Source organism: Heterocephalus glaber, unplaced genomic scaffold (assembly GCF_053883595.1).
Source record: "Heterocephalus glaber isolate CG9 unplaced genomic scaffold, H.glaber_assembly_v1.0 deba00001744, whole genome shotgun sequence".
Lineage (NCBI taxonomy): Eukaryota > Metazoa > Chordata > Mammalia > Rodentia > Bathyergidae > Heterocephalus > Heterocephalus glaber.
The window spans coordinates 6,183,053-6,297,295 of NW_028258450.1; the positions used below are offsets into that span (position 1 = coordinate 6,183,053).

Here is a 114,243-nt window from a genome sequence, read left to right on the forward strand (position 1 = left end):
GGAGAGAATCTTAGACCAGCGGACTGATCAGATTTAACAACTGGATTTGAAGGGCAAAGAGCAGAGGATGTAGTGGGGGGTAAGAAGGACATGGACATGATCAAAATACACACACTGAAACCCAGGAATGGACGCTGTTAATGAAAGGGGGGCGCGCCTGACAGTGTGGCCCAACCGCAGGGCCCCTCCTCTGCCGCGACCCCAGGGCTCTGCGCGGAACCCCCAGGGCTCAGGATGCCCAGGCCGCTGCAAGGGGCAGGCGAGGAAAAGTCGGGATTGAACCCCCGCTGCTGCGCCAGGGCCGCCGTCCCTGAAGAGATGAGTGGTGGCTTGGCTCCAAGTATGAGCACAGTGTATGCGTCCAACTTGCCCTCCTCCCTGACAAACACGACTTATACCCGATATTTTCCAAGTATGGCAAAGTTGTAAAGGTTACTAGAGTGAAAGACAAAGATACGAGGAAGAGTAAAGCGGTTGTGTTTATATTATTTTTGGGTAAACACTCTGCACAAAATTGCACCAGAGCCATAAACAACAAAAGCTGTTTGGTAGAGTGATAAAGGCAAGCGTTGCTACTGACAATGCGAGAGCAGCTGAATTCATCCGAAGGCGAAACTACTTTGATAAATCGAAGTGTTATGAATGTGGGGAAAGTGTCCACCTAAATTATGCCTGTCCGAAAAACATGCTCGGAGAACATGAGCCTCCAAAGAAGAAAGAAAAAAGGAAGAAAAAGAAAATTGTCGAACCGGAAGAAATTGAGGACGTAGCAGAAAGTGAAGACCCCGTTCTCGAGAGTCTCAGCCAAGCCATCGCCTCCCTGCAAGCCAAGACTGAAGAACGGAACCAATGGAAGCCAGTGCAGGGGCCTCAACGTCAGGGGATTCACGGCGCCCGAGGATAAAGAGGAACACATACTTCAGTGAGGAGGAAGAATTCAGCGATTGGAGTTGTATAATGTAGATGTCAGGAAAATAAAAACCATCTGCAGTACAAATTATTTGCCTTTAGGAACATTTATATTCAAATATTTTTACCATAAAATAGTGCATAGAAAATAAAAAATAACTTTTGAAAGTATCATGTTTTGAGCTGGGTTTGGTGACACACTTTCATAATCCCAGTGTTCTGGGAGGTTGAGGCACGAGGACTGCAAGTTGAAGTCCAGCCTGGGGAATTTAGCAGTTTAGCCAGACCCTGTCTCAAAATAAAAATTAAAAAGTTACACCAAGAATGTAGCTCAGAGTGAAGGCCCTGGATTCAATTCCCAGTACACACACACAAAAAAATCCTGTTTCTACCTTGCCTTGGAATAGTACAGACTTAATGTCTCTAATTTTTTTTTTTCTTTTTTTTAAGACAGGGTCTCGCATTGTAGGCTGGCCTTGAACTTGCACTGTGTAGCTATGTGGCTCGGTGTGTAGCTCAGGCTGGCCTCAAACTTGCAGAAATCCTCCTACCTCAGCCTCCCGAGTGCTGGGACCAGGCATAACATGTCTAATTCAAAAACCTAAAATTCTCTAAAATCCAAAACTTTGAGCACCAATATGATTACTCAAGTGGAAAATTGTACACCATGCAACTATAATTCATGCACAACATCATGAAAAATACTATATTTTTTGCCTTCGGGTTATGTACATAAGGTACTTATGAAACATAAATTAATTTCATGCTTAGACTGAGGTTCCATCCAAAAAATAACACATTCTGCATATGTACATATTCCAAAATACCTCTGGTCCCAATTTTTCATTGTTTGGTTTGGTTTTTTGAGACAAGGTCTTGTTGTGTAGTTCAGAATGGCCTTGAACTTACTCCATAGTAGATCAGGCTGGCTTCAATCTAGCAGCAATTCTCCTGCCTCAGCCTGCCAAGTACTGGGATTAGGTGAGCACCACCAAGTACTTTGGATAAAGGATACTCTACTTGTACCAAAACTCATTATTTGTTAGTAATAATCAATCTTGAAAATAACTAATTTTAATAAAAACAAAACAAATACTACCATAGTAATGCTATTGTTGTCCTATAAAGAGGTAGGTATTAAAATGATTTATTTGAAAAATTCACTGTAAATGCTTTAGTCATGTCTCATTCTTTTATAAGTACTTTTGAAATAAATTTAATCTTTAAAACACACAAAAAAATAAAAGGGAGGAGAAAAGAAGGAAAAGAGACTCCACTGCGAATGTCCCGAGGGTGGCTTTGATGTCCTCACTATTTTGTCCATCCCGGTACCCTTAGTAGCCAGCACAGAGCTTAGCCCAAATATGAGATGACTAAGTGAATTATTAAATGAGGCAGGAGTGATTAGTCATGAAAACAGGATGCAGGTAAAGCAACATCCCCAAGATCACATATACTCTGCTGGCTGTTGGCATTTAATGACTAAGTTGTTTGCAAATTTGGCTATTGTAAATGATTGCATGATATACATCTTTGTGTGCATGTTTTTGTCCACCTGATTATTTCCTTAATATGCTCCTGTGAGTCAAATCAGTGGATCACCAGCCAAACTTCTGCACAAAAGCTAAAGAGATCTTCACATTAACTTGTTTTACTAAGTTCCTGTTGATAAAGCCCAAACTACTCAGTGATTCTTTTCTCTGCCCATTCAACCAGCCACAAAAGTTTCAAGGGTCTACTGAATGCCACTAGTAAGAGTGTAGTAAGTCAGGCATTGATGCTGATACATTGTTGCCAGAACTGAACTGAAATTGCTATACCTTTTTAGAAAGCCATTCAGATAGTCACTACCGGAAAAATATTCATGACTTTAAATGCATCAGATTCTCATCCCTGGAATCCACCTGAAAGTCAAGCCTTATATACAAAGAGGTCTATCATGATGTCATTTAGAATAGTTTCGTAAAAATGAAATCACCCAACTAGAAGGGAATGGTTAAATTAACTCTGCTACATCTCTTCTATAGGATGCTATGTGGCCATTTAAAATGACATTTTAGGGGCCAGGGATTTAGCTCAGTGGTTTGGCTACCTGCTGTGCAAGCGCAAGGACCCGAGTTCAATCCCCGGTACCAAAAATAAATAAATAAAGTGACATTTTGAAGAATATATATTAGCATGGGAATGTTGGTGAGGTAATGCTCAGTGCCAAAGGCGAATGCAAACTGCACATGAAGTATGGGCTAGCCACGCTTTTGAGAACTAAGTAGAAACGCACCAAAATGTTTAGGAATGATGACTTTGGGAAGGTGAGAGAACAGACTTTGTTTTCTATTTTTCTCTTTTCCACTTGTTCTTTCATGATGACTATGGCAGACAGAATAAAGATGTGGGTGTCCTAGTCCCCAGGGCCTGTAACTATGTGACCCTGCCTGCCATTGGGACTTTGCGGATGTGACTAAGGCTACGGAGATGGGAGGCTCTCCTGGATTGTTCGATGGGGTGAATGTCATCACGAGGGTCCTAAGAAAAGAGGGGAACAAGAAGGTCAGACTCAGGGATTATAAATGTCAGCCGGGTGTGGTGGCACACGCCTGTGATCCCAGCACTCGGGAGGCTGAGGCAGGAGGATCGCTGTGAGTTCGGGGCCAGCCTAGGCTACCTAGTGAGTTCCGGGCCAGCCTGAACTACAAAGGGAGACTCTGCCTCAAAAAAAAAAAAAAACCCAAATAAATAAATAAATGTGAGCCACCATGCCTGAGAGACATGTCCTCCCCCTTTTGTTTGTTTTGAGACAGGGTCTCTCCATGTATGAACTCTGTGAGTTCAGGCTGGCCTTGAACTCACTCTGTAGTCCAGGCTGGCCTCAAAGTCACAGCAATCCTCCTGCCTCAGGCTCGGAAGTGCTGGCATTACAGGCGTGTGCCACTGCACCCACTGACAGACTACTTGAGAATGACACTTGAATGCTTAAACCAGCCAGCCTGGTTCTCAGTTATGCGAGCCAAGAAATGTGCATCTCCCGCCTCCAGTTTAAGCCAGGGTGCACTGGGGCTCGGCTCTGCCAGGCAGCTGAAGTGACTGAGCCCGTTAGGCATCACTAGCCGACCCTTCTGTTCTCTCACGCTGCCCCGCACGGCGTCAGTCTGGACTCGAAGAAGGGTCTATCAGTGGCGTTTCCCGTCTCCCATTTCCACGTTGACTGTACACCCAGTTTCAGCTCCATGGAATAGGGAAGGCGGAATTTATTTATCTTGTTCTGTAATTTAAAGAATGGCTGTTGGGACAGAAGAAGTGATTTGTCCACGGTGCATAAAATAAGCACTATGCTGTTAGGACAGAACACTGGACTATACAGCTCGGAGACCTGCACTCTGTGTCTAGAGAGGGAAGCTGAGGCTGGGCATAGGGGCGGATACCTGTCATCACAGCACTCAGGAGGCTGAGGCAGGAGGATCCCAGCCTGAGTTATATAGTAAGTTCAAAGCCAGCCTGGACTACATAGTGGGACCCTCTCTCAAAAAACCGAATCCAAGCAAAACACAGAAAGGGGGAAGCTGAGACCCATTCAGAGGAAGCAACTTTCTAAATCACAGGGAGGCCCAGGGTTACTGTCAGCAGCAGGCTCTGTGACCCCCTTTGGGTGTCCTCCTCCTTTGCTGCCTTTTGACTGACAGTAAGCAGAGGGCGTTGGGGCTGCTAATCCATTCCCCCAGAGGACTGGCAGAAACTAAGCGGATGGGCATGGTGTCCACAAGACACGGGCACGCGCAAACAGTCCCCGGTCTTGCTGGAGGCAGAGGTGAGCAGTGGGAGGCCTACCACTGCCTCCACACCTCACGGGCCCTTGTCACATGCAGGGACTTCCTGCCCCTAGTGCTACACAGGGCCACGTGACTCAAAAGGTGCCGGCGCACAGTAGGAACAACAGGGTGTCAATTCAGAGTCCAGGCCTCAGGGGGCTTGGCCTGTTGTCTTTAATCCTCTTGTGTCCCCGCTATTACCCCATGCAGCTCTCCCAGGGCTGTCACCGTCCCTCAGCCTGGGCTGTGAACCAGAAGCACAGAGCAGGCCGAGCCCGCCAGGCCAGCAGTCTCAGCTGAGCCACCCTAGGTGGATGGGCCAGGCTGGGACAACAGTGCACAGTGATTGTTCAGTGTTGCCAGGGTGCTGCTTATTTGTTATATAGCAAGAGGTGACAGTGCGGGAGTGATTATTAAAATTAAAGTGAATATATTGGGCCGGGGATTTAGCTCAGTGGTTCTGGGGCCTGCCTCACAAGCGCAAGGTCCTGAGTTTGATCCCCGGTACCAAATAAATAAATAAATAAATACAGTGAATATACTCAGGCCAGGCATGGTGGTGCACCCCTGTGATCCCAGCTCTTGGGAGGCAGATGCAAGAGGATCGCTGGAAGTTCATGGCCAGCCTGTGCTACATAGTGAGCTAGAGGCCAGCCTGAACCCCATAGTGAGACTCTGTCTCAACAAAAAGTCATCTGGCCTGACCGTCCAGCTTCTCCTTATTGACCTTACGGAAACATGCATGACCCCAGATATACACAGCACCATGGTTGGTAAGAGCAAAGAAGCTAACAATAACCCAAATATCCAGCAATACAAGAATGGAAAAGAAGCTGAGCTTTTCTAGAAAACCACTGCAACTCTTAGAAGACATGGGATAGAGCTCTTTAAATAAATCTGGATGGATTTCCAAGACATACTGTGGAATTAAAAAAGCAAGCTGCAGAACAATATTACAGTAGGATCCCATTTATGTTCAAACACACTCATAGCCTTGCTCAAAACAAAACTACTCATTTACTCTACGGTACTATGCATACACTGTATATATAAGTACTATGCATTACACACACGCACACGCACGCACGCACACCTTTAGACAAAGATCTGGAAAGATCCACCACAGACTAGTGACGGAGTTTATTTCCAGGAAAGAGATCAAAATTGGCGAGAGGTGAACTTTAGCTTTAAATGTAACAATTTATTTATTTATTTGGTCTTGGGCCTTGAACCCAGGGCTTTTGAACTGAGCTATATTCCCAGTCCTTTATTCTTTTATATTTTGAGAAGTAGATAAATCACTAAGTGGCCCAGGCTGGGCTTCAACCTGTGATCCTTCAACTCAACCTCCCCAGCGTGCTGGGGTCACAGGCACGGGTCACCAAGCCCATTCATTCTCTGTCACACATCTTTTTTTTTTTTTTTCTGTCACACATCTTTAAGATGGACAATATTTCCATACATCACTTGTACGACTGAAAAACAATTTTCTGAAAGGAAGTATATATGAATATATAGACACACACACCACAAATATAAACACGAGGCTCTACTTTCAATGCATTTTCAGAGCCAGACAGGCCTGAATGCAAATCCCGCCTCTGCCACAGACAAATCACCTAACTGTGTCGCTAGACAAATCACCCTGTCACTCTAACCCTGTTTTCTCAAGTGTAAAATGGGGTGCTCATTTGTATTTATTAGGGTTGTCATAAGAGGTAAATTATAATGCATGTCAAGTTTCAAGCACAGCAGCTGACACCTACCATGTATTCAACTCCACATGAATTCTCCTCCCTTCCATTTCCAGCCCCTGTTACCCCAACCCCCCCTGGAAGCCAGGAGTCCGCGTGGGAACTGTCGTGTGGGCATCCCTCAGTCCGGCCCCGTGACAGCAGTCAGAGCCGCCTGGACGCCCCTGTGGACCTGTCTGGGAAGACGGTGGGGGCCCCAGGCTGCCTGCGGAACTGCGGTTTCCAGTCTGCTCGGCTGAACGCAGGGAGGTTCAGGAGGTTCAGTCGCCGGGGCCTCGGAGGCAGCTGTGTGATAGCAGCAGAGAGGCCGCGATGCTGTACCGCTGGCTCTGAAAATGGACCAACGGGCCGTTAACCAAGGAGCCCAGGCGGCTTCTGGGAGCTGCAGAGAAAAATGAAACAACTTGCAGAGAGGAATGCACTGCTGCCAACTCCTTGAAGGTAGCCCAGGGGAGCCATGTCGGCCTCCTGAGCCACGAAACCGTAAGATGATAGCTTCATGTTGTTGAAGGTCATTAAGTCTGTGGTAATTTTTTATGACAGCAACATAAATATTCCCACAAAGGGAATTCTTTTTTTTTTTTTTTTTTTTGTGGTGATATTGGGGATGGAACCCGGGGCCTTCGCACTGAACTGCATTCCCAGCCTTTTATTTTTTATTTTGAGACAGCGTCTTGTTAAATCACTAAGTTGCCCAGGCTGGGCTCAAACTTGTGACCCTCCTGCCTCAGCCTCCCAGAGTGCTGGGATCATAGGCCTGAACCATGGTGTCCAGTTCCATTTTCCTTCGCAGAGCCATCAGCCCTCCACAGAGCCCATGGTACTTGGATGGGCTGATCCTCTCCCCCGAGCACCAGGCACACAACCCGGGCTCAGTCAGTCACAGAACTTCCATCTCCAGCCTCGATGGCTGGTACAGGAACAGGTGTGTGATCAACACCAGGCCAACATGCAGCTGACCCTGGAGGCCAGTCCAGCAGTGCTCATGGTCTCCTGCTTCTTTCTTGAAATTCAATAATTTTTAAAACTCCCTTTCCAATGTACTAGTTTGTTGTTTTGGTTTTTTTTTCATTTGTTTTTTTTTTGACACAGGATCTCGCTATATGGCCCAGGCTGGCCTCGAACTCGCAGCAATCCTCCCGCCTCAGCCTCCCAAGTGCTGGGATTGAAGGCATGCACCACCACACCCGACTAATGTATTCGTTTTTAAATAATAAATTTCTTTTAGTGATTATCCTGGAAAGTAAAAGTGGCAAATTAACTTAACAAAGCCTATACCTTGGCCCACACCTGTTCTCACCTTAGATAATGGAAGGGCTTTAGGGGACACTGGCTCCGTGGAACCATCCTGGATGTTCTGATTTTGTTTTGTTTTTTGGTACCGGAGATCGAACTCGGGTCCTTGCGCTCACGCAGCAGGCGGCGAAACCACTGAGCTAAATCCCCGGCCCCATCCTGGATGTTCTATACTGAGTGCTGACATTCGATCTATACCGCAAGATGTCATCACTACTGTTCTTGTTCAATCCAGAAAAGATTTGGTCAGATTCATTCAGATATTTATCACTTCCTTTGCTTTTGGTTCATCTTGCATCTCTGATATTCCACATAGGATCACTTTTTCCCCTTATATCCTTCAGAATATTTTTTTTACTAAGATCAAATCTCATTTTTCTTACTAACAGTGTACATTGACCTTATTATTGAGATATTCTCCACTGAGTCTAAAACTGGCAGTTATTTCCTATGAGCCTGTGGATCTTATTCTGCCTTCTCTTACTGTTCAGAAGTCATCTGTGGCTGGGCGTGGTGGTACACACCTGTACTTTCAGCAGTTGGGAGGCTGCGGCAGGAGAATCAACATGACTTCAAAGCCAGCATGGGCCACATAGCGAGACACCCCCCCCTTTTAAAGACAGGGTCTCAATATATAGCTCAGGCTGGCCTCAAACTCACAGCGATTCTCCTGCCTCAGCCTCCAGATGGCTGGGATCACAGGTGTGTACCACCACGCCCAGCCAAACTGTTGATCTTTTGAAGAACATCTGTCCCTCTTCTCTAACCCTTGATGTTCTGTAAACTTGTGATGACATAAGTGTGGATTTCTTTACCTTGTGATTCACTGGGCTTCTTGAATCTTCGCATTTGTTAACAATTTGGAAAATCTGAAAAAGCCACCATTTTTCTTTAAATATTCCTTTTGGCACATTTTTACTCTCTCTTTTTGGGGGGACTCAGAAAAACATACAGGTAGATAAGACCCTCTCTTTCGATTCTTATGATCCACATCCCTTAACTTCTTATTTTTTTCTCCCTTGGTGCTGGGCAGTGAACTCAGGACCTTGCGCTTGCCGGGCAGACACGGAGCTACTGATCTAAATCTCTGGTCCCCTTACCGCCTTTTCCATGTTCTCTGCTTTGTCTCTTCATGGTCAGTTATGATGTCTTTTCCCTTCCCTTCCCTCTGTTCCCCTCCTCTCCCTTTCCCATCTCTCCTCCTCCTCTCTCTCCCTCTCTCTCTCTCTTTCTAATTGAGACAGGGAATTGCTATGTTGCCCGGATGGCCTTGAACTTCACATCTCCCTGTCTTAGCCTCCTGGGTAGCTGGGATCCAAGGTAGCTTTGTAGCCCAGGGTGGCCTCGAACTTACAATCCTCCTGGCTCACTCTTTCAAGGGCTGGGATCACAGGTGTGTGCACCACCCACGGCTCACCAAGCAACTCTTTTGACCTATGCTCCAATTCACTATTTCACTACTCAGCTGTTATTTTTACTTTTAACCTTATTCATGGTTTGTTTTTTGTTGTTTTTTGTTATTGTTGTTGTTTTTGGTACTGGGGATCGAACTCGGGACCTGGCACTTGCAGGGCAGGGGTGATCATGAAGTTTTTAATTTCTAGAAGTCTTGTCATTTTCAAAGCATCTAGGTACTTTTTCAGAGTTTCTTAGTCCCTGCAAAAAAATGGCCATCTTACGTTTCATATAAACAAAGCATACTGCTTTACGTTTGCTAATTCAATGCCACAAATATCAGGGGTCTGTTTCCTGGGTGTCTTAGTTCTGCTATTCTTGATCCTGGTACTTTGTACCCTGACTTTGTGTATTTGTGTGTTTACTCATTGTGTTCACAAGAAATGTGTTTGCAGGAATAATTTGAGGGCTTTAACCAAGGTTCCTTTAACCAGGGAGAATGTTGTGTGTGTGTGTAACTTAGAAACACTTTTTTTTTTTTTGGTACCAGGGATCGAACTTGGGACCTTGCACTTGACCTTGCACTTACGAGGCAGGCAGTGGAGCCACTGAGCTAAATCCCCGGCCCTAGAACAGTTTAAATCCTTAACACGAGGTCTTCTGGACCCCCGAGTACCAGGCTGCAAATTGGCAAACGGGCCAATTTAGTCATGGTCCTATACCTTGAGGCCCAGCCCTGGCTTTCCCAGTTTAATGTGAACTCCTCACCTCGGAAGGGCCCTGAGCTCTTATTTTTATTCCCATCATCTAAGAAGCCATCAAAATTAAAGTTCAAGTGGGCCGGGGATTTAGCTCAGTGGTTCTGCTGCCCGCCTCGAAAGCTCAAGGTCCAGAGTTTGATCCCTGGCAAAAAAAAAAACAATAAATAGATAAATATTTAAAAATTTACAATAGTTGTACACACTTCTTTGCACTATGGTGACGGGGGTCTCAGAAACATGATCACAGCTCCAGAACCTGGGCACTTTTCAAACCACAATCTCAAGTTAAGGTCCCAACTCACCAAAGTGGCCTACCAAAGAATCGCAGCCAAGCTGTCCTGGTTTTCAGTGAGCTATCGGGCTGAGGGGTGCGCCTTGGTTGGGGTCCACTTCTCACTCTCTCTGCATCTCTGTCCATGTCCCCACCTGTATCTGTCATCCTGGCCTCTCATTTCCTCTCCGTGTTGTCTCCAGTCACCTCTGTGCCCTGGTCCCCCTGTGCCCTTCCCCTAGGGGCCTTGGTCAAGCTCTCCCTGCATCTCCCCTCCTCTGTGAGAGAGGACCCCATGTTTCTGACTCAGACCTTCTTTCTGGCTTTCAGGCCCCCACATGTGGCACGCCTACCTTAAGCTCCTCACCTGCCAGCTGGATGACTTGGTGTTTTTTGCAGGGGTACCAGGGATCAAATTCGGGACCTTGTGCTTTTGAGGCAGGTGGCAGAACCACCGAGCTGAATTCCCGTCACATGTTGCAGTGCCTTTTGCTTCTGTCTCCAGCACCTTCGTCACAGAGCCCTCCGTTGCCCTCCGCTCTGCCTCTGCTTCATCTCTGTCATCGAATGCTCTGTACTGACGCTGGGACTCGGACCCAGCCACTGTGGCCCTCTACTGTGGATCTCTGCATTCTCCTGCTGTCCCCTCGGAACCTGTCCGTCTGACTCCTCCGTCTCTTTCTGTCTGAATCCACTCTCTCTGCTCCTCTGCTTCTGTCTCCTCTGTGGCACAGACCCCTTGTGCTCTGCCTTTGATCTTTCCATCTCTGTCTCCGTGCTCTTCACTTGTGTCGCCCCATCTCTCCTCCTGCCACATCCCATCGTGTCCCTGTCCCCTCTGTGTACCAGCCCACTCCTTCTCTATTATCCTCTCCTGTGTCTCCAACATGGGTCCCTTCATCCCTGCCCGCTGTGTCTGAATGCATTCTCTTTGCCATGGTCTCTGCTGTCTCCAGCTTGGTCTCTGGCACCTTCTCTATTTTTGTCGCTCTTTGCCTCATCGTTGTATTACTTGGTTTTTTGTTATCTCTGTCTCCTCTCACTGACCTCTGCCTTGTTATCACCTCTGAGTCCGTCTTCCCTGTCTCTCCACTGCCACCTTCTTCTCCATGTCTGTCACTGGTGCCCTTAGCTCGCTCCTCTCTAGTGCGTTCTCCTTGGTTTTTGTCCATGTCCCTGTCCTCTATAGCTCTCCTGACACTTTTCTCTCTGTACCACTGTCCTCGTAATCTTTCTACCAGTATTCTTAGACGGCCTGATCTCTGTCCCTAGCTTTGTCTTGCTCCTCTCTATCTCTCTGTCTCTGTCTCTGTCTCGGCGTTCACTTCTATCTGATCCCCTGTCTTCTATCTGTTATCTTCTCCTTTGCCTCTGACTTTATCCTTTTCCTCCTTGTCGGTTCCCCTTCTGACAATGACCTGTTGTCCCAACTCTGCTTGTCACCATGCCCAAACCCCTTCCCTGGTGCCCTCCAATCCTCCAACTGTGGCTGTGGGCTCCATTCCTGTCCGCTCCATCTCTGTAACTCCATCACAGCCTCTCTTCGCCTCTGAGCCCTTGGTCTCATCATTGTCTTCCTGTCACTTCCTGGTTCTTCTTGGCTTCCTGTCGCTTCCGGTCTCTTCTTCCCCGTGGCTTTGCTTGTCTCTGAATTGTGCTCTGCTCCTGTGAGATCTGTGTGGAGGTGTCTGCTCCTTTGGAACTGTTTTCTCAGTCTGTCTCTCTATATCTATCTTTTGGGGGTTCTGTTCCCCCAAGATGTGTAAGGGGCCACAGTCTCTCCAAGCCTTTTCTAGGACAGAAGGGTCCACCTCGAGGCCTATCAGTCAATCATTCAGTCTGGCTGTCCTCACCTCGCCTCTCGCCTCACACTCCTCGAGTGCTTTCCCGCCCTTTCTGCCTCAAACGCAAATAAATATAGAAAGACGCCAGGGCGCATGCGCACCAAGCGCCACTCCAGCAAAGAAACAGCGGCCTCCGGGGAGATCACGAGAACTCACGCGCGAATTCACACTCTCAGCAGACCGGCTTGGCAACTAGTGATGTCACGAAGGTTTGGCCTCGCTTTATTGGTTGCTTTCAACCGGCATGCTCTTGCGGGAGTAGGTGGCCAAGCGTTGCCAAGCGCCAGGAGGCGCTAGGTAGAAGAGCTCCTGGACTCTGAAAACCCTATAGAAACTCATGTCGTCATGGCAACTCTGCCCTATCTAGTTGGATACCTGGGCTCTTTCTGCCGCTCTGATTGGACAGCTGTCGTGTTAATGCCTGTATCTGATTGGATGCCAAGGAATTTGAATCTTCCCTGCCTCTTAGCTTTTTTTCCTCTCCTAGCCGAGTTTGTTCCACAAGCACTTGCAACCTGGAGATGGAAAGTGACTTGAGTCGCCAGAAGGCGTGAGGGGTGTTAGACATAGAACCGGAACTTGGCTGGAGTCAGCGGAATAGATTGGCTCTCATACACAAGCTCCTTTTCCTCCGCCAGAGGGCGCCACAGAGCGGCAGGCCATTGGGAGCCCCGGAGACAGGTGACGCCGGCAGCGATCCGCTCCTGATTGGACTCCTCTTCCCCTGCAATAACAGTCATAAAGGAGCCTTGAAATTTATGTGTGCAGGAATTATGACTGTGTCCTCAAACCCTTAAATACGCCAAAGGCATTTGTCATTATTATCTTTCTCGACTCTGTAATCATGCCCAAATGTGCAAGCTATTATTAGAGTGGATGCCTAGTGCAGCTCGGACTTGTGCACTGAACACCTGTTGTTCTGCCTGACATCTGTTACCGCTGACTTTCTTTCTCATTAATTGACTTTTTTCAAAAGCAATTTTAGGTTCACAGAAAAAATTGAGTGAAAGGTACAGAGAGTTCCATATACTTCCTCGCGACTCCCTCCCCTGTTTCACCCATTATTAACATCTTGCATTAATGGGGTACATTTGTTCCAACTAATAAGCCAAGATTGCTACATTGTCATTAGCTAAAGTTTACATTAGGGTTCACTTTTCTTATCTTATATTCTACGATGTACATGCGTTTTCAAGCTGTTAAAACTAAGACTTTTTTTAAAAACTAAGACTATTTTTAAGATAAGTTTTAGGTTCACAGCAAAACTGAGAGGAAGGTGCAGATTTTCTATACCTTTGCTGCTCCCCTCAACACGCAGCCTCCCCTAAGTTCGAGGACAAGTATAAGGACAGGTGTCCACCACTGCAGCATTACACGAAAGAGTTTCACTGTCCTAAAAATACCCCAGACAGCACCAATTCGTCTTTCCCTCCTCTCATGCCCTGCCGACCACTGCTGTTCTTCATTGTCTCCATAGTTTTGCCTTACCCAGAATGTCATATAGCTGGCATTATACCTTCTTCAGATTGGCTTCTTTCCCTCAGCATTCGCATTCAAGTCCCTCCCAGTCTTTTCCCCGCAGGACCGCTCATTTCTCCTTATCACTCATTCTATCCACGTACTGCAGTTTCTTCACCCACTGAAGGACGTCTTGCTTGCTTCCAAGTTTGCCAATTATGACTGGAGTGGCTATGAATATTCGTATTCAGGTTTTTGCGTGGACATAAGTTTTCAACTCATTTGGGTAAATACCAGGGAGCACAATTACTGCGCCATATGGTAAGGGTGTGTTTAGTTTTGTGAGAAACTGCCAAGCTGTCTTCCCAAGTGGCTGTGTGATTCCTTGGTCCCACCGGCAGGGAGAAGAGTTCCCAGGGCTCCATGTCCTCACCAGCATTCAGTATTGTCAGTGTTTTGGATTTTGCCCATTGTGTATGCCTATAGTCCCAGCATTCTGGGAGGCTGAGGCAGGAGGATCACAAGTTTGAGTTCCATCTGGGCAAATTAGGGAAACCCTGTCTCAAAATTAGAAAATAAGTGGGCCAGGGATTTAGCTCAGTGGCACTGTGCCTGCCTTCCAAGTGCAAGGTCCTGAGTTCGATCCCCCATACCACAAAAGAAAATAAATAAATAAGGCTGGGGATGTAGCTCAGTAGCAGAGCACTGTTGTTTTCAATACCCAGTGCTGCCAAAAAACCACTAATAATAATAGTAATAATGCACCAATTTAAGCGTACCACTCAATGTATTTTGATGCCATGTACAGTGGTGGGCACAATCAAGACAGGGGTCAGTACCATCATCTCAGAGAGTTCCCTGGTGCTGCTCCTGCTCAGCTCCCATTACCACTCTGCTACCGCCCCAGGCAACCTCCCATCCTTCTACTCCTTTAGACCAACACTTCCATCTTCAGACGACTGGCGTTCTGCCCCATGGTTTAGCCTCAGTTCTCCAGATGAGGTGGTTAGGGATACTGGTATGCACACCTCTGTGCTCCGGTGGGTGAGTCCTCAGGAGTTTGGTTTGCTGGTCGCTGTTTCTCCAGGTGGCGGTGGTGTGATGTCACCTCCCACCCAACACCCAGCCACACCCTAACCCTCAGATCCTGTGAGACCTTTAGGAAGGAGGGTCTGGCAGGTGCAATTGAGTTAAGGATCAAGAAACATGGTCACCCTGGAGTGAGACAGTGCCCAAACCCAAAGACAGCTGACCTCGTGAGTTGAAGGCAGAGGGGGACTGGAGACACACACAGGAGGCAGTGGGGAGAAGGCCAGCAGCCAGACAAGATGGAAGGATTCTCCCTCCCAACATTGGCCACGCCATGGCTTCAAACTTCCGCTTTCAAGCTGAGACAGAATGAATTTCTCTTCTTCTGAGCCAGCCAGTGTGCGGTCATTTTTCGGGGCAGTCCAAACACACACAGTGGCCATACCACCTCCCCTGGAAGGAGGTTTTATGGAAATGCTGCATGAGAATGGAGGTATGAAAAGGCCAAGTAGCCGAGGGCATGCTGTCCTGGGCGTGTGTCTGAGGGACAGTCCCCTGCCCGCTGCCGTGTAGTTCCGCCGGGATTGTTAGTGCAGGCTTGCCTGCCCGTGTTCCTGACTACAGACGTCCTGCCTTCGAGGAGATGTTACAGGGCTGATTGAGGAGTGGTTTCAGTTTTTTTTTAATGGAGCAGTAAAAGACATATTGCTATAATTTCTCTCAAAAATCCTCCCCCTCAGTTTGAACATTCATCCTACCGTTCTGGCGACGTTCTGAGGCAGCTCTGGAAGTCCTCCTTCCTGAGTATCTCTACACGCTGCAATAAAAAAACCAGTGAATGCTGCTGCTGAGCACCACCCAGCGGAAAGGCAGGCTTGTGAAAACATGACAACGCTGTGTCTGCATCCACCTGGTCCACCAGATCTGGCATCGTGGAATGGCTGGCTCTTCCCTCACATCAAAGTGACGGGGAAGGGAAACATTTTGAATCCATTCAGGCAGCCAGGTCAGAGCAACTAAAGACACTCAGGACAAAACACTTTCAGAACTGCCTCAGAAAGCGGCAAGAATGATGAGATCAATGTGTTCAAAGTGAGGGGGAGGATGTTAAGGGGGGATAATGGAGATGTGTCTTTTACTGTAATACATTTTTAAAAATTTAAACACCATATTGTAAAAATTACAACTTCATATTCACCTTACCAGCACAAGGGATGAGATCCTGAAGGCATCTGAGCCAATCACAAGCCAGATGGGGAGGGGAGGAGCCAGGGATGGCAGGGGCGGGCCAAGAGCATGCTTGCCAAAGGGACACAATGATTGGCCTCCAGGAGGCCAACCAAGGCAGGAGCAGGACCAATCAGAATCCTTCTCCTGAAAGACAGGGAGGAGCATCATTTTGTTTCCCTGGAAATTCTCTGCTGAGCGGGCAGGCACCACAGGTCCCATTCATCTGCAATAGCGCAGGCCCTGTCCATGTCCCACCCAGAGCCACCCACTCCAAGTGCTTCCTGGCTGTCAAGGCTGCTCCGCACGATGGGGACCGGAAATGACAGATATGACAGGTGCCCGTTTTCCCAGACGGCTCTGCAGCTCAGGGTCTCCGCAGAGCCTGTTCTGGCAGGAAGAGAAACGAGAACTCTCATGGGGGAGAAAAGATGAACACACACACGGGGAGGCCCTGTCCGGCTGTCTGCTTTAACGCCGCCGTGAGAGACAGGGCACAGTCTGTCCTCCGGAGCCAACTTGACAGCCCGTGCTGTCAAGCTCAGCATCTCCCCTGGCCCCACAAGAGCCCATCATTTAAGCTCTTCTAACTGGAATTCCAATATTTGGATTTTTAAAAATTTTTTTGCTTTGCTTTTTCAGCAGAAGCCCACAGCACCAGGCAGCCATTTAATTGCCTTGCAGTTCCTACCAGAGAGGGAAGGCAGGAAAGAGGAAAGCAGAAGGCAGTGGCCACAGCAGCAGGGCTGAGCCACGCCCGAAGCCCCCCATACCATCCCACTCTCCATATATCGGGGTCTCTCAATTCTATCTGTGGCTCTGTGCTGTATTTTGTGTCTTACAATCAACAATGGTCCTGGCAAATATAATTTTTAAAAACCAAGGCCCAGAGGGATGGATTGAGTTGACCAACCACGGAACAAGGCCCACATCTGTCTGATGCAGATCTGCCAGCTCTAACACATGGTCCCTGCCCCAGAGAGGACAGGAGTCCGGGGTGGTGAGACCCACGGAGTGTTTATTCTGGCGTTGTTAGCAGCAGCGGGGTGGGGGTAGGGGGTCGGCCAGACTCGGGGGCTGGTGAACACAGTAGGGGACACAGGTGTGTGTGTCTGGGGACACAGGGCTGGTCTGGTGACATTCACGGTGAGAACAAGAACTGGGAGACCAGGCTTTGGACAACAGTGAAGAGACAGAGACGGAGGGGAGGGGAAGGAGTCTCCCAGACATGCACGGTCCCTTGCCCCAAGGGGGAGCCCCAGGGAAGACAAGACAGACAGTGGAGGCTAAATGCCCCCCACCCTGAACCACGGCGCTGGGCTGCCCACTGCCCACCCACACGAGTCCAGGAAGGAGAGGCGGGCCCAGGGCAGCCCTGCACCAGCAGCTCGGACGCTATGGCTTCGAGGAGATGAGTTCTCGGTCCGGGCAGGAAAGGATGGGGTCCGGTCCTGAGGGGGCCTGGTCAGACCTCCGGCCCAGGCCAGACCTGCAAAGGAGCCAGAGGGGAGAGGCCAGTGACAGTGGAGAATGGGTCAGGATGCCCTGTCACTCCAGCAGCATCAAGGACAGACAGGAAATCCTGGGCCGGTGCCCCTCCTCCCTCAGACCCAGGGGTCCAGGCCTGGCCTCCTCCCTCTGGGCTTCTCACCCTCACTCTGAGTTCTCCTTCTCTGATAGTCCTTTGCCGCCTTTTGTGAAGCTGGTCAGAGTCTTCTCCTGAATGGGGAGATCCAGAAGGATCAGGAATGGCAGAGACAAAGCATCCACTTATAATCAACAGGAAAGGGCATCCATCCTGTTTCATTAGTTACAGTATTTTTTCACTCAGCTTTGAGAGGATGAGGCCAACTACATTTGAATCCCATTTTACACATGTGGAAACCAAGGCACAAAAAACAAGTCCTTGGAAATCATGAGGCCACTCACTACTGGGGTCGGGGAGCAGGTCCTCCCTGATGTGGAGGAGCTGAGAGTCTGCCCTGGGGGCTGGGCGGGGACAGAGAGCCAGGGGGAGGGAGCATTGGGTGGAGGCAGACCTCCAGAGCAGTAGGGAGCACCATGGGCTAAGCAGAAGCTTCCGGGAAGCTTCTGGAATGAATGAGTAAATCAGGACAAGAGTGAACAGCCAGGGGAGGGAGGGAGGAGAACTGGACTTTTCCCATCTCAAATCTGGGCTCTGTGGCTCTCTGTCCTGTCCCCATCAGCCCTGGGAAAGAGCTGGGTGGAACCATGTGAAGGGGAGAGGAACTCACCCCAGCGTCAGGTCTGAGGGGGGCACAAACTCAGCCATCAAGACCAAGAACATCTTTTTTTGTTTGTTTTGTAACCAGGGATCGAACTTGGGACCTCGTGCTTCGAGGCAGGTGGTGGAACCACTGAGATAAATCCCCAGTCCAAGACAAAGAATATTTTAAGGTGATATTTTAAGAAGCCAAAATTAATGCAAAAAAAAAAAAAAATCCATGATGAATAAAATTCTCCAACTTATTTTTGTGGTACTAGAGATTAAAACCCAGGGCCTTTACAATGAACTATACCCTTATTATACCCTTATCTCTTCTTATTTTTAATTTTGAGACAGGGTCTCACTAAGTTGCCCAGGCTGGGCTTGAACTTGTGAGCCTCCTGTCTCAGCCTCCCAGAGTGCTGGGATCACAGGCCTGTGCCACCACACCTGGCTCAAAATACCCAGTTTTCAATAAAGTCCCACACCATGTCAGATGGACTGACAAAGACTGCGGTCCTCAATAGCATGTTTTGATGTATCTTTAAATGATTAATTTCCCCTGAGAATGCCAAAATATAAAAAATAGTGGAAAATGGAGAGCAAGAGTATTAAAACTAACATTACTTTATGCTTAAATTTATATATATAAATATACATAGGGCCTGGCATTTAGCTCAATGGTTCCAGTGCCTGGCTTGCAAGTGCAAGGTCCTGAGTTTGATCTCTGGTATAAAATAGATATATATTTACAAAAAGAATTTACTATACTTTTATTTCCTTTAATTGAAGCAAATTCATTAATATTTTCAAAAATGCATTTCTTTGCTTTTCTTGTTTCCCATTGACAAAATGGTCACGGTATACAAAGTAATCATCTTAAATGGCTTTAAAGTGGTCGTGACCCCAGGACCCAGGAGGCCTCTTGCTACCACACACTCCTGCTTCAGCCTCCCTGACCTCCAGGCCTCACCCTTGATACAGCACCCCCCCCCGCCCACTTCTTTCCCCTCCCCCTCCCCTCTCCCCCTCAGAGAGGCCCTCCGGAGTCCCGGGTGTACAGGGCAGCTCCAGGCCTAGGCCCTGGACCCCTCAAACCTGGGGGTGGGGTGTGACCACGTGATCTTTACACTAGGTCCTGCACCACGACATTCTCTGCTCTATTTTATCCTTCTCTTATTTACTGAAACTGTATGGTTGGTCCCCATCCACTACAAGCCAATCCACTCATTTCCAGGGCTCAGTTCTGTCTGCCCCTTTATTTTTATTTATTTAGGGTGCCGGGGATCAAACTCGAGCCTGGACCTTGCACTTGCGAGGCAGGCCCAGAAACCACTGCGCCAACTCCCCCGCCCCCGCCCCTTCACTTTGACTTTAGCACCGAGCTGCCCGCCTCCGCCTCGCATCCCCCAGAGGGAGGCTCACCTCCACCAGCTGGTGCCAGTGCTCCACAGGCTTGCGCGGGTTGGCCAGCATCTCGGCCCAGTGCTCGCGGCCGTGGGGGTCGGCGGCCTCGGGGCCCACGCGGCACACGCCGATCACCTCATTGTGCCCGATGCTGGGGGGTGGGGCGGTGAGAACCGGCGAGAGGGGCTGCCCCCCCCCCGCCCGCCCGCCCGCCCGCCCCCCTCGGCTGCGCCCTCACCAATCGTAGTCCACCACAGCGATGCTGAGCCCCACGTTTTCCACGCTCTCGGGGGCCACGTCGAACACCAGCGCCTCGTTGTACGTGGGGTTCAGCGTGTTCTTCTTGATGGAGGTTTTGCGCTTCTTCAGACGCCGCCCCTCGCTGATCAGAGAGGCCTTTACGTAGGGGTCTGGGGCGGAATGAGGGGGACTGAAGGAGGCCTCCTCCCTCAGACCCGGGGTGCAGGCCCGGCCTCCCCCCTCAGACCCGGGGGTCCGGGCCGGCCTCCTCCTCTGCCTGTCCTCTCTGCGACTCACCTGAGAAGCCCGTGAGGTCCATCGCTTTGAGGTTAGAGGCTTTAATGATGGTCACGGTGAGGCGCCCGGCCGTGGGGAGGTAGCAGAGTGAAAAGTTGAGCTCCCCAAGATCTGCCTTTTCCTGCAGTGGGGAGGGCACTCAGAGACTCGGCCCGGCTGCTGTTCTCCCCCTGACCTAGGGCCCGTTCTATTCCCATCCACTTAACGGTCTTGAGTCTGGGCCAAGGTTCTGTAGCTCCTCAGCCACAGCTGCCGAGACCGTCAAAGCCTACTTGTTCTGCAGGAAGACGTTAAGAGGGGAGAGGGGGGTGGGGAGAGAGAGAGAGAGCCAGGAGAAACAGGCGGAGAGGCCAGGACACTGAGAGATCCCATTGGAAAGGCAGATTCAGGATGGAGTTCTACACTGAGAGGGCAGTGACCCAGAGAGGGGACAGAGACAGAGGGGGACAGAGACCCCAGGCAAATGGGCCTCGGCTGGGGAAGGAATATGAAGACTCGGAGAGAGAGTGAGGCACCGGCGAGGCTTAGATCGGACCCCACACACTGTGAGTTGGAAAAACCGACAGGGACAGTGTGGGACAAGGAGCAAGCAGAAGAGAAGTGAGTCCAGGGAGCGGGGATCCACTCAGACCACGTGTGGCTCTGTGGAGTCAGCCACTTCCTCATGTCCCATAACCAGAGCCCTGCCACCAGCCTTGGGGCCTAGACCTGCAGCTCCTGAGGCCCTGCCAGCTGGAGGTCTGAGTGAGTGAATGAGTGAATGGGGTGATGAGAGGAGAAAATGAGAAGGCCCAGGCACAGGGGGACCAGCTGGACACAGAGAGGGCAAATGGGAAACTGAGGCTGGAGCAAGTCCCCTCCTGACATGCGGACCTGTCCCACGGCCTCCCAGCCCAGAATGCTGGGTAATCCCTGGGGCAAGATTGGGGGTAAGGAATTGGGGGTCTGGGGCTTGGGGCCCCCAGCAAGGAAGGCTGAGGAGGGGCTGGGGCAGGCATGGACAAGCAGGAGAGTGACCTGCCAGAAGGGGATTTATGACAAATGGGGACAAGGCCGCTGGGGAGCTGGAGCCGAAAGCCCTACCATCTGGCCACTCAAGGAATTGGGGGGAAGCCTGGGCACCCAAGCTTACAGGATTCGAGGCGAGGGGACCGTGGAGAACAGAAGGAAGAAGAGGAAAACGTCTCAAGGTCATAGGTTTGAAAAAATAGAAAGTTCAGAGGTCAGAGAGGGCTAGGGTTCAGGAAGACTAGAAATTGGGGCCAGGAGGTTGGAAAGTAGAGGAAAAAGGGAAAGCAAAGTGGTCAGAAATCCAAGGTCAGAGGCAACGCCACAAGGTCATCAGATGTCACTGCGTCAGATGGGGCTGAGCTGAGAGGCCGAGGGGTGACTAGGCTGGGCAGGGCAGGGCAGGGGTCCATCGCGGCTTGGCCGCTTGCAGTATAATCCGGGGGCCGGCCGGGAGGAGTTAGGGTCCCAGGGTGCAAACCTGGGCCCTGGGGGAGGGCAAGCAGAGGGGTCGAGGGAATGCAGGGCACTGACCGAGCCACCCTCCATGATGTCCCTCCAGAGCGGGCGGTCGGGGGGCTGCTCAGCCAGCTCCAGGAGGTTGTCTAGCACCACCTGGCCGATGAGGTCATGCCGCGAGAAGCGGTCAAAGTCATAGACGCTGAAGTGCAGCTTGCGCTGGGCCAGCTCAGCCAGGGGCACCGAGAACTGGAACGTCTCATTGAAGATGGGGTTCAGGGTCTTCCTGTGCACCTGTGGGGGTTCATGAAAGGAAGATAGACACGAGGCCCTTCCTGGCCCCTCCCAATCCCCAGAGCCTGGCTCCCAGCCCCTCCGCCCTCAGCCCCAGGAGTCTGGCCCTGGGTCCCCTGATATCCAGCCACTGGCGCCCCAGACCTTAGTCTGAAATTTCTTCTTGCGGTCGGGTAGCAGGTAGATCTTCACGTAGGGGTCTGAGAAGCCATTGGAGTCCTTGGCCGGGAGGTCCAAGGCCTGCAGGATCCGCACCACCAGCTGGTCGGAGCCGTACAGATACCTCAGGGCAAAGCTGATGCGGCCGCAGGGGGTCCCCGCCTCGCCTGAGCCTCCGCCGCCCCTCCGGCCACCTGGCCCAGTCCCCTGGTACAGCTCCGGCTTGATCTGGCCGATGAGTTTGGCCTTCTCCTCACCGCCGGGCAGAGGCAGGGGGAGGGCGGGTGGCCGCTCCTCACTGCTGGGGTCTGACTGTGTAGTCAGGGTCTGCTGCGTGAGGGGCCGAGGCAGGGCTGGGTACCTGGGTGCAGAGGGGAGACCCAGCCGGGGTCGGCGGCTCTGATCTCTGTCAGGCCGGGGGGCCGCTCATCCCCTCCTTGCTTCAGTGCACCTGGAACAGGCCACTTGTGCACTTTGAGCCTCAGTTTCCCCTCTGGCATCTGGAGAGGGGAGTTAGCCCCCTTTGTAAGATCCCTCCAGCCCAGACACATGGGGCTCCAGCTCCCAGGAGCCTCTGGATCTAGGACAACATAGCTCAGCCCCGTGCCCTCTTCAGCTCCCCACCCTCTCCCTGGCCTCTCCACCACCACCGCCCTGGTCCCAGCTGAGGCCATCCTTTCCTGTCCTGGCCTCTTGGCCTCTGGTCTCTCCTCCTGTCATGGCCACAGAGGGTCTTGCTATGCCAGAGTGGACCCTGCTTAAAGCCCCCTGTGCTCTGCCGTCCACCCTGGCTGGGCTGAGGTCTGCAGCCACATCTCCCCAGTTTGCTTTGTGAAGCTTATTCTCCTGCCCCAGTGCCAGCTGTTCCTGGGAGGCCCTGCACCCTCCCCTCCAGCCTTTACTGGGCTGGTTCCTCGATCCCCACCTCCTGCCTGGCTGATTGTGGGTTTCAGCGGAGCCCCTTCACCTCCAGCCTCCAGGGTTGCAGGGGCCCTCCTGGGGACCCCCTGTAGTTCCCTGAGCTGCTTTTCTGCCTCCCTGCAACCCCCCGAGATGATGAGAGCCATGTGGGTGGAGTCTAGGGTCTTCCCAGCACCCTGGTACTAGGTGCTCAGGCTACAAGGTAGAAAGAGGGACGAGGAGGAGCAGGTCCCACTGCTGACCCTGGCTCAGACTGACGGGGATGCAGCTGTCCACGCGCTCGCCTCCCCCCACCTCCGTCTTCTCAGATCTGGAAGTCTGGGGCTCAGCCCGCCCGTGCTCCAGGATCCAGGCACCGATGCTCCCATCTCCTTCCCGCACAGAACTCAGAAGAGCCGCAGATGGGCAGAGATACAGGTGATGAGCACAAGTGCAGAGTGGAGCCCCAGCCCGTCGCCTCTCTCACCTGGTGCTGGGTGCGAGGCTTGTGACCTGGTGATGCGACTGGGCGCTGGGCAAGCCACCACCGCTGGGCGGCAGCAGCAGCAGCCCCGAGCCCGCCCCGGCCTCGGAGGGCAGCTCAGGCGACGTCTGGCTCGGTTTGACCCCGGCAGCCACCACAGCGGCGGCTGCAGCCTCGGGATAGGAGTCCATGTCCAAGTAGGAGGGCTCGGGGGGGTCGGAGCCCCCCAGGCCGCCCGGCTCCAGCAGCTCGGCGAAGGGTGGGTGCTGGGCGGCGTGGGCGTGGGCGTGGTGGCCGCCCAGCAGAGGGTGCCCGCCCAGGCCGGTGCCCAGGTGTCCGCCGCCCACCAGCCCTGCCAGCCCCACACCAGGGCCCAGGTCTTTGCGCAGGGGGCCGCCGCCCACCGCAGAGCCGCCCTTGTCCCTCCAGGGCACCCAGCACAACTTCCAGGACACGAAGAGGGAGACGCCGAGAAGGACAATGCCACAGAAGGTCACGATGACCGACAGCAGACTCACAGAAATGTCTGGAAAGAGTGAGGTCAGAGGTCAGGGGTCAGGGTGACTCTGGTGTCCCCGGAGGGCCAATCCCAGTCACTGGCATGGGTCCTTCTGGGCACTTTGCCTACAGGACCTGAACTCCACAGGCCCCTGGGGAGGCCTTTCCTATCACTGCTTTAAAGAGATTGTGAGGTGTGTCGGGTCCTACTCACGATAAACGACAGAGCTGATACTAAATCCAGCAGTCTGCTCCAGATTTTACTTTTTTAAATTTTTCTTTCAGTACCTGGGATTGAACCCAGGGCCTTCACACTGAGCCACACCCCTAGCCTTCTCTATTTTTTTATTTCAAGACAAGATCTCATGAAGTGACCAAATTGTCCAGGCTGGGCTGGAACTTATCCTGCCTCAGCCTCCCAGAGAGTTGGGATTACAGGCATGCACCACTGCACCCAGATTTTACTCCTAATCATTAGCCCACCGGACCTGTGTAAGAGGACACAGCATCCGAGGTAGACCAAAGCCCCCAGCATCATGCCCAGCAATATCGAAGGAAGTGTGGACACTGTTGAATGGGTCAGAACTCAAATCGAAGCTTGCTGCATGGTCTCCGGAACCCACCTTAACCACTCTGAGCCTCACAGTCTCTATTTTCCAAATGGGAACAAACAGTCCTTTCCTTAGGTTTAGTGGACCACAGAAGGCACATGGCGTGAAGGAGATAAAACAAGACACCTGACGACGTCTCAGTGACATAATCATTCCCATTTTCCATGGAAGAACACTAAGGTCAACAGATGCCACATCATCTGCCCAGGGTCCCACAGCTGGGGGTGACAGGCCTGACCTTCCTCATGGGGCTAATATAATGCCTCAGTCCTTCCCAATGAGGGGCAGTTCAAATGTGACTTGAGATTAGAATAATCAGCCTCACTGTGCTATCCTCACAACCAATGGCCCCCAAATGCCTGTGACATGTGGCTTGGCCTTGCAGTGAACCTCAAATGGCCCCCTTACTGCGGCCCAAGGCTGGGGCTCAGGCAGTGATTGGTACCAGGAGTGGGCTCCCAGAATGGTGTGCAAGGATGTACACATTTGTTTGGGACTTGGCTCTTGGTCCCAGGAAGGGAGAAGAGGGGGTGGCACAGGTGACCTAAGCCCTTTCCTCAGGTCAGGTCAGGCAGGATGCTGTGTTCAGAGACGTGCAGAGGAGGGGTGCCCCTGGGGCTGTATTGCTCGGTGGATGAGTTCAAGCTTCAGGACACTGTAACCTAGGGAGGATTTGTCCCATCTGATGAGAAAGCTGGGACTCTGAGATGAAGGAAGTGACCCAGCAGGGCTACTCGCCAGGCCCTGACTGAGGGACCCCGAGTCTCCTGCTGTCCCCTCTCTCCGGCTGCTCTTTCTATGCCTGCTGTGGGTTCCGGGCACCATGAGAACCAGAGCCAAGGGCTTCGCCAGCCTCCTGGACATGGGCAGCATTGAGGCGAGGGCTCACTGTGGGGGAAATAGACCAGACATTTGCCAGCTGGACCAGACCTGCTCAATGCACAGTGGGCCCTCTCTGCCCTGGCAAGGCCCCTGTTCCTGTCTGCACAGCCTGGTGCTGCTGGGGCCTGGAGAGATGGCGTGGTTGCCTGAGGAGGAGCCTGGCCCTCAGCCAGCACTTGGGAGGAGACCTGTCAGGACAGACAGACAGACAAGGGCTCAGGCCATGTGGCTTTCTGTCTGGTAAGGTTGCCTTGGTCACCTGGACTTCGGGCCATGCTGGGGAGTCCCTAGCAACACTTCGACTTAAGTCGGGGGCCACAGGCACACAGGAGGTCAGCCATGTCCACATGACTAGCCTCCAGACAGACCCTGGGCACGAAGACTTGGGTGGGCTTCTCTGGTTGGTGACATTCTGTATGTCTTGTCACATGTCATTGGTGGGAGAATTAAACATGTCACGTGACAGCGTGGACTCTCCTGCCCTCAGCCCCCTGTGCCTCTCTCCTTGTAGAGCTGTGCTGGGGGCTTCTGCAGTGATCAGTGGTAACTACAGCTGTGATGGCTTTTGGAGCTGAGTCCTTTCAGCAAAACATGGGACCAGGACCCCCACACTTCTGACCTAGGCTAGCCAGGCTCAAACTCTGGCTCCACTGCCTCCCTGAGGCTCTGAGTGAGCAATGGCCACCCCTGGCCTCCTTCCTCAGCATGGTCACCTGGCCAGTGCTCAGCCAGTGGCTGTAGCAAGGCCCTTCCAGCAACTGCTTCCTCCCCTCACAGTAGCACTCGTGACCGTTCCCAGTCTCAGCCCTTTCCTGGCTCTGTGACCTAGAGCAAGTCACTGCACACTTCTGAGCCTCCGTTTCCTCAGTAGAAAATAGGGATTATGTGTACCCCCCAGGGTTACTGCGAGTAGTCAGTGAAACATGCCCAGGGGCCTCGCCTGCTCCCGGGACTACAGTGCCTCAGTCCTGATGGCAGCTCAGCGGCCGTCATGTGTCCCACACTGTTGTAAGGGCTCTACTGGAGCTGTCTCTTTTGGATGCTGGGACTACAGGCACGCACTACTCCACTGAGGGGTTAGTCATTTTTATTACCCCTGTTTTCCAGTTGAGGAAACTGAAGTGGGCAAGAAGAGCCGCTAACCTAAAGCCTTCCAGGTGGTAGCAGGGGAGCTGGGACAGGGACCCAAAGTCTGACCCCAGAGCCTGAGCTTTGAATCACTGTGAAAGACACACGACATGCGGAGGAGACACTGGGTGGCCATCTCAGGGGGTGGCCCACAGGGCAAAACACAGAAGGCCAGGGGCTGAGTGGACAGACCGCAGCTCCTTCTCCCCGATCAGAGCTTTGGGGGACAGGGTAGCAGCAGGCAGGGTGGGGGCAAGACTCTAACTGGGATTGGCCCAAAGGGAAGGGAAAGCTGAACCGGCCTGGGGTTGGCTGACCTGCGTCGGGGCCCCGGGGGTAGCCGGGGATCCGGCTGTTGAACTCCTGGCATCTGTCTCTGGTGTCAGTGTCTCGGAACCTCGCACAGAGCTCTGAGACCAGGATGAGCGCTCGCCGGCAGAGGTCTTCCTCGTAGTCTCCAGACATGGTGGCCGCCTGGTCCTGTACTTGGGAGGCGCGGGGCGAGGTGCAGAAGGGAAGGGAATGGAGCAGGAGGGGAGCAGGGGTGTGGAGAGTGGGCAGAGGGAGGGAGAGAGAGAGAGAGAGAGAGAGAGAGAGAGAGATGGGCGAGGGAACAGAGGAGGGATGGACAGATCAGGGGCCGAAAGTAGAGCAAGAGGGACGAGGGACGAGGGGACAGATATTGGGGGGAGGGAAGGCAAGGAGCAAATCAGGAGCCGAGAGACACAAGGGCCAAGAGTGTGGGTGGGCAAGAAAAGAAGAACAGGGTTGGACACACCAACGGGGCAGAGATGGGCATGAGTGGACAGGGGGACAGAGAACGGGGACGCTGGGGAAGGCAGCAGAGGGACAGGCAGGAGGCACAGATAAAGGGACAGGCAGATAAGGAGTCAAAGGTTAGGGGCACACAGGGGAAGGGACAGACTTAGGGGAAGACACACCTGGTGATGCCACACATCATTCACTCGTTCATTCAACAAACATCCACCGAGTGTCAGCTAGGCACCAGGCACTGTGTGGGCTGTGGCAGATACAGCAGGAAAGAAAGGACCAGGGTGCCCTGACTTCCTGGGGCCCCAATCAGAGCAGCAGGGACCAAGAGCAAACCAGAAAGCCAACACACACCAACAAACGAGATGCTGGAAGGCCAGGAGAAGTAGCTTAAAAGAAACACAGCTGGAGGATGTGTCCCCAAGGACCGGGGACAGACGATCAGCATGGGCTCCCTGGGATGCAGGGGACGAGACAGAGCCCACCTTGAGCAGTGGGCAGTGGGGCTGAGCCAGGAAAAACATTCAGGCAGCAGGAACGGTATGCGGAGGGGCTTGGGTGGGAAAGTACACGAAGGCGCCAGACTGGGACGGACAGGGAGCTGGCGAAGCGGGGCACAGAAGAGGGGCAGGTGTGGTGGTGGCTGGGGAGAGTGGAGCAAAGTTGAGGGAGGGAGAGAGGCGAGGAGCAGAGCCTAAGGGAATGGGGAGGGCGAATTGGGGCTGGGAGAGCAGAGGGATGAAGAGAGAGGGAAGTCAAAGATTCAGACTTGGGGTGAGAGCGGCCAGAAAGATTGAGCCAGCGTGTGATTCATGGGGACAGAGAGACGGGTGGATGGAGGGCCAGGCGGGAGTGTGTGGCAGAAATGTCTTCCAGAGAGAAACAGTGGCACCAGAGCGAGGGGCGATGGAGAGAGAGGATGGACAGACCGACAGTGGCTGGAGATCACAGGCGCGGAGTGGAGAGAGCTGGCGAGGACCGGGGATCCAGGAGAGGGCCGTGTGGGGTAGGAGGATGGGTGACCCACGGCTGGGAGCCAGGCCTCAGACAGTTGGAGAGGGCATGAGGAGCAGAAGTAGGGAGGGACAGACAGGGCTCACAGACGGCCAGGTGTTGCGGGGGTGCGGCACAGGGCCAGGACCATGGCCAGGCTCACCTGCGCTTATCCCTGCCTGGTCCTGGGTCGCACCCGAGGCGGCGGCGGGCGGCAGCCCATGGGGGCTGCAGGGCGGATCAGGGGCTGCGGACCGGTCCCCACGCGCGCCGGGCGGTGGTGAGAAGGGGTGTCAGATCTGGGAGGAGGGGGCAAGCCGGGAAAAAAGCTCACCTCAAACCACACATCTTGCCCTAGACCCGAACCAGCAGCCAGACTCCAGGCGACCTCGGGGGTCCAGCCGTCCCCCTCCCAGCTAGCGCTGTGCTTTGGAACTACAACTCCCGGCAGGCCTCGCGCTCCCGCGGCTACGGCTTACCCGGCCTGGTGCTGCGAAGGCTACTGGGAGTTGAAGTCTTTAATACCTCTCCCGGCCGCAGAGAGGGTGTTTTTTTTTTGTTTTTTTTTTTTTGTGGAGGTTTTGAGGGGGGTGGTTTAAGATGCCAGGGTCCCAAGACTCTGCAAGGGAGGGCAATGCTACCCAGGACCTCGAAAGGCTGCGCAGTCCTAAGACCTTAGGGGCCACGGCATGAGTTAAAAGGTCCCCACGCCGTAGGGATCGGTGGGAGCGGAGTAGGGTACACCCAGGTGTTTCGGGGACCCCGTTCCCGAGGCCACGTGCCCCTCCCCCGGAGTGCCCGGCCAGCACTGCAGACTCCCCCTGCACTGCCTGAGATCGACGCGCTGCACCCGACCCCCGCTCCCAGGCTTCGGGGCCACCCCGGCCCCCCGGGATGGGGGGGGCTGGAGGGGGGAGGAGCAGACTCACCCTAGCCGCCGCCGCCGCAGCCCCGCGCGCCCGCCGCGGTGCCCGCTCGCTCCGCCCCGTCCCTGTCGCAGGTCCGCAGCTCCGCCCCTGCACCCCCTCCCTCCCCTGCGAACCCGCAGCTCAAAAGCCAAAATCGCGAGGCTGCAGCGAGCGTGGAGCGAGGCTTCCCGGGACCCAGTGCGCGTCCACCTGGCGATGCAGCGACCTTGGCCGCGAGATCCAGGGCACCGTGCCCTGCTCCCTGGTCTCTGACCCAGAAGTCCGGGATCCCGGACTTCCCTAGGCCGGGACTTGGAGCGCCCCCACCTGCGCAGCTCAGAGCGCTGGTGGTGAAGGAGGCCTGGGTAGGAGGAGGCCGAGGGAACCCGGGCTCCGTCCTCCTGGGCCTGCTCCTTGCCGGGAGCCGGCTTCTCATCAGCAAAATAGAGGCAGTAAACTGATTTCCTAGGGGATGCAGCGTCGGAAGAAACCGGCAGTGTAGATTCAGCATTAGCACCAAGTAGGTGCTTAATGAATACTTTTTAAAGTAGCAAGTAAGAGTTTCGAGTATATTAATAGCAGTTAATGATAATTGTCACTTAAGATAAGTAGCAGCGTGCTAAGTGTTTTGAAAGCGTTTTCTCATTTCATCTTCACTTGGGCCCGGTACAGTTATGTTATTCCCATTTCACAGAGGAAATAATTGAGGCCCGTGGAGGTTAAATCCCTGGGGAAGCCCAGAGAGGCGGCCTGTAGGCCCCTCAGTCTCCCTGGGTGCTTCCTGCAGGCGGTAACACTCAAATAAATCTGATCTCAGTGAGAGATTGGTTAGTTCTTCAGCAAACAGGCTCAAGAGGAGTCTCCTGGGGCCTTGCTCTAACTGGATTATCTTCCCTCACTGCGGCCTCTGTAGACTCTCCCCACGCCACCCCCCAAACCAGGGATTTGAATCCAGGGCCTCCCCACTTTGCCACATCCCCAGCCCTTTTTAATTTTTTATCTTGGGACAAGGGCTTGGTCAATTGCCCAGACTGGGCACAGATTTGCAGTCCTCCTGCCTCAGCCTCCTGGAGTGCTGGGGTTACAGCTGTGCGTCTCTGCCCATGGCTGCCTCTGTGCACAGTTTGAGTCTGAGGCTGCCCAGGGCCCTGGAGGAACCACAACACCCAGGCTGAGTGACTTTGGGCATAGAGCAGCAAGGTTCAAGTCCTGGCTCTGCTGTCCCCTGTGCCACAGGGGGAGGATCACTTCTGCTCTCTGGGCCTGTTTCCCTCTCTGCAAATGAGGAGAATGATTTAAAAAGCAGGTTCTACCTCACTGAGTTATTTTGAGGACTGAATTAAATTCCTGGGAAGCACTTAGAGCACTGGCCAATGCTGAGTGCTGTAATCATTAGTAATTAACATGCATTTGCTCACTTAACCTCCAATTACGTTTGACAAGTGAAGAAATTGAGGCTCAGAGAGGGCAGCTGGCCTGCCCAAGATCACACAGCCAGAAGGGTCAAGAGTTGAGTGTGAGGGTGTCCATCTGAATCCAGAGCCCTCGCTGCTTTAGCCACTACTTTGTATGCTGGCAGCTGTGGCCTTGAACGTCACCACCACTGGACTGTAGAACTGTGGAGAGAGAGAGAGAGAGACCAGCATGTGAATTCCAACCAATCCACTAATCCATCTGGTAGATACTTTCTGAGCACTTACTGTGTGCCAGATGCTTTTTTAGGTGCCAGGGATTCAGCTGGGAACAAACAGGCAAAACTCTAGCCTTCAGGAGCTCCTGGTCTATCGGAGGAGACATAATAACCAAAGAAAGACTTACCCTGGGACCCTCACACTAGGATCCATTCCAGGAAGGCAAGTGCAGGTGTATTTGAGAAGGAATCCTGGACGGCATCTTCCTTGACGTCAGGGCTGAGTGAGCGGGAATGGGCCAGGGGGAGATGGGAGTGAGGCGAGCAGTGCTCGGAGAATGAGCAGCCCGTGAGGCCCGGGCCAGGAGGGGCTTGGCACATGACTACCTGGTGTGCAGTGTCACGAGGGTGACCTTTGGCTTGGTCATTGCTGTGTCCTTACTGCCCAACCCAGTGGTGGCACATGGTAGGTGCCACTGGGTACCGGCTGTCTGAACAAATGAATGACTGCATGAACAAGGGGTGGATACATGGAGAAATGTTCGGGCATACAAATGTATTCATGGGTGAATGGAGGGATGCTGGAGGCATGAGGGAGAGATGGGTGGATGGGTGGATGGGTGTTGGAGGGATGGGTGAAGGGATGGATGGATGGATGCTGGATGGAGAATGTGTGGATGTGTGGATGAGTGAATTGCTGGGGATGGGTGGATGGATGGGTGTTGGAGGGATGGATGTACAAATAAGTGGGTGGGTGGATGGTGGATGGATGATTATATGGACAGACAGATGTTGGAAGAATAAATGAAGGGATGGATGGATGTGTGTTCACAGATCCTACTGACTCACACTCACATGCCTGGAGGTAAATGGAGATAAATGGTGCAAATACACCTTCGTCTCTCCTGGTGATCCCCACAGAGAGCCAGGCACTGAGAAAAGAGGTCGGCCATGCTGGGCGGGGCCTGTGCCCTGGCAAGTGGGAAGGCAGAGCCCCCAACCAGGGCCACCACGGAACGGTACCAGTGCTACCACCACTGCAGTGCTGGCATCACTTCTGGGATGAGAGGAAGATGCTGATTCAGGGATGTGTGTCCCAGGCTGGGCACCAGGCCAGCGAGTGGAACAGGGAAGGCCCAGGAAGGATGGGGTGGGTGGCAGAGGGAAGCATGAGGGGCCGGGCAGCAGAGAGACAGGCAGAGAGAGACAGGCAGAGAGAAACAGATGCAGAGAGATGGAGAGGGGAAAACAGTGGTGGAGACAGAGGGAGCGAGGGAGGGGAGGGGAGGGGCAGGGAGAGAAGCGCTCAGTTATTCATTCAACTCGAAGGTCCGAAGGTCTTGTACTTCCGGGAGGCTGGGAAGGTGTTACCAGAGGCCAGAGGTGAGGGGGACAAGGTCCTGAGCAAGACCAGTGGGGAGGAGGTAGCATTCTGAGGTCTGGGAAAGGAGCAGAAACACACAGGCAGGGGAAGGAATAGAAACACTGCCGACGGGAGGGGTCAGAGAAGGCTTCCGGGAGGAGGTGACCTGGAGCTCCTTATTAACTGGGGCATTTATTAGAAGAGGCAGCTCATGCTGGGATCCCCTCACTGGGAGGCTGAGGCAGGACAGTTGCAAGTTTGAGCCCAGCCTGAGCAACTTAGTGACTTATCGAAATAGTGTCACAAAAATAGATAGATAAGGGTGGGGGATTTAGCTCAGTGGTTCCGCCGCCTGCTTTGTAAGCGCAAGGACCGGAGTTCGATCCCTGGTACCCCCCCCAAAAAACCAAACTAGACAGATGGATGGCTAGATAGATTGATGGATAGAGGCAGGCCTTTGAAATGGGGAAAGGGAGGCTGGGGAAGGTGTAGCAGAGGCAGAGGACGGGATGGGCTGAGGGACCAGTTAAAGAAAAAGCTTCCTAAAGGGGGGCCGCAGAATGAGGGGAGAGGTGAACTGGATTGGGGCCAGGGGCCCGGGGAGCGAGAAGATCTGTCTGCAGCTCTGCCAGCCCCCAGGGGAAGGGGCTGGGACCAAGCTGGGGGGGGCGGCAGGAGGGCAGAGCTGGGGGCTGAGGGATGTGATGGCGCGTGTGCCTGTGGCCATATCCCCTGTCCTACACACGGGATGGGATGGGCGGCCAGAAACGGAGGAGGGCAGCTGAACGGGAGAGAAAGAGGCCTTAACAGGCAGGAAGCGAGCGCCAGCCTCCTCTCTGACTGGCCCAGCGCCTTCCCCTTGATTGCCTCAATGTCTTGCGCAGGGCTGGATTTAGGAGTGAATCTGGGCCACCTGCCTGGAAAGCGCAAGGACCAGAGTTCAATCCCCAGTAGCGAAAAACAGAAACAAACCCAGAATGGATCTGGGCTTCAGATGCCAGTCACTGTGGCACTCAGCTGCGATCCACCCCACCTACTCTGGAGGCAGAGGCAGGAGAAGTGCAAGGCCAGCTTGGGCAACTTAAAGAAAGATCCTGTCTCACAATTTATTCATTATTTTTTTTGTACCAGGGATTGAACCTTGTGCTTGCGAGGCAGGCACCAGAACCACTGAGCAACACCCCCAGCCCTTGTCTCACAATTTAAAAAATAAAAAGAGCTGGGGATGTTGCTCGGTGTGAAGGCCCTGGGTTCGATCCCCAGGACTGGGGGGAAAAAAAAAATCTCTTAATTTCGTTAGGTGCAAGTAGAGTGACAGGACCGAGGGAGAGCTAGGGTCTATTCCAGCCTCCTCGCTGGGCAGCTACTCGCACCCCCTCCCCCTCCGCTCGAGCCCTGGCCCAGGCCCCCAGTTCCCCACTCCCTCAGCGACAGCCCCTCCCCCAGGCACCTTGGCAACCTGCCCCGCCCACCTTTCCCTCGCGCGCGGAGAACCCCGTTCCGATTGAGAATCCCCCTGCCTGCCACTTCTGGCTGACCCAGGGCTGAGGAGGGCAAGTGGGCAGAGCGGGGTGTAGGCAGGGGAGAAGACAGATGGAGGCAGGAGCCTAGAAAGACGGGGCAGAGAGGCACGGAGACCTAGAGAGGGCGCGAGGGTTTGAGAGAGGCAGAGGCGGCGGAGTATGAAGGGAGGGAGGCTGGGGAAACTGAGGCAGGGCTAGGAAGATGGAGAGAGGAAGGAGAGAAGCGAGGGAGAAGAGGGCCTAGAAGTCAAGGGAAAGAGAGGAGGAGAGCTAGCCAGAGAGGGCGGGTGGGCGGGAGGCCGAAAGTGGGAGAGAGACGAGAGACGGGGGAGAGGGGCGGAGAGAGAGGGGTGGGGAAGCGGCCTGGGGGAGACCTGGGGAGATGCAGAAAGAAGCAGGGACGTGAGACAGAAGGGACTAGGGCGCCCAGGAAGCCCTCAAGGTTAGGGGCACCCTGTCTCCACAGGCTCCCTGCCTTCCCTTTCCGTATTTCCTCCCTGGGGCATCAAAAAGGAGGAGAGAGAGGACCTGGGAGGAGAAGCTGGGGTGCGCGGCCCAGCCAGAGGCCTCCTTCCCTCCCCGCCAGACATCCCTCGCCTGCCTTCCCAGGATGCAGCCTGAGGTGGAGCCCCTGGGCTGCCCCAGCCTGGGCAACCCCAGCATGCACAGGGAGCCAGGTACTGAGGGGGGCAGATTCCCTTCACCCCTGCACTGAGTGGGAGCCTGGGCCCTCAGGGTGGCCTGGTGGGTCCCTGGTATTCCATAGGGAGACCCTTCCCTCACCCCCATATTCACCAGGTTGCTGGACAATGGCCCCTTGCACCTCAAACTACATTTCCCATGAGCCTCTGGAGTTCCCTGGCCAATACGCTGGGCCCAGAACTACATTTCCTGTGAGCCTCTGGGCCCTTAGCAAACGTGAGGCCATTTTCCTTCTAGACACCCTGCCTGTCTTTGTCTTCCAATTTGAGCTCAGCGTCCTCCCTTCCTTTCCTCTCTGGTTTTCAATTTTCAGATGCTCCCACCACCCTCCCAATCCCTGAGCTGGGCCCACCCTTCCACCCACAGCCACCTCCCCACTTCGTGGCCTCTGACTCCCTGTGCCTGGCCCTCCCTCTCTGTGCCCACAGCCCTGGCTTGGCTGTTCTCTCCTCACCTTTTCCCTGGTCTTCAGCACTGACCCCAGCTGGCCCTGCTCAGACTTCCTGGCTTCCCCTTATACCCAGGGCAGTGTCCCAGCCCTTCAGCCTGGCTTCGAGACACAGTTTTGTCTGGGCCTGGGCCACAGTGCCCTGTTTGTGCTCTGTGGTTTAGCATAGCCCACTCAGGCACTCAGCATTCTCAGCGGGGATACAAGTGACTGTAGGTAGTAGACAGCTGGACTTGGGGTTAAAGAGTAGAAATGTCATTACCTCATCCAAAAAGAAGCTCAGAAGTGTGTAAGTATAGGGTGTAGGGGTTGGGTTTGGTTGAATCAGTAGCTCAGGGATGCCATTAGGATTCATTTTCTTTCCATCTCCTGGCTTTTTGGCTTGGGGTTTGTCATCTTTGCATACTTCAGCTTGCTTACCTCATGATCACAATATGGCTGCCACAACCCCATATTGTTAGAGCCCCCAAGTGGTGTCTCCTCACATGTAATTGGTCAGCACTTACCCACCCACCTTTACCTGGCAAGATGAATGGGATTATAATTATTTTGATCAGGGGTCCTCAAGTTTGACTGTTCTTAAAAACATTAACAAACCAACCCATATCTAACTTCAGCTCAGAACCACTGAACAAGAATCTCTGGGATCAGGACCCAAGCATCTGCATTTGTTTAATGTTTTCCTGGTGATTTTGTTGCAGGAAGAGTTGGGAAGTAGCTGAGCATAGTGGTGCACACCTGTAACCCTACACCCTGGGAGGCTGAGGCAGGAGGATTGCATGTTCAAACCCAGCCTAGGCAACTCAAGAGAGAGACCCTGTCTCAAAATAGAAAATAAAAGGGGTTGGGGGTGTAGCTCAGTGCAAAGGCCCTGGGCTCAATTTCTCGAGTAGACTAACCTAACAAAGGCACCACACGTTAAGCATAATATACGTACACTCCAGAAACGTGGCTGTTTGTTCATTTCAGGTTTGCTGTTTTCTTTCTTTCTTTTTTTTTTGGGGGGGGGTGTACCGGGGATAGAACTCAGATCCTTGCGCTTGGGAGGCAGGCAGCAGAACCACTGAGCTAAATCCCCGGCCCTTAGGTTTGCTGTTTTCTTTGTGGCATTTGGGAACCCATCACATTTTTAGTTTATCAGGTTGGAAGCTCAGGCGGAGGCCCTGAGAAGGCCCGTGAGCTGCTAATGGACAAGGAGGGAGCCTGTTCTCAGGCAGGGAGGGGACCTGAAGCCATCTCACAAATAATTCATACTCCGTGTCAGTAAGTGCTCTGCTGTTTGGGGTTGAAGAGAATTCTCGAGGTTCCTGCCAGTGACCTGTCGTGATGACCTGTCATCTTGGCCTTGGCTCAGGCGGGTTCACCTCTGCGCAAGAAGCCCTTCCACCTGCCCTCCCTCCTTCTGGCCAACACCTCCTTTCCACGCGGGCCTCACTGTGGACAGCACCGCCAGTCCCCTCCTCGGCTGCTGGGAGTTCTCAGAGGGGAGGCCGGGGAGCACAGCATCCTCCCAGGTCACACAGGCGGCCTCAGAGATGCGTCAAAGGTGGACATGGTTGCATTTTCTTAATTACTCAGCCAGCATCGATTTTGAAAGCAATACTTTTATTAATTCAGTTACACATAGACCTTTAAATGAATGTGTTAGAATCGCTATTGTAATTTAGAGACATTTTTTATTCCTTATTTATTTCTTAGTCCTGGGGATTGAACTCAGGGCCTTTGCACTGAGCTACATCCCCAGCCCTTTTCTATTTTTCATTTTGAGACAGGGTCTAGTTAAGTTGCGAGCTTCCTGCCTCTGCCTCCCGCGGTGCTGGGCTGACAGGCATGCACCACTGTGCCCAGCAGTCATTCACAGTTTTCCTGTCCCAATGCCTAGCTTCAATAACTAGCAATATTTTACTCTGATTTCACCTAGACACCCCCCCCCCCACCAGCACACACACTTTTGGGGGACATTCTTGAGGACAAATTTGTTTTAAAGAAAACTGCCAATGTGATTTCCTATTACCCACAAACATCAGCACGAGCCTCAATTACTAAGGATTAAGAAAATACATACCCCTGCGCCAGAATTATACCGAACAAAAAGGAAAATTATTCTTTTTTTTCCCTTCTTCCAGTTCTGGGTATTGAATCCAGGGCCTTCAGACTAAGCTACAACCCCAGCCCTCTTGTATTTTTCATTTTGGGACAGGGTCTTGCTAAGCTGCTATGTTGCTTGGGCGGGGCTCCAACTTGTGACCCTCCTGCCTCAGCCTCCCAGAGTGCTGAGATTCCTACAAGTGTGTGCCACCAGGCTCAGCAACAGTTATTCTTGAATATCATCCGATACCTACTCCATATGTAAATTCTCTGCTGAAGTCCAAAATTTGTTGTTTACAATTTGTTTGAAATGAGGCCCAAACCAAGGCCCACACATTGCATTTAATTATGCCTGTTCAGGTTTTATTCAAGAAATACTTACTACTGACCAACTAGTACCCAGCACCTGCTAGGTTAATGGATCATACAAAGAAGGTAGAATTGCCCATGTGCTGTGATCCACGAGAAACTCACCGATAGACACTCAGGGAAAATTGATTTGCTGAATGAGGGAGAAGAGAGTCCCTCGTGGAGGCACAGCATGTGCCAAGGCCCTGTGGCAGGAGGGACAGAGAGTTCAGGTCATAGGAAAGCAGTGAGGAGAATGATAGTGCCTGGTCAGGCTTAAGACATCAGCAGGTCTTGTGGGCCACAGGGAGGACCCTGGGTCTTCTGTATCCAACAATGAGGAGTCTTTGGAGGACTCTCAGGAGGGGTAGGTGGGTAGGAGCAGACCTACATTTCAAAGTAGAACCCCAATGGGGTGACTGGGCAAGTAGAGGAGTCAGATGGCTGTTGTCTAGCAAGGGTAGAGTGGGAGGAAGAAGCCTGGGGAGACTGAATAGGCACTCTGGATCCGGATGCTTTCATTCTCATCCTGATTGTATCATTTGGGGCTGTGTGATGTCAGGCAAGTCACTTAACCTCTCTGTGCTTCCATTTTATCATTTGCCAAGTGACACTGGAATGGAAATGGAAAGAAAGTGCTTTTAAAAGTCCTTGACACATGGAAGAGCCCCAGAAGCACATAGTGGTTACTATCATTAAGTGGACAGATATGAGAAGGTGGCCGGTCTGTCTGAGGGGGGGGGGGACAGTGTAGCTGGAACACCCAGCACCTGGGATGGCGGCTGGAGGAGGGAGGGTAGGGGCAGGGAGGGGACCCGGTGATGCCACAGGGTGAGCTGTGTTGACACCCTGGAGCCATGGGCCACTCAAAGCTCATAGGACCTGAGTGCTGGTTTTCATGAACTGGCTGTTAGAACTGTTGGAAGCCAGACAGTGGCCATTGTGAGGCCAGCCAGTGCTCTGTACGTATGTCAAATATCATCTCAGTAAGGGATGTTAGCAAGGACATGTCACAGGAGTTGGGCTGGGTTGTTGTTCCCAGGCTTGGGCTCTGGGAAGCGGGGCTTTGTTCTGACGCTGGCCAAAGACTAGGACTGAGGGGGGCAGCAAAGGCAGCCTGTGCTGTGGTTGGTTAAAGCAGCTCTGGGCAAGGTGGGGCTCTCTCTGAGCCAGGCACACGGAAGTTCTCCACACTAATTGGGGTGTTTGATCATCTTTGTAGTTTGGGTGTTTTGTGTTTCTGTCTGTGCTGAGATGTGATGTGGGAGTAGTCTTCTCTTGGTGCATTGTAGTCACAGTGGGCTTCCCTGGTGGTGGTGGTGTATGATACTGTTTGTGCCCCACAGGAGAGAGAGCATTGGGGCCTGGCTGTCAAAGGCTGCTTTTCTCTCATCCTCTGTAATAAAAAGACCCACAAACATGAGCATGAAGAAGATAGAAGCATATTTGTCTCACGTAATGGGAGGTAGGTGGTTGGGTTCTGGACACCTCAATTACATGAGAGGATTCAGGGCCCCAGGTCCTCCCCTATTGTTGCTCAATGTACCCAAACATGGTGGGTTACTACTGCATACATGCTTCAGCCCAAGGGAAGGGGCAAAACCCCCCAAGACAAGGAATTTTCTTTTAAGCATATGATCCCAAAGTTGCATCCCACACTCACTCTGCTAATACTCCATTGGTGAGCGTGTGTGGTCATGCAGTCATACCTAGCTGCAAGGGAGTCAGAGCAGCTGTGTGAGCTACAAGGGAGGCCAGGCAGCTGTGGGCTGGATACAATACTAGGACTAAAGGGGAAGGAGAAATGGGTCAATGGGACTACTGCAGTGGGCCCTATGGGACAGACCAATTAGCCAAGAAGGGGCCACATTTGAACTATCATCAATCAAGTTCCAGTGAAGAGAGTCCATAAAAAACTGCCAATTGGGCCCAAATACTGTTCCTAGAGGCAGGAGATACTGCTGTTGTGCAGGATCCAGGGAGAGTGACTGGAGGAGGAAACAGAAAAGAGCAAATCCCTAGCTTCCCCCTGGTTCATAGCCTCCCTCTGGTCCCTTTTTCAGACAGAGCCTGACAAGAACCCAACTGTCCAAGCAGATATGTGGTCATTAGAGTCTTGGCTTCAGCATCTCAGAGTGAAGAAGGGTGAGATCCAACAGCTGGCTTGTGAGCTACTCTAGGGTGGCATGGATGACAGGTGATGCTCATTCAAGCAGAAGCATACTGAGGAATGATAGTGGGTTCTCTGTCCTCAGCTGCCCTCCTGGTGGACATGGAGGCCCCAGAAGAGATGCCACCTCGAAGCCTGGGGAGGCCTGTCAAATCCTCGTGAGTGGCCCTTGGTTCTATGACTTCTGACCTCCACTGCTCCTCTAGATGTGACAGCAGGGACTTCTGACCTTGGAGGACCCTGCCTGTCACTCTCTCTCTCAGGAAGCAGTGCCTACAGCAGGTCGTTGCAGAATATGAGGCTCTGGACCGAGAGCTGCCATGCATACGGAAGTTCTCCACACCACCTGCCTCCCAGCCTCTCCGCCTTTGCATGGAGACCTTGGTGAGGTCTCCTCCTTGTGGCTCCTTGGTTTCCGCAGTTTGAGGGCTGGGAATAGAAAGGGTGCGGGTTTGGGATTGAGGTGGGCAGGGTTTAGACCCAGGCTGTGTGGTTTACGGGCTGTGGGCTTGGCACTGGGGCAGTACACTGAAAATTGATTGTGGATTTGTCAAAGGATCGGTCTTCCAATTTATCACTGTTCATCCCAGGAGAAACTGAGGGCCAGAGAGAGGGAGACTAAGGACGAAGGGCTTCTGCTAATCTATCTGCTAAGAAATTCCGTAGTTTCAGATGTAACAAAACCTCCCAAAGTTTTGTTGTTTTGAACCCAGGGGTGCTCTGCCACTGAGCTACATCTTTAGCCCTTTTTATTAGAGACAGGGTCTCACTAAGCTTCTCAGGTGGGACTCCAACTTGAGATCCTCCTACCTCAGCCTCCCAGAGCCCTGGGATTACAGCTGGGGTCTAAGGCGGTGTCTTCTGACCCAGGGGATCAAGGGCTGAGGGCCTCTCTTCTATCCCCCCAGGAGGATTTTACCCACGTGGAGGTGCTGGAGGCGCTGGAGGCCAAGTTACCTGGGGCCATGGAAAGCGGGCGCGTGAATAGCATACGCTTTGAGAACATGAACGTAATCTGTGGGACCGCGGCCGCAGAGACCGGTGAGCCAGCGCGGAGGGCGGAGCCGAGAGGACGGGGGGGGGGGGGGGGGCGTGGAGCTGGAAGCAGTGAGGGGTCGTGGCCTAGGGCCCCTGAAGATCAAGATTGGTGTCTAAGCGCTGGGGGCGGGGCCAAGCGAACGGGGCGTAGGGTGAGCGGCCTGGGGGCGGGGGCGGGGTGAGGGGGCGGGGCCGAGACCGGCTAGTAAGGGCAAGGTGGGAGTCCCGGCATTGGAGGGCGGGGCTGGACTGGGTCGGAACCCGAATTTGGGCCAAGAAATGGGCTTGGCGCCAGGAAAGGCAGCTATGAGGAGCAGTGGGCCGAGCACCTAGTAGGGCCAGGGCAGGATGTGATAAGGAGGGAGTGACCTGGAGAGATCTGGATCACGGGGCAGAAGCAGGCTGAGCGCGAGACCAGAGCTGGAAAGACAGGGGTCCGGGCACGTGTTGACCTCCGCGAGAGGGCAGGGCTGTTAGGGACAGAGCGGCCAGAGTAGGTAACCGGGAGGAGGCTTTGCCAATCCAAGGCGGGGCTGAGGCCACCAGCAAGTTGCCCCTCGCAGGTGGCTCATCACCGTCGCTGACATTCAGACGCGCTCGCGCCTACTGCGCTCTGGGCTCAGCCCCCGCGGGCTGGAGCACCAGCTCGTGCTCCACGACGACCTACAGTAGGGCGACTACCGCTTGCACTTGCGCCGCTCGCTGGTCCGACGGCGCATGCTCGAGGCCCTGGGGTCGGAGCCAACCCAGGAAGACTGACGCAAGAGAGAGGGTGGGCCCCGGCTGCGCTTGCGCACTACGCCCCTGAAGGGGGGGGCCGACTTCGCCGGGAGGGGGCGTCGCCTCCCAGGAAGGAGGCGGGGCCGGCTCGAGGGGGTGGATACTGTGAGTTTAATTATAAAGAAAGACTTGGTACAAAAGCCATTTCTGTCTGCAAAACCTTGGTGGGGAGTCCAAGGAAGGGAGGGGGTGGGGGTAGGCACTCACCCCCTTCTTATAATCCCGCCTCCCTAAACCTACTCCAGTCCCTGCAAATGGTCGCCGGGGTCCTGATCCCTTGAGGGAGGAACTGAGGCCATCAGAAGAGAAGACCTGGGCGCCGGACTTTGGACGCGTGCAGATTCCAGCCGGTCTCAGCGAGAACCAGACGTCCTCATCCGCCCCCTCCTCGTCCCCTTCCCACCCCCCTTGGAAGACAATTCTCAGGCTTTTATTTCAGGTCTTTTCTGGACTTGTGTATGTGTGTGTGTTCTAGGGTTTTTCTTTTTTTGTCGTTTTGCTTTGTATTTTGTTTCTTTTTGCTTAGTCTCTCCTCTCCACCCCGTGCCTCCCCCCTCCAGCCCCACCCCCCTGCTCCTCCCCCTCCCCACCCCCAACACCCTCCCCAACCCCGCGGCACCCATCCAGAATGAACAAGCCCTTGATAGACAGGCGCCGCGCAGGCCCCCTGCGGACTGGGGGCATCCGACCAGGGGGAGGGGGAGGGGGCGGGTAGGGGCCCAGCGCACGACCTCTGCTTCTGTCCTGCCACCCCTCCCCCCTCCCGCGACCCTCCCACAAGGTTCCCCGCAGATCCCTGACATGGTGAGGGGAGGGCTGCCCCTCCCCTCGTGGACGGAGCGCCTCCCCCCACCGTGGGGGTAGGGGCAGCAGAGGGGGATGGGCGTGGGGAAGGAGGGGGAGCGCCCTTCTTTGGCAGCTGAACATGGGGGGAACCTGAGGGCAGTGCCCTCCCCCCTTTACCCGCAGCAGGGGAAGGGGCTTCCAAGGGGGAGAGGTGGCTTTAAAATTCCCAAGCCCCAGGAATAAGGGGTAGGGGCAGCGTGCGGGACGGAGCGGCCATGCTGGAGGGAGGGGGGTCTGGGAGGGGAGGAAAGGCCAGAAGGGGCTCCTCGTGCAAAATGGGTGGGAAGATGGCCCGGGGAGGACGTGGCAGGTGAGCGGAGGAGAGAAGAAGCCTGGTGAGCTGGGAGCTAGGTGGGAAGAGGCGGGCATCGGGGCAGACGGCAGCGCAGCCCCAGTGCACGTGGGAAGGGCGAGCGTGCCCAGGAGGGGTGGGGCCTCGGGGCAGGTGGGGAAGTCGCCGAGGAGTTAGCAGAAAGCGGGGAGTGTGCAGCAATGTCTGGGTGCGTTACAAAAGGAAAGAGGGCCCCGGGGATCCGTCAGGGAGCGCGCTGGGGAAGGTGCGTGTGGGAGAGGGTGGAGATGGGCCGTGCGGCTGTGAGCAGCAGTTCCGCAGGGGCGAGTGGCCAAAGTGACAGTGCAAGAGGGCAGGGGTCACTGTGAGCAGAGCGAGAATGTGGGGTTCATGATCAGAGGGGAAAGCACCTCCGTGTAGGAGGATGGAGGTGCGCGTATCTCGGGGGAGCAGACGACAGCGAGCGCACGAGAGCTGAGCAAAGACAGGGTCCCTGGGGAGGGAATGCGCAGGTCCAGGCCGCGGCGGGGGGCTGGGGGGCCCCGCAAGCTGGGTCCCGCGTGTGTCTGCATCACGGGACCGGCGTGAGCGGAGGGCGGTCTGGAGACTGCATGAGGGGGCCCCAGGAGAAGGGGTGTGCCGGAGGAGTGGAGGCATGAGGAAAGAAACATGTGCAAGGAAAGCCGAGCTGGGCGGGCGGGAAGGCGGAGTGTGCGGAGACAGTGAGGGCAGATTTGTGCAAAGCTGCAGCTGAGGGGAGGAGAGGGCGAGCAGGCGTGCAACGGAGCCGAGCGAGCAGAGGCGGGGGAGGGCAGCTGTGTGCTGGGGAGCGGGCGGGCAAAGGGGCGGAGGGGCCTGGGGAGGCGGGAAGGCTGCTAGAGGGGCGCAGGTGGTGGAATGTGAGGGCACCCCTCCCCTGCGGCCTGGGGTCGCCCCCATCCGGTCAGGCTCAGGGCTGGCCCTCTATGGCTCTGTCTGTCCCCTCCCCCAGGATCGACCCTTCCTCCTCCTCAGTCCCGGCGATTCCTCCGTCCCCTCCCGCCGCTCCCCACACGTCACTCGAAGTCCTGTGTCAGCCGCCCCCTCCTGTGAGGTGCAAGTGTCCGGCCCGGATGGGGCCACCTGGTGACCTCAGGCCTCGGGAGACAGGGCAGGGCGCAGTTCCGGCAGAGTCCCTGCCCGGCGAGAACGGGAGGTGAGAGGCGCTGGCGGCAGGGTTCTGTGGACGGCCGGTCCGTCCAGGCCAGCCATCACCTCTCCAGGAAAAACTTGAGAGCCCGGTCGATGTTCATGCGGTGGCCCACCCTGGTGACCCCCAGGTCCACATAGTCCTCCTTGGTCAAGGCGGGCAGGTGGGAGCCGTCGATCTCGTGGTCCAGGAAGCGGGCCCGGTGCTCGGCCAGGCCCAGCCACTCTAGCCAGTCGGCCACATCGAACTTGGTCCAGAAGCCCAGAGGTTTGGCGCCAAACGGTTTGTCCGGGGGCAGCGACAGCAGGCGGGTGGGCGACAGGGAGCGAGAGGCCCCCGACAAGGCTCCTCCCAGGCCCCCGGACATCCCCGCGTGCGGCGGCACGAAGACAGGGGCGAAGGGGTCCGCGGAGCCCCCCGCCCCACCGGTGGGGGAGCCGCGGATGTCGAAGAGGCCCGGGTAGAGAGGGCCTGAAGGCAGGATGGGCAGGGACGAGGGCCTGGGTGCTGGGCTGACCTTGTGCTCCGAGGCGGGCAGCAGCGAGGGGCTGGGGGCCCGGCGGAGCAGGGGGGGCCGCATCTCGAACTCTACGCCCTGGAGGTGGCGGGAGGAGGTGGAGGAGGAGGAAGCAGAAGGTGAGATGGCCCCCGGGGGTGCAGTGGCTGAAGGCGACACCCCGGATCCAGTGGGGAGTGGCGGCAGAGGTGGCTTGGGCCAGTTCTGAAACAGGCTGCCCACGGGCTTGGGGAGGAGCGAGGACTGGGAGTCGTCGGAGAGCCTGCGAGGGGGCAGGAGACGGGCGGGGGGGATGAGGGGGAGAGGCGAGGGGGGAGGGGGAGAGACCGAGGTCAAGATACAGGGAGAGACGCGAGCGTGGAGGAGATGGACGGAGGAAGGAGTCGAGGCGGATGTCAGGACAGAGAATGAGCCATCGGGAAAGGGTGAGTCGAGAAAGATGAAAGAAAAAGAGACATTAAGCGATAATAATCATTGCCACCACTTACTGCTGCTCATGTGTGCCAGGCATTGTTCTAAGTGCTTTACATCTCCATCTCAATTTAATCCCCACAATAGCCCTGATGCAGGTTACTATGACCATCATTTTTATCAGCACAGAGAGGTTTAGTAACTCGCCTAAGGACACACAGCCAGGAAGTGGCAGAGCCCGGTTATATGGCACCAAACTCTGAGCTCTTAACCACTACTCTATACTGCCTTTGGGATTATGGCCAGTTATAGCAGAGTGGAAGACAGGAACAGTGAGAGGAACAAAAAAGAGGATGAGCATTTTGGGGAGAGAGATGGAGGGGGACAGGGGACAGAGAGAGAGAGAGATGAAGAGAGGGAGATGAAAGAGAGAAGAAACAAGGGGAGAAAAAGGTTCCCCTCATCCCTTTGGCTGCCCTAGCATAGGCTCACGCTTCTGGTCGCAGGCTGCCAGCTCCTGCCTCCTGGGCTCTGCTGTCTCCCTGCTACTCAGCAGCCCACTAGGGTGAGGTATGAAGGTGACTGCAGCTTCTCTGCTCACTGTCGGGCCAACCCCTGCCTCAGCGGGCTCTGAGCTGTGTCTGTCTTGTGCACTGTGGGGTTGCCACCCCCTAGAAGGGCACCCGGCACATGGCAGGCGGTCGTCCGTCTGTAACCAGGCTCTGGGTGATTACACCAGGCATCCTCTCCTTCCAGTGCTGAGTGAAGTGCCCAGAGACCTTGAAGGCCTAACAAGCCCACGTCTCCCAGCCCTGGGCCAGGACTAGTGAGCCCTTTGGAGGGGTGAGATTTAAAACTCCCCCTCCTACCACATTCCCGAAGACTGGAGGGTCTTGGGCGGGCTTGGACTTTGGGGTGATCTCCGCTCACTAGCCGCTTTGGGGGACTTTGCATGACCCCATATTTCCCCATCTCTGTGATGCTGGGGTCTTCAAGAGGCCCTGTCCTCCTCCACCGGGGGTGTGACAATGGCACACCTCAGATCTGCGCCAATGCCCTTTTAGGGGGGGTACTGTGCTGTCCCCATCCTGCAGAGGGGTTGGTTCTTTACCTAAGATCACCCAGCCAGAAAGTGCTGAGCCAGGCTGGGCCTGAGCCCCAAGAAGCTGGGCCCTGTCTGGCACCACCCTGGGTACAAGGGACTCGGACATCTCCTGTGTTCTTCCTGGGCTGTGAAGTAGGTGGGGACCCCAGGAGGGCACTTCCTCCTGGAAGTCTGAGCTTCTTCCGGGGCAAAGCCCTGCAAGCCAGCCTGCTTTGTGTCTTTGTCATCCCGGGACCGTCTAGGGACACAGCTATGGGAGGGCGGACTCTGGTGCCCACCACATCAGCCCTAAGGCCTCCACTGCCAGCCGCTGGTCCTGCTCACCTCTGCCGCTGCAGGGAGGAGGTCCTCTCGGGGACGTAGCCGGCTCCACCGTGGTGGCTGTCCCCAGTGCCCCCGCTGCCTCCCCGGGCCCAAGGCAGAGCCCCTCCAGCTGCTGAGGAGCCCCCGAACTGCTGGAGCTTGGAGCTGAGTTCGCTGATGATGCTGGCTTTGACGGTGGCCAAGGCGGAGGCCTGAGGCTGGGACAGGGGCCCAGACAGGGGTGGTGGTGGCGGGCCCGGGCCCTCCTCCCAGGGCAGTAGCTTCCGAGGCAGGGAGGCGGCGGCAGGCAAGGGCACCGGGGGGACTTCCGGCTCCACCGATACCGGGCCCCCGGCCACGCCTGCCGAAGAGGGCCCCGAACAGGCGCTCAGGGCCAGCAGCCCGTCGTTTCCGGCCCCAGTCACAGAGACCGTGGGGCTGGTGGGGGTGACAGGGTCTCGGAGCCCGCCACTGGGGCCGGGTCGAAGGCCTCCGGCTGCCCCCAGCGCCCGGCCTCGGAGCTTCGAGGGAGTCGTGAGCTGCGGGGGATACGGCGGCCCGCTGCCCCCGAAGGCCTGGCCGTCCAAGTAGGCCACGTAGGTGTCCAGCAGCTCAGGCCCGCTGGCCACCCCGCCCCCGCCCTCGGCAGACAGGCTGCTCAGCGTGGACGCGCTGCTGATGGTCTCCAAGGGGTGGTCACTGCTGCTGCGACTGTCCACCTCCTCGATCCCGGAGTCCGTGCCCGGTGGCGGATCTGGGCCCGGCTGCGGGGCGGGGGGCGCTGGGGCCGCTGGGGCCGGCGGGCCTGGGGTGGGGTGGTCCCCGGGAGCCGCGGGGGGCCCCTGAGTGAGCGTGGCCACCTCGCTGTCATAGGACGTCAGGCTGGATGCAGTGGAGTCCAGGGCGGGCGGGCCAGGGGCGGCTGCCGCCGGGGGGGGCACGGGGGGCAGGGGGGTGACTGGAGCAGGGGGGTCCGGGAGCGGCTGGGGGGGGCCCGGCGTGAGGGGCGACTCCGGCTTCTCGAAGCTGTTGGAAAACTCGAGGGGTGGGGGAAGCGGCTCCGCAAAGAGGAAGTCACCGTCGTCCGCGTCCACCGACGGGGCCGGCGGCGGCAGCACGAGCAGAGGGAGCCCATTCTCCTCGCCGCCCCGCGGGGACGTGGGACAGGCGGGCACGGAGCGGCGCGGGCTGAGCGGCGGGACCCCGGGCCCATCCTCCGCCGAGGGCCCCCTGGAGACCGCCGCCGGCCTGGCGCGCGGCTGACAGTTCTCGAGGAAGCGCACGTGGAGGGGTAGCCGCTCAGGCTCCTCCGCGCCTCCAGACCTCCAGGCCTTGCTGACCCCGGGGTGTGGGGCGGGAGGCTCGGGCCCCAGCTGCAGCAGCAGGGGCCCCACGCCGGGCGCCGTGGGCGGCAGGCGGTGCAGCAGCGAGCGCCGCGCGGCGGGTGGGCTGGCGGGGAGCGGCTTCTCTGGCCCGCCCAGCCCCGCTCGGTAGCCCAGCTCCCGGCGCGGGGGGTCGGGCGGCGGCGCCCCCCAGAGGCGCAGCACGGGCTCGTGGTGCGCGTGGGGCGAGTGGTGATGCGGGGTGGGCGGCGGCGCGTCGTAGCGGGGCGAGGGGGGGCGGGGCGGGGGCTGGGGGGCGCCGCCGCCCTCTGAGGACTCCTTCAGCGCGCGCTCACGGGCGGCCAGCGCCAGCCCGAGCGGGGAGGCCGGGTCCAGGGCCTTGCCGGTGAGCGGGTGCAGCAGGGGCCGCGGGGGCAGGAAGCTGGAGAAGGCGCTGCTGGCCCCGCTGCCCGCGTAGGCGCGTGCGCCCGCCGAGTAGCCCGCGTAGCCGGAGCTCCCCGAGCCGCCCGCAGACTCCAGGCGGAGGTAGGGCTCGGCGGAGAACATGCCCTCGTCGATGGACTTGGAGTGGCGCAGCCGCGGGCCCGGGGTGGCCCCGGCGCCCAGCCCGCCTTCGCCGCCTTCCTCGTCTCCCGCGTCCGTGGAAAGGAAGAGCGTGGAGCGCCGGCGGGCCTCGTTCTGCCAGCCGCCATCCCTGCGCGCCGCGCCCACCAGCGCCGCCCCGAACTGGCTGGTGAAGTCCAGGGTGGCCGGGCCGCTGGGCGACGCGGGCGTGGGCACGGGCGACGGCGAGGGCGGCACGGGCGACAGGGGCGGCGCTGGGCTGGATGACGAGCCCCCGCCGCCTGCGGGGGTCTCGGGCTGGGTGGGCGGCTCGGCCTCGGTGCTGCTGCCCTGGCTGCTGCGGCCGCTGCTGCTGGTGGACGGAGCCTTGATGATGATGGTGGGGATGGGGATGGAGTTCTTCTCGGCCGGCGCGGGCGCGGGGGGCAGCGGCTGCGGCGACGCGGGGGACCCGGGCGCGGCGGGAGGCAGGGCGCCCTTGTGCGGCTCGCCCTCCACCTTGGTCTGCTTGACCAGCGGCCCCTTGCGGCCGCGGCCGGAGCGCGCGGGCACGTACATGGCGGCGCTAGCGGCGCGCGGCGGCAGCTGGAAGTAGCGCAGGGCCGGGGCTTGCGGGGCGCCCCCGGCGCCAGCCCCCGCGTGGTGCGACGGTGAGGGCGCCCCCGGGCTCGGGCTGGGCCCGCCGCCCCTCCAGCCCCGCAGGCTGGGCTGGGGCCCCAGAGCCAGGCGTGGCGGGGCGTCGTCGGGGGCGCCCGTCTCCATCTCGGGCGGGTGCGGCGGGTGCGCGTGGTGGTGGTGGTGGTGGTGGTGGTGGTGGTGCGCAGGGGGCAAGGGGCCACCGTGGTACAGGCTCTTGTCCCGGCCCCCCACGCGCGTGTCGGGAGGGGAGGGGCCGTCAAAGGACGCTGGGGAGGAGGCGGGGAGGGGTCCCCCGGAGCCGGGGTTGAAGGGGCCTCCCCGCGGGGACGGGGTGAGGCGGCCCGAGGAGGAGGGGGCCGGGGGTGTGCTGTACGGGGGCTCTGGTGGGGACGTGGTGGGCGGCGGGGGGATGTCCTCCGAGCCCGGCACAGACAGGCTGCGGCTGAACTTCATGGCTGGGGGTGCTAGGTACGGTCTGTCATCCTCTGCAGCCCCTGGGGAGAAACGGAGGACGCACGGCGTGTGGCACACGGCGGGGCGCTCCCGCTGTCCTGCATTGGGCGTAAGCTGCTAAACAGGACGAGCCAGGCGCTTCGGGATTTGCACTGCTCAACAGCAAACACCAGGGGGAGCAGGCGGGAGGGCGGCGAAATTCAGCTGAATTTCCACCTCCAAACACGAGAGGGCGCCTCTTTCTAATTCGCACAAAGGCAAACGGATACTACGGTGCCTTGGGGTGAGCTGAAGTAGTTTGCGCTAGGTAGGGATCGCCCTGATTTCACAGCTACAACCACTCAAGACGTAGCTGATGGCAGACAAGCTCTTCTGGCTTGGGGACTGAACCCACGGCCTCAGGCTTGCTAGACAAGCTCCCTGCCACTGGGCTGCATCCCCAGCCTGAGATGTGGCTGTTTATAGAGGTAGCCAACACATGGAAAAAGTCCTCGGCCCATGGCGAGACACAGATGAGCTCATGGATGCTACACCCCTTTGGTGATGGCGGACGCTGGAGTCGGGGCGGGGGCTGGGGGGGAGCAATGGGCAAAGGCATGGGCAACACCGCCCCGGGCGGCTGAAAGGAGCTAAGCCTGCCTATTTCTCAGGGTCAGGCCTTGACCAGAGTATCTGGCTGCTCCTCCCGTGGGGCATATGGCTTCAGTCACTGGCTGTCATCAACTCCCGCATTTACGTCCGGACCCCCACCCCCACGTCTGATCTCGGGGCTTGTCCCCATTTTCAAGATGCCGAGCCGCTGCTCCACGGCTGGGAAGGAGGGGAGCCGGGACGCCCAGCTCCAGGCCCTGAGCTCTGCCCAGTCACAGGCCTGAGCAGAAGTCATCTCCTTCCCCACCGGCCCAGCCCTGGAGCGAGAACTCACCGATAGATTTTTGTCGGAGCATGAGCCCAGGTCCAGGAGGCAGGAAGGAAGGGCGCTCGTAACTTGGCTGGGAGCGGTGATGGGGATCGAAGCTTGACTGTGGGCCAGCAGCCAGTCGGGGAGAGAAAAGACAGCAGAGAAAGTTGGGTGGGTTTGGGGTCGGGGTCTCGGCACGTGGCCACCCCTTCCTTCGAGCCTTGGAGCGGAGGGCAGCGTGGAGGAGCAGGCTGCAGGGAGGGGAGGCTCAAGTCTGGACAGCAGGCAGCAAAGTGGGGAGAAGAGCAGATCCACAGCCGGCCCTGTGGCTCCCCACACTGACCACACAGGGCACTGCCTTCCTGCAGTCACTGCCCCGACAATTGTAGGAGCTTCTGCACTTCCTGCTGTGACCCGGTCCCACAGCCCTGTGTGCCTATTGTCCACCCAAGTCAGAGGAATCCTCCAAAAAGAAACTTAAGGCATGCTGTTTCTCTGCTTGAAATCGTAGGGTAACATCTGACACCAGTGAGAAGTGGATTCGAATTCCCAACTCCAGTCTACAAGGGAATCTGGGGGAGACACTGCTGATGCCCATCCTTGGGTTCAGATCCCCTCAGACGGGTGCTGTGCCTGCCCCCTGCTGCTGAGAGCAGCTCCTGCTGGTGCTTCTGGATAATCACCGGCCTCCAGAGCAAGTGTAATCCCAGCACTGGGGAGGCTGAGGCAGGAGGATCACCAAGAATTCAAGGCCAGCCTGGGCTACATAGCAAGACCCTGTTTCAAAAACCAAATAACTCACCAAAAACCAAACAAACAAACAAGCAAATAACTCAAAAGAGCAGAGCAGCCCACAGGCCTTGCAGGACTAATACACACAGGGAGAGCCAGGCAGGGCTGTGATGTGAACTCGGGGCTCCCTGGGTCCCCGCAGGTCCCCTGAGCTTGTGGCCCTCAGTCCTGTCCTGGCTCCAGCCCTCGGCCCAACCTCCCTCTTCCTGTGCCGCCGCTGCAGCCCTGGTCTAACGGCAGGTCCCGCCTGCCTTCTCACTGGCAGGCACTGCTTTCACCTCTACCTTCTCCACTCAGATGTCCCTGCCCACCTGGTCTCCGCGGCCCGCGTTTCCTTATCACACCACACGTCTCTGTCAGAAGCCATCCTGTGGGCCAGGGATTTAGCTCAGTGGTTCGAGCACCTGCCTTGCAAGCGCAAGGTCCCGAGTTCAATCCCCAGTACCAAAAAAAAGAAAAGATTCCAGAAGCCATCCTGTCACTAGCTGTGGCCTGGACCTCTGCCAGCTCACAACTCCTGAAGGCAGGACAGACTCCTCCCACACAGGGCCAAGGGGTGGACCCCACAGACTTTTAGGGGGACGTGTTTCAACTTCTTTTAGAAATGGGAAAAAATGAACGTCAGTCCACCTGGATAAGACATCAGCCCTCGGTCTCCTGGGCAATCAGTTCCAGGCCCAAAGGCCGCGCATGCTCAGTCCCCTGCACACACTGGTGCAGTGTCTGTATCCAACCACACGTCCCCCGCACGCTTCGCCACCTCAGGTCCCGCACAATGCAAACTCTGTGTCAGTAGCTGCTTTACTACACTGTATGATTGGGGTAATGACAAAAACCCAGGTGTGGTGATGCACACCTGGAACCGCAGGCTTCGGAAGGCTGAGGCAGGAGGACCGCAAGCTCAAACCCAACTTGGGCAACTTAGTGAGATCCTGCCCCAAAATGGAAAGTAAAGGGGGTTGGGAATGTAGCTCAAAAACTGCAGCGCGGGAATTCACGACGTCCCCCAGCACTTTTGGGCTGCAGTTGGTTGAGTGGCTGCGTTTGGAAGCTGCAGCTCTGAGGGTAAGCGGAGGGTCCAGCTCTCCGGACACCCAGACAGCCTGCCCGGGGGGTAGTGACTCTGTCTTGTCCCCTGCCAAGTGCCCCATGTCCAGACGGGGCTCCTGTCCTCCCTACAACACGAGTCAGAAGCCAGATGAGGACCCTGCTGTGCCCTGGCGATCACGGGTGCCTCTTCCCCATCCTTGGGAGCAGACTGGGAAACCCGCTCTGGGGTGAAGTGGGACTCCACATCCGGTCCCTGCCAAGGGTCCTCAGTCCTCAGCAGTCCTGGCCGCTTCTCACCCCTGACAGCCTTTCCTCATGCTCTGAAACTTGGCACCCTGGCCTGGCCACCCCCTTCCTCCAGGCCTGTGCTGTCCCACACAGGGCCACTGGCCATTCGGATGGACATTGCAGTTAATTAACAGGAAAAAAAATCCATCATGCCTTTCAGCACTTTCTAGTTCCTACTACCTGGAGTGCTGGTGCAACCACTAGAGCTTCAGCAGCCATCGTGGACTCTGAGGTCACATTATAGTTGGTAGAACATCTAGGGTAGTGGAGCAGAAAGTGACCATGTAGATGGCCACTCCTGCCTTGGGCTCCCTGCCCTTGAATTCTTTAACATGAAAGTGATCAGTATTTATCTTGTGCAAGACCCTTTTTGGGAAGTTTCTCTCACATAAGGCAGGATCCAACTCTGCTTTATTCCACTCTCCCAGTGTAAATTCTCTAAAGGAAGTGACCTTGCTTGTCCTGTTCACTCCTCTACCTGCAGGACTCAGCAGCAGGGCCAACACAGAGTAGGTGCTCAATAAAAATGCTTGCAGAATGAAAAGTTCCTGGGAGGTGAAACAAGACACCACAAAGTGGGCTAAGAAGCCTGAAGGAAGTCCCTTCCCATTGGGGCCAGGACTGACTGGCCTCATTCTGATGGTCATGAAAGAGGCTGTGAATCAGACGGAGGAACCATGTAACTATCTGGGAGGCTCCAGACTGAGTTCCAGCTGATCTTCATGCATAAACCCAGAGCGCCTGCTCCCGAGCAGAGGGGCAGCCAATCAGGGTGTGCCTTTTGCGTGATGTCACCGGCTGCTGGGCAAGATCCTCCTCAAAGAATCAGCCTGGGGGTCCCTTCTCTCCCATGGCCCCAGGGGCAAAGGGCTGGGATGTTCAAGGCCCTGAGGAGGATAATGAGGAGAATAGAAGTTGGGGGATAGATACAAATGGGAGATACACAGAGACAAAGAAAGGAAGCCTAGCATGGTGGCACAAGCCCGAAGTCCCAGCACTCTGCGGGGCTGAGGCAGGAAGTTCTCAAGCCAGAGGCCACCCTGTGCAGCCTGGTGAGACCTGGTCTCAAAGGAAAAAAGGGGGTGCTGAGGATGTGGCTCAGCGGGAAGGAGGTGGGTCGGGGAGGCAGCCAAAGAAGAAAAAGAGAAGAGAGCTAGATGGGGAAACACGGATAGTTGCAGAGAAAGACAGGGAGACAGAGATGGGAGTTAGAAAAGGGAGAGACAAAGACTGGAGGACAGGAAGAGAGGGAAAGGCATTCTTGGGAGTTGGGAGGCCCCAAGATGGAGAGGGCCAGAGCAGCCTAGGAAGGAGAGAAGAGTGATTGAAAACAAGTAGGAGAAACTGAGTCAGAGAAAGGCTGAACCCCGCACCTGTACAGAGCTGGAGGACAGACAGCCCCCTGGTGTGCGTGACCAGGCGACAGGCAGTAGCTGGAAGCCAGGGCCACAGGGGGGCAGATGGACAGCAGAGCCTTGGGGGCAGAACCCGAGGGAGATGGCAGCTTGAGGCAAGACCAGATTCTTAGGAGGCCACCGAGATGTGGCAACCTCACATGGGGGTGGGAAAGATCAGGATGGGGGACAGAGCCCCCCACATGAGAGGGGGCTTTGGGGACACCCTGGGACAGACCCAGGAAGTGCAAAGGAGAGGGAGGCTCTAGGGGGTAGATGGCTGCGGCCCCCTGGACAGGGAGGCACGAGAGGCCACAAGGCTTTTCTAGGGGTGGGGTTCAGATGGTCCCTTCCAAGAGGTGGGCTCTGGGCAGCCCCCCACCCTGCCTGGGAGCTCCACAAATTTGCTGAAGGAAACAGGATCTGTTTGCTTTCCATGTGATGGGCCCTTGAGCATTCTCTGTACGCAGAGATTTCTGGGGAACATGCAGACTCGCAGTGGGGTCTCCAGTTTGCTATTTTCTATCCCATTGAGAGCTGCCATGCTGGAGTTCACCTTGAAAATCCCCAGCAGACCTTGGCAAGGTCGGCTTTGGCCCCATCTTACAGGAGAAGAAACAGATTCAGAGAGCCGAAGTAGCAGGGTCCAAAGTGGCACACAGCGTTGGGAGAAGCCAGCCTCTGAATCCGTGTTTGTTACTCCAGAGTTTCTGGGGACTGGGAGCAAAGGAAGGCACCTGGGGGAGGTCCGCAGGCCGAAGCTGGGAAGAGGAGAGGCTGACATGCAGATGAGAGGGGCCTGGAGACATGGACTGACAGGAGTACATTCCAGCCCTCTGCTATTATTAGTTTTGAAACAGGGTCCCACTGAGTTGGTAAGTTGACCAGGCTGGGGTCAAATTTGTGATCCTCCTGCCTCAGCCTCCCAGCATATCCAGAAGTGATGGATGGATGGATGTGGTGGTCTTTTGGATCCTTGTAAGCCCACTTGGGTAAACACAGAGCCGTTAACTTTGGAATGAGGGGCAGGGCTTCTCAACTGGAAGTCATACGGCCTGCCAGGGGACACTGGGCAATGTCGGGGACGATCTGGGGCTGGGAAGGGGGAAGAGGTTGGGGCGCCACTGAATATCCTACAGCACTGCACGGCGAGGTCATTTGAAACAATGCAAACACCAAAAAGACCCAAACACCACAGCGCTGAATTGATCACGCACAGGGTGCTGGTTTGCAGTACAGCATGGAGCAGGGAAGCGGGGCTCACCTGGTCCCTGGTGTCTCCAACACGCATGTCTGGTCACAAGACATTCCCAGCACCCTGCCCACATCTGTGAAAAATCACAGGACCCCCCCAAATGCTGATTGGGGGGTCCACATAAACCAAAGTGAGTAGGCAAACGTGCAGGTTCAGAATCCTCCGTTACTGAGGATCCCCGTGGCAATGATAAAAGGGGTGAACTCTCTCCTGCCTCCCCTCCTTCCCTGGGAAGTTCACTGAGGAACGGTGGGGTGGGGCTGCAGGGTGAAAAAGAAAACAGTGACAAAAGCCCAGAGGACGTAGATCGGGGCTGCACGTAAGGAAGAACTTCCAAGAAGTCTGTCCACATATAGAATAGCTGCAACGGGAGGTGGTGAGCTCCCTGTCTTGAGAGGCATTCAAACACAGGCTTGAAGAGGATTGAACAGAGAGACAGTAGAGAGGCATCAAAATTAACAGGTGACACCGGTCATGCCAGCACTTTGGAAGCTGAGGCAGGAGGACTGGGAGTTTGAGACCAACCCTGTCTCAAAAAACAAAAAAGAAATTTAAAGTGGGTGGGCTGCTTTTCAGCTCATGTTCCCCAATGAGAGCCTGGGAGCCGGTGGCCCTCAGAACTGGACGTGACATTTCAGAAGCTGCAGGGTGAGTGCTGAACCGGGGGCGACTCACCCCAGATCAGGGGGTAAGGGAAACGAATCCCAGGGCAAAGCCGGGAAAGGGGCCTGCGTGCTGGGAGCTGGCCTCACCAGGTCCTCCTGAGCAACAGCAAGGTCAGCTTCCACCCCGTCCTGCGGAGCAGGACACCGAGACCCCCAGAAACTAGGTGGCGTGGTCCAGAGCGACACCGCGAGTCAGAGGAAGCCAGGGTCTGAAGCCCGGTCTGATGCCTGTGCACTTTGATCCTCACACTGAAGGGGGACAGGCACAGGAGAGTAGCCTGAATCTGCAAGGGTTTCACAGAACGCACACAGGCGAGCCACTCACACAAAGCGTCCTGCAGGCCCAAGAAGAGCAAGGAGCCTCTGCCTCTACACTGGAGAGAAATTCCTCAGTCCTGTGCAAAACCTCGCCTGCTCTGGATTCGCTTCCTTTCCTCTTCCCTGTCCTTCCCGTCCTTTCTTTCTGTACTAGACTGAGCCAGGAATTTTACACTGAGCTTTATCCCTGGAGCCTTTTTTAAGGTTTATTTTGAGACAGTCTCTATGAATTGCCCAGGCTGGGCTGCAACTTGTGATCCTCCTGCCTCAGCTTCCCAGAGTACTGGGATTACAGGCTTGCACCGCCAGGCCCGGCTCACTGGCTCTTGTAAAGTATGAGACCCTCTAGAGCCAGTGGTCCAGCCCTTGGTGAGGCTGTGGGTAGATTCCACTCCAGGGATGGGGGCCTGTGTACTCTGAGAGGACTAAAACCATGCCTTTATTTCCACATCCTCCAACAAAACCTCAAGTCTTCCTCAATTAAGAACACAGACAACACACTCTGCCAGTCTCAGCAAGCCCGGTGTCTGCTTCCTCCACAGAAATCACAGATATTTCCATATCTCATTGCAGTGCTGCAGATTTCTCGAAATAATGTTTATGCGCCTCATGATTTTGAAATTAGAGTAGTTAAGATCCACCGTCAGATCGCGCTGTGTAATGTGTTGATGAAAAGGCACCGATATGACGATATCACAAATTTGGCTTTTTAAAAATATTTTGATAACGCTATTTTGGTGTAACTGGCTTCTTTTGTTATCTTGCATATCACATTCTATGCATTTATAAGTATTATTCTGAGAGAGATGATACCAGTCTACCAAAGGGGTCTGTGGCCCCCTAAAAGCCCATGAAGCCAGCCTTAGAGTAAAGTAAATGGCTCGGGCAGGGCAGGGAGAGGCAACACCAGGGGGCACAGGCAGGCCTGGGGGTGCACTGAGGTCAAGGGGCACAGCCAGGGACAGGCCAGCAGGGGACCCCAAAACAGCTGGGGCTGAGGCTGGACCAAGGGTTTAGGGCCTGACAGCCTAGGGTGAAGCCGTGGCCCCTTCTCCGAGTCTTAGTCTCCCCCTGTGCCAGTGGGCTTACGACCGTGCGTGCCCCAGGGGGTGACTATAAGAAACTGATGAGAGGGCCGGGGATTTAGCTCAGTGGTTCTGCCGCCTGCCTAGAAAGCACAAGGTCCCGAGTTTGATCCCCGGTACCAAAAAAAAAAAAAGAAAGAAAGAAAAGAAACCAATGAGCTAATCCATTCAGCATCCACTTCAGTTGTACCTCTTCTCCAGGGAGAAGACCAGCAGAGGCAGAACAGAGAGACCGAGAGGTTTGCCTATGTTGCCCAGGCTGTCCTCAAACTCCTGGGCTTGGGCGATCCTCCCACCTCAACCTCTCAAGTAGCTGAGAGTACAGGCCTGTGCCACGGTGCCTGGCTTAATAATTAATGTTTTAATGACTACCGCTTGCTGAGCTCCTATCATTACGCTGGGGAATCTTCATCTATGACATGGCTTTGGCTGGCCTGAAAGCCCTGGGGTGGAACAGAAAGAGGTGGGGCAAAGAACCAAGGCAAGGAAAGGAGAGGTGGGGGTGGAATCAGAGGAGGAGGGGGAGGGAGACCAGATAAGGAGGCTCGGGAAGCCTGGTACACCCAACAGGGACAGGGACTCAGGCCCTTCCCCTCGCAGCCGCCTACCTCGGTGGCGAAAAAGCCTTTGGGCCGGTGCTTGCCCAGGGACGCCAGGCCTCCCGGCGCAGGGCTCTCGCTCGCGCTGATAGTCTGCTGGGCTGCAGCCAGTATCTCGTCCAGTTTGTCTGAGAGAGGCGCACACAGTGGGAGACAATGGAGTCTGACGCAGGGACAGAGCCGCACACAGGGGCAGGTGACAGCAAGGGAGGCCAGGGGGTGAGGGACCCGGCTGGGACATCTTACTGAGAGCCATCTGATACACTGTCCGCTTTTTCTCCATGCTGGGCACCGGCGTAGGAGGTTGCTCATACTCTGTGGGCAAAGGATACGGATGTAGCGCAAGAGCGCCCCCGCGAGGCGGGGCGGACCGGGCTGGCCAGTGGGCGTGGCCAATAGGTGCAGCCAGTGGGCGTGGCCAGCGAGCGCGAGTGGGGCCGTGAGGGTCCAGGGTCGGGGAGGGGCGAGTCCGCCGGCAGGGTCGGGACGCGGGGGCCCTCCCGCCAGTCCTGTGCCCACTCACCGCTCTTCTTCCTCCAGGGGGAGACTAGCCCGGGGGAGAGGCAGTAGAGGAGCCAAGAGTTAGGACGTCAGGGGGAGGGGAGGGGTCCCCTCTCTGGAACGCCCGCCTCCCTCGGGTCCTGGGGGAGTCAGGGGAAACTGGGACCCCCCAGGTCTCCTCGGCCCTGCCTAGGGGGAGGGGGTTGCCTTCCAGTGTTATTGGGGAGCTACTGGAAGGAGAGAGAGAGAGAGAGAGAGAGGGAGGGAGGGAGGGAGGGAGGGAGGGAGAGAGAGAGTCGGGGAGGAAGTCGGATGGATGGAGAGGGACCAGAAGGAAGGACAGAGTGACCCGCAGAGAGGGACACATAGAGACCCCTGAAGAGAGCTCAACAGAGAAACAAACGGAGAACGGACGAGTCATCCTTCAGACACCCCTTCCCAGTGACACACAGGCAGGCCAGAGTCCTGCCCACGGACAGGGGACAGGAAGAGGACAGGACCCCTGGTCACTAACAACACTAACGAACTCAAGGGACAATCAAGCCCCGCCCCCCGCCCCGGCCCTCTCCCCGGCAGCCCCGCAGGCTCACCCATTTCCTCCAGCTCGGAGGTCATTGACTTGGAGCGCAGGGAGATCGCTGGGGGCGGGAGCCGCTTCGCCTGCTGGGGTGCTGGAAAGCGGTGGAGGGGGTGGGAGGCCTCAGTAGTGCAGGGAGAGGCCTGGGACCCTCTGCCCCACAGGGCTCTGAGCCCTCGGAGGACAGCTCCGCAGCCTGCGGAGCCCTCCCTGCCTCGGTTTAAGCAGCCTTGGGCGGTGGGGCCTCCTGAGGGCCTGAGGCTGGGGGCAGTGGGGCTGGGGAGCACCTTTCTTGTGGACGGCCTCGTCCATGTCCGGGTGCCTGGTGACCATCACCACCTTCACCATGAGCGTGTTGCCCCCTTGGCGGATCATGTTCACCACCTGGCGGTGGCCGACCTTCACCACATTCTGCCCGTTCACCTGCGGCACGAGGCGGAGCGGGGGGCTGTGGGATTTGGAGTCCCCAGCCAAGTGGCCTCCGCCTCGCCCCATCAGTCACCCTCTCCGCTGCTGTACCCCAGGGCGCGTTGGGGGACAGCTCTGTGCCACCCTCGGGACCCCTCAGAAGAGCCTCTGGGTGGAATGGAGGAAGGAGGGAGAGGCTGGCTGGGGGCGCGCCGATGCCAAAGGAGAATGGGAGCTGGAGGGCTGCCGGTCCCGGCCGGCCGGGGCGTGAGGGGCCGGGGGCCTGTCCTCGGGTCGCTGGGAGGAGGTGCTGGCCGGACTCACCTCGATGAGGAAGTCTCCCATTCGCAGTCCAGCCCGCCATGCCACGCCCCCCTCGTCCACGGACTCGAGGTACTGCAGCGCCGGGAAGGCCGGGGTAGGGGTGAACTCCTCGATGGGGGTCTGCGCTGCAGACAGGGAGGAGCCGGCGGGGTCGGAGGGGAGGGGGTGGGGAGGCCGAGCAGGGGATGGGGCTCAGACCCAAGTCACAGAGGCCTCACCTAGCCGAGGGACCAGCACCGCGGGGTGGGGTGGTGGGCGGGGTGGGGTCCCTGCCTCTGCCAGGTCCCCCAGCCCTGCTTTCTGGGTCCGAGAGCCCCCTCCCGCCCCTCGCCGGCCGGCACTCACCCTTGGCCCCCCGGAGCACGAACCCAAACCCCTCGCTGTCCCTCTTCTGCAGCAAGACTGTTTTCTCCTTAATGATGTAATCGCTGGCAGGAAGGCAGGAGGGAAGGGGCGAGAAGGCATCATGAGGCCCAGCACAGCACCCCAGCCCCGGCCCGGACTTTTCCCGGGACGTCCCTTCTCCACGCGGTGGCTGCACTGTGCTCCAGAGGCCCTGCCCGGCCTCCCCTCAGAGCCCGGAGCGCTCTCTCCCACTCACTGCTTCTTCAGTCAGCCAACCAGCATTCAGCAAGGCGTCACTGTCCCCGAGCCACTGCACCCAGGGCCCCAGAGGGCAGAGAGAGGCCCCCACATTACCACACAGCCAGGCCTGTGTCCCTGACAGCCACTTCCGGTCTGTGACCTTGAGCCCACACATCCACCTTTTGTGCCTCTGTTTCCCGAATAGGTTACACACCCTGCCCGACGGGGCTGTGGGGGAGCTCAGAAGGGGAAACGCGTGTAGTGTTTCACACAGAGCTCAGTAGGGCCTGCTCACTATCCTTAGATCAAGGTATTAAGTCAAGAGGACATGCGTGCTCAGGCAGGGTGCCCCACGTCTGTAGTCCCAGCACTCTGGGAGGCTGAGACAGGAGGATGGCAAGTTTGAGCCCAATCTGGACAACTTAGTGACTGAACAAGACCTTCTCTCAAGATAAAAATAAAAAAAGGGCTGGAGATAGGTAACTGAGTGCAAAGACCCTGTGTTCAAGAAACAAAATAAGGGCCGGGGATTTAGCTCAGTGGTTTCGACGTCTGCTGCACAAGGGCAAGGACCCGAGTTCGATCCCCGGTACCAAAAAAAAAAAAAAAGTTAAAAAACAAAATAAAACAAAAATAAAAGACAAATAACTTTTAATGACCTCCCTCTAAACCCCTACCATGTATACTGTATATAACACCCCCTGAGGTCCCAAGCCTATTGGAACACTGCTTATTTTGCACTATCCAATACAGTAGCCACTTAACTGCACATGACTCTTTTTAATTTAATTTAATTTTATTTTACTTTATTTTTTGGAGACAGGGTCTCTGTGTAGCCCAGGCTGGCCTCCAACTCATGGGCATCCTCCTGCCTCAGCCTCCCGAGTGCTGAGATTACAGGTGTGTGTCACCACTCTCAGCTTATATGTGGCTATTTTGATGGAAGTTAATCAATCAAAATCAAACATTCACATTCAATCAAACAATCAGTCACAGAGGCCGCTTTTCAAAGTGCCCAGTAGCTCCACATGGCTGGTGGCTTCTATGCAGGACAGTGCTGACCTAGAATGCTTCCACTGCCACAGGAAGTTCCAGGGGCCTTGAGATGCTAAATCACAGCTGTATCTCCTGCACACCATGGGAACTGGTGCTGTTGGTCCCATGAAAGCCACAAAGGCCCACCCACACATGTGGGTAGTGCTCACATGCCCGGTGAAGGTCAGAGACTGAAATCATCACCTCATCTTCACGCCTGCTCCAGCCTGCTCCCACAGCAGTCCCCCAAGCCTTGGGCCCACCACTGTATGCCCCAGAAGGCTCCAACCCCCGAGGTACAAGAGGAACACCCAATATGATCACCGCAGCTCCAGCCCCACTGGCTTCAGAATAGCCCTGGACACCCAGGAGCAGTCAGAATGCTCCCAGCCTTGCCCTGGGCACCCTTCGGTGGTGCCTGGAGCCAGTGCATAACTGCAGCTCCTCCCCCTGCATCCACCCCCCACATCCTAGGGCACTGCAGCAATGCCCAGACCCCCTCGGCATATCCCGGTGAGATCCATGCAGCTCCAGCACACTCCAATAATAGCCAAGTGTGCTCCCCAATTACCTACCCCCACAGATTCAGCAAAACAGCCCTCCACGAATACTCCAGTATATTTCAGTAACACCCCCACACATCCCAGTACGCTCCAATAATAACTCCCCCTCGCTCTGATCTCAGTGTATTCCCACAACACACCCCCTGCACACATCCCAGCACACGCCACTAATGCCTGCTCTGCTCCTGCTGTATTTCAGTGCTGCCCCCCACAGGCGCCTCTGTATTCTCCCAGGACCCCCACCACTCCCATTGTAACGCCCCTGCACTGTGCCCCAGGAACAGCTCCGTCCCTGCACCTGCGCCTGCACTGGCTCCCCACCCCACCTCTTCTCATGCCTTCCTGTCTCCACATTCACTGCATGGTGGACACAAACCCACCCCGGCCACTGCTCTCGCCCCAGGTTCATCCTGGCCCCACAAACACATCCACACCATGCCTGCCATGTCTTCCTCGCCCTGAGCTTGAAGCAGATCAAGAGCAGGACCTTGGTAGCCGGGGAGAGGCGGTGGCAAGAGAGGACAGAAGGGCAGGGAGTGGGAAGACAGAACGGGGCCAAGGCTCCGCCGGTGAATGGACAGGGGGTGGAGGTTGGTTCCAAGGTCACAGCGGCTGCTTCTGAGCATGGATTCTGCTGCACCCTCATCCCCACTTTGTCTTAGCCAAGACCCTGACAGCCTCCTCCAAGCCCTCCTGTCCCTGCGGCTCCCAGATCCTCCCCAGCTCTCCGGGGTCCCCAGCCGTGGGCAGTGCCGTCAGCAACCCTCTCTTCCCTCTTTCTTCGCTCCGGCCTCGCACCGCTATCTCTCCCCTCACCCCCAGATCATCCTACACCCCACACGTAGGCCTTCTTCCCAAATACTCCAAACCCCATGGAATCAGTAAAGGCCCAAGTCCGCAACAAGCTAAGAAGTGCACATGGGAGTGGGGCAATAGCCAGGCCCTTCATGGGTGGGTGTGTATGTGTGTGTGTGTGTGTGTGTGTGTATGTGTGTGTGTGTAAGTGTGTGTGTGTGTAGCTCAGCAGCAGGGCACTTGCTCGCCTAGCCTGGGTGAGGCCCTGGGGTGCATCCCCTGCACCGAAAAAATTTGAGAAACATTTTATAGGTAAACCTGTGAAACTTTAAAGTACCATCTCCAGGGCCAGGGATTTAGCTCAGTGGTTCCGCTGACTGCCCCACAAGGGCAAGGACCCGAGTTCGATCCCCGGTAGCAAAAAAAAAAGAAAAAAAGTACCATCTCCACTTCCCAAAGGAAGAAATAGAGGCACAGAAAGTTTAAAGAACTTGCCTGAGGTCTCACAGTAATATTCTTCGACAATATTAAAGAAAAATCCTGGGTGACTGCTGTAATAATATCCTGCACTCCACACTGCCCAAGGACCTTCAGTACACATCCATCTGCCAGGAGTGGCTCCAGCACCCAGACTGCGCCCCTAATTATGCCAGTCACAGAAAGTAGCACCTCTTCAGCTGTTGATGATCGCCAGTGCTGTCCCAAGCCCTTCACGTGGGGGGGGGGGCTGCCTGGTATTGCTCCCATTTTATTACCGGGCAAACTGAGGCACAGAGAACTGAATCCGCAGGGTCCTAACACCCCCAAATCCACAGCACCTCCGTCTCTCAGCTCCCATCCTGCACGGAGTGCAGCTCCTCTGTCCTCCCCGCTCAGCCTCACCAGTCCCCGGCCCGGCCCGAGGAGCCCCAACTTCCTGGCCGCCCTCAGCCCCCAGCGCTGCGTCCCTCTTCCCCGCCCGCCTCTCTGCGAGTCCCTGCGCAGCACGCGGCAGCTCCACACCACTCGGCCCGGCCCCGGCGCTCGGCGGGGTCCGTCACACCCTCACCCGGCCCAGTGTCCTGCCTGCTGTGACTTCCTCACCTCCGGGACGCCTCCCCACGCCCTCTCCCACTCCCCACACGGGGCCCTGCGGCCGGAAGCCTCCAGCGCAGCCTCTTGGCCAGCGCGGCCGCTCTTCCTACTTTTGCGTCCCGGCCTCCATCGCACCCGGCACCCGCTGCCGCCGCCGCCGCCGAGACTCGAGACTCGCAGCTGCACTCATTTGCATTCCCCGCGTCCGCCCCTCCCCTCCCCTCCCCTCCGCTCCGCTCCGCTCTCCGGGTGCTCTCGGTGCGCTGCCCGGATCCTCTCCACGCGCTGCGCCCCCCGCCCAGTTTCTCTTCTCAGCGCCCCCCCCCCGCGCCCTGGCCCGTTCCCCTGCCCTCTTCCGCCTCCCAGGCCTCTGCGGCCCTCCCCTCCCCCACGCTCGCTCCCCACCTCACGCAGCACCCCATTCAAGCTCCGTGGCACGGACTACCTGCCCGACAGGAGCTGCCACAGCGCTGTCCCCCAGGCCATCCCTCGGCGTCCCTGAGAGGCCTCTGGAGCCCAGCGGCCGGCTCCTCTCGCCGGTTCCCACGCGCGGAGACTGCGGCGCGTCCACTCCCCGCCCCCACCCGGAGGTCCCTCTCACACCCTCGGAGCCCACAGCCCAGAGCCCGCCGCTGGGCACCGTGGCCCCTTCCCGCGCTCCCCTCTCCGCCGCCTCCCAGAGCCCCCCACGGGAAGCCACCCCCTTCCCGTGGGGAGAAGTGGCGCACAAGCAGGTGCAGCTCCGCGCACAAGTCCAGGGGCCTCTCGGCACACGTGCTCCACGCGGGCCGAGGGCAGCACTGCTGGCTGGAGGGTCCCGAGCACGACCCCCCCGGGGGGGGCAAGGAGCACATGGGGACAGAAACACAGGGCTGGTGGGGGAGGGCCAGGCCGGGCACGGGAGCTGGGTGTTGGGAAACGCAGCCGCAGTCCCTGGGACAGATCCACTCCATCACACACACACACGCACACACACGCACACACGGACGCACACACACGCACACATACGTGCGCGCGCGCGCTCCAGACAGCCTCGCTGTGGCTCCAAGTCACACAGACAGACACTGCCACGCAGGGACACACAGATGGCCGCGGCCCGGGCAGGCTAGGAGCCCACCACTCCCCACCTCTCTCGGCCTCCCTCCCTTACACACAGACACACACAGGGCTGCGGGGAGCACACACGCACGTAGACACGGACACGCGCACACGCGCACAGTGACACGCAGCAGAAAAAGAGGAGGGGAGAGAGGCCGGGGGCGGGATGCGTGTGTGATGGGGGAGCTGTGAATGGGAGAGAGGGCCATGAATGGGGGGCTCTCCAACTCCAGGAAGAGGGGCGGGAATGGGGGATCAGAGCGACCCGGGCCTGAGGGGCAGCCAAGGGGGCTCCCCAGGGGACGGCTCCGGGAAGTGGGGGCGGCGGAAAGGACAAGTGGGTTCCAGCCCCGGAGTGGGCTCCTTTGGAGGACCTGGCCGGGGTAAGGTCTCAGGCAAAGGGGACAGGAGAGCCTGGAAGGGTCTCTGAGGGAATGGAGAGGCGCCCAGGGCCGAGGAGTGTGCATGGGGGGCTGGAGAGGGGGCCCCAGAGAAGATGGAGAGGCGCAGGGATGTCGAGAGGGGCCTGAGAGGGTTTAGCGCGGGGCAAGGTAACGCGAGAGCAGGCCCGGGGTCCGAGAGACCCGGCCTGGGGCTCGCGCCTTGGGGAGGGTCGTCCTCGCGGCGTGGGAAGGGGCGGCGCTGGGTTACCTGTAGATGTACCAGACGCTGCGCCGCCGGGGCCCCAGGGCCGGCCAGCTGGAGGAGAGCGCGGAGGGCGGCTGCGGCAGGGAGCCCCCGCCAGGGCCGCCCCCGAGCCCCCCGCCGTCGCCGCCGACCGCAGACAAAGCCATCGCCGCCGCGGCCCCGGCCCCGGCCCGGGTCCCGCCGCCGCCGCCGCCGCCGCCGCCGCGGCGTCCCCGTCCCCGCTCGGCCGAACCCCCGTGTCCGGGCCCCCAGGCCCCGCCTCATGCTGACCCGCGCCGGGAGGGGGAGGGGGCGCGCACCCCCCCCCGCGGGAGGGAGGGCAGAGCCGGGGGGCTCACATGCCGGAGGGCGCGGGGGCGCGGGGCCGGCGAGCGCGAGGACCGCGGACGGCGCAGGCTTCAGCACCGCGGACAGCTCCGCGCGGCGCGGCGGGCGCGAGGCTTTAACCCCTTGGCGTCCTGCGCCGGCGGGCGGAGGGGCCGGCGGGGGGAGGGGGCCGGGAGGGGAGCGCGGGCCCCCTCGGCGGGAGGAGGGGGAGGGGCGAGCGCGGGGGGAGGGGAGGCACTTCCGGTCTGCCCCCTGTCCCCCTCCCCCCTCCGGAGCCCTCCCGCGCAGGTGCAGAGCGAGGGAGCGCGCGGGGAGAGGGACGCACAACACCACCGAGACGCCAGAAACCGCGTGCAGCAGGGACGCGCGGACCGAGCCCCACTTCCAAGGCAGGGACATCAGGGGACACAGAGGCCCCAGGAGGGGTCGCACAGCCCACCACCACAGACCGACACACAGTCTGGATCGGCCCCCAAGGGAAGGCCAGGTCCTTCCCGAGCCACCCCGACCGAGCCCTCCCGGCCAAAGCTGCTCCGGCGGAGGGACGCGCGCACTGCGCCCACAGGAGAGCGGGGACCCCCAGCCCGCGCGGGGAGAAGGGGGGGCATCGCCACGAAGGAGGTACACGCAGGATGCTGGGGGCCAGCCTTGGGGTGCAGGGCACCCAGGCCAGGCCGCTGCAGACAAGGTCGGGAGCGCAGGGGAGGCAGGAGGAGGAAGGGGTCAGACAGACAGACACAGCAGCACAGGGAGCCCAAGAGGGCAGCAGAAGGGCTGCGGCGAGCAGGAGAGAGGACGTGAGGCCAGAGGGTGGCAACCGCCCGGTGAGCGAGAAACCCCCAGACCCAGGCGAGGAGACACCCAGAGACTAGTCAGAGACAAGGAACAGGCCGGCGGGGGACTCGGGGTGAGGGGACCTCGATACTCACCCAGTGCCCAGAGCCGGAAACGTCCCAGGTGAACACGCACTACCAGTCAAGCACCTCGGACCCTCGGGCTTGGGGTGGCACCCCAGCCCCACCTCCCCGCGTTATTCTCTCTTCTCCCCTCCCCCGACCCATCCCCACGGGCCAGAACACAGACACATAGGTTTGGACACATTTAATGGAAGGACGCTACGAACAAGGGGTCCCTTCCCAGGATTTGGGGGGCGGCGGAGGAGGGTGTCATCTTTCAGACACGGAATTATGGCCCCTCTGGAAGACCAAGCCCACAGCCCTCCTCTCCTCTGCTCTTCCCTCCCCCAACACTCCAGGTCCTGAGCTCCAGAGCTGGAGGGATGCACAGGCATGCACACTCTGACATGCACAGGAGGACAGGTCGGGACAGACGGCCACCTGTGCCCATGTAAGCAGACACACAAACACTTCTGGCAGTGCTGTCCACAGACACGGAAGCACAGATATGTGCAGCCAGCTCCACAATGCACAAACACACCTGGATCGACAGTGTGGGATGGAGCCTGGGGTCCAGGGTGTCCATCCAGGGATTTCCAGCCACACATGCACAGACGCGTGTCATGCCCACCCACAGAGACGCACGTTCACGCCTGTGGCCTCCACTCTGGCCGTGTGCACGTACACACTCACACACCCCGAGGCACCCGCCCTTCCCATCTGGACCCTGGGCCCCCCCCACCTCCCTGGGCCAATCCCATCCATCAAGCTTCTGAAGCGAGTCAGCCAGGGCGGGGAGAGGCATCAGTGTGCCCTTCTGCCCACGCTGCCCCGCCCTCTGCTGGCCCCACACACTAGTGCAAGGCATGGGGTGCACACCCACTTCCGCTGCATGGGACCGCACAGACACAGGGGCACAGGGAGGGCCCAGGACCCAACCAGACACACACACAAGCACCCCCAGCAACCCCCTGCCCGCACCCTCCCATTAGTCTGGGCTTCCCCAGAGCCGGACGGCCTCAGTGGCTGTCCAAGATGGTTTGGGGCTGGGCTGTGTTGTCTGAAGCTAACTCTGCCTTCTTCCACCCTTCCAATCCCTTCAAATATTAGAAGACAAGAAAGGGGAAAGGGGGATTAGATGGGGTGGGTATACTTACAGTGTGGGATGTGAAGGGAAGTTCGGGTGGTGGGGCGCCTGGCAGGGTGAGGACATTTACCTTGGGGCATCGAAGCTGTCGTAGGAGCCCACGGTATAATGTCGGAAGAGTCTCTTTGCCTTGTCGCTGCGGCTCTCTGCAGAGGGACAAGGGACAAACTTGGAGCCTCCCTTCGCAAAGCACAAGCCTGCCTCCCCATTCACTTCCCACCCCCACCCCCTTGGTCAGGAGGGAGAAGGGAAGGGCCGTGGGTGCCGGGGCTCCTCATTACCTTGCTTTCCCTCCTGGGAGCGGTTTGCCACCTCTTCCAGGCAGTCAGAGGGGAACCAGCCTACTCGACCTTTGACCTGCCCTTCCCAGAAGCCTCCTTCCCCGATGCTGAGCACTGCAGGGTGGGACACAGAAATGTTTGCAGGTCCTGCATTGCCCCCCAGCCCCCAGGCCTGATGCCCAGCCTTCCCGGAATTCCCAGCTCATGGCCCGAGGACACCCTTAAGCATGAGAGGATGGTGGAGAACCCGAGTCTCGCCCCTCTGCAGTTTGCCCGGTGGAGAAAAGGACTTCTTCCCCTGTCACGGTCTGCCCAGCTCAGGTCGGGCTTGGGTCCAGAGTGGTTCCCGTCACCTCCGGGCACTGGCCACAGCCCGCTTGTATGCCACCCTTAACCTCTCGAGGCCCTGTGTGCACTTGGGCAACCATCATGAGCACAGACTCTCTTCCACCATCCCTACCCTGCCACTTCCTGAAGTCACCTTGCCAGCTAATCTTTCCTCATTTGCTCCCAGGCCTCTCCCGCTTCCGCCCCTTGGCCTCTCCTGGCTCTAGGAGGGAAAGGAGATTAGACTAGCCTCTTTCCTCCTGCCTCACCGCAAGACTGGAGGGCACTTCCCACCAGGCCTGCCTGCCAGTTTCACCCAGCCCTTCCATGTCTGGTACCGAAGTGCAGAGAGGGATGACAAGGACAGTGAGTTTATCCACTGATGAGGAAACCTGGGCTAGGAGAGCTAGCGTCCCAGGGTCAAAGCGGGAGCCGCTGGAGAAGCCGCATTTGCATGTGGGCCAGTCAGCGCCGCAGCTAATGCTGTAGTCACTAATGTGTTGCTAACTTTTCATCCAAGGGCCTTCTGCCTCTGCTGGCAACAGTGATGCACACACGGTCTTCCATGTCTCCAGCATTTTCAGACTGTCACCACACAGCCCTTCACATATGAGATGTGATCAAAATATATGCTGAGTGTTAAAAACTTTTAGTACAGGAAAAGACGCACTGCTGTGAATCCCCCTCAGAATACTCCTTGCTTAGAGCACACTCATCCCATCATCCTGGCCTTTCTGAGGCAGCTCTGGAAGCCCTCTTTCCTGAGACTCTTTGTGAGGTGCAATCAAAAATACAGCGAATGGGGCCGGGGATTTAGCTCAGTAGTTTCACCTCCTGCTGCGCAAGCGCAAGGACCTGAGTTCGATCCCCGGTACCAAAAAAAAAAAATACAGCAAATGCTGCTGCCAAGTGTCATCCAGTGGAAAGGCAGGCTGGTGAAAAGGCCACGGTGTGTCCTTACCACCTTATTCATCGGATCTAGCACCATGAGGCTTCTGGCTCTTCCCCAAAGTCAAAATGGCCATAAAAGGTCAACATTTATAAGAACCAAGATACAGCATGTACAGGTACAAGCACCCAATGATAAATGCAAATGTACTGTATGCCTAAAATGTAATAATAAATGGAAAAAAAATAATAAATGGAAAAAATTTTTAAAAGTCAACATTTTTGATCAATTCAGGACATTGAGGCCACCTGAGCACAACTAAAGACACTCACGAAAGAGGACTCCAGAACTGTTGCAGAAAGCGGCAACAATGGGATAAGTGTGCTCAAAGTGAGGGGGGCGTTTGGAGGGGGATTCAGGCCAATGTGTCTTCTTCTACTGTAATAAATTTTATTTAAACACTCAACTTCGTTTTTGATCACACCTTGAACCCTCCCCTACTCCCAGGTAGGGAACAACTGGTTCCCATTGAAGCTGACGGTAACAGAAAAGTTCCTGCCCCAGGAGTTGGCTGGTGGCCACCAGATGCTTCTCGCTACACAAACTGACTCTCTGGGGAATCAAGATGGGAAGCTCAAGGTCATGGTCCCAAGCGGGAGATGGGCTGGCCAGGAGTCTGGTTTCTTGGCCAGATGAGACTGCTGGGCTGTCTTGCAGTCCCTCACTGGTCCACTGAACAAATACTTATTTCAGGCGGATCATGATGAGGTGGCAGAGTCGGCCCTGGTGAGTGCAGGCAGCTCAGTTCCTCCCCTCCTAGAGCTCACAGACCAGAGGGACTTCGGGATCAGAAACCAAGGCCGGAGCTCAAGGGGAAGGAACAGGGCAACTGGGAAGAGGCCATATGAAGGCACAGAAGCCAGGCAGCGAAGGGGCCCTGAGTCCCTGAGGATGCAACATGTAAGCTGAGACCTGAGGGATCCCGACAGCTGAGGAACCAGAGTGAGGAAGGGCTGCTCAGGCAGGAGTAGGGTGTCACAAGAGGCTAGAGAGGGACACGGGGCATCGGGGGAATGGCAAGAACAGGAGGTCCCCAGGGACCTCAAGGTGGGTGAAGGGACAAGAGGGCGGGGCGGGATCCCGAGGGGAGGGAGAGGGAGCTCTGTGACGCCCATGGCTGGAGGCCACCTCCTACCAGTCCCCCTCTCAGTTATCCTCTGGCAGGTCCTGAGGCAGTTAAGTCCCTTGTCATGAAAGAAGGGGATATAAAAACCAAGGGCTGGGCCGGGATTTAGCTTAGTGGTGCTGGCGCCTGCCTGGCAAGTGCAAGGTCCTGAGTTCGATCCCTGGTACTGAGAAAAAAAAAAAAAGCAAGGGCAGCCCTCAGCATGGTGGTGCACATCTGTAATCCCACCACTCTGGGAGGCTGAGTCAGGAGGATGGCAAGTTTGAACCCAGTCTGGGCAACTTAGAGACTCAGCAAGACCTGTCTCAAAAAAAAAAAAAAAAAAAGGAAAAACTAGGGATGTAGGGATGCAGCTCTCAGGGTTCCATCTCTAGTACTGCCCCCCAACAAAAAATACCAAGACGGGGCTGGGGATTTAGCTCAGTGGCAGAGAGACTGTTTCCCAAGTGCAAGGTCCTAAGTTCTATCCCAGGTGCCAAAAAAACAACAAACAGACAAACAAACAAAACCCCAAGAGAACAGTGTGTCCTCTTCCTGTAGAGAACTTTTGTGCTTGTGGTTTAAAAAGGCAATGGGAGAGTCTGCTGGGTCTCACACTGACCTCAGTTTCTCTTCCTTCCTTCCTTCTCTCCCCCTCCTCTACCTCCCAGGCTCCCTGGCTGTGATGGAGCTGCACAGGCAGCGTCTGCATTCAGCCCTTCACTCACCCTCTCAGCATCTGGCCATTCATTTGTTCTGCAAACCAGCCCTGGTGACCCAGCAACCAATGCCTGTGACCTCCTCACCTGCAGGAACTCAGGCTACCAGAAGACCCTCTGCTCCCTGAATACCTGAGGAGCCCTCCTTGAGGCTGCCTCCCAGGTGGGACCCTCCCTGCTCACTGGGCGCCCTGGGCCTTTCCTCTGAGTGCCTGGAGTAGGGCTGGCCCTCGGGCACAGCCTGTTGGTAGAAAGCATGGATCTGGGAGCTTTACATGACTCATTGTCTTCACCAGGCTCGAATTTTACAGATGAAGAAACTGAGGCCCAGAGAAGTGACGTGCCTGGGGCCACCCCACTAGGAAGTACTGGAGCCAGGCTTTGAAGCGGGCAGGTGGCTCTCAGCTGCTACACTGCTTAGCCCCCTGGGCAGGTAGTCTGATGCAGAATGGTTCTTCCCCTGGAACTAACCACAGCACCCCTCCCAGGCTCGACAGTGCTCACTGGGGATGACCCCCAAAGGCCTGAGGCAAGGGCACTAGAAGAGGAGAGAGGGACAAGGGCCCAGGACTGCAGCCACCCCTGAAGGGGCCTCGGGCTGAGCTCCATTTCTCAGTGAGAACCCCAGCTGGGGGAGATGCAAGTCTGGCTACTTGGGTTCATGGTTCACGAAGGGAGCAGGAAGCCCAGCTCCCATGGGGGACCTTGGGCAGGTTGCTGCACCACGTCCTTGCTCTGAACAGCAGGGCTCCTGACATCCTCCGGAAAGGGCCAGCAGGAGTCTAGAGACCAAGAGGTGAAATGCTCCGCCTACGGGTCCCAAGAATCCTTGTGTCCCCTCCTCCACCTGACTGGGTCACCTCAGCTACACTTTCTGCTCCTCCAAGGCAGAGGGCCTTCTTGGGGATCCCTGAGGTCCCCAGAGTGGGTGGAACTCATTCTTGGTGCCTGAGGCTCAGATCCTGGACGTCTCCCCAAGAGCAGGGCTCACCTGGCCCTTTAGCCCCTTCAGCCCTGCCCGGTTACCTTTGATCTTCTCGCCCTTGCTCAGGGAGATCTCGCCCTCGCCTTGGGCCTGGTACGACTTCACAGCCATGAAGGAGCGTCCAGGGACTGCTGAGTAGAGTTTCCTCCTTCGGCCTCGGCTGCCCAGGGAGCCCCCAGGACCCCCGGAGCCCCCCGTTCCCCCGGCAGGCCCTTCCCGGGGCGTCCCGCTGGAGCTGCAAACACAGAGGGTGTGAGAGGCGGGCAGAGAGGAGGGAAGGGGCATGTGCAAGGGGCCCTTGGGTGGGAAGAGCACTGAGCATGGGGGGGGTCGTTGAGTGGGTTTCCCGGCCCCGGCATCCTGGGGGAAGAGGGCATTTGGGGGCTTTCTCTGCCGGCCCGCTGCTGCCCCCCAGCTCCCACTCCTGCCTCTGGGCTTCCGGCTCTGCCCCCTCCCGTGGTCCTGCACGCACCACCTGATTCCATTTCCTGGAGCTGACCTGGGGCTGTGTCATCCCCCAGGTCACGAGCTTCCACCTGGGTCAAGCCCAAGCCCTCTGCCTGCCATCCCACCCCTCCCCGCCCCAGGATGGTCCATCCCCCTGCTGGGACCTCTCCATCCCTCTCATCCTCAAGTCTGGACAGACCTCCCACAGCCTGGCCCCTCCTGCTGGCCTCCCTCTAGTCTCTCCCTGCGGTTCTATCAATCTGCAGGGGCTAGAACCGACACTCCGGGGGGCTCCCGGCCCCTACACACCTGCCATGACACATGGCACGTGACACATTTGGGGACAGTAGCTCACAATGGCCTTGTGTTACACAAGGGACAAGTAGGGACAGGGGACCTGCCGCCAGCTCAGGGCAGCAGGTGGGCAGCCGGGCTGGCCTCGAGGCCAGTTAAGTCCCAAGGAGGGTGCGAGGCTTGGCTGGGGGCTGGGGGCCAGGGCCAAGCCCTCCTACCTGGGCCGTCCTCGGGGTTGCCTCTTGGCATCCTCGGGGTGCCTCCCTCGGGATGGGGACCGGGCCCTGGCGCCCCGAGGGCTGCTGGCACTTCGGAGGGTCCCGCTGCTGAGCTTGGTGCTGGGGGCTGAGGGCTGTGACTGGACCTGGGGCCCTGAGGTAGGGCCCGGGGCCCCGGAGGGTGAGGGCCCCGGGGCAGAGAACACCATCCAGTCGGGCAGCGCCATGCTGGTGTCGCTGTTGGCCCTGAGCAGCGCAGGGGGCACTGTCAACCCTGCCCCTGGGGGTCCCCGTCGCCGAGCCGCGTACTTTGGGGACTCCTGAAAGGGCACTGAGAGGCCAGTTGGTGGATCGGTGATGGACGGGACAGGGAAACAGAGGCAGGAGGGAACCATTCGGGCAGGAGAGGCATGGGAGAGAAAGATAGAGATGAGAAAGAGCAGGGGCCTAGAATCCCCCGCTCCTCCATCCATCTGGCCCCCTACTCCAGCCTGGGCCCCTCAACCCCACCATGAACTAGTGGGCAACTCCACGGTTGAACCCCAAGTCGTCCCAGCTCCCCCTCCTCACCCACATCCTGCTCCCGATGGTTCCGGATGAGCTCCCCTAGCTCGAAGTTCCCAGCAATCACTGCCACCTGGAGAAGGGGTCCGGGTGGCAAGAGAGGGAGGAAACACCCTGAGGTTCCCCAAACCAGCGACCCAGCCTTCCCTCCCCCAAACTGAACTCCCTCCCAGCATTCCTTGCTGTCCCCTACAGCCCCGACCTGAAAGGGTGTCTGTCCGCTATTATTCTTCACATCCTTGTTGGCCCCTCGATACAGGAGGATCCTGGCGCAGGTCTCCTGAGGATGGGAGCCGGAAGCACGGGACACAGGGAAAAATAACCAAAGGTCACTGTGAGCAGATTCTGGCATCGGAACCACGCTAAGAACTTCAGGAATGATCCAACCCAAATCTGAACGGCCTAGAGCAGCAGCCCCGAGCCAGAGGCTCTGAACACTGTAAATGCAAGGGCACATGAGCTGGGTGTACGAAATACAGGCAGGGTTTCAAGGACTTAGTGTGCAAAAAAAAACCCCAACGAATAATTTTTATATTGATTCCATGTTGAAACGGTAATAGTTAAGATAAGTTGGATGAAATAAAGTATGTGACTAAAGTCAGTGTCACCTGACACTTCCTCCTTAAATGTGGCCACCAGGATGCAGGAGATTAAGGACGTTTAGTGGCCGTGGCCAGGCTTGTGTCTGGCTGACAGTGCTGATCTGAAGCAGGGTCTTGGGTCTGTGATGCTCTGCCCGGCAGGGTGTTGAGCAGCCTCCTGGCTTCTACCACTAGATGCCAGCAGCAGTCCCTTCCCCGGCCCTGACAACCAAAGTGATCTCCAGACTTTGCTAAGTGTCCCCTAGAGGGCGGAAGCGAGGAGAAGGCTACACCGCACCGGGTGCTGGGACTTGAGAGGCGCAAGCTCCCTCTTGGAGTTGCCTGCCAGCCCCGCGAGATGGAAATGATTGTCCCTATTTTACAGATGGGGAACTAAGGCTCCCGAAGGAGCTCAAGGTCACACACTCGATGGGTGGCTGAGGGCACTCAGATTCCAACTCAGGTGTCTGACTCCAAGGTTTTTTGGGTTTTTTTTGGTACCAGGGATCGAACTCAGGACCTTGTGCTTGCGAGGCAGGCGTCAGAACCACTGAGCTAAACCCCCGGCCCAAGGTTTTTGATCTTGTTTTTTCTTTTTACTTTTTTTTTTGGTACCGGGGATCGAACTTGGGACCTTGCGCTTATGAGGCAGGAGGCGGAAGCACTGAGCTAAATCCCCGGCCTGAGGTCTTTGATCTTAACCTCACACTGCCAGCCCCAGGAGGAAGGAGGGGGCACATCCTGGAGGACAGAGGGCGGGGACCGGGCAGTGGGGACAGGCGCGCCATCTTCACCCAATCAGTCCCTCAGCGATGACAATCGTGCCTCTCCTTCGAATTCTCTGGCTGAAACCTACGCCCTGGCCACACTTTCGAGGGTCTCAGCCGAGCTGTCTGCCCTGGCCCTGCCTTCACCAATTTCACCTTCTACCGCCTTGGCTGGATCCTGGGGCTGCAGCCCACACCGGCCTCCTGCCACAGTGCCTTGGGCCTGCTGCTCCCCTGCTTGGAACCCTCTCCTCCTAGATCTGTGCACACCTTGCTTTCCTACTTCATTCGGCTTCTTGCTCAAATCCCACTTCTTCAAGAGGCTGTCTCTGGCCTTTCTGACTGAAAGAATTCCCTGGGCTTATTCCTTTCCATTTACTTTTATGTGACCCTCTGGTATATGCCAGGCATTCTTCTAAGTCAGTATCAACTCATTTTCTTCACAACACCACCCTGAAATTCCATTTTCCATGTCACATGCCTCTCTGGTGTCTCTCCTTTCTTATATGGTGAGTTACACTGGAGCAGGATTTTGTCTGTGCACTCGACATCTGGAGTAGTGCTGGCCCCCGGGATGCTGCATAAACAGTCAGCTGGGGGCAGATGCCCCCTTCCTTGGCCTGGCCAGCCCCAGCCTGCCTGGTCCACTCTGGAACAGGCTCCAGCTCAGTTCCACTCTGGCTCTCTGATGCTAAACTACAAGCAGCTCCTTATTTCCCCACTTCCACAAGTATCCTCCAAGGGGCCGAGTACAGACTTCTCCGGGACAGGCTCAGAGAGGGCAAGTCCCATGCCTGGGGCCACGCACCCAGTGAGCTAGCGGTCAAGACTCGAGCCTGGCCTTCTGATCCCTCCACAAATGCATGGCTCAGTTGCCAAGGTCACTCTCTGGACAGCAGTTACTTGGTGTTCTAGGCGTGCTGTGAGGGGTGAGCACGTGTGCCAGCCATGCTGTTAACCACTGCCACATGCACGTTTGCAGACTGCCACCTGAGGCACAGGGCCGGAGCACAGAGCACCAGCCTGCCCCCTTCCTCCTGTGCTGACCAAACTGAGCAGACAGCTAAGTCTCAGTCAGTGGCTCCCTCCACTGGGTGCAGAAGCTCTGTTTACTTACAAACTAACGCTTATCTCACGGGATTGCGATTATTTGTTTACACATCTGCCTCCCCGCCAGACTGCGAACTCCCCCCACCCTCCCAGGGCACACGCTGCCTCTGAGTCCTCTCGAACCCCCAGCCCTGCGCCCAGGCACACAGTAGGTGCTCAATCAGTGTGCATGGAAAGGTTGAGGGTGGAGCTGCCAGCCAAACTTCACTTGTTCAAACCCATTCATTCATTCACAGAGTCGTGCGACTGCTGGAACAAGGAGATACCTGTTGAACATTGCGAGCCAGGCATCTGCACAGTCCCGGAGGAAATCAAGACAGCTAACCCATCATTCATTCATTCCTTCATTCATTCATTCCGTAAGGATGCAGCCAGCCTACTGTGCCCAGTTCATGAGACTCAGCCCCCACCCTGGAGGCATTCGAGGCCCAGCCCTGACCATCCTGCCAGGGCTCACACAGGCTCCCCAGGGGCCAGCACAATCGAGAGCCAGTAACGGTCAGCCCTGGGCCTGTGTCCAGCCTGGGTGGAGGAGAAACAGAAAGTGAGCTTGCGTGTGTTCGGCCTGTGCCATTAGACACCACGCTGAGCGAGGCCTCCTCCGAGGGGTGGGCATGAGCTACTGACCCGTTCACAGAACAGAAGAAGGACGCGGGGGGAGGAAGCGACCCACTCTTCTGGCCTGCTACATGTAACTGCGCCTGCTGGATCATTCTCTGTGTGACATTTCCCCCCACTCGGATGAATGGCGCGTCTCCTGCCTGACACTGGCAATGACCATCATAATCACAGTCATCATCGTTATGGCTTGCTTCTGGGGAGGAGCCCTTCAGTCCATGATCACTCAGCCTTTCAGCCAGCTGATGGGATGCCATCTGCAGGAGGGGCTTCGAAGGGGGCTTGTCAGAGGCCCCTTCACCTGCCCGATGTGGGGCTTTCTCGCCTGGGGCCATGAGGCCTGTGTCAGGGAGCAGGAGACTCAGCCAGCGGGGAGGGGATGCGCCGGGCCCTGCTGCTTCAGTTTGACAAACACTGAGTCCTCCCTCGGCGCTGAGCATACTGCTCACTGCCACACGGCAGCACGTGGCCACCTGCCAAGTACCCAGCACTGCAAGTTCTCGTGAGGCAGAAGGGGCTGGGGCTGTTCCTGAAGGCTTCCTGGAGGGAGGGGGCCGGTGGGCCAGCAGCGTCACGCCAGGCCCTGTCCCCCACCCCCACGTGCCCGCCGCAGCCCTACAAGGGCAGGGGCAGCAAGAAGTTGGAGGAGGGCTGAGGTCCCGAGGGGGCACCGCCTGGGATCGCCAACGGCTGTCCCAGCTCGCTCTGCGAGACCTCCTGTCTGCTCATCTTGCTGGCTCTCTGGGGATCTGCCAGGGTGGGGACCATCTGGGGCCCGTCCACCCAGCCCTGAATTGCCGAGGGGACAACACATCCTCTCGCCTGTGGACTCTGCCTTGGCCTTTCCTGTCCCCTGATGTGGCAGCGTGCAGAGTCCATACATACTGCTGGCTGGCTGCAGACACATGGCAGATGGGGCTCCCGAACCCTTCCATGGCTGGTAACAGCCCTCGCTCTGCCCCTCTGCTCTTTTGCACAGGCTGTGCCCTGTGGCTGGAGGATCTTCTTCCCCCTCTGCCCAGTCGACTCCCCCCTCATCTTAACAATGGTGGCATTCTCCAGGATGCCAGCTCCACCCAAGCCCAACCCAGATAAGGGTCCTGAGGGAACCTGGACTCCCCTGATGTCTCTCAGAGCTCTCTGCATTGTAAGGGCTGTAAGAGCAAGGGATGTCACCTGGCCCTTGCTGGACCATGAACTCAACACTTTGTGCCCAGCAGCCAGCTCTGGGCCTGACACAGGACAGGTGCTCAGCCTGTACCTGATGGAGAGATGGAGGGAGAATGGATGGGTGGACAGGTAGATGGACAGGTGAATGGACGGATGGATGGATGGGTTGGTGGGCGGATGAAGAATGGAAACTGAGGAGCAGAGGGTGCAGTGGCTGGCAGGCTGGCCCTGGGGAGGTGTCTACAGGTGGAGGGGTGGGCGGTGGGTGTCACTGCCAGGACAGACCTTGTTGTAGAGAGCACAGATGTGCAGGGCCGTGTTCCCCGAGGCATTCTGGGCTCCAGGCTCAGCCCCGTAGAAGAGCAGGTGCTCCAGGTGCTGAGAGTGGCCCCGCTGACAGGCCTGGAGGCACGGGAGCAGAGGGATCAGACCCGGCCACCTTGCCGCCTTCCGGCCCCTCCCCTGAGGCCAGAACCCCCAGCATGCACCCTTTCTTCCCCTCCCCTCCGCTCCTGGGCAGGGAGTGAGGGTGTCAGCTGCACAAGCCTGAACGTCCCTGCTAAAGCTGGGGTGCCCGTCTGGCCCTGCAAGGGGCCGAGGCCAGGCCCAGCCACTCAGGGACCGCACTGCCTAGCCTCCTAGCCCACCTTCTCCTCTGTGGGACCCTGCTGTTCTCACCCCACCTTCTGTGGGGACCCTAGCACCTGGATCCCGGCCCAGGCGCCTGATGCCTCAGGGCCCGGGCTCCCTCCACCCTCCACGGAGCCTGGAGCACCTGGTGAATCTCCTGCCAGCCATTCTCGTCTGCTATGCCCAGCTGGGCTCTGTTGTACAGAAGCAGCTCGCAGCAGCGGGGGTCCCCCCCCACCATGGCGGTGTGGAACAGAGGGGTTAGGCCCCGGCGGTCCTTGTAGTTGGGGGATCCCCCGAGGTCCAGGAGTGCCTAGGGAGTGTGTGGGGGGGGACAGAGGACAGTCACATGAGAACTGAGGAGGGGAGTCCTGGTGACCCACACTGACCTCCACGACACCCTTTTGTGACCCTGAGCCAGGCCCTTCCCTGCTCCGGGCCACTCCCCCCCTCATGAACAAGGGGCCAGGGGAGATTCCTCGAGAGGACCCTGATGCTCTGACTCCCTGCTCCACCTCCTCTTGTGGGCGGCCATGGGTGGGCCAGTGGGGACGTCAGTGGCCACAGATGTTAGCAGGGGACAAATGAGACCATGGGGTCCGGACACAAGAGGTCCCCTGGCCAAGACCAGAAGCCCAAAGATGGGGCACAGAGGGCACCTGAGACAGGCAAGCTTTGGGGGAAGGCAGGCCCTGCACCAGCCTCCCTGAGATGGGGGTTGGGCAGGGCAGGGAGCAGCCCCGTTGAATGGGTGGCTCTGAGCATTAACGTGAGGTGAGGAGGGACTGACAGCAGCCCAAGCGGGGAAACCCTGCAGAAGACTGTCCATGGGAGCTGGTCTCCAACAGCATAGTCCAACCCGGTGCCCACACAGGGCCAGTGAACCCCAGGAGCTGAAATTTTAATTTAATTTAATTTAATTTAAATTAATTGAAATTTAAATAGTCTCATGTGACCAGCAGCTAACGGATCAGGCAGTAAAGACCAAGCGCGTGAGCGTGCATGCGTGCGTGCGTGGATGGAGCTTCAGGGTGAGTGTGCATCGGGGATATGTGAACAGCATCTGTTAGACAGGCATGGTGTGGCCCATGCTGCGATCCCAGCTCTCTGGGAGGCTGAGGCAGGGGGACCCAGCTCAGGCAACTTAGTGAGGTGTTGTCTCAAAATAAAAATGGAAAAGGGCTGGGGCTGTCCAGTACTGGGGGGAGGGGGAGTCCTGCAGTTTGTGGGGAAACAGGGCTGGGAAAGGGCATTTTGGTGAGGTATGTGAGCAAGGGGCTGTGTTTGTCATGAGGGAAGGGGGGGAAGCACTGGTTAGAAAGGGTGGCCGACGGTGGGGCATTCAGCTCAGTGGCACGGCACCTGCCTCAAAAGGTCCTGAGTTCGATCCCTGGTACCAGGAAAAAAAAAGAAAAAAGAAAGGGTGGCTGAAGGGTGGTTTCAGGGTGTGTCGGTGGCACAGCGGGGAGCACACTGTTTGCGGGCAATGAGTGGGGTCAGAGAGGAGCCTTTCTGGGGCTGCAGCACCATGCCCAGCTAAAGAAGGCTATTTTTACAATCAGAAATTAAAAAAGTGGGGTTTGAGACAGAACAAAAAGAAAAGGAGAAGGGACCCGGCTGGGGTGGGAGGCCAGCCTCACCGTGAGCGCCAGGCAGTGTCGGGCACACGCGGCCTTGTGCAGCGCTGTCATGCCATCCCGGGCCCGGAAGTCAATGTGGGCTCCACCCAGGCACAGAGTTCGAATCACCTCTACAGAGCCTTCAGTCTGGGCCGCTAGAGTCAAGGGGGTCTCTGAGGGGCGAGAAAGGCTGGTCATGTGCAGGCCTGTGACCTTCCCGGCCTTCCCCGCTCCCGGCTCCCACTCCTTGGCCCCAGCTCAACACCCACAACCTGAGCTGTGGCCTCCCTCTCAGAAGGGTGACAAACTGGGACTGGCACTGGCAAAAACTGATCTGGGTGCGGATGTTCCGCCCAGGCCTCTACCTCCCGAATCCGAGTCGTGGTAGTTGGGGTCCAGCCCCTTGTCCAGCAGTCGCGCCACCTTGTCAGACGTCCCGAGCTGCACATACTCCAGGAACTTCTTCAACCCTGTCTGAGGTGCCAAGGAGAGAGAGAGAGAGAAGACGGGAGGGTCAGGGCCCAAGGGGAAAGCAGAGATCCGGAACAGCGCCGCCCAGTGGAAATACACAGCCAGCGGCAGATGGCACCGGAAAGTGTCTTTCTTCTTTTTTTAAAACAGGATCTATGCAGCCCAGGCTGGCTGGCTTCAACCTCACGGCAACCAACCCTCCTGCCTCAGCCTCCCAAGGGCTGGGATCACAGGCGTGCACCACCACACTCAGCCTACAGAATGGGAAAATTTCTAGTAGCCACCTCCAAGGAAAAAGGACAAGAAAAGCCATCAAGATGGTGACATTTATTTTGATGATAGATGTTCTTGAACGAATAAATCCATATCACTGTTCCAACAGGTAAGCCAAATGGAAACTATTAGAAAGGCACTTTACTGTTTTTGCACTTAATCTTGGCAACCCCCTGTGCACGTAACCCTCAGCAGGACACATGTGGACGGGAGGAACGAGCACATCAAGGAGAGGAAAGAACGGAAGGCACGGTGTGTGGGACAGGCATGGGTAGGCGGGATTGGGGTTCTTTTCTTCCCGAGTGTCAGGAATCCTCCCCTTCTGGACACAGCAGCCCCTAACTTCCTCCCAGCTTTTAGGTGACCAGGGGAGACACGGGGCACCCCGGCCTGGAGCCAGACGTCTCAGGAGGATCAGGGTGGCTGAGAGGAGGGGCTGACCCTTGCAGTTGGGAGATTGGGCTGTGGACGGGGAACTGCAGGGTGTCTATGAAATAGTCCCTGGGCAGAGCCCTGGGCACCAGAGTTCCAGGCCCAGGGAGGGCAGGAAAGGGGTCCTGAGTGGTGTGGGGGTATCAGGAGAAGAAAAGGGGGAGTCCACGGATCCAGGTGGGCCTGGGCTGAAGACAAGGGGCCAGAGAGGGAAGTAGGAATCATCGGTTACAGTGGGATACAGGGAGCTCCCTATTGTGATGCAGTACCCCAAGTCGAGCAGGGGAAACTGACTGGGCAGCAGAGGACTGGCCCTGTGGGGAGGGGTCCCAGGGGGTCGCTCACCTTCGTGTGCAGCTTGGCCAGCTGCTTCTCGTCCAGGTTGGTCTGTTTGTAAACTCGGGTCTTGTATCGGAACTGAGGCGGGATGCGGGGGTGGGGGGAGAGGTGTGGAGTCAGGAGCTGCGGAGGTCAGGGCTGTCCTGCTCCAGCTCCCCCAGGGCGGGGCCGGGGCTGGGTGGGCAGAGGTGGCGGGGAATTTGCTAAGGACTAGGCGTATGGCCCTGCCTCCATGGAGTTGCATCTGAGCCCGCAGGGAACGTTCTAGAATGCCCGCTGGAACTTCGAGTCCTTCCCCAAGTGATGAGCTAGAGAGGCTTGGGGTGGGGAAGGGACCGGCCAAGGCTACTCAGCTGGTCAAGGAGAGACAAATTGACATGAATTCAGGCCCCGTGAGCACTCTACCATGATTCAGAAGCCATCAGAACGGTCACTGGGGTTTCCTGGCTTGGGTCTGGGCTGGGACAGTCACAGAGTTGGGGCTGTGGGTGTTTGGGGGCCATGCCCTCTCTTGCAGGCAGCAGACGGGCTGGGGAGGCTGTGGCCTCACCTCCAGGTAGGGGACCCCCTTCTCGAAGGACTGGGGGTACTCCCGTAGCAGCCGCTCCTCCTCCAGGAAGTTGGCGTCGCGGCCGGAGGTGGCCGGCTGGAAGAGGCCGTAGTTGAGCACGTCCTGCAGGCTCTCGCTCAGGGCGCAGAGCACCTGCTGCTTGGCTGTCCAGATGGTGGCATCGGGGTTGAAGCGCAGGCATTTCTGCGGGGGAGTGGACAGCAGGGGCCAGGGTGGGTCAGGGGTCCCGGCAAGCGGTGGTGGAGGATGATTGGGGGGCCCGGAGATGGGGTGCATTTGGGGACAGACATGGGGCCTTCCAGGGAGGACACCGGTCTCACAGGCCTCCCCGCCCCAGCCCAGGCTCAGCCCCCTCCTCACGGTCGCTGTCACTCACTGTCTGGTGCAGGTCCGGGATGCCAATCCTGAAGACCATCATGCTGAAGTGGGCGTCGTCAGGGACAGACATGGAGCGGCCCTGGAGGCCTCGGGCCGAGGCCAGGTTACCAGGTGCCCCACTGCCCTGGCCCCGGGTCCCCCGGAGGCCTCGCCCTGGCCCGTCTGGGGAGCTGTCGGACGCTGAGCCCCCCTCGGGACACTCGCTGGCACTGTGGCGTTCCTCGTCCTCGCTTGTCGCGGGGCTGTGGGTCATCGTGGGGCCACGGGGCGGTGGGGGACGGCAGCATCACAGGGAGCTGCAGGGGCCGAGGTCAGCGTCAGACTTCGAGTCAGGGGCTCCGCGGAGGCCACTGGCTCCACTCAGCAGCAGCAGTCAAGGGTGGCCTCGCCCACTGCTCTGGGCAGGCTGGAAGGCGGCGAGCACACCCTCAGGCCTCACCCTCAGGCCCTCCTGCCGCACCAGCACCCCACGCATGCCCACATCTCGAGGTGCTCCCAGCCCCTGTCTCCTTGCCTGCCCTTGGCCCTGTTCGCAGCCCCGCACCCCCCTGCGCCCCACTTTGCTGCTGACCCAACGTGGCCACGTCCCAGAAACCACACAATCACCGCGGGAGCTACTGGCCCACTTTGTCAGGCCACAGAAAAATGCAGCTAAAATTAGCTAAGGACAGACAGGTGGACCTAGCGACCGGCATCCTGCCCTCCTGGCCCGGGCCTGGCCGCTCACCCTGGGGGAGACAAGGCTGAGCTGTAGTAAGGAGGAGACGGAGGTGTGGTGAGCCTAGGGCGGCAGGAGGTGCCCGAGAGCCAGTAGAACCCCGAGACTTCACAGAAGTGTGGTTGCCTAAATGTGCAGAGGGCTGCTGGGGAATCGGCTGCCCCAGGGGAGCCAGGGCCACCGGGTAGGGGGTGGCACAGGGCAGAGCATCTTGCATAGGATGTCCCCGAGGGGCCCAGGAGAAGTGGCCTTGGGCACCCTGAGCCGGAGGCTGGCCTGGGAGCAGTGTCCAAGTGACGGTGGGCTGCTGGCCTTGGTGGGCGGTGGTCGGGCGTGGGAGACCTCGAGTGACCTGTGGGCAGCTCTGGCCAGGCTGCAGGGTGGGTGGCCTGGCATTGCTGGGACTCTGAGGGGCACTGCGGGTGCGGAGGGCGACTGGGGAGCGAGCTAGGAGGTGAGGCAAGGATCTGGGGGCCCACGGTGTAGGGTGGCCTCCAAAGTGCTGCGGTTCTCCCCTATGGGTGCCTCACGGAGCGGGTCCCTTCCAAGTAGGGTCTGTCTCCCCCTTACTCCCCCCTCCTCCCACCCCAGCACCGGAAACCAGAATGTCTGGTCTGGTCCCTCCCCCCCACACCAGGCCCGGCTCCTGCACCGTTGCCATGGAGATGGGAAGCAGTGGAGGGTACTGCTGACTTTGGGGGAGTGGGGATGGCTGGGGGGTTGGGGACGGGAAGACAAAATGCGTGTGGAAGGAGGAGAGTTCCGAGAGCTGCGGGCGAGCAGCCTCTGAGCAGGGGCAGGGACCCCTCCCCCACGCGTGGCCAGGGCTGCCCCTCCCTCCAGGTCGCGGCCACGCCCGCCCCACCCACCTCGTCCCGCCCGAGACCCCTGCCTCCCGGCGACCCCTCATTGTGCAGGGCCATCGGGGGCCGCGGCCACTCCCCCTCGGCTGACCCTGGCTAACCCCCACGCCCCAGCCCTGCAGGAAACGGGTGGCAGGTGGGGAGACGGCGAGGCTGGCCGGGGTCCCCCGCCCCACGCCGTCGGCTGCCCCAGCCCCCAGGACCCGCCGGCCCCTCCCCCTCCGGCCTCGAGGGAGGGAGCGGGCTCACTCCGCCGGGGCGGCATGAATCAAACGCTCCGCGGCTAAGAATAGCTGGCACGCAGCTGGTACCGAGACGGGCTCAGGAATCGGCGGGGGGGGCGTGCAGGGGAGAGAGGGGGTGCCCTGGGAGGCTGCGGGGGGACAGGGGGCGGCTGGCGTGGCCGAAAGCGGGCCCGGGAGAATGAATGGAGGCGGAGAGAGGCGGCGAAGGCGAGGCCGGGCTGGGAAGCCGGGGTTGGGGGAGCCCAGGCCGGAGGGGGCGGGGGCCCCAGCGCGGAACTCGGGGGCGGGAGCCGAGGGGGCGCGCCGGCCGGCGGGGAGGGCACCGCAGCCGTGGCGGGCCTGGGGAGCGGGCCGGGGTGGGGAGGAAGGAGACGCGGGAGCCGGGCAGGTCCAAGGGGACGGAGGAGGCCACGGCCCCGCGCGAGCCGAGGGCTGGGAACCGGGGTGACCTGGGGGAGCCCAGGTGCGCCGGGTGGGCGAGGCGGGGGAGTGGCCGGGCAGGGTCGGGGGCGGGCACCGCGCCGAGCTCGGGGAGCTAAGACGTGGGTTCGGGCCCCGGCTCCGCTCCGCGGGGGGAGGGGGCGGGCTCCCCCCGGGGCTGCTATGTGGGACGGGGCACGGGGGACCCGGGTGTAACCCAGTTTGGTGTCACCTGGAGCAACGCTCCCCACCTCGCCCGCAACCCCCCTCCGCCCCACCCCACCGCACACCCAGGCCCCGAGTCCGCGCGGGCCAAGGACATCCGGGGCGCCCCCGCCCCCCTCCGCCGCCCTGGCCCCGCGGCTCCCCAAGCCCAGTCCCCGGCCCCTTACCTGCCTGGCGGGGCTTCTGAGTCCCGGTCGGCGGCGCCCGCGGCCCCTCCCCCCTCCCCCCACCCCCCACCCCCCCGGAGACGGGGGCCCCTCAGGCCATGCCCCACCGCCCCGGAGGGCGAGCGGGCCCGGGAGGGGGCGGGCGGGGGCCGGGGGGGCGGGCGGGGGGGCCGCGGACCTCACCCCCCCCGCGGGCCGGGCCTGGCCATCCGCAGCGCCCCCCTTCTGCCGCGGCCGCCGCGCCCCTCCGCGCCCGCCCCCGGCTCCGGCCGGCGGCTCGGCCCGGGCTCAGCGCGCTCAGCCTCCTCCTCCTCCTGGGCCTCGGCCGCCGCCGCCCGCTCCGCGCCTCCTCGGCCACCCTTCTCGCTCTCCGGCGCTCGCAGTCTCTCCCTCGCCCTGTCTCTCTCTCCCTCCTCCTCTCCCTCCGCCCTCTCCCCTCCCTCCGGGAGCCGGCAGAGGAGACATCGCCCCTCCCCGCGCCCCCAAACCTCGCCCATCCCCCCAGCCTGCCACCGGCTCCGCCCCCTCCCCTGCCCTCCCCCCCTCTCCTGGGCCAGGTCCTCTACCCCTGCTTGACCCCTACCCCAGAGATGCGGCCCCACCCCTTAGGGTGCCCCACACACCTCAGGACTCCTCTGCCTAGAGTGCACCCACCCCCTCTACACACAGTGGGGTGCAAGAAACATTTTTTGCCAGATTCCATCCCCAGTGTGACATGGGAGCTGTAAATTCCGGTCTCGCACCCCGCAACATGAAGGATGGATGGACGGACACACACACACACACACCCCTAAGCACAGGGCAGGGCACAGGGCACCTGAGACAGGCACACTTCCCCCCCACACACACAGGTGCAGTCATCAAGCTGACAGGACACCTGCAGAACCCCCTCCACATGCACCACATCCTTTGGGGTGCATGACCACAAACACGCCTTGCCACACCACACCCCTGCACCAGACATGCAAGCAGCTCTGGGCAAGATTCACCGCCTCACACTGGGCACACACCTGGATGTGCACGCTCCGCTCTCACCCTGTCTGGCACACCCATCGCACTGCCCACCCCCTCAGGTGCACACACCTGCTCAGCATTGCAACACGGTGTCACGGCTCCCCTCAGGATCAGCATTGCTGACATTTCTTCCTGAACTCGTGCTGTGTGCCAGGCTCAGAGACTTGCACTGTCCCTGTGTTTCCAAGGAGAAAACAGGCACAGAGAGGCTCAGTAACATGTCCAAGGTCACCCAGCTATACAGAGCTGATGTCCAGGACCAGCATCAGGGAGGCTGGCTCCAGAGCCTTCAGGGAGCCGCCCTTGTGAGGTACGGACAACCGCCATAGTCACACTCTCCCATTACACACAGTCCTATCCAGCCCCCTCTGAGTTCACACACGCATGGAACACACTCAGAAAGCAGGCAGCAGTGTGTCCCCTGAGTCTGGACTCCACCTTGTGGAGCTCCTGTAGGTCACCAGTGAACACTGGCCCCTGTGGTGGGCAATTGGGCAGCCTCGGGGTGTGCCTCCAGCTGCAGGCTCCCCAGCTCCTGTCTGAGCTGGAGCAGGTGCCTGCCCAGCCGGGGGAGCCCCTAACTTGGTGCACACCCACCGGCCCAGGTGGTGAGCAGCTGGGCCCGGGAGAGAACAGCTGCCTCTGCTGGTGCCAGCAGCAAGATGCTGTGTACCCCTCTGCAGAGTACAAGGCCTTTCTGCACCTCCGCCTCCTCTCTCTAGGCCTCTAGTGCCAGACTTTGGATGCCCAGGCTCCAAGGCAGTGATCAGCCCGCCCAAGGTCACACTGCCCTCAGTGTACCAGGCTTCCTTAGAAAACAGAAGAGTGGATGTGTAGCTTTCCAAGGCCCCTCCTGGGACTCTCAGCAGCTGAGGGCAGATGCCTTGCTTCTGCATGGGGCCAGAAACCTTGGCCAGCTGCCCCTACAATGGTGACCTCCAGAGCCTCGATTTCCTCCTTTGAAGAGTGAGCCCCTTGATCCCTGGTTAATGAGCTCTATGCTCCTTGGCACAACCAGACAGGTTGCAACTGGAAGAGCCCTGTGTGACTCACAGGCCTGGCATAGAGTGGGCATGGCACGCCCTCAGCTTCCTCTGCCTCTCAGCCTCTCCCACCACCTCCCCAACCTTCGGCCACCCCCTGGGGAACTCAGAGTGAAACCTCCAAGCCACTCCAAGCCAAATGCGAGCCTCCAGGCCTTTGATGGAATCATTAGCCACCCGGAAGGGCTACCTCAGTGTTCACTGGGTGGACTGACTGAAGACCTACTGTGTGCTAGGCAGGCTCCTGGGACACAGCAAGGCACAAGAATCCCTGCCTTCATTGGCAGAAGGCGGACATAAACAAAGACCATGCCAGTCTCTACTATAACAGAAAGATAAAAGGGGGCATTTTCAGAAATTGACTTGCGGAATGGACGCCTTCTCTAGAAGGCGGTCAGGGAAGGCTTCTTGGAGCTGAGACTCTGGCTGTGAAGAAGCTGGGGGAAGAGCCTTCCAGAAGGACAAGGACAGCAGAGGTGCTGGGGTGGGGAAGGGTGAGGAGGCCAGTAGGCTGGAACCTGGGGCGGGGCAGGGGTGATGGGCTGGGGTGACCCGTTCCCCTCTGGGCAGGCTGTGCTGAGGACCGAGGCCGGCCGGGCTTTGGCATCTCTCCGGTTTATTATGATGGGAAGGTGGGGGAGCAGGGGAGTGGGGAGGGATGTGGTCTGATTTATGGTTTGGAAGGATCGCTCTGGCTGCGGCAAGCATCGGGGATTGGAGGGGCTCGGGCAGAGGGAGGGAGGGCAGGGAGGGGGCGACTGCAGTGGTCCAGGCGCTGGGAGGAGGGGCGCTGCAACGCTCAGCGCTCTCTACCTCTGCTCTCCACACACCCAGCTCAGCCTCTGCCTACTCCGCCTCCTGGGGCCACCCTCCTCCCTCTCCCGACCCCCTGCCTGGCCCCCTCACTTGGGGCCTTAGCTGCCTGTGGCACTGAGAGCAGCTGAAGTCCCCAGTGTCACCCTGCCGAGGGCCTGGCCTGCAGGAGGCTTCCAGTAAAGTGGGCCCACTGAATCCGGGAGCCCCACCTTCGGGGCTGTGTACACAGCCACATGCACGCCCCTCACACACATGTCTGCCCAGACGTGCACACAGGGCCTGGGAGGTCAAGGTGGGCCCTGGAGGGGCTGGAGCACTCCGGAGCTAAGGACAGTGGAGGTGGCTCCTCCCTGGGGGTGTGTGGCCTCTGAAGGCTTCAGGGTAATAACCACCCTGAGGAGACCCTGAGGTCGGCCCCTCTGCCCCTCGAAGGCCAGGAGGGAAGGGAGAGGCGGGAGTCCCAGCATCCCACCTTTGTCTGCTTGGTCCCAGGGGGTTCTGGGATCAAGGCTGGGGACTGTGGTCCCCAGGATCCCTCAGAGAACCAGTTCCATCCTCTTCCTGGCCGTTTGAGCTCTTGGCAGGGCAGAAGACAGAATAGGGCGGAAGCGCGCTCTGGAAAGTGGGAAGAGTGGGTGTGGGGAGACCCAAGGCGGGATTCAGGCTTTGGAACGTTGGAGGTTTCCGGCCACAGAGCCAAGGCCTCCGGGGAGCCAAAGGGGCGGGGAGCCACACACACACACACACAGAGGACCGGCGGGCTGGAGCGCGGGAGGGGAGGCACAGAAGAGAGACAGAGGCGGGAACCAGGGGCGAGTGATCGGTACCAGCCTGGGACACTCGCCAGTCCCCGAGATCCCAGCCCCACCTGGCATTCTGACACCTGAGACCTTGGGTTGCCAGAGCCCGGCCTGATGCAGGCAGCATGGGTTTTCGGGGCCCTGGTGGTCCCCCAGCTCTTGGGCTTTGCCCACGGTGCGCAGGGAACAGAGAGGGAGTGGGAGGGGGGCTGGGGCGGCGCCCTGGAGGAGGAGCAGGCGAGGGAGGCCCTGATGCTGAAGGTGAGCCACGGACCTGGAGCGGGGAGACTCTGGCCGGGGAGGGGGGCATTTCAGAAGGGTTAGGGAAATGGACCCAGGGTAGAGATGCTGACGGGCCAGAGGACGGGGCTGAGGGGCTCAGAGAAGGGATTTGGGCTGGAGAGGGGAGGGCGGGCCATGAGGAGTCCGGATGGACTGAGCATGCCTCCCTGGGCAGCATCTGCAGGAGGCCCTGGGACTGGAGGCTGCCAGGGGGGGAGAGAATCCTGCCCGAACTTTTGAAGCCAAAGGGGCCTGGGCAACTGAGGAGGACCAGGGGGAAGAAGAGGAGGAAGCAATCCCAACTGCCTCCCCCAGCCCCAGCCCCTCTCCCACGCCCGAGGACCCCATCACTTATATCTGTGAGTAGCCTGCCGCCCTGGGTCTTTCAGTGGCTCATGGCCAGCCCGGAGCCCCCACACCCCCAGGATTCCCGGCCCTGGACCTCTCCTCCCAGGAGCTCAGGGCACTGGACCCTTTCTTCCACAAGTTCCAGTCCCTCCACCAATTCCGCCCTCTGGAGCCCCAGGTCCCTCGTTCCTCCCGGCTCTCGGGGCCCTCCCTGCGCCCCCACGCTCCCCCTGCAGTGCTCCCCCTGTCCGCCCGTCCACCCGCAGTGGGCCGCCTCGCCGGCCTGGACGCAGGCCTGCACCAGCTGCACGTCCGTCTGCACGCGTTGGACACCCGCGTGGTCCAGCTGACCCAGGGGCTGCGGCAGCTGCGGGAGGCGGCGCGCGACACCCGCGACACCGTGGAAGCCCTACAGGAGGCGCAGGGCCGCGCAGAGCGCCTGCACGGCCGCCTGGAGGGTGAGTCCGTGCCACCGGGGCACATAGGGGACTGGGGGAAGTGGGGACCCTGGGCGAGAGGGCCCCCGAGAATCTCAGAGTAGCAGGCTGGGTGGTTAGAGTAGCTGGAATGCGCGGTGGCGAGACTCTCTTACCCGCACAGCCAAGCTGAACCTACTCGGGCGGCGCCACGCCCCCTGAGGCCCCGCCCCAACCGCCTGGCCCCGCCCTACTGCGGGCCGCTTTTCTGACCCGCCCGCCTTCCAGCCCTCCCGGGGAGACTCTGGGCCCGCCCCTTCCCCCGCCCCTGAATGCTCTGACCCCGCCCCTTCGCGCCCTGCTACCCCTCTCGTAGGCTGCCTGAAGGGGCTTCGCCTGGGCCACAAGTGCTTCCTGCTCTCGCGAGACTTCGAGGTTCAGGCGGCGGCGCAGGCGCGGTGCGCGGCGCGGGGCGGGAGCTTGGCGCAACCGGCCGATCGCCAGCAGATGGAGGCTCTCACCCGCTACCTGCGCGCGGCGCTCGCTCCCTACAACTGGCCGGTGTGGCTGGGCGTGCACGACCGGCGCGCGGAGGGGCTCTACCTCTTCGAGAACGGCCAGCGCGTGTCCTTCTTCGCCTGGCACCGCGCGCCCAGCCCCGAGCCAGGCTCCCACCCCAGCTCCGCGCCGCACCCGCTCAGCCCCAACCAGCCCAACGGCGGCGCGCTGGAGAACTGCGTGGCGCAGGCCTCGGACGACGGCTCCTGGTGGGACCACGACTGCGAGCGGCGCCTCTACTACGTCTGCGAGTTCCCCTTCTAGCGGGCGGCCTCTGCCTGCTCCGTGCACCTTCCATAGCGCCCCTCTCCCAGGCCCGCCGTGGGAGTGCACCCCGTCCCCGCCTGGCTGGGCGCTCCTGTGAGGGTCTGGCGGGACCAGGACCCCTTCCATGCTCCTGCCTTTCTTGGAGCCCCAGAATTAGAATGATGAAGGACACATGCACACTCTGTTCTGCACTCTGTCCTAAATACACTCTGCACGCCCTGTGGATGTCTCCCCCCATCATGCGCCTTCCGGCTGCCCCTGTGACCCGGGTCCTGTCAGTCATCGCAATGCTCTGCCGATACTGCAGGAAAGAACCCATTTCATTTTGCGCTGTGTTAATTAGTGTGTCACAAACTTTTTTCCCAGATAGTACCATCCCATCGGGCTCTGCTGGGAGAGGAGATACACTTCCTATTTTTCCCCTCTCCAAACCTCCCGGGGCAAGTGTTCAGACACAAATGAAGGGCTTTCCCAACCCTGAAGCTCGGGCTCCCATTGTTCCCTCCTCTACTTACTGCCTATGAAGTCATGAGTCTGTTGCTTCCCTTCTCTGAGCTTCAGTTTCCTCACGAACATGGGCACAATTGCCCTGACTTTATACAGCTCTAGGGATGTTCAAGTGAAGCCAGGGGAAATGAACATTTTCAAAGTGCTTGAACATTAGCCACACACTTCCTCCCTTCCTCACCATTGTTCATACTTGTATTGTTTGGGGGTCAGTGAAGATAACCAGGGGTTACCAGCCTGGGCCTCAGCACTTTGACAGGACCCTTTGAGGGGAGGGGCTCTTCCTAGTGCCCCTGCCAACATCGGCATCACAGGCCTCACCTTGATAGGTCATGGAGTCCAGGGATGGGGAGGTGACCCTGACCGTTCTTAAGTCTCTACCCCGGTCCCCCCTTCAGCCGTACAAGCCACCCCTGGCATCTCCAGAAGAGAATAATACTTCTTTTACTTACACAGTCACTTCTCTGCCTTGTAGCTACACAGGATATGCAGAATGGGTGTGGGGGGAGTGCCCTGGGATCAGGAGGCTTTGATCCAGGACACTGAGACATCAGACTGACACTGATAAGTACCACCATGACCAGTGAGCCCAAGGCCCTCGTGGTGCATCCATTCCAGAAAGTGTGTAAATGAAGTTATGCAATGGTTACCTGCTGCATTCAGAGCCAGATGGCCCAGGTTCTAATCCTATCTCAGCCACATACCTGCTGGGCAAACTTGATCAGGCTTACCTTTGCTGGGCCCTAAGTGTCCTGATGTGTACAAGGAGGAGAATAATATCTACCTCCTAAAATGGTAGAGGGGCTGGGCCTGGTGGCGCATGCCTGTGACTCCAGCAGTCAGGAGCCTGAGGCAGAAGGATCACCACAAGTTTGAGGCCAGCCTAGACTACATGATGAGTTCAAGGCCAGCTTAGAATACAGAGTGAGACCCTGTCTTAACCTGCCTCGCCCCCGAAGTGGTAGAGAGGTCTTTGCAATACCCAGATCTGACTCTCACTGGGGCACCTGACCTTCACCCCATTGTTCTTTCCAGGCCTCCCCCTTCCCTGTAGAGTGAACACCCAACTCAAAGACCCACCCTTCGGGGGTTGAGGGCTGCCTTAGGTACTCCCACATCTCCTTGCCCAGCCCTGATCAGCCAGGCTGGGCAAACCTGGGGATAGGGTGGGGGGTAGGGCTGGGAATGACCAACTGCGTCCCCAGTGCCAGCTGGCACATGGAGCCCACTGAGTGCAGATGCATGTGTGAGGCAATGTGGAGACACTGAGGTGAGGCAGAGCTCTGCTCCTTTGCTCCCTGGCCCACTCCAGGGAGGCCAGGTCTGTATCTCCTCCGGTATCCACAGGGCCTCCTTGACAGGGCGAGCACCTGGCACCAGCCCAGGGGCAGAGCTGTAGGCTGGAAGAGCCAACCTAGGTGGGGAGTGGAGAACATCTGAGAGGATGTTTATCCATCTGAGCAGCTCGTGATACACAGGATTTGGGGCTGGTTCTTGACTCAAGGCAACACGTGGGAAACCTGCCCCCTCCGCCAGGAAGCCCTCCCAGGCTTCCCTCCCTGTCTCTCCACAGAGCGCCTGCGGTTTTCGAGGCCAGAGCCACACACCATAGGAGGCCACAGCAGCTGACTGGGATCGGTGACTTAAGGAATTCCGCCTTAGTACTACAAGAAGAGTGCAAGGCCTGATTACCCACCCAGAGCCTAAAGAAGCAGAGACTGCAAGGTCTCACGAGACTACAAGTCCCAGGAGACCCAGTGCGGACCCTCGTTTCCCAGCAGTCGTTGGGCTTCTGGTGCAGGTCCTTTCGCAAACGCTGCCACCTCCATCCACTTGAGGCTCGCCTGCATTTCCCAGCAAGCTAATAACCACGCCCCTGGCAATGAGATCAGAGCTCTCAATGCCCAATCACAGCCCAGACGACTCCTCCCCCACGCCCCCCTGGCCCATCACCAGGTGCTTTGGGAAATGTAGTCCAGAACCTCGTCCACGAGTAGGAAAACGGAACTGTAGAGGGTAGGTGTCTTACAGACGGTCTAGGGTTATTTATTTATTTATTTATTTATTTTTATTTATTTATTTGGTACCGGGGATCGAACTCGGGTCCTTGCGCTTTCGCAGGGTCGAGCGTCTTTTAAAGAAGATTTCAAAGCAAAGTACAAGTGATTTCAGAGGGCAGATCATAATTTTTTTTCCCGGTACCGGAATCAAACTCAGGATCTTGTGCTTGCCAGGCAGGTGCAGTGCCACCACATCCCCAGCCCTCATAACCATTAAAAAAAAAAAAGAATTCAATAAAATATCAATATGCATAAATGATGGTATGGAATATTTCTCTAAATGTAGATGCCTAAGTATGAGCTGAATTGCAATGTAAAATACAACATAGAAGTTCTTCCTTTGCCTGGAAAATATTTGCTAGACAAGATATTTGCTACACACAATATTTCCCATGCCAACTTAGTTTTTTAAAAAACAAAAAACAGGGCTGGGGATTTAGCTCAGTGGTTCTGCCGCCTGCCTCAAAAGTGCAAGGGCCCCAGTTTGATCCCTGGTACCGAAAAAAAAAAAGAAAAGAAACGAAAGACAAGCTATTTATTTGGAAATAATTTCAAATTTACTGACAATCTGCTTAAATACAAATAATACAAATTCTTTTTTTTTTGGACTAGCTATGTAGCCCAGGCTGGCCTCGAACATGCAGTGATCCTCCTGCCTCAGCCTTCTGAGTGCTGGGATCACAGATGTGCACCACCAAGCCAGCCACAAATACTCTTTATTCAGATTTTTTGTTAGCTATTTACCCCACTGCTTTAGCTCTATCATTCTCCATCCTCCCACTCTCCCTAGTCACCAGAGACAAAGCCAGGTTTGTTGTTGCACTGCAGTGAGGAAAGACCCGTGATGGGGCTATAGGATTTAGAGGAAACCAGCAATTTGGGTAAAATATAAATGAAACGGTATTTTGACAGGTTCAGTGTAAACAGGGATGGATACAAGCGAGTCGGCGTCAGGTCTGAACTGCAAAGTGGACCCAGAGTCTTGTCACTGGACGCTACAATGTTGATATCAGTGTGGCTCATGGTGCCTAGAAACTGACCCCAGGGCCTCCACCCTGAGCTACATCCTCAGCTCTTCTTATTTATCTATTTATTTATTTATTCTTTAAAAAAAAATTTTTTTTTTTTGAGACAGGGTCTTGTTAAGTTGCCCAGACCGGTCTCAAACTGGTATCCCCCTGCCTCAGCCTCCTCAACAAGTGGGATTACAGGTATGTGTCATCAGCCGGGATCAGAAACTATTTGAAGCTATACAGTGGCTGGAAATAGAAGTTCCTTGTCTGTGTCCAAGGGGCTGCAATCTTCCAGGCAAGAAGCAGTAAGTCTGCTTTTTCCTGATCCTCCATTCTTACGGGAGCACCCACCCTCTTGTACTGGGGATTGAACCCAGGGCTTTGGCACTGAACAATATTCCCAACCCTTTTTTTTTGGTACTGGGGATTGAACTCTGGACCTTGCGCTTGTGAGGCAGGCGGCAGAACCACTGAGTTAAATCCCGGGCCCTTCCCAGCACTTTTATAATACATTTTTCTTTAATTTTGAGATAGGGTCTGGCTAAGTTGCTTAGCCTGCCTCTGCCCTTCTGGATACACTTTCACATGGCAACAGTGTTGCAGTCTATAATTTAGAAAGCCAAGTGTCTAGGTGGTGAGGTAACAGTAGTCACTCAAAGCAGGGTGAGGATAGTTTATAGCTGCAGCACATCCCTGGGGGCAGTGTTTCTGTTAACTGGCAGCTGGCTTTATCTGTCCCAGTAGTGGGACCGCGGAGCAGGTTTTATGGTAGTTTGAGCTCCTCAATACAATAGACACATAGGTCTTCTGAAGCATGTAAAGGTTAATCACACACCTTATGGCCCTCTGCCCTTAAATTCTTTAGTGTATATTTCCAAAGACTGGAGATGTTCCCTTGCATAACTACAGTAACCAACCTCGGCAGATGGAACACTGAAGCAACCATTTTATCGAATCTACTGCTCTCCTTTCGTTAGTTGACTCGATGAGTTCTGCATTAGTCTTTACCCCTCCAGCTCGGGATGTGGCTGGGGGTCCGTTATGGCGTTTAGTTCTTGTGTCTCTTTAGCTGCCTTTTAAAAAAAAATTATATTTTTAATTGAAACAGTCATTGTACATATTTATGTCTTTAGCTGCCTTTAATCTGAAACATTTCTGTGTTTATGACAGTGACATTTGGGAAGGACAGGCCTTCCCCCTTAAGTAACAGAAGCTCCTAGGGTCAGGGATTTAGCTCAGTGGTTCTGACGCCTGCCTCGAAAGCACAAGGTCCAGAGTTCGAGCCCAATACCAAAAAAAGAAAAAAGAAAAAGAAACAGAAGCTCCTCGTCTGTGTGGGCCTGATGTTTCTTGGTGAGGATGAATGTCAGGTTGTCCCATCTCCAGGAAGGAGGCTGTGGGCAATCCCAGCCCATCCGACGCAATCAGTGTCCGACAGTTCCTTATGGTCTCGTTGGTGTCCACACCCAGCTGACTCCTCGTCCAACTCCTTCATTATTTAACTGCTGTTTTTTCCCTTCTTTTGCAAGTCATAAGCCATCTCTGGCAGACACTTTAGGACCAGGTCAGTATCTGTTTCCTTATCCCAGCTTCCCCCCGGATTGACCGTCCATCCCTGCATTCCCACAGGGCCAGGTTTAGATGCAAACACAAGCTGACTCTGATCCAGAAAATGAGCCTCTACAGCAAAAGAGAGTTGTAGGTTTGGGAAAGTAGATACAAAAAATCCTAAATCAAATTACAACCTGTTCGATCTACTGTTGCATCCTGAACAAGTCGGATTTGTGTCACCATGATCAAGTAGGATTTATATCATAAATGCAAAGATGGATCAAAATTTTAAAAAGCTTTCAATGTAATTGACAGTGTCAATAGATCTTTCAATGTAATTGACAGTATCAATAGATCAAGAAGAAAATATAATGATTGCAATTGATTTGGAGAAGTAACTTGTGAAAGCTTTACATCTGTTTAGTATTACAAATTAAGGCACTTAGCAAATTAAGGAGGGGAAAAAGGAATTTTCTTAACTTTGTAAATCTCCCAGCAAACATACATTAATTTAATTGCCTCTTCTGGCTTGGATGTCTTCCTCGTGGTTATTGCTTTACATAGTACTATATATAAGTCCTGACTAATGCTTTATTTAAAGAGAAAAAGGAATGAGAGATGGATGGGAATAGAGAGAGCTGTCATTGTTTGAACATGATATAATTATATACACCGTAAAATCAGTAAATCAACAAACTATCAGAACAAATAGTAAGAGATATCTGCAAAGCCTCCACACACAAGATTAACCTGGAAAATCAACTGCATTTCGTTACACCAACAGTAAGCAAGCATAATAAAAATGTAATAAAAAATACCACCCACAGTCCCCGAACAAGCTAGAAGTCATCTGGAAATCAGCAAAGAAGAAAACATAAGCTTCTATGGAGTCAACTTCACGTCTAATAATGATCCTTCAGGATAACTGAGCAAAAACAGGCATTCTTTCACCAGGCGTGGTGCCTATACTCACATGCCTAGAATCACAGCTCTTGGGAGGCTGAGGCAGAAGGGTTGCAGTAAGTTCAAGGCCAGCCTGGGTGAATAGTGAGTTCAAGGCCACCCTGGACTACACAGACAGACCCTGTCTCAAAACACCAAAAACACAAACAAACATGTTTTCTGCTATCATTGGGGTGTTAACTTTCACATGGATGTGAATCCCTCACAAGTTAAAAAAATATATATATAGATATATTTGTTTGTTTCTTTGTGACAGGGTCTCCCTTTGTGGTTCAGGCTGGCCCTGAACTCACTATGTAGCCCAGGCTGGCCTCCAGCTTGCCGCGATCCTCCTGTCTCTGCCTCCTGAGTGCTGGGATTACAGGCATGGCCACCACACCTGGCAGTGCTTTTTTTCCAATACCAGAGATCGAACTTGGGACCTTGCACTTTCAAGGCAGGTGTGGCACCACTGAGCTAAATCCCCGGCCCTAGTAATCTATATTTTTAATACATTTGCTATTAAATTTGAACTTGGCAGCTTTATTGAGATGCACACAGAATACACTTCACACATTTAGGAGGTACAGTGAAATGGTTCTTAGTATATTCACAGCTTTGTCCTACCATCCCCACGGTAATTTTAGAACATTTTCATCACCTGGGAATGAAACCTTGTACCTCTGAGGTATCACAGTCATATTCCCCTGGTTTTTGTCACTCTTCTTATGTTTAAAAATACGGAACTATAAAAGGGCACAGGGAATTTGGGGCAACAGACCTGTTCTGTCTCATCTGGGGCCGTGCTGCAGGATGTTTGCATTGGCTGAAACCTCAGAACCGCCCATGACAAGGACAGAGTGTAGCCAGGCATGGTGCCCGGAATCCCAGACTCTGGGAGGCTGAGGCAGGAGGATCACAAGTTTGACTCTGGGCCACTTAGCAGCTTAGCAAGACCCTGTCTCAAAATTAAAAATAAGCTGGCCATGGTAGTGCACACCTGTAGTTTTAGCACCTGGAGGCTGAGGCAGGAGGATTACCATGAGTTTGAGGACAGACTGGGCCACACAGTTAGTTCAGGGCCAGCCTGAACTACACAGCAAGACCCTGTCTCAAAAAGAAACCTAAAAACAAACAAAAATACCAAAGGCCAGAGTATGTAGCCAAGTATGAAAGCCCTGGGTTCAAATATCAGTACCAATAAAAGGAAGATAAAGCAAGGACCTGAGTTTGATCCCCAGTCCCAAAAAAAAAAAAAAAAAAAAAAAAAGGAAGATAAGTCGGGCTACATGCAAACTATGCCTTAGTTTTAAAAATTTTTTAAATGCTCTTTTTTTCCTCATATGAAGGGTACGGATTTGACAACTTTAAAACTAATAGGTTTGCCTATAAAAACAACTCACACTAAAATTATAAATCAAGAAATAGAGGGCCAGGGATTTAACTCAGTGGCTTCACTGCCTGCTGTGCAAGTGCAAGGACCTGAGTTCAATCCCTGGTACCAAAAAAAAAAAAGAAAAAAAAGAAAAAAAAAGAAATAGACTGAAAAAAACTTGTATTCCTGGTGGCATAAATGATGTTAACAATTTCATCTGAGCCAGGGATTTAGCTCAGTGGTGCTATCACCTGGCTTGCAAGCACTAGGTCCTGAGTTCGATCCCCAGTACAATAATAATAATAATAACAATAATTTCATCTGAAAGGCACAAGGGAGGGAGAAAAACCCTTCTAGCACTCAAAAATTCAGTCAGGCTGGGGTTAGAAAGAGACCAGGTATGGTGGCACATGTCTGTGATCCCAGCACTTGGGAAGCTGAGGCAGGAGGATCGTTGCAAATTTGAGTTCAGCCTGAATTACAGAAAAAGAGCCTGTCTTGAAAAACAAAAAACAAAAATGATACCTCTACAAGCCAAGCACAGTGGTTCACACCTGTAATCCCAGCATTTGGGAGGCTGAGGCAGAAGGATCTCCAGGAGTTCAGGGCCAGCCTGGACTACACAGTGAGATCCTGTCCTCCCCTCACCAAAAAAAGAAAAAAAAAAAAATATATATATATATATACAAGTGAACAGGGTCGAGGATTTAGCTCAGTGGTTCCACTGCCTGCCTTGAAAGCATGAAGTCCCAAGTTCGATCCCTGGTACCAAACAAAACAAAACAAGTGAACAAAAAAACATAGTTGGCCTTAGTTCCCCCTCCTAATATCTCACAATGGGGATTAAATTTTAACCCATGAAGCCTTGAGGGACACATTCAAAACTCATCCAAACCATAGCCGAGGCTGAAGTACAGTGGAAATCACACGACAACTGGAATTTGTTTCAAAATCAGCTACCCGGGGCCTGGCCTGAGAGTGCACACTTGTGATCCCAGCACTCTGGAGGCTGAGGCAGAAGTACAAGCCCAACCTGGGCAATTGAGCAATTTAGTGAGATCCTGTCTCAAAATAAGAAATAAGAGCCAGGCATGATGGCTCATACGTATAGTCCTAGAACTCAGAAAGCTGAGGGAGGAGGCTCACTGAGAGTTTGAGGCCAGCCTGAATTACTTAGTAAGGTCCTGTCTCAAAAATAAATAAATAAGTATAAAAATGAAAGTAAATAAAAAACAGGTCTGGGGCTGTAGCTCAGTGTGAAGGCCTTGTGCTCCATCTCCAGTTTAAAAATAAAAATTGAAGGGGCCGGGGATTTAGCTCAGTGGTCCTGCCGACTGCCTTGGAAGTGCAAGGTCCCGAGTTCAATCCCCAGTACCAAAAAAAAAAAAAAGCTAGTCTCAAAAAATAAAAGTCGGATGCATGGATGAGGTGGGTGGAGAGAGGGCTGGAAGACGGCTGGCTGGATAGTTAAGGGAGGGTCCTCACTGGAGGCCACCTGCTTCTGTTGGCCTTCATGTTTTCCACAATGTGGCTTTTTTTTGGTACCGGGGATCGAACTCGGGACCTTGCACTTGCTAGGCAGACGGTGGCACCACTGAGCTAAATCCCCAACCTGGTGTCTTTCAAACAAAGAAAAGGACTTCATTTGGGGAAGGCTTCATTTTCGTTGTACAAGTTGAGCATTCCGCATTCACAAGTCCAAAATCTGAAATGTTGCAGGTGTCAGGAGTAGGAAATCCCTCATGTGAACTTGTGAGGAGGGTCAGCCAGGGCCCAGGCAGAGAACAAACAGCGTATAAAGTCCTTCTGGCTCTTGATGCACATATCCCAAAGTCTGAAAAAAATCCCCAGTCAGACTGCTCTGGTCCCAAGCATCTCGGGTAAAGGATACCCAACCTATGCAGGGTGTGGGTCTGAAACATACGACAAATGTTTAAATTTTTACAAAAATTATTAGAGTAAAACATTGCCATTAATTCTCCTCCTAACATCTGCCTTTGCTTTGAACAGTATCTCATCATTCTCGCCACCTTTGAAGCAGCTCTGGAAGTCCTCTTTCAGGTCTCTTTGCGGCTGCCTCAATGTCCTGAATTCATTTAAAATGTTTACGACAATTTATGTCAAAAACATGATGCTGTGTCCTCATCCACCTTATTCACTGAATCTGGCACCGTGGGGCTTCTGGCTCTTCCTCAAAGTTAAACGACCATGAAAGGTAAATGTTTTGAATCAGTGTAGGCCATTGAGGCAGCCACAACAGTGCAATTTAAAAACACTCACGAAAGAGGACTTCCAGAACGCTACAGAGAGTGGCAAGAATGATGGGATAAGTGTGTTCACAGGGAGCATGAGTATGCTGAGGGGGTTCATGGCAATGTATCTTTTACAAATTTTTAAAAGTATAAACATTCACTGTATTTTTCAACCACATCTTGTATTTATTTGGTCTTGCAAGAGTTAGATCTTCAAGAACTCTTTCAAGAGAGAGTTAAAGTCATCATATTACAGTGACCCATGCACAGCCATGTTTTTAGCAGCACAGTTCACAATAGCTTAGAAGCGGCCTATATGTTCGTCAGTAGATGAATGGATAAAGAAAATGTGGTATTTACACACAATGGAGAACTACTCTGCCGTAAAGAAGGAAAGACTTCAGTCAGCTGTAGGAAAATGGATGCACCTTGAGACCACAATGTTAGGCGAAGTAAATCAGACATACAAGCTCAAATAGCACATGGTTTCTCTTATATGAGAAACACAAAGTATAAAGAGCAAAATAAAAGGTAGATAATAGGGAGTAGGGAGATAGAACCTTTTCAAATTCAAAGGGGATCAAGAGAGAGGGGAAAGGAGATGAAAAAGAATCTAGGGCTGGGGATTTACCTCAGTGGTTCCGGTGCCTGCCTTGCAAGCGCAAGGTCCCGAGTTCGATCCCGGGTACCAAAAAAGAAAGAAAGAAAGAAAAAAAAAGAATTGAGAAGTGTTATGTCCATCCCCATGAGGAATGGGGTCATAATGCACTGCCAATTTGGACTAATGAAAAACCATCAGTGGTGTCGGCTCCCACAGGGCCTCGGACTGGGGAGCTGCAGGCCACGGCTCTCGGGCCGCTCTGCAGACTCAGACCCCAGCCTCAGGGCTCTCAGACCGCATCTGCTCCCTGTCCAGACCTAATGCTGATCTGGCTGCTCTTGCTCAAGCCTCTTTCCTGGACCCTTATCTGTTGCACAGTCATAGCTGCTTCCTGCCCTGCTCCGACTGGGCAAATGCCGGAGGAACAGACATTAGGGACAGACAGACAGGACCCCGCCAACTCCTCCCTTGGGGGCAGCACACAGTGGCTGATAGGGTCCTAATCCATCCCTTGATTCTTTTTTTTTTGGTACCGGGGATCGAACTCAGGACCTTGTGCTTGCGAGGCAGGCACCAGAACCACTGAGCTAAATCCGCGGCCCTCCCCTTGATTCTTTATTGAGTGCCTACTCTGTGCTAGAGGCTGGTGGATGAGCGGGTACTGGCCTCACCTCTAAGGAACTGAGAGACCAGTGAGGGAGAAGGAGGTGGATCGCATAATCCAAGAGCACAGTCCTGCCCCACCCCCGCCCACAGCCATCCCCTTTCTCTGTGGGAAGCTCCTTCCAAAGCTTCTGCTGTAGTAGCTGTGGCCCGGGGAAAGCTGTGGGGGAGAAAGTGAAATTGGCCTGAGGTATAAAGAAGGGAAGTTTAAAAACAAAAGGCAGAAGGGCCTGGGATTTAGCTCAGTGGTTCCGGCATCTGCCTTGCAAGTGCAAGGTCCTGAGTTCAATCCTCGGTATCCAAAAAAAAAGTCAGAGGGAAAGAAGGATGATCTGGGCACAAGGGCCAGCAGGTGCAAAGGCCCTGTGGTGAATGAGGCAGGGAAGTCAGGATGGGTGTGCACAGGGGGAGAAGGGACAAGAGGGCTCTGGGGAGGCTGCAGTCCAGGCCTAGACTCAGATTCAACCCACGCCTACCCCACATCTAAAGCTCCGCTCTTTGTGCGACACCAGTGGCCCCCTGAGGGCCATGGGGGTCCGCCTGCTCCCCGCGTCCTCAGGCTCAGGTGCTGGGTGGCCCTAGATTCCTGTACTCTCACCCCGCACAGCCGGCCACCACTTGGCCCCAGCCCACCTTCTTCGTCCCAGGCTGAGCTCCTGCACTGTCCTCCTCAAAGTGGGCAGAGGCGTCACCTCCTGCTGCTCAGCAGTGTGCAGCCCAGCCCCCGCCCTCACCGTCACCTTGCCCGCCTGGTGGGCACCACCAGCCGACCCCCCAGACCCGGGACACACACACATACACACACACACACACCCGTCCCAGGCACCACCACCACCGCTCACCTGGACCTGGGCAGCAGCTTCCTCTCCATCTGGCCTCAGCCTAGGAGCCACAGCAATTGTTCAAACCTAAGTCAGAAATTATCCTTCTTCTGCTGCAGAGCCTGCTATGGCTCCCAGAGGACAAGCTGAGGGACCCACGTGACCTTCCCTCTTTCCGCTCTGCCTGGACCTCCCACCTCCTCCTGATCTCTCACTCTGGCCTCCTTGCTGCTCCTTGAATATACCAGGCAGTGTCCTACCTCAGGACCCTTGCACAAGCCAGTACTTCCCCCCACCATACCCTTTCTCCAGGTATTTATACAGCTGGCTTCCTCACTGCCTTTAATCTTTGCTCAAATGATACATTCTTAATGCAGTCTCCCTGACCATCTGCCTATCGTCAAGGTACAATTTTTAATTGACACACAGTCATTGTATATGTGGAAGGGGTACCCAGTGATATTTCAGTGCATGTATACAATGTGTAATGATCAGATCCGGGTAACTGGCATATCCATTACCTCAGTCGTTTCCATTTCTCTGGGTTGGGAACATTCATAAGCCTCTTAATTAGCTGGTTTGAAATAATATACAATTAATTGTGAGCAGTCAGAGATTCCACCTGTGTTATAGGACATTCCAGGTCACTCCTCCTGCCCACCGGTACCAGTTCGCCACCCTCTCTCCATCCTCAGTGCCCTTCCCAGGCTCTGCCGACCTCTGTTCTACTCTCTACTCCTGTGACACCAACGTTTACCTTCCACGCATCAGCGAGGGACAGGCCTTTCTGTGGCTGACGTATGTCACTTAATTAATGCCCCTCGGTTCTGTCCACGTTGCTGCGAATGACAAAGTTTCATTGTATTTTGCGACCGATAATATTCCATTGTGTAGATACACGGTGTTGTCTTGGTCTGTTTACCTGTCAATGCGTCTTATGTTGATTTCATATTGACAATACACAGGCAAGTGTAGCTGCCTCCTCCAAGTGCTGGCTTCATTTCCTCTGGACGCAGATCCAGTAGCAAGAGGGATGGATGACCTGAAGCTTCTGTCTCCAGATTTCTGTGGCACCTGCATACTGTTTTCCATGAGGGCTGTGGTAACTGACGTTCTCACCAACAGGGGATGGAAGCTCCCCTCTCTGCATCCCCACCAGCATTTGTTTTTATGATTTCTGCAGTAGTCATTCTCCCCGGAGTGAGAATGTGGTTTTGACCTGCATTTCCCTGATGATTAGCAACTGGCGTGCTTCCACATACTTGTTGACCATGTCTATATCTTCTTTTGAGAAATGTCTTTTTTTTTTTTGTACCAGGGATCGAACTCGGGTCCTTTTGCTTGTGAGGCAGGCAGCGGAACCACTGAGCTCAATCCCCGGCCCTGAGAGATGTTTATTCAAGCACATTTTTATTTTTCAGACAGGGTCTCACTGTGTAGCCCAGCCTGGCCTCCGACTCATGGTGATCATCCTGCCTCAGCCTCCTGAGTGCTGGGATCACAGGTGTGCGCCACCACCTGGCTACACACATTTGGGGGGGTACTAGGGATCGAACTCAGGCCCTTGTGCTTGTGAGGCAGGCAGCAGCACCACTGAGCTAAATCCCCGGCCCTACACACTTTTTTTTTTAAAGCATATTACTGAGAGTTTTTTGCTGAGTTGAGTTTCTTATATATTCTGATGCAAATCCCTTGTCGGATTAGTAGTTCACAAGTATTTTTTCCTGCAGCTTTTCTCCTCACTCTCTGATGGTTGTTTCTTTTGCTGGATGTTTCTTTTGTTGGATGTAATCTTTTTATCAATCTTTGCTTTTGCTGCCGTGCTTTTGGGGTTATATCCAGAAAATCTTCATCCATGCAAATGTCCTGAGACCACTGCCCCAAGGGGCCCCTTCCTGCCTCATTGTCACACCCTGATTCCCTATTTTTGCATTAAAAAAAATCATTTTAGGATCTTCATTCCTTCCTAAGATCTGTATTAGCACTGGTGTCACTTCATTTCAGCCGCCAGAGCTTCTGTTAACATCGCTGTGGTCTGCAGGTCATAAATTATCTCAGAATTGGTTTATCTGAAAATGAAATTCTTTCATCTTCATTTCTTTTTTCCTTTTTTTTTGGTACCAGAGATCGAACTCAGGACCTTGCACTTGCGAAGCAGGAGGCGGCACCACTGAGCTAAATCCCCAGCCCCTCATCTTCATTTCTTAAAGAGTATTTCCACAGCTTATAAAATCCTGTGTTGACTTTTGCTCCTCTTTTAGCAGTTTAGAAATCCTCCTCCACCATTTCACAGCCTCCCCTTCTCTCCTCTGCGATGTCAGCCCAGATCCATGTTGTTGAACTGTCTGAATGCATCATCTTCCCCCAGGCTGGTCTCCTTGTCTGAATTTCAGCAGTTTCACTGTGATGTGTTTTGTGAATGATTTTGTTCTATGTTTCTTGCTGGAAGTTGATTGAAATTCTCGGATCTGTAAGTTGATGTCTTTCACTAAATTTAGTACATTTAGTATATTTCTTTCTTTCTTAATACCAGGAATCAAACTCAGGGCCTGGTGCTTGCCAGGCAGGCACTGTACCACTGAGCTACATTCCTGGGCTCTTTTTGTTGTTTTTTTGAGGCAGGGTCTCCCTTTGTAGTGTGTAGTGCAGGCTGACCTCAAACTCGAGGCAATCATCCTGCCTCAGCCCTTGGAGTGCTGGGATCACAGGTGTGCACCACCACACCCTGCTGGGGCCATTATTTCTGCAAGTATTTTTCTGTCTCATTTTCTCTTTCCCTCCTTCTGAAATTCCAGTCACTGTAAGGGTAGACTGACTTATATTGTTCTCAAGTCTCTGAGGATATATTCATTGTTCTCTATGTTTTTCTTCTTTCTTAAGGTTAGATAATGTCTATTATTCTACAATATTTTCAAGTTCATTGATTTCATTTCTAATCTGTGAAACTTAATCCAATTAATTTCAGCTGTATTTTTCAGTTCTAAAATTTCCAGTCAGTTCTCTTTTTAAAAATAATCTCCTGGGCGGGAGATTTAGCTCAGTGGTTCCACTGCCTGCTCCGCAAGCACAAGGACCCGAGTTTGATCCCCTGTACCAAAAAAAAATTTCTCTTTCCCACTAGGGTCCTCAAAGTGTTTATTCATTAAGCATACCTTTTCCTTTAAGTCTTTGAACATAGTTTTATTAGATGATTTAGTGTCCTGTGTATTGCAATATCCATGGTTTCATGGGGTTAGTTTCTTTTTTTTTTTTGAGACAAGGTCTTGCTTTGTGTTCAGACTGGCCCTGAACTCACTTTGTAGCCCAGGCTGGGCTCGAACTCCTGGTGATCCTCCTGCTTCTGCCTCCTGAGTGCTGGGATTACAGGTGTGAAACACCACACCTGGCAGTTTCTTTTTTTTAATTTCAGTACCAGGGATCAAACTCAAGGTCTTGCTCTTGCTAGGCAGGCTTGGCGCCACTGAGCTAATCCCTCACAGGGTTAGTTTCTGTTGACTTTCTCTTGAGTATGACTCATGTTTTTCTGTTACTTCATATATGTAGTTGTTTTAGATCAGTTACTAGACATTACACATTATAATGAATATTGGTTGTATAATATTTCTTTGAAAAATGATTTTCTTTTTGGTTCTGGAGATCAAACTCTGGACCTTGTGCTTGGGAGACAGGTGGCAGAACCACTGAGCTAAATCCCCAGCCCACATTTTTCTGTTTTAAACTGGCTGTGTGTTTAGCTGGAAAAGAAACGAACAGAACAGAACAAAAGACAAGACAGAGAAAGGCTACATTTCCCAAGATCCCTTGCAAGGAAGGGCAACCATGTGACTGCTTTCCAGCCCATAAACTATGAGTGGGAGTAATTAATGCTGCCTCTTTGAAGTTCCCTTAAATGAAAGGAGCCTGCCTTTCCTTCTTCCATTTGACTAGTGGATGTGTCAGTTTGGTTTCGCTGTATAAGAAACATCCCCCCCAACTGAGAGGCTTAAAACATAACTTTATATGACTTTTATGGGCCAGCAGTTTGGGCTGGACTGAGGTGAATCTTTCTGGCCTTGGTTGGGCTCCCCTGTGCTCCTGTGGGCCACTGAATGACTGACTCATCCTGGGAGGGCGGCCGGCTGGCTTTGTGCAGAATACCAGGATTGGCTTGGCCACATAGTTCCCAGCATTCTGCAGCCTGAGTCTTTTTATGTGGTGCCCAGGGAGGGTTTTAAGAGTGGGAGGAGCCGGAGGTGATAGTGCACGCCTGTAATCTCCAGCACCGGGGAAGCTGAGGCAGGAGGATTGCAGCGAGTTCAAGGTGAAGCATGACACAGAGGCTTGGACCTTTGCTCATGGTGACCGGAACCACTTGTTACTGGTCAGAGCAAGTCACAAGCCCAGCCTGGATTCTGGTGTGAGGGACCTGCTCAACGCTCATTGGGAAAGTCTGCTAAGTGACACTGCGAGGGGCATGGGCACAGGACAGCACGCCGAATGGGAGCCAGTTTTGCAATCTGCCACAGCAACCATGGCAGCAGCCAGGCTGGACGGCACTGTGTCCCCAAGGAGTCCCTGCCAGCCCTTGGATGCTTGTACCTGGAAGGAGGTCTCAAATGCTTGCTTGTTGGAGCCACAGTTAGTTTAGGTCTCTGTGCCAGCAGCTGAGTCTACCTCTGCCTTAACTACCGTGCTGTCACCTCTGGCGTCTGTGTGCTGAAAGACAATAAATGTCCTCATTGTTGAAGCCAGTTGGAGTAGGGTTTTCTGTTACCTGAAGTTTGGAGCAGCTCTTACCGATGCAAGCAGTTAATACTCCTCTCACGGGCTGAGAATCCTCCTGTCCCATCACAGAGGGCCATTTGTTCAGCTCTCAGTAGAGGCAAACACATCATCTAAGCCAGAAATGATTGCATTTCTCGCTCCAATCAAACAGCTCTGACTGGTCCTAGAAACCAGCCTGTCAGTGCCTCCGTCCCTCAAGATGACATCAAATGCTGCCATGTCCATGAGTGAGGACCACATTAACAAGGATGGAAACACTTTTCAAGGAATAAACTGGGGGGCTGGGGATTTAGCTCAGTGGTTCCGCCACCTGCTTTGCAAGCACAAGGACCTGAGTTTGATCCCTGGTACCAAAGGAAAAAAAAAAAAAGAAATAAACTGGGGAAAGTGGTTACTTAAAAACTTGAAAGCGGGGTCCGGGATTTAGCACAGTGGCACCACGCCTGCCTCTCAAGCACAAGGTCCTGAGTTCAATCCCCGGTACCAAAAAACCCCAACCAACCAAAGAAACAAAAAACATGAACGTGTTGTAGATACATGGTAAAAAGAAGATACTTCTTACTTCCATTCTTAATCCTCCCTTCCCACTTTTCCTCCCTGGAGATACCTGTCACCTTATGCATCCTTCCAGATACCCTGGCCATGTGAAAGCATTTAAACGCACCAGAACGCACCTCCCATTGTGTGTGTTCTGCGAAGAGGGCCACCATGTCCAAAGGTATTTCACCAACCCCCTTTTGGTGGGCAGTTAGGTTGTTGTCATTTGTTTTTTGAGTCAGAGTCTCACTATGTAGCTCAGGCTTGCCTCAAATTTGAGGTGATCCTCCTGTCTCAGCCTCCCAAGTGCTGGGATCACAGGCGTGCAACACACCTGGTTAGTGAGGTTGTTTTGAGTCTGCTGTGATGGTTATTTTTTCAAAGTTTGAAAACTGTTCAATATAACACACATCTTGGACAATATAAAAAAAGGAACTGAGAGAACTCATCGATTGTTCACAGGGTAAGCACCCATATGACCTCGCCAGGTCAGGGAAGAAAATGATGTCACCGCCTTGGGTGGCCTCCCTCCCCTTCCTCCAGGTCCACCAGAGGCAAACTCGATTCCAAATGTTACCGTACACATTGTTTGGTCTTTTGCTTTCCTGCCAAAGATTTAGTTTGACACATTTCAAAACTGTGGTTAAATGGCCTTTTTTTTTTGGTACTGGGGATAGAACTCGGGTCCTTGCACTTTCGAGCCAGGCGGCGGAACCACTGAGCTAAATCCCCAGCCCTCAACTATAGTTAAAATGACAATACCACATAACTTTCCACTAAGTTTATCAAATATTAATATTTGCGTAGCCCCACATTCAAGCCTCTCTTTCCCCCTCCTACACATATGAGGTGCAGGCAAATCGCAGTACCTCCACCCTACAGCAAACCAGTATGGGGCATGGGGACCAGGACCCCCAGGGACAGGCCCCCGGCACAGGCACTGTCCCCACAGGCTGGGTTCAGAGGCAGCTCCAGAAAATTCTGAATATTTTGAAACTAGGTATAAGTAAGACATTGAGATATTTCACCTAACATTCTTTAGCCTGTGTCCTCTAAGAACACAGATATTTTCCCTGCATAGCCACACCCCATTATTTTCCGTAAGAACTTTAACATGGTAGGATCTAATAAAAAGGCTGTACTGGGCCGGAGATTTAGCTCAGTGGTACTGCATCTGCCTAAAAAGGCCATACTTTGCAACAAAAAACCCCAACCAAACAAAAAAGGGCTGTATTTAAACTTCCTAACTGTCCCCATTACAAACTTTATTCTATTTTTTTTTTGGTACCGGGGATTGAACTCAGGTCCTTGCACTTGCGCATCAGGTGGCAAAACCACTGAGCTAAATCCCCGGCCCCTTTATTCTATTTTTTTTTTTTTTAAATCAGGACTTAGCTGGGCATCGTGACACATGATTGTAGTAATTCCAGCACTCTGGGAGGCTGAGGCAGGAGGATTGTCCGTTCAAATCCAGTTTGGGCAATTTAGCGATTTGGCAAGACCCTGTCTCAAAATAAAAAAGGGCTGGGGTATAGCTCGGTGCAAAGGCTCTGGGTTCAACCCCCAGTAATAAAAACAAAAAAACCTGGAACCTACGATTTTCCTCCCCCACCCCAACTGACCATGCATAACATAAACAGTCTAGACTGATTCCCTAAAGTAGAAGTTGAAAGCCCGGCATGGTGGAGCACGTCTGTAATCCCAGCACTCGGGAGGCTGAGGCAGGATTGCCCTGAGCTACTTCAAGTCGCCTGCTGCCCCTGTAATGGAGCCCTGTGCTGTGCCCACGCGGGCTGGTGCTGGGCTGGACTGTGGCGCCGGAAGTGCACTGCGCTGCAGTGATGGCGCCGCCACCTGTAGCGCGGGCTTCCTCTCGGGGGCTCTGTGGGTCACCGGGCGGGTTCTGGGTGGCGGATGCCGACGTTCCCGCTGCTCCGCCAACGCGACCGCGAAGCCAGACGCTTTGATCTTTGCCTTCTCAGAAAGCAACTGGGATCCCGGGGAGGTTTTTAATTTGCATCGACGTTCTAATGACTGCGGTTAAGTCTTCCCGGGCTGCGGTTTCCGGAGCCGCCACAGTCTCCGAGGAGGGCGGGAGTGCAGGGCCGGGCGCAGGCTGAAGGGGCCGGGGCCTGGGCGGGGCGGGGCCTGGGGCGCGGAGCCCGGGAGGACTGAGCGCCCGCGTCTAGCAGGGCCGCAGGGGACTCCGGCCAGGCCCGGCCCCTCCAGCCTGCGCCGGGTGCAGGCGTGCACCTGCTCACAGCGCCGGTCGGGTAAGGGTGCCGCGCAGGGTACCGGGGGGACGGTGAGCCTGGAGACAAAGATCCCGGAGGACGGAGTTGGGGCGCGGGAAGGGGCGACAAGGTGCCGCACAGGGCTAACTCCTGGGGAAGGGCTGACTTCCCAGGGCGTGGCTGACCTCTCGGGCGGGGTTAACCTCCAGGGGCAATGCAGTCATCTCAGGGGCGGGGCTGACCTCCCAGGGGCGAGGCTAACATCTCAGGGGAGGGGCTCACTTCCCGGGGGTGGAGCTAATGTAAGAGGGGAGGGGCTGATATATGAGGGGAGAGGATAACAGTATTTAGGGGAGCAGTTACCTTTTGGCCGAGGGGCAAGTGTTCCAGGGGCAGAGCTAATAGTTCCAGGCCCGGAGCTGACATTTAAGGGAAGAGTCAGCAATTCAGGGAAGAGGCTAACATTTCTGGAGAAGCAAAGATTACATTTGAGGGAGGAGTTAACATTTAGGGGAGGGGCTGAAGCCATGGGGCGGAGCCAACTATTAGGGCGGGGTTAGAGGAGGGGTAACTTTGGGGGCGGGGCTGGCGTTCTGCGGCGGACCGCCCTTCACCGCCCTCCGGAGCCCACGCCCATCTCCCGGTCGGGCCCCAGCCCAGCGGGGCAGAGCCCCAGGCGCGCCGATCGGCAGGAGGCGGCTCCCTCCTCGGCTGAGGGAGGTAATTACGCTCTTAATCACTACCTCTGTTCCTCTCCGCACGGGGAGGGAGGCGGCGCCCCAGCCTGGCCTAGTTTGAGATGTTCGCAGCCGTGGAGACAGTCTGTCATCAAATGTCGGGAAATAGCTGTCAGGAGATCTCACCCATCGCTTCCCAGCCCTCTGAGCCCTCCCCGCGCGGGTGTAGGTACGGTGCACTGAGCAATCCTGTGCGCTCTCGGGACCCAGGGCGCTCGCAGTGGGGGTTCTCGTTCCCGCTCTGCCCCTGTGGCCCCTCGCCAGGGTCCTCGCGCTGGGGTGGGGCCCGTGGTAGGCGGTGCTGGGGCCCCCACGCTGGGTCTCCTGTTGGCCTGATACGGGGTTTGCGGAGCGCTGCCCGCCCCCCCCAGTCGGACTCCTACCTTGAGCTCAGGAGGCCGGGGCTGGAGTGGAGATGAACACCAAGAGCGACCGAGGTTGTCTTCAGGGCAGAAGGCACCCTGGGGTGGGGCAGCGGATGGCGTTCAGGAAGGGAGGCAGTGAGGTGGGGTGGGGCTGGATTTGCCCTGGGGTGCTGGGAGCCAAGGGGGTCTGTGAGTGGGGCAGGCAGGGGTCAGAAAGATGCCTCTACCAGCTGGGTGAGGGGGCCCACAGGTGTGATCCCAGCACCCAGGAGGCTGAGGCAGGAGGATCGCAGTGAGATGGAGGCCAGCCTGGGCTACAATCGGAATTTTTAAAAAAAGATGCCTCTGGAACTTGATGGGGTTGGGCGGAGGCCAGCAAACCTGTCCCCTGCGGCCTGTCCCCAGCTCGCTGCCCCTTCTCATTCCTGGGGCAAACTCAGCAATTGAGTGACTGTATGGCCTCAGAGTCTCTGCTTGCTGGTCTGTAAAATGGGGTGCATTTCCTCTTACGACAGATTGAGAGGCTTGAAACCTCAAATCCATTATTTTACAAGTCCTGAAAAGGTCTTCATGGGCTCTAGAAGAGGATGTTTCCCTGCCTCGTGGCCTCTAAAGGTGGTGGACCCCTGTAATCCCATCACTGGGGAGGCTGAGGCAGGAGGATCGCTGCCAGTTTGAGGCCAGCCTGGGCTACATAGTGAGACCCTGTCTCAAAAAAAACAAAAAGAAATTTAAAATATATTTAAAAAAATAAAGGTGCCCGCCCGCATCGACATTGCCGGGTGCCCCTGTCTGCCAGTTCACTGGTGGAGCCCTGGGTCTGGGGGTGAGGGCGAGCCTGGGGGGTGTGCCATGCACCTCTGATGTCAGAGCCGGGTCTTGCATGGTCCCTTTGCTGGGTTTTGGCCCCTCCTTCCTCTTGTCTGGCTCTGACCAGCAGCGGCCCAGGCAGGTGGTCCTGGCCTCTGTGCTGGGTGACACTGAGAACAGACAGAGTTGGACCTGGGCTGTTCAAGGGATAAATAGGGTGTCAGAGAGAGGAAAAGAGGTTGAAGGGGAGCTGTTCCTGGAAAAGTCAGAGAGCGTCTTAGAGGAGGGGACTTGTGAGTGGGGTACTGATGTATGAATAGAAGTTCCCAGGATGAGACAGGAATACATTCATTCACTGATTTGTACACAAGCATGTGCTGGGCTTGTGAGGTTGGTTGTGATTATCTGCTCATCCATTCATTCGCCCATTCACTTTGATTGGGAGAGTGGCGTGTGTAAGAATTACCCCGAGCCAGCCATGCTCTGGCCTGTAAATATGAGTGGAGACCCAGTCCCTGCCCCGGTGTAGCTCGGATCCAGGCTCAGAGGCGCTGTGTACAAGGAGCGGGGACACCTGACCCAGCCTGGAGGGGTGAGTCATGGCCAGCGCCTAGCTTCCTCAGAAGGTGGGACTCAATGGGGTTTAGAAGGATGAGTAGGGGTTGTCTGTCCGCAGTGGGGGGATAAAGCGAGGTGCACCCAGATGACAAGACAGCAGGGTCAGAGGCTGGATGCGCTGCGGGTAGCTGGCGAGCGGGGAGGAGGGAAGCAGCGAGCTGGAGCTGGCCAGGCGGGTGGGCTGCAGGCGTGGGGCCAGGGCTGTGGGAGCCAGTCCTTGTGTCCAGAGGGAAAGCTGAGGCCCGGCCCGAGTCCTGTGCACACCCTGAGGACCCATGGGCCACCTGCTGGGGAGCTCAGGGCAGGGGGGCCAGAGGGGTAAACTGAGGTGGGGGCTGCTGGGAGCCATGGGGCCAGTGCGCGGCTTTGGGGACAGAGGGGCTGGCACGAGGCTGGGTTGGGAGGATGGTGAGGGGCTGAGTGGAGGTGCAGGGCCTGGGTCGACTGGGGGGCTGGTCCCCGGGAGCAGCCTGAGGAAACCCTGCGTCTGCATTCCGGCCCCGTGTGCCCTGGTGACACTGAGGTCTTGCCTGCTGCAGGCGCCCGGCCTGGGCCACTGCATTGCAGGTGACTTGTGCTTGGGCCGCCGGGCTCTGGCTGCTGCTGCTGCTGCCGGGCTCAGTGGCCCAGGCCTGAGGGTCACCATGGACCAGGCCGGCCCAGGGACCCCATCTAACGCCACAGCCAGCAGCCGTGGCCAGAACACCAGGCCCTGGGGGACATCGGGGGACGTGGAGGTGCCACTGGGACCCCTGGAGCTCCGCCTCTGGGGTGTGGAGAACCCGCCTTCAGGTGACAGCTGCAACAGGCCCTCGGGGGCCCAGGGACGGTGAGGAGGAGACAGTGGGGCTGAGCACTGGGAACAAGGCTGAGCCCAGGACACCCCTGGGGATTAGGGCAGGGCCAGGGCGGGGACCCCCTCTGCGACCGACCACCAGGCTTCGGGTTGGGTCAAGCTGAGGTGCAGCTGGATGCAGTGGATGGAGGGGACAAGGGGAATGGAGGGGGGACAGAGACTCAGAGGAGACCAGAGCCACAGGGAAGGAGACACGAGTGGGAGACCGCAGGTTGCAGCCTTTTTGAGGTGGAATCACACAGCCCTGGGCGGCAGACAGGGAGGTGGAGGCTGGGAGAGGAGGGGAGACCAGCCCCACCCGCAGTGCTCTGGGGAGGACAGGAATGGAAGGGGGGTGGTCCGGGGCAGGGAGCAAGGCGGGGCCCAAGAGGACAGAGACAGCCGAGGGCAGGGGCAGATGGGGCACTACACGGTGGGCAACAGGGACCACCCTATCTTGGGAGTGACCTGGCCATGACACAGAGACAACCACAGGACGAGGCACAAACACTCCTGGGCCTCTACCTGCCACTCATCAAAAACAGGGCTCCTGTTTTCTCCTGGGGCAGCGGGGACTTCAAAGTAGTTTTTGTTAAAAATCGCGACTCTCACTCGGCCTGCAGAAGCCCTTGGGGACTGAAATGTGAGGAGCAGGATCTGGGGAGGGAGGAAGCTCCCACACCCCGCTCCGCCTGGCCCCAAGGAGAGGCAGCTCTGTCATTCAGGGTGTGTATGTTCCAGAGTTGGTGAAGCAGGGGTAATTGGCCCGAAATGTATCCAATCTGTGTCACAGCCCTTCGAGACGGAGGACGCCAGGGAAGGGATTTACAGGGACGGCAGCGATGACCTCACCATGGGTTCCAGCAGACCCCAGAGGTTGGACACTGCCCTTCGATGAGTGGGCCTTGCTGGTGCATTCCTGTGATCCCAGGACTCAGGAGGCTGAGGCGGGAGGATCGTCATGAGTTTGAGGCTGGCCTGGACTCAAGGCATGAGAACCCTTCCCACAGATCCCGACTTACCCAAGTAATGAGAATTCATGGGAGCTACAAAAGCAGGACTGAAACTGGAATTGACCAGGACCTGGCCCACTGCAGCTGATCCTTAAAAGTCACACTGGCTCTGTGGGTGAGCAGTTTGAACCTTGCGTAAGGGCGAGCCCTCTCTGCAGCTCAAGCTTTGGTCCTGTCCCTGTCTTCCCTTTGACTTTCCAAGTAAAGCTTTCCTCCGCAAACTGTACTTTAGTTTGTTTTTGTTGTGTTTTGAGACAGAGTCTCACTATGGAGCCCAGGCTGGCCTCAAACTTCTGGCGATCCTCCTGCCTCAGCCTCCTGAGTGCTGGGAATGCAGGCCTGTGCCACCACACTGGGCAGGACTGAGTACTTGAGGGGTGAGACTTCCAGTGCCCAGCTGGGGCCAAGTAGGAGACCCTGCTATG

At 56.3% G+C, this 114,243-nt stretch overlaps 4 protein-coding genes and 1 long non-coding RNA gene across 19 annotated transcripts; 3 read left to right on the forward strand and 2 right to left on the reverse strand.

Annotated features, from left to right (window-relative positions):
• Positions 1-16,745: 16,745 nt before the first annotated feature.
• Syt3 (synaptotagmin 3) lies at positions 16,746-29,150 on the reverse strand. Of its 8 annotated transcripts, none has more exons than XM_013066393.3 (11): positions 29,035-29,150; positions 28,269-28,404; positions 26,659-26,821; positions 23,226-23,748; positions 21,824-22,199; positions 21,461-21,679; positions 19,919-20,039; positions 19,620-19,791; positions 19,400-19,532; positions 17,399-17,466; positions 16,746-17,236 (listed from the first exon to the last, which is right to left on the reverse strand). In XM_013066393.3, exons 3-10 carry the CDS (start codon positions 26,804-26,806, stop codon positions 17,401-17,403), a joined length of 1,758 nt encoding a protein of 585 aa, XP_012921847.2. In that variant the 5' UTR covers positions 26,807-26,821; positions 28,269-28,404; positions 29,035-29,150; the 3' UTR covers positions 16,746-17,236; positions 17,399-17,400. The 8 variants fall into 8 exon arrangements, with proteins under 8 accessions (XP_012921847.2, XP_087056928.1, XP_012921845.2 ...); XM_087200802.1 differs by having other exon boundaries at positions 26,659-26,826; XM_013066391.3 differs by having other exon boundaries at positions 26,659-27,170.
• Positions 29,151-33,664: 4,514 nt separating this feature from the next.
• CUNH19orf81 (chromosome unknown C19orf81 homolog) lies at positions 33,665-41,119 on the forward strand. The gene is given in 9 exon segments (XM_087200651.1): positions 33,665-33,981; positions 33,984-34,049; positions 34,052-34,111; positions 34,114-34,206; positions 39,371-39,443; positions 39,549-39,669; positions 40,194-40,308; positions 40,311-40,326; positions 40,887-41,119. Coding segments are annotated over 9 exon segments (990 nt in total). The 5' UTR covers positions 33,665-33,731; the 3' UTR covers positions 41,083-41,119.
• A 72-nt stretch (positions 41,120-41,191) lies between these two features.
• Shank1 (SH3 and multiple ankyrin repeat domains 1) lies at positions 41,192-88,104 on the reverse strand. 8 transcript variants are annotated; one of them, XM_013066327.3, is made up of 25 exons: positions 84,577-84,649; positions 82,666-82,782; positions 81,937-82,234; positions 81,540-81,743; positions 80,996-81,067; positions 79,840-79,948; positions 79,496-79,647; positions 78,001-78,168; positions 77,511-77,627; positions 73,182-73,259; positions 72,986-73,052; positions 72,416-72,746; positions 71,498-71,691; positions 67,372-67,485; positions 67,161-67,236; positions 59,268-59,350; positions 58,923-59,047; positions 58,478-58,613; positions 58,204-58,284; positions 57,636-57,659; positions 57,359-57,427; positions 57,122-57,240; positions 49,691-49,787; positions 45,788-48,806; positions 41,192-44,209 (listed from the first exon to the last, which is right to left on the reverse strand). In XM_013066327.3, exons 3-25 carry the CDS (start codon positions 82,189-82,191, stop codon positions 43,492-43,494), a joined length of 6,408 nt encoding a protein of 2,135 aa, XP_012921781.1. In that variant the 5' UTR covers positions 82,192-82,234; positions 82,666-82,782; positions 84,577-84,649; the 3' UTR covers positions 41,192-43,491. The 8 variants fall into 8 exon arrangements, with proteins under 8 accessions (XP_012921781.1, XP_087056772.1, XP_087056768.1 ...); XM_087200646.1 differs by lacking the exons at positions 82,666-82,782; positions 84,577-84,649 and adding exons at positions 85,660-85,765; positions 87,922-88,104 and having other exon boundaries at positions 72,986-73,259; XM_087200642.1 differs by having other exon boundaries at positions 72,986-73,259.
• LOC110346063 (uncharacterized) lies at positions 67,481-71,504 on the forward strand. The gene is made up of 3 exons (XR_002389840.2): positions 67,481-69,226; positions 69,341-69,547; positions 70,424-71,504. It is a non-coding gene; the product is annotated as an uncharacterized LOC110346063 (long non-coding RNA).
• A 218-nt stretch (positions 88,105-88,322) lies between the features above and the next one.
• On the forward strand, positions 88,323-91,078 carry Clec11a (C-type lectin domain containing 11A). Its single transcript, XM_004866792.4, has 4 exons — positions 88,323-88,510; positions 88,707-88,890; positions 89,146-89,337; positions 89,672-91,078. Exons 1-4 carry the CDS (start codon positions 88,364-88,366, stop codon positions 90,115-90,117), a joined length of 969 nt encoding a protein of 322 aa, XP_004866849.1. The 5' UTR covers positions 88,323-88,363; the 3' UTR covers positions 90,118-91,078.
• Positions 91,079-114,243: the final 23,165 nt, after the last annotated feature.

Bases quoted from the DNA above. Each gene is read 5' to 3' on its own strand.
- Syt3 (XM_013066393.3), bottom strand. From the start codon at position 26,806: ATGTCTGGAGACTACGAGGAAGACCTCTGCCGGCGAGCGCTCATCCTG. The intron at 19,792-19,918 runs GTGAGTCGCAGA...ATTCCGCCCCAG, and splicing joins GGACCTCACGGGCTTCTCAG to ACCCCTACGTAAAGGCCTCT. The intron at 19,533-19,619 runs GTGAGGGCGCAG...CCCACCCCCCAG, and splicing joins GCTGTGGTGGACTACGATTG to CATCGGGCACAATGAGGTGA.
- Shank1 (XM_087200646.1), bottom strand. From the start codon at position 82,191: ATGACCCACAGCCCCGCGACAAGCGAGGACGAGGAACGCCACAGTGCC. The intron at 71,692-72,415 runs GTAGGAGGGCTT...CTGTGTTTGCAG, and splicing joins CAACCCCGAGGACGGCCCAG to CTCCAGCGGGACGCCCCGGG. The intron at 58,614-58,922 runs GTGAGTCCGGCC...CTCGTGCCGCAG, and splicing joins TGGGAGACTTCCTCATCGAG to GTGAACGGGCAGAATGTGGT.
- Clec11a (XM_004866792.4), top strand. From the start codon at position 88,364: ATGCAGGCAGCATGGGTTTTCGGGGCCCTGGTGGTCCCCCAGCTCTTG. The intron at 88,511-88,706 runs GTGAGCCACGGA...CTCCCTGGGCAG, and splicing joins GGGAGGCCCTGATGCTGAAG to CATCTGCAGGAGGCCCTGGG. The intron at 89,338-89,671 runs GTGAGTCCGTGC...CCCCTCTCGTAG, and splicing joins CCTGCACGGCCGCCTGGAGG to GCTGCCTGAAGGGGCTTCGC.